The following is a 133065-nucleotide window of genomic DNA, read 5'->3' as shown; positions in this document are numbered from 1 at the left end:
TGTACATAGAAAATATACCTCGCGGGCGATGGTGAGTTAACAGCAGTTCTGTGACGAGTGTGAAAGGCTCATACGCTTTACGAGGGCCCGATTGAATCTGTTGCACAAGTGAAAGAAGTCTTTGTTCAATTGGTGTATAATACTACCTTTATGCTACTTTAAGTTAAATTTTTATAACACTCTCCTTCAGCACATTTGTGTTATTCCCTGGGCGTGCGGGTGTTTGTTGTATGGATGATTTATTTTCCTGCAGGTATCTTTTGCCCCTTTTTTCTCACCAATTTCTGGGCCAAGTGGGTTGGCTTGGGTTGGGCTGACCAGCAGCGCTTGGAGATAGCTGCTGAGATAATCGCTGAGGTAGTGAAGAGCGGAAGGAGAAATGGGACAATGGATGGAGCCATCATCCCAGCCCTAGTCTCATTGTTAGTCTCCACACCAAGGGCATGAATTATTTTTAATCTTTGCTGGTGTAAAATAGCAGTTTTACCAACAGTTCAGATTAGCAATTGTGGCCACATTAATGTACGTGCAGGATTAATTCTCTAGGGTATTTTTTTTGTTCCTGGTGTAAGCAGAGTTTGCTTATTGGCTCTGTGTCGTGTTTAAGAAACCAAAAGACTCACTTTGTTGTATTTGGGCCTCGGATCTCTGCATAGAGGAATTGAAGACGTCACACGAGAAAGGAGGACAGGACGTGACCAAACTTGGGACAGCTTTCCATCTGGATCAACTATCTGGTCTATTGCACATACAGTATTCTGCTTAGTGGAATTTTTTTTCATGTATAAGTACACCTTCTTCCTCCCCCTCCCCCCCACTTCGCCCACCCCTTGGTGTCTGGAAATTCAATGACTTCTGAACCTGAACGTTTGTTTTACAATCTCCAACCTTTACTTTTGGGTAAAACGGATATCGCAGTGTGATCGTTCCATCTCTGGACCGTGTGGTTGAGGCTTGCAGTGTAATCAATGTAGAGTAGTTTTAAGATGCTTGCTTGGCTCGATCACTTCATAGGGATTGGAATCTGAAATCTGATATCTCAGATATATCACACCCTTGTCTGCTCCAGTAACACACATTTATTATTATTTTTAACTGATCTCTTCTTAACTATAGGGAGGCCCTGTTAGAACACACCCCTGTTTAGCACATGTCTACTTGGAGCATGCGCGGACTCTAATATTGGAAGCATGGTACACTGGGCTTCTAGCATTGAGAAACTGGCTTCAAGTGCTAAGAATTTGCTGCCTTCCTGGTCATCAGGTCATTGCTAACATCACATCCTGCTCTGTGTGTGTGCAGCAAGTGGTGCTAACATCATCTCCTCACACTATGCATGTAGGAAGTGCTGCTGATCAGCAGTGACCTGGAAGTCAACCATTGTTTTGTACTTCATTTTAACGGGGGCCAGTCTGAACTTATAGAACAAGGTCACGTGTTCTCATAGGGTTGCCCTGTTTTTCCTGCAGGCCATATACTGTTCACCTTCCTGGCCACCCAGATGGGTTGACAACCTGCAATCTCCTGTCACCACAGCTCTTTTTTTTTGCTCGAGTGTGTGAGTATCAGGATGTGGGGCAACTTCCCTTTTTTACTCCCCATTCCTGTGGAATCCTGTAGCCTACTGAGTAGAGTACTCGCCTCGCAAACGAGAGGACCCAGGTTCAATTCCCCAGCAGGGTGAAACCTCAGGCAAGTTTCCTTACTCCACATACCTGTTTACCATGCTAAACAGTAAGAACCCGGTTGTTAGTTGATTGGCGGATCGCTTTTCTAGGGGTAATAATCCCTTACATCTCTCACATGCTGTGGAGCAGAGTTTTGAGTTCAGCTCTGTGCCAAGATTGGAAACTTGCCACATGGGTAGTTAAGAGCACAAATCTGCATTCCATTGGTTTGGCGCAGAATACAATTGTGTGATCAGTTTTGCAAGCAGCTTTAGGTGTTGTGATACAGTATACTATATCTACATATAGATATACATTTATAAACCTTTATATATATATATATGAAACACCTATCATTTGCGCTGACTGGAACCAGGAACCTAATCCAAAGACAGTCATGAAAATCCACACTGGTCAACTGCATGTTGATTCAGAAATTATTTTAAGGTCAACTGAAGCAGCTAAAAGTAAGATACAACAAAATACAATGGATTGAATTAGTTTTCAGTGAAGACACAATCTATTTTGATGCTGGTTTTATATCAGTGAATAAGAGAACTACATCTAGACCAGAACACGTTAAAAATGAGGAGGGTGTTATTGGGCGGTAACAAGAGGGTAATAAGAGGTGATCAGGGCAAGTTTTAAAGTAATTAATTTGAAGCATTTCTAAGATGCTTTTACTAAAGCAAAAATCAGAGTGGGTTGTGGATTACTCATAATTAGGTGCCAGTCTCCGCGTTGCACGTGTAACAGGCACCAAAAAGACTACTATTTAAATGTTGCATATCAAGCATTTTGTACTGCACGTTTTTAATGAAATATTATTCTGCGTATACAGTGGGGGGTGGGGCGGGGAGGGTAAAAAAATATTTAAGATATTTGTAGCTTGCTAGGATTGTAACACAGGCACTGTATATTGTTGAATGACTCAAAAATGAATCGAGTGCTCTTGGTGGTTCAGCGGGCAGATGCACTTACATTGAGTTACATTGGGCAGCAGTGGTGCACTGAAATCAACCCCAGTGTTTCTGAGCTGGGGAGGGTTGAGACGAAATGCAGCCAGGATTCCTGCTCCTGTTTGCGGTTCACTGGCCGGACCGTTAAGGTGTGTCATTGTCATGTGAGGACAGAATCGGGCTCAGCTGTAACATTCCCTTCCCACACCCACCCACTGCAGTTGAAATAAGCCTACTGAGATTCCCAGCTGGGCTAAAGGCACATGTGGAGTCATAGCTCAGCACACAGGAGAAATGGATATTCAAAATACTTAGGATAGGACCATTAAAGTCATTTTTTTCCAAATAAATGGGTAAAATTGGGCGAAAATAAGGATTTATTTCACAACATCAGAAAACCTCAAAATAAGATGGATACTAACCAAACAGTTACTTTATTCATTCACCACACTGATTGGGTTTGGGTCCCAGTGTGGATAAGCAAACAATGCGGATAATTGGACATTGCACGAAATACAAATTGTCTAACTAACTAAAACCTTGTTCCATCAGGAGCTATATTGTCACTATAGTATCACACGGCTCTTAATCTCTGTCGCCTCTCCCTCCAATTTTTTACCTCTTCCTGAGACTTTATCTCTGTCTCTAACTATAAAAGTATAAAGATCTTACTTCTGGTTCTAGCAAAAGATCCAGCTATGCACATATGCACAAGGTTACTAGAGATGTTTGGTAACTTTGCAAGTTGTAAATTGCACGTACTCAACTGGACTCAACTGGTAATGTGGTGCCACACATCCCTGGAAACTGATACACATCACTCCAAACAGTTCTTATTTCTCTACATGAAATTCAGGAGAGAATTTTTTTTTAATCATAGAAATTTCTTGCACAGAAGTCTTGATGTCTGTGCTGCCTCTTTTAATGAGCTATCCTTTCAGTTCCATTTTCATTTTGCCCCCAAAATACACAGTGAATCCACTTTGCAATTCAATAAGCGCTTTGAGGCATCTCAACAACACGGTAAGGCACCATATCAAATGGAAGGATTATTATTATTTACTTGCCCTTTCCCCATAGCTGTAGTTGATTCCATTTTAGGCATTTATCGAGTTCCCTTTTGGAAAGTTGATATGGATTCTTCCTCAATCAATGACTTGCACAAAAAAGGGGCATTTAATGGTGAAAATCAGTTTAAAAAAAAGTGACTTTAATGGTGCTTAATTCATGACCTGAGTTGTATTGGATTTCCCGAGATAAAACAGGAGTTGGCCAGGATCGAATCGGCTTCCACTCCTGGATCTCCTGTACAGTTCAGAGACCTGAGCTGTCACCGCAACCTGGTTTCCCTTTACACAGACGGCCATCTCAAATCTCCTCAGTCCCACGAAAGTTGAGAGCTCCAAGTCTCTGCAGCCTCCAATGTGGCAATCCCCTCCCTATTGCAATTGAGAGATTTAAGCTGCCTCCACAACCACAATCTCCACTGTCCTGCCCAGTATGCCAAATTATGCAGGTTCACAGATATGGAAGCCCATGTGATTTTCTCAACAGTGTTATTTAAGCTCCCAAGCTATTAAATGATGTGTTATCCCTTTAAGCCTTAACCATTTAATTCAGCAATAATTGGTCTCGAGAAATACAACGATGAACAATGTTACAAATATTTGCATTAATAACAATTTTGTGATAACTGGTTGATATTGAAGTGGCTATTCAACATTGAAACCCGAGTGCTCTTATAGGACTGTGCATTTTGTATTTGGAACTACAGATATTGACTTAAGCAGTGTATGCATATAAAGGTTTTCCATGTTATTAGTACACCTGGATACTTGAATCAATGTAAGAACATTGATAATTTTATTGACTGTATGACAGCAACATTTAAATCTATTGGCTATTTGATTTTAAAATTATTTTAAAATATTTTAATTTCAAGGGGTGTATGAGAGGGTGAGTGCCTAGCAGCTCTTTATAAGTGGAGATATGGACTCAGTCAGAAGGTCCATAGTTCCATCTAGTTTTAGTCTAAAATATCATTTTCCATTTAAATTTAAGACTGGTGCAATCGTGCAAAGATTTTGAATTTAGAATTAATCAAGACTGAGTTTGAGAATGTTCCACTATTCTGTACGGTCTTCAATTTTGACAAAAGACGAGGTGAAGTTTAAATGCCACAACTATTTCTGAAGCTTAGCTACCCTCTGGGAGTGTTCCACCTCTGGCTCTTAGATTGAGTGGCCAAGGCGAGAGGACAAATCAACAGAGACCACCTATCTTGCCTACTATATGTAATTCTCTGCTAATACAGCGTGACATTGTCTCACCCTGGACTTCTCAGGTGAAAGACATTATTGCAAGCCAAACAAAAAGAATAACTCCTGCAATTTTAACATTTTTCCTCTTTAAACAGTAACAATTTAAGCAGTAACTTGTGGAACTAATACTGTAAAAAACAACAAACAAACAAAAAGAAATACCCGTTTCTCAAAAATCAAAGAATATTTTGGGTTGCTGTCAAACATGGAAAACAAATTTAGCGAAAAAAACATTTGCTTCAACTTTTTTTTATCTGGAAGATAATTGTCACGAAAGAGGTTTTCCTGCTTTTTCCCCATTATCCTGACAGCAAAGGGAACATGGGGACCTCCACCAAATCCTTAAATAATGACTGTTTATTGAATTTGCAGATCTCTTAATCTGGAACACCCCTCGCCCCACCCCCTCCAAAAAAATCTTCAAGCAATTCAGCCTCAATTCGGAAGCTGTTTTTTCTGCAATTTCATGCAAGATTGGTTCCAAATCAAGACTGGATTTTAAAAAAATCTTCCAAAATTCTGCAGAATCTCAAGATTTAGTAAATTGAGTGGCCTTGAAGGTAAAGGCGTGAGGAATTCAGGCCTTTCTCTATGTTATCCGCAAATCAATTCCAAAAGCCCAAATTCTTAACCTTTTCAGTATTGATAAAAAACTGGAGAACAATTCTTGGCTGAATTAACAAAAACTTTCCAAACTACTGTATAGTAGTTTTGCCCACAAAATACACAGTTACTACACTTTACAGTATATACAGTATATAGATGTCTCAATGAGATGATAAGGCGCTATATCAAATGCAAGGATTATTATTATAGGCCCAATCCTTTAATGATGAATGTGATTCCTTGCTTTGCACAGTAATTTGAAATTTGCCCAGAGATTTTGATTATAGCCTTTGCCGTGGTCTCAATGTTTATTTTGCAGTGCCTCGGTGGTGACAACATGTTAAGAGAGAGATTATCCATTTGTGGAGCTACCTACAATCACTGCATATGATGCTTATGTATGTTCAGATTTGCAGAAGATGAGAATCTATCCTGTAAAGACCTGGCCATTCCCAGCAGCTGGTTTAGGGTAACTGTGTAATGAATGGATGGGACAACCCAAGGCAAATGTGAAGTTTGGTCTGGAAAATGTCAGTGTGTTTCCAGCGTCTTAATTTTAGATGATGTATGAATGTTCTTTTTAATATTGTCTGATATGTAGAAGAAAAGCAGTATAAGCGTTTTTTTGTTCTGTTGCAAGATTACTTTTGTGTTAAAGTGAAGAATTGTTGCTGCCGTCCTTGTATGAGAAGCTAAGGTAAATGTTTGGTTGATAATCGATAATGGAACAACGAAGTAGCTTGATTTCCTAACTCTTGGGGTTGTGGATTAAGTCCCAGTGGAATTCAAAGCTACAGATATTTCATCCTTTTGAGTCTGCAAGTTCTAATCTGGTGAGTGATATGGACATCCCTATCTGTGGAGCAGACACCCAACATTTCTCTTAACCATGTACCATTGTCTTAAAAATCTGAAGATTACCCTGAATTTTGGAGGATTGTTATATAGAATCATACAATCTTAAAGCACAGAAGGAGGCTATTTGGCCCATCGTACCTGTTCTGGCTCTTTGAAAGAGCTACCAAGTAGTCCCACTCCCCTGCTCGTACTCCATAGCCCTGTAAATGTTTCCTTTTTATGTACCATTCTTAATTTGGACATGGGTTTTTTAAGAATTGCACAAAAGCTTCCAAGTGAAGATCAAACTTGAGAATTGCCTAAAATTGTGCTCCGTTTTAGATATTAAGATGATGGTCTTAAGGCTGGAGAATTCTTGGGCCTCAGGTGACCCAGATCACCCACTTGCTTTCGATGCTGTCACACCCGTCAAACTGCAAACTGCACAGCCATGAACCATTGATGGTACAGGAGCCAACGTGGGCTCCTACTCTCTCTTTACCGGAGGTTCCTGGTAGTGGAGATGACAGATTAGGAAAGCTTCTTGGCTTGTTGTTTAATTTTTCTCTTTCTAAAAAAAGTAGATTCTGAATTTTATTTTTTAACAAAAAATTAGCACATGTACTCTTGATTGTTTTAGTAATCCAAGTTTGTATGCCAATAAGATGCTGTCTCTTTAATGAATGGTTTATACATGTTTGGAAGGCACTTTGTCAAAATTGTACAAATTAAGTCACGTTCTGCCAAATGTTCTTTTCCTAGAACTAGAGATCTGTGTCAGATTTTTAGTTTAGTTTCTTTTTATTCGCGGGCCAAAGCACTCTCAATATTGCTTAGGCTTTTTTTTGATGTCAGCAACCTGTTTGAAGTAACAAAAATAAGAATTTTATTTATGAAACTAAAGCGCAAAGCATTTGAGGGGGGTTTGGCGGTGTGCCTCAAGAGTCAACGTTAGTATATACCTCGTGCACAGCTTGTTCGCAGCTGCTGATCAGTGAAGGGCACAGAGATCAGATCAGCACTGAGGTGGCTAGTGACACATTTCAGACTGACAGCATCCATAGGTGTATCTTATGCCTGTTGTTATTGAAGCCAAACGTCAAAATTCCTTTGGAACAGTCTGGGAAAATTCAATCTTTGCGAACGGTGACAATCTCGCTGACACTGCACATAGCTTTTCAACAATAATCTAAAGGCCTGAAATTTCACCCTGGCATTTATCCGGAAGACCATTTTGTCTTAAAATTTGGAGATCAGGCCAAAGTGTGAAAAAAAAATCGTAAATTCAGTCCTAATTTAGAAGGCGGTTTTCCGCAGTTCTTAAAAAGAACCGGCTTCCGAATTAACAGTGAATTTAAGAATCTTATAATTTCCGTGTGACCTTTCAATTGTGAGACAAAAGCGGTCTTACGAGCTAAGATTGGGCTCTATGTGCAGTCGTGTCAAGCTCTTTACAAACAACACAACTGTGTGAAACAAAACTAAAACGTTTATTATACCCTATGCTTCAAGCAAGTGAACAACCCGAGATTGTACTGAGATGCAAATTGCAACCAGCCTTGTGAGGATTTATGTCATTTTTTTTGCATCCTCTGATCGTCAGTCCGTCTTGCTCAGCAGAATTTGGTCGTCCAGAGGTCATTGGTGGCTTCATTGCTGTCTAATGCTTTGGATTGGAAGGTAGACCTTTTACAGAACTAAAAGAGTCAGGACATAGTAAATGTACCCTCATATTGCTTTTGCGCATACTAAACGCTGGTATTTTATGTGTTCAGTCAATATGTGTCTGATACTCTGTTGGTAAGAAAAATCAATGCATATGCAGAATGTGTTGAGTACACGGTTAATGGGTCACAGGCACTTTAGCTGAACAGCAGGTTGCTACTGTGATTGTAAGATAGTGAACGACACACACACGTGTGTCTTCTGTGATTTATGTGGTTCTTTTGATCCATATTTATAAGGGAAACTGTAAAGCTGTAAAGACGATTACTTGTATTATGAAAGCAACGGATGTAAATATTGTACCAATAAAAATTAATGAAAGATTAAGTAAGTTTCTCGTGTTATATACTGCTTAACTAATCAGATTATTTGTTACGAGCTAAATTCTGGTGTCCAATTGTGTCCAATTCTATCTTGCTGTAGGTAATGGAGAGCACCGAAAATATAATGGGTCACAGACTGCCACATCAGTGTTGGGGGCAATCGATTTCAAATGGATATCTTTCATACACTATTACATAAAAAGCATGGAGCCTTGTGGCATGTCGGAGACACTTTGAGATCATTAGAAATGGGATTTGAAGCACTTTGGTTTATAATCCACCGAAAGCCACTTAAATTTGTAATAGTAGTAGAATATTTTGTGTCAGCCTCAGTTGGTAGCACTCTTCTTGCCTCTGAGTCAGAAGTTGTGGGTTCAAGCCCTACATTGGAACTTTGAACCCACACAGTCTAAGCTGACACTCCAATGCAGTGCTGGGGGTGTTGCAATGTTGGAGTTGCCGCCCTTCGGATGAGACGTTAAACCGAAGTCCTATTCAAGTGGATGTTAAAGATCCCATGACACTATTTGTAAACAGAAGAGAGTTTCTCCCAATATCCTGGCCAACAATCTCCAAAGCAAAATTGGTCACTTAATGACCGTTTGGGGGACATTGCTGTGTACAACTTGGCTGCTGCGTTCACCTACAAAATACAGTCACTGCACATTACAGTAAAATACCGTGAAGCAGTTTGAGGCATCCCACTGTTGTGAAAGGCTTCTATATCAAATGCAAGGATGATTATTGTTTAATATGTGATTTCCTAAAGCCAACAACGTGGCAAAAAGGCTGGGAAGCAAATGTTGGAAGAATGGACTAAGGTTGGGCAAAGTGGGAGGGGAGAAGTAGAAACAGAACACCGTGTGAGATGAGGGATTGCACACTTAAAAGTGTAATATATGTTAGTCTATATAATAATATATAATATACATAATAATATAAAATATATTTTTTAATATGGTCAACAATGTGATAAGACACGATATCAAATGCAAGGATTATTATTATGTAGGCTAGAAGTGGTGACGTTACTGTTTAGTCAGTCAAAATTTTCACAAAAATATATCTATTTTGTACATACCTGAGTAAAATGAAATTGTTGTTAATACTATTATTGCCATTTTTTATATTAAATTTTATATTGAACATAAATAGCATTGGCTTCTCTACATTATGTGAAAGAACAAAAGGTTCATTACTATTTGCTGTGTATGGAAACAATTGCAACCTTTTTTGAATAAGTGTGAAAAAGAACTGTAAATGTTTTCTATTTATAAGACTTGCTGAATTTTGGGAGGACTTCTTCCTAGCTTTATGACCTGCTAAAGCCATATCAACCTGTCCGCTCTAGCCTGCTTCAAGTCCCCCGCCCGGCCTGCCCCACCATCGGTGTTTGGGCCTTCAGCCTCTCTGCCCCACCCTCTGAAACTCCGTCCCACAGTACCTTATCTCGCTCCCTCCCTTGTCTCCTTCAAGGCACGTCTCAAGACCCTCCTCTTCGACCGCACCTGTGTTCTCCCTACCCGCCCTCCTGCTCCCAATCCTCTGCTTAGGTCCAAATCTCTGACTGTCCAGCGCCTTGGGACATCCTCCCAACCTGAAAGGCGCTATACAAATAAATTGTTGTTGTTGTTGATTGCTTAGGTGAGGAATGCTCCACAATGTCAGACTCTGAAATGTAATGGACATCAGCCACAGTGGAAGTGTTAGGTACCAGAGGAGAAGTTAGAGGTGACAATGTGAACGTCCCAGATGCACTAAGCCGATCAAAGAGAGAGCCAACCTGCTCCTTCAACTGCATCTACCAAAATAAATTATGTTCTGCAATGTCGTATCACCTGGTGAAACAAAACACAGGCACCACTGACTGCCAAGAGATCTGAGGCACTTCCATGAACAACACTTGTTATGAGCTGGAGCGTTAAAGAGCCATTGGTGGGTTGGGTCTATCACATGTGCATGATTATACAGTTAACCGATCCAGTCATTGGTTCTTGATTAATTCAGGGCAGTTGTGAAACTCTATACACATGGGAGCTTTAACGTCCACCTGAACTGGCAGACTAGGCCATGATTTAATGTCTCATTCGAAGGACTGCACCTCCAACAATACAGCACACCCCCAACACTGCATAGACTAAATGAGTTCGAAGTTTTGACATGCAGCTTCAAACCCTGACCATTCATCCCAAACGTGAGCAAAACTGGGGGTGGGCAATGACGTGAAAGCTAGATTGAGCTTGAAGCATGGGGCAGATTTCAGAGCAAACTGGGCAGGGTGAGAAGTTCACTCTGTCTACTGTAACTGCAATCACTTTTATTCTAATCACCATCCTCACTTCAATGAGCACAAACAACAATCTGTAACTGTGAAAAGTTGCATACCAACAGGCTCACCAGTGAATTTCTGTGGCATCTGGTCTGGCCTCTCGCCCACGCCGTGTTATTAATAATTTCACACACAAACTTCTTTGTTGTCATGGCAGGGTGTTATTTCTTATTAATACATTACAGTGTTTGTTGCAGAGTCGAGCAACATACAGATTTAAAAGTGTGTCAAAAAGATTAGTGAAAATTGCGATCCAAGATGTGTTAATTATCACCAGTGGGGACTGGGGACTGTTATAATAATAATCCTTGCATTTGATATAGCACCTTATCAAGTCATTGAGACGTCTCAAAGCGCTTCACAGAATATATTGTAAAGTGAAATGACTGTGTATTTTGTAGGTGAAACTCGGCAGCCAATTGCACACAGTGGTGTCCCACAAACAATTGTGGATTAAATGACCAATTTTTTTTGAGGGATTATTACTTCCGGATAGCAATCTACCAATCAACTACCAACCGGAGGAAACTTGCCCAAGGTTTCGCCCCGCCCAGGAATTGAACCTGGGTCCTCTCACTTGTGAGGCGAGTGCTCTAACCAGTACGCTATGGGACTCCATTGGTTAACTCTTAAATGTTACCAACTTGGTCTTCTCCGTTCACTGGCATTATTAAACATTCTGCAGTATTTGCTTTTTGGCGAGAAGGAAAATACTAAAGAAGATGGAAAGGAAGTTGGTTGAGAGCTGGAGGGAGGAAGGGAGGGAGGGAGGGGTGGTGGTAGCGCAAATCAGACAGGGAAGGGTTGTCCAATTGGAAATCCGTGGGCCACATCTGGCCCGGGGGATGATTCCATCTGTCTCGCGAACTATTCCCAATTTTGTTGTCTGACTGGCAAATACAGCAACGTGCAGGCCCCGAGTCAAACAGAAGACTGTCACCAGGGGCTCTGGCCCTGCCAGAGAATGGGTCTGGACAATCAGAATAAAACATTACTAAATATGGCCCGTGGACATTTCTCAAATGCGGCATCCAGCCCTCAGCAGACCACCCTGAGATGGGTTGAAGGAAGAAAAGAGGGGAGTTCCTGGGTATATGATCAATAAACCAGTGAACTGCACAAGGATAGAGAGATGGGGGAGGGGAGCACATAACTTTCAAATTCGCCAGGAAAGGTTAATTGACAAAAATTGTTTTTCACGTGTCTACTTCAGACAAGGAGTGACAGAATTTCTTATTAATGCTTGGTCTGACTCCCCCCACCCATGTGGAGACCCATGTTTAAGAGTATCCAAACCAGAGAGAGACATTATGCATATGTTAATATACAACACCGTTATATTATATGATTGGCAGGATGGTGGCAATGCTCTCAGTTTCGTGCTGAGCTGCGGTGCTCACTAGGAAGTTTACAGTGGCTGGTGCTTCCTATGCATCCAGTGAGGGCTCATTCCAACACAATCCAGCTGAACCGACTTCAAGGTGACATGTTTAGTAATGAAATGTTGTTAATTGAGTCACCCCTCTGTGGAGGTTCAATAATCCTGTTCCTGAGTTGGGTATGTCCGTGGTACTGCAGGATACTGCTGATGATAACACAGCCAGCCTGACTCATGAGACAACTTAGAGTTAGCAGACTTGAGCAGGGAATTTTCCCAATCGGTTCCTGTTAACCTTGCAAGCTGAAGCCCTAATGGGGGGGTTCTAGTTGGACAAGCAATGGGAAGTGCTCAGATAGTGCTCTCAATGGCAAGCTATGCAGACTTAGCTGGTTAAACTTATATAATATAATAATCAACTTATATCATCACAGAATGATATAGACAGGTCAGCATGGAGATATCAGCACATGAGGGAAACCTGCATTAAATATTTCCAAGTGAGAGGTAAGTGGCAAAGATTTTTTAAAAATAATTTTACAGCTCTTGTCAGTCACTGAATATCGATACTTACAGAATTCAGGACTGAAATTAATATTTCATTCCCTCACTCCATCCCCCCAACACGCACACACACAAAATCACACACACACAACACTCACAAAATCGTGATTCAACAGGATAATGAGCAGCAATTTTAACTATGGAGACTGACAGTGAACAAACACTGCAGGAATCTAGGAATAAGAGGCTCACCCAGAAGCCTTTGGTTATAATTTCCTATTAAGTATAACTATTTGCAGAGATACACCATTAGTAGACCTGCTGGCAAAATCCAAAATTGGTCACAGATCTTGACATACATTTTTTTCACATGAGAATCTTTTTGTGTTAAATATAATTACTATTGAATTACCTAGTAATTTACTGCTGGATATCCTGCCTAAAACAGTTCCCTGTAAAAATAGTTTTATTTAGCACCTGTTCACTTTCACTATGTCATTATGATCCAAAGGGCTTTTGTTAGTGCTTTGCACAGTTCAACACTGCACCGTTTGCACATGGGTGGTTTGCCTTACCATCCCTTACTAAAACATGACTGTTTCTGTCTTGTTCATTATTCACGAGGATGCTACCCCGCATGAAAGGTGCTATACAAATGCAAGTTGTTGTTGTGGAGCAGGAAACAGAGGCCACGAGAATACAAATTAATCCTGTAACCACCTTTGATGAATAGGTTTAATAAGCAGAAAGCTCGGAAACATTTGCACCTCAAACAAAACTGATAAACACACAACAGTGCAACAGCAATGAAACAGGTTCGAGAAAATTTGAGAAACTTGGAACTTTTAAGTCACTAGACTGAAAAAAAGCAAAATTTTGAAGTTATTAATTTTCTTTGTAGAATTTGTACATTTTCTTCTTGTAACACTGTTCAGCCTCAAGTGCTTCCCCATCCATCCTGACCGATGAAAATACTTCTCAATATCTAAGGTGTTCCCTCTTATTTCAGGTAGTAAGTTCAACCCTGTTAAGTGCCTCTCTAAACAAATGTTCATTTCTAACATGAGAGTCCTGGGGACCTGAAGTTACTGGAAGTGTAATAAACTGCTTGCTTCCAGACGACCTGAACTAAAAGTATCCGATTTCTGAGTCGTTGGGTCACCCTCAGTGTTATTTCTTGTGCACCACCCCGCTTGCACACTATATCCAGGAAGCACCATTAACGTCACTTCCTGCGAGTTGGTGTCACTTCACAAAGGAAGTGATATCAGTGGTGACTTAACAAGCTTGGGCTCAGCTATTAGGAAGTGCCAATTAGTGGAGACAGAGGAAGTGTCAGTTTTTATTATTGATTCATTCCCTGGAGTATCCCCCACCAAGAAATTGGCTCCGATGAGAGAGCCAAGGTCTTGACACCCAGCTGTCCTCCCAGGATTTTCCTGACTTCATCATGTGTACGACTGGCATAGAGAAGGATAGAACCTAATCTCACAAGCAAGCAGGAAGGTCAGGTTAGGCTAACCAGAATGATAGACCCTTTATCAGTGAGCAATATTAAATTCTACTTTCAATGGACAGAATTTAGCCAGAACATGTAGTGATTAACTATGAAAAGGTAGGCGTTTTCGTGTGCGCTTCAATAGTGGTAGTGGAGGGGGGTAATCTAGACCCAATATTCGATCTCTCCTCTGTGCGGAGCTCAATCGAAGTGAACTACCTGGACTCTTCAGGATCTGTAACTTGTGTCACTTCTGCATTGCCTGGCATTAACTCCCACCACGTAAATGTTTTCTCCCTGGAAATTCCTGTACGTCACATAGAGCATCATGGCTTTGATGAGACGATGGGTCAGCAATGTACAGGGGAATCAACAGAGAAAATACTGTCAGAGGTGCTTTTGCCAGCCATGCTGTAATAATGCAGATAACACCACTTTTTATATGCTAGTGTCCCTGTGGTCAGAGTCCCTGGTAGTGATCTGCTGAAGCACAACTCAATGAGTTTTAATCTGGACACAAGTGAAGTGTGCAAATAACTTTTTTGAAGAAAAAAAGGGATTCACTGAAGAACGCTGACCAAATTGGAGAGAATTCCCCTTATAATATTTAGGGTAAGGCAAATCAGTGGATTATATTCCCCATTAAAATATTACTTTTTTTAAAATCATTTTTGCAATAGTTGGATCTAATTTATACCATGCATTTTAAGAGCGCGTTTCAAAGACTAAGACTGGGTGGAATTTTGTGCCTCTGATAATGGCTTAAGCACTAAGAGTGAAATGGTTGAGACTCGTGTAACTGGCCACATTACTTTGCACATCTTGTTTGGAAATGCCACAAAGGGACTTTACCAGGGAACATGCTGCTCTAAACAATACAACAATAAGCTTAGATTTGGAGGAATGTAGAAGGAATGAATGAATAAGGAGGTAAATAATTACTAATAAATAATGATCAATTGCCAAGAAAACTGTCATTAGCTCATAGAATCAGCGATCATTTTGGCTTTTGCACATTCGGGGTGATTGTGATTGGTGATATCTACCACATCATACATCACATTTTTCACCCTAAAAAATTTGCTAAATGAAATGCAAATTACCATCATAAAACAGCGCAGGCTTCTTGACGTTACTCCAAGCCTTTGAAAAGTGAGAGGAATGTGAAGAATTAGGAATCATGAAAGCAGGTCGACATTTGCTGCACCCTTTTATAAGCAGCACCACATCCGCAACATCACAGTCGTAAAGGTGCTGATCTGTCGTGGTTACTGACCAGGACTCTTCCTATCCTGCAGCTCTTCCATCCAACCCCAAGACTTCCCAGAGGAAAGAGATACCTTTAAGGGCACCTGTGAGAAGTAAAACAAACCCACATCAATACGTGTCAGAAAGGAATCACTCAAATCAAGAAATATATTTCAGGTTAAAATGGAAGCATTGAGAGGAATCAGGCACATTGGATTACAATATAACGGGGTAAAATGTGTGGTTTTTAATACAAATATAATTAGTTTATAACTAATGCCAGTGTTAATTAGTGCTGCAAGTAAATATAATAATGATAGTAATCCTTACATTTTTATAGCACTGTTTCATGTATGGAGGACATCGCAAAGCACTGCACACGATGTATTATAAAAGAGCAATATATTCTATGTATTTTTGTAGGCAAACTTCCACCTTGCTTGACACCATTTGTTTTTAATATTGACCGAATTCTAACTTTTGTTTATTAGTTGAGTTCTGGGCTGGATCTTTTGAAAAGTGATGAACTTTACACTCTCTCAGTCCAGAATTGTTTGTCCCTCCTCTGGTCTCTTACCATTAATGACTAATTGATAATCACACCCAGATCTCTTTTCCTGGGTTCACTGTTTCTTCTTCTAATCCACATCACCTTACTTTATAACTACATTAAAATCCATCTGCCATTTCCAATTCATCAGCAGCACCACCCACTTCCTATCCGGTGGGCTACTCGTCCTTACCTCGGATTGACCAGAGGACCTCATAGCCTGCGCGGTGAAGAGGGGTGGGATCGGCCATCTTTGAAGTTAGCACAGAGCCTACATCAAGCAGCCCACCGAACAGGAAGTGGGCAGATGCTGCCGACAAATTGGGAGAGGGGCAAGAGGGAGCCTGGGGGTGCCACGGGCTGGGGATAGTGTGAGGATTGGCTGTGGCGAAAGGGCTCACTGAGGGATGTGGGGGAGTGAAAGGCAGCCATCGTTGACCCTGACATAGAGGCTACACCTGGTTTAAAGAGGACCAACCCTTTCACTGAGTTTTAGTCCACCCCCACCCAAGAATATTTTCAGCCGCTGCCTATGATGATGAAGCCATCTGAAATTTAATCCTGACAATCGTTCTTCAGTGGTTTAACTTTCAGTAAAATGTTGCAGCACTCTAGGTAAGATTGACATGGTAAATTCATTCTGTACATTGCATTCTCAATTTTTGAATGCTATCATGATACAGTACCACTTTAATGTCAAACCAGCCATAAATAATCATTGTTATTTTTATGGCTCAAATACTTCAGTTTGCATCAATGGATTGACTTGTGCAAAGAGAATTGAAACGATTTATTGCCAGACCACTGCCACTGAAAACATACATCAAACACACCAAATAAAATCATTTTGAAAATGTTATCCAGTGACACAGGGCTAACACTAATAATAGCCCAAACAGTAGCTTTCCTGATCTGTAACAAACCAATAATTGAGTGGGGAAGGAGAGGTGGGGACAGGGTCCACCTCTGGCTCAGTCAATGAAAACGTCAAAGGAAGTACAAAACTAACCCTGACTATTTCAGTCTGAGGAAGATTGGCTTCTTATGGTTTTTAACTATAACATAGTTCACCAATAAACTCTCAACAGTCAATGTTTTGTTAATACTGACCACTCTATGACGCTATTGTGAGTGAAGGGTGTTTTTAAATGCAAGTTGTTGTTATTATTAATGGAATATTGTAATTAGACTGAATTAGACTTTAGTTTTAGTGTTAACAATTGCAAAGTGTGACCGTACCTTCAGGTGCACTCCCAAGGCCTCCACGCACTGCAGTGATTCCATGGTGTTTTTTACAAGCTCTGTTTGTAAAAACAATGAGTTCATTATTAGTCTCAACAAAGCTAGTAAAGGCAAGTGGACAGAGGAGGAAAGGGAATAGCAGAGTGAGAGGCACAAAGAGAGGATTACGAGAGATGGAGGATCATGCGGTATAAACATATCATGTGGAGGCCTGTAGCTCAGTGGTTAAAGCACTCGTCTTACAAGCGAGAAACCTGGGTTCAATTCCAGTCAGGGTGAAACCTTGGGTAAGTTTCCTTACTCCACACGCCTAATAATAATCCCTCCAAAAAAAACAAAAAAACTAATAAATTGGTCATTTTTAATCCAGCAGTGCGACACTGCTGTGCGCAATTGGCTGCCGCATTTTGCCCACAAATATACGGTCAATTCACTTTACACATATTCTGTGAAGCGCTTTGAGACATCTAGAAGACATGAAAAGCACTGTATCAAATGGAAGGATTATTATTTATTTATTAAACACCGGCTCAGACTAGTTGGGCTTGTATGTAATTACAAACCACATTGTTTGGGCTCCTCTAATGCTCAGTGAAGAGCTATCCAACTCACTCCCTACACCCAGGCTTGTTCCTGTGTTAAAAGAAAATTGGTCCATTAGCAAGTCACAATGACATCACATCCTGCTTTGCACATTAAACAGGAGGTGATGTCAGTGGTGGGTATGCTTATATACCATGGAGCTAGTATATCTTGCTATAGTGATGGGATTTTGTGGATCCTAAACTCAGCATTACAATGAGGCTCCATGGTATTCATTGGAGAGTTATATAGATACCAGGAGGTTTTTTTTAATGCAGAGGGTAACCAATGATTAGAATAATTTGGCAGAAAGGGTGCTTGAGACCAGGACGCAGAATCCATTTGCAAAGCAGCTGATGTAGTGATGGGGAGATGGTAGGGTGGATGTTCTGGAGGATGAGACTGGATTGAAGGGCTTCTTACTCCAGATCAATCTTGTGAATTGTATTACAGTTTTGGTGCTTGTTCTAAGATGAAGATGTTTAATAGCACCATTTTCAGTAAATTCGCACGTTCTTCTTAAGTTTAGTCGAATCACATCAGTGAAACTTGCAGGGATAAGCAAACCTATTTCTCTTCTCTGGGACTTATCAAGATTTTCAGATGATCTACTGATTATAATGGAGTTTCCTTCAGCCCCAAGAGAACAGTATGTTATCACGAGAAATCTAATAATAAAGCCTGGAGTCACTGGGTTCCAGCATTCACAGTGTTTGGATATTCACTGGAGATTTGTCCACTGCTCGTTATTGGAGGGGGAGGTCAGAGTGAATGCTAGTACTGAAAAAAACTGTAGGCAGTTGAGGTAGGATGAATGGGAAGCATCCCATCACTAACAGCTTCTGCATTTACATTAATTATGCCATCAGTTTAATATTTGTGTGTGGGGGGGGGTCAACCAGCAAATAAGCACTATGGATGAATCCATAATTCCTCAAAGCTCGGAAAATAACCTATGGAACAGTGGTGTGGTTGTAAAAAAAAAACACTCCGGGTAAAGGAATTGCATTTTAATGTCGGGAGGACAAATGTTTACTTTTTTTAAAAAGTAAAAGTATTTCACCTACAAAATACACAGTCACCACAATTTAGAGTATACCCTGTGATGTGCTTTGAGACATTTCGACGATATGATGAGGTGCTACATCAAGTGCAAGGGCTATTACAACTATTATTATTAAATTTCAATTGACAAAAGTTCAGAAGTGATGTGCAGGAAAATGCTGATATCTTTTGTCAAGCTATAGACAACCTGCTATGATAAACTATTTTAACCATACACTTACCACTCTATGCTAGTACTGTAACAGAGGATGACATCAGCCTCAACCTAATTAGTGTCCGAGGAAGCCCCAGAAATTCATGTTCATTAAAACCTATTTGTAATTTATAGAAAATGAAAATGCAATGTTTAGCAAAAAAAATGTATTAGGCACAGGTTGGCAAGAACCAAGACTTGAGGACCCCAGAGTTGGGGTACTGCTGGAGTCTAATCAGCTAAACCCACATAGCTTGCCATTGATATTACTGTCTAGCAAGCTTTCCCACTGCTTGTCCAGCTAAACCCACCCTACCTGTTCGGGCTTTGACTTACACGTTAACAGGAGCTGAGTGGGATGATTCCCTGCCCCCAGTGACTGGTTGAAAATAAAAGTACAAAGTCTGCATTGGTAAATACTCGCTTTAATACTGGATAATACATCGTGATCTCCAAGACAACACTCTTTGTTTAATGAATTGATATGGAAAACATTATCAAGCTCATTCTTTACAAAGCTCATTTCATTACGCAGAGCTCTTCACAAAGTTCCCAAAGACACTGTTACAGAGAGAATTTGCTGGACTTTGTGTAGGAGCAGGTTTTTACATTATAGCAGCTTGACACTCTTATCATTGCAGGAGTTTGGAGCGATGAAAGAAAATTATATTTTATTAAGTGTCGATATAGTACTTACCAATAATAATAATAATCCTTGCATTTGTGAAAAGCGCTATATCAAATGCAAGGATTATTATTATATAGCGCTTTTCACATCTTCCAGACGTCTCAAAGCACTTGACAGAATATACTGTAAAATGAATTGACTGTATATTTGTGGGCGAAACATGGTAGCCAATTGTGCACAGCAGTGTCCCACAAACAGTCGTGGATTGAAAATGACCAATTTATTATTGTTTTGTTTTGGAGGGATTATTATTAGGTGAGTGGAGTAAGGAAACTTGCCCAAGGTTTCGCCCTACCTGGAACTGAACTCATATCTCTCGCTTGCAAGGCGAGTGCTCTAACCACTGAGCTACAGGACTCCAAGACTCTAAGGCCTCACCTCAACCTCTTGTCAGTTTTAGTGACCAAGATTCTGTAAATGGGATAAATTAAACCTGAAGATAGAGGCTATATTAAAATCCAAGTTGGCAGCAAACCAGTTCTTCAAGGATTTAGGGAGAAACCATCAGGGTAGTTCTGTTTAGCCCCAAATTTGTTGTTAAGGACAGTTAAGACACAATATGGTCCACGTGGCAATAATAATAATAATAATAATAATAATAAACCTTGTATTTGATATAGCGCCTTATCACGTCTTCGAGACATCTCAAAGCGCTTCACAGAATATACTGTGAAGTGAATTGATTGTGTATATCCTGTATTTTTGTGGGCGAACTTCCACCTTATATACTTGATTGTATATAAGTGTAATATATAAATGTAAAGATCAAGATTAACAAATCAATAACAAAGACATCATTCTGGGCCTAGGCTAGACTGTGATCTGGCCACAGAAATGAAGTGGCATTTTTGTCAGTAATGTTTCTACAACAATGTATAATGTCGAGAACTGTCACTCAAAAGCATCAGGAACAATCAAGCAGATGGACGAAGCATTCATTTTATTCACCATTGACAAAAAGTATTTAGGTGAAATGACTGACCATTAACTCCAGTTATCCACTCCCTGCAGGAAGCTACAAATAACAAGGCTAATTATGCTCCAGCGAACCCAATTGTATAGTCAGGTGCTGATTATCCACACAAATGGGGACTGGCCCTATTGTACATATGGAAACAATGTGGATAATTGGTCACCTTGCAAACTAAAAATTGTCAGGTGGGGGCTGCAGGGAGGTGGGGGCTGCAGTGGGGATCTGCAGGGATGGAGCCTGCAGGGATGGGGGGGTGCAAGCAGGTGGGGGCTGCAGGGAGGTGGGGCATGAAGGGAGAGGGGGCTGCAGGGAGAGAGGGCTGCAGCCTACACTGACCTGTCGCTGAGCACATTAGAGAGAGAGTTGGCTTCACAGTGGGCATGCCAAACCAAAGCCCCTCACATGAGGACCTGGAGTAAACCTGCCATACAGCATCAAGATGGCTAGCATGTCATAACCTGTCTTGTAAAGGTCCTCCCACCACACTGACTGCAGTTAGACGATGAGAAAGCTCTGAGGATTGGGGTAACAGCTGCTGGAAGGCATTAGCTAGAGTCTGAGTTCATGAACCCATGTTCATATATGCAGGGCTTGGAATCCACCCAGAATAATTTGTAAAGAGGTAAGCAGCTGCTGTTCAATCTTCCCACCTCCGATGGGTGGAATCGTCAAGCAATGGGAAGGGATTTCTATGCAGGAAGATGGTAGCAATTCTCTCACACATTTCTTGTTGAGCTATGCTGCCCACCAGGAAGCTTGCAAGGAGTTCCAGGTATCTGCCATCCGCCTAGTGAGGGCTCAAAACCACACTTGTTGGAAGTCAAATGACCAACTAGTGACTTCTCCTTGGGGGAAGGAGGTAACCAGAAGCTGAACTGGCATCAAGGTGACATATTTGGGAATGAAATGTCATAATCGAGCCCACCCTCTGTGGTGGTCCCGGTAGTCCTATTCCTGCACTAGGTGGGTCCGCTGTATTCCAGGCACTGCTGATGACAGCACAGCCAACCTGGCTCATTGGCAGGACTTTGAGTCATGGGGGGGCAGGAATTCTTCCCACTCAGCTCCTATAAACACCCTAAAACGTAGGATGGTCCTAGCTGGACAAGCAGTGGAAAAGCTAGGACCACCCTACTCTCAACAGCAGGCAATGTGGTTTTAGCTGGTTAGTCTCCAGCAGTTACCCCAACACACACTCTGGGGTCCCCAAGCCTCGACTCCTGCCAGCCTACGCCTAATACTTTCAGGAATTAGTTAAGCAGGATGCGCATTCCATTCCAATACACAGGAACTTCAATGCGTAAGTGGGGTATGTGCAACTTTCAGTTTGGATTGTGATGGGTTTCCGCATGTGCCGGATACCCAGCTGACCAAAAGAACACTATATAGAGCTACACTGTGTCGGTCCTTCATTCTCTCTCTGGTGCTCTCTCTCTTTCTTTCCAGCAACGTAATGTGTAGTCTTATGCTTCTCCAAAGACCCATGTACAGGGTGACCAAAACGTTGTGATACCATCACAATGTCTAATAGCTCTTAAAGAAATAGTGATTTTTTTTAAACAATAGGGTAGATATCACGATTTTTTGGTCACCCCGTATATACGGGCTTGATGTCACAGATAAAATGACGCAATATCTAATTTATAAGAAAACTGCCCAAAACACGTGTGTCCGCCTGGCTCAGTTGATAGCACTGTAGCCTTTGAGTCAGAAGGCTATGGATTGAAACCACAGGTCAGGACTTTGTGCTCATAGTTCTGGTGATAAACTCCTTAGAAGTTGATCATATTCGAAATGAAAGCTTTAACTGCACTCAGCCAATAGTTAGTGACCTGAAGGCTGGGGATAATAATAATCCTTGTATTTGATATAGCACTTCATCACGTTGTTGAAATATTTCAAAGCACTTCACAGAATATATTGTAAAGTGTATTTGTGGTCAAAACGCGGCAGCCAATTGCGCACAGCAGTGTCCTACAAACTGCTGTGGATTGAGTGACCAATTATTATTATTTTTTTGGGAGGGATTATTACTCGTGGAAAACGATCCAATTAGCCAATCGACTAACAACTGGGTTCCTACTTACTACTAGGTAAACAGAGGCATGTGGAGTAAGGAAATTTGCCTAAGGTTTGCCCTGCCCAGGATTCAAACCCAGGTCCTCTCGCTTGTGAGGCGAGTGTTCTAACCAATACGCTACAGAACTCCAGAGTATAGAATGACTGTATAAATACAGTTAGTGTATAAATTATGAAGACAGTTTGGCTTTTAAAATAAACACACCTGCTAATTCCTGAATCTGTGAATCTTCAACTTCAAACAGCAGTTCATCATGGATCTGAGCTATCAGCCTGGAACAGAGAATTGAAGTGAGTGCATGGGATAGAATCACCTATTGCTGCAATGACATTGCATTAACATGCTCAGCACAGACCCACCTGAATATTGAAAGAACTTACATTATGTAGTATCCTTATTGTGTTCAAATATCTCAAAGTGATTTAAAAGTACTTACAGTTAAGCTCAGCGACTGTGTGTTTGTAGGCAAACGCAACATCCAATTTGCACACAGCAATGTCCCACAAACAGCCACAAAATGAATGACTAATTCTATTTGGGTGATTGTTGAACAGGACACCGGGAGAAATTCCCTTCTCTTTTAGAATAGCGTCATAAGATCTTTAACATCCATCAAAACAGCCAGACGGGAGCTCGATTTAACATCTCATCCAAAAGATAGCATTTCCGACAATACAATGCTCCCAATACAGCGTCAGCCTAGACTGTGAGTTCAAAGTGGGGCTTGAACCCACACAGTCTCACCAGGAGGCCAGAGTGCTGAGCTAAGAATCTTGTACTATCCAGCAAAAATGTTAAAGTACTGTAGCAGAGAATAAAGGAGTTTTGGTTGGACTTTGGGACCAGATACTAGGGGAAAAAAAAATTAATTCAAAATGTAAAACTAGAGTAATTTGAAATGATTGATTAAATCAGGCTGAAGCCACCCTCACGTTGGTCTTCCAGTTCATCCGCTATTTCTCAGTCAAAAGTAACTTAATTGCAGGGAGTGTCAGTACTGCACTTCATCCAATCACAGTTAAAGGAAAACAAGAACATAAGAATTTACTAGGCCAAACAAGACCATGGTCCATCTAGTTTGCCTTCCACCATCCTGGCAGTCACACATACATGTCGTGTCCCAAACTATAATATATATTATGTATTATATTGTAAGAATATTACCTGTGTCCCAACTAACTCAGCTTGGACCTCCCATGCAATCCTTCCCTACCTGGGACTTATTCCACTAAGCTTGTGAGGTACTGAACTTCAGCCACAAAGGACACACTGCAGGATCATGGGTGGGGGTAGCGGGGGGAGGTGGGTACATGAAAATACAAAATACCAACCATTCCTATTACTGCTACAAGCTATTTCTTAAATTAAACCAGTGTCCTGGCTCCAACCACCAATCCCAGTCACCTGTTCCAGCTCACGATTACCCTCTGTGCAAACTGTGCCTGTCCTAAACATGCCCTTCAAAACAATGGGCAGAGATACACCATTAGCTGCTCCAGTGCACACAGACACTTTCCCACAGCGAGAGTGAAAATCAGAGCAAGAGGAGTCTGCGTGTCACTGCCTCCTGGTATGTCTGCAAACTAGACTTAAAATAGATTCAATGTTATTTAAAATAAATATCATTTCAATTTATACTTTTGCTTCTTTCATTGTAGGTGCATGCTGTTTTTTTACATACAGTACAAAACGATTCTTTTTCTTCTCTTCATCGACAACTTACTTGCTCCAGGATTTAGATTGAATTCATCCCAGCAAAAAACAATACACCAGAAAAGCACACAGGCTGTGAATTCTGCAATGTACAGCTCCCTACCTGGCAGTGAGAGAGGAGGATGAGGTGATACACGTGAAGACTTTAATCATTGCCATTTTGCACAAGTCTGCTGCAGATCCTAAAGGTGTCATGAATAATGTAGTGCAAATCAGCGCCAGTATACATTAGAAAATAGAATACGTTTTGCACACAGAATATCAAGGCAGTGTATGTACCAATGTACTATGTACCAATGAAAATAAGGTTCAGTAACATTGTTTGTTACACGTTCTACTCCTTATTGAAAAAGGCCCTAATGAGGTCCTTAAAGAAAACATTTCTAATATCAATAAATCTCCATTTTTTAAAGCAGAATTATCTGATCATGAAACATACTTATCTCATTCTCTCCCTTCCAATTACATAATTCCTTGGATTCATGCACTTCTTGCTCATTTTTTCCATCTTACGGTGTCTGACACACGTGGAAAACCACCTTCATGCTTAAGAGTCTCCAAACCTCCTTAGTCTAGAATGGAATGTGCACTCTCTCTCCCCAGAGAGTTGCACCATATTTACCTATTCCTGAGGAATTTAGGCACAGGGGCTTGGGGAATCCAACAACAACAACTTGTGTTCATATAGGGCCTTCACAATCCCTCCATCTTTTCCTCTCTTAGCTCATCTTCAAATCACATCTGCAGTCTTTCCTCTTTGACGGTGCCTTCAGGCACCTCCCTGGTCTTTCAGGATTGGCATCAAGCCTTACTGTTAAGTACTCCGAGACCTTCCCCTGTGAAGGGGTCTATGCAAATGGTTGTTGTTATATATATTAACTTAACATAGAATACAAATCAAATTACATTTATGTAATGCTGTTCACGTTGAGAGGATGTCACAAGGTGCTTAACATTGCTAGTAGGACGTGAGCTGGGGATTGCAATCAAGGGTTGTGGGGAAACGGGAAAGATGACCAAAAGTACAATCCAAAAGGTAACGTTTTGAAATGGGGCTTGAACGGGGGTGGGGGGGGGGGGGGGGGCGAGCATCAGAAGGACTCTAGGATGGAGTTCCTGAGAGTGGGGGAAGATAGCTAAAATACATACATCAAACTGTACACCAGGAAGTGTGTTTGAGTGAGCATTTATCTCCAGCTATTTTTAACCCGCTCCCTTGACACGTGCGGAAACCCATCACCATGCTGAAGAGTATCCAAACCAAACTGAGAATTCCATACATTCCACCTACACGTGGAAATCCCAGAGATAGATTGTTTGAATGGAATGCACTCTCTCTCGCTGGAGGGACACATCCTGGTTACTTAATTCCGGAAAGAACTAGGTACCAAGTTGACAAAAACCAAGGCTTGGGGACCCCAATTTTAAAAACACCAGTTAAAGTTTGTTTCTTTTTTGTTGTCCTCGTTTCCATTTTTATTTCCATTTTGAGTAAATTATACTTTATTTTAACCATCTATTGATTCCGAAGGAAATCGATACAACAGAAACCTAAGGATGAACTATACATAGATACAACACTGTAATTGTTTTTTTACCTTGTACTACAAAGTTGACGGCCTGTCTTTCCGCCTGTGCTCGTAAACTACAATCTTGGGAATTGATGTGAGGCAATGGTCTCTTGCGTCCCATTATTGAAACGACATAACCTAATGAAATGTAGTGCCAGAGAAAGATGGAAATCTATTACAATCAGCATCTCTGGAGCGTATGATAAAATATATTATCCCTCAGAGTTGTTTGACAGTTTGCATTGAAACTCAATAGAACAAAAGTAAATGGTAGCATTTAATAAAATGCCTCAGGGAAAAAACAGGGTATAGAAAACCTCTAATCCTACAGCTCGTTCTCACCTATAATAATAATATTCCTTGCATTTGATATAACGCCTTATCATGTGGCCGAGACGTTTCAAAGCGCTTCACAGAATATACTGTAAAATGTAGTGACTGTGCGTTTCATAATGTGAACTATCTTCCCTTTAAAAAAAACTAGCAACTGAGCACTGGGGAGATTTGATGGAGAAAAGCATCAGAGAATGAACCATCTGCAGAACCAATTTGAGAGAATTTTGACCAATTTGAGAGGAAAAGAATTTTGCAGTTTTAAAGTGCCTTATCATATTAAAGCACCGCACAAGTAATTGCCATCATATATAGTGACTTTCATTTAAGACCTGTACAAAAAACAGCTTAAAAACTTGACACGAGTGATTATTTTCCCCAAAATTCTGTGTCATCGTAAACATCAAGGTCTTAAGGCTAATACAATGGAGAATTTCGGACCCCAGGAACAAAATGAACCTTTCATGCGGTTTCCCTCGAGAGGCCTGGCAAGCAGAAGCTTTGCAGATGACAGAAATCCAGTCACAAATAGTTCCACTTTTACTGAGCTCCTCAGTGCAAGGCCCTTGGCCTTTATCTATTTTTTGACAAGAATAATTTCCTTCAGCTGGACATTTAACAATGCTTCCTCCTTACAAACACAAGTGGTCCCACAGATCTGTACTCTTTGTTGCGCGATTGAGCAGCCGAACTTTGCTTTCAACCAGAATGTGTTGTGAATAATTATTGCACTGAAACAGTGACATACTTGTCCAGTTTTACAAACAAGTGCAACGCTTTCCCTGCCAGAATATTCTGGTTTACAGAACGCTGACATCTTTCCAGCTTGGTCTTATGTATAAAAATGGGGGACAATAGCTGTTTGTGGAGTTAAAGGAAAGTCCTTCGATTTCCTTTTTGCATGAGAATCATTCACATTGGCTCAAAGTGGAAGGGGCTGTTTTGGCAATTTGGATATAAAGTGATGTCACGGCTTAGAGGCTGGCGAATAAAATGGAGAGGAAATCAAATTAAATAGATGGGAGTTTTCCACAAACTAGCAAAGAAAAAAAGGATCTAAAATTGATCTGTGATGGTTACAAATTGCATTGTTAGGTGTCAGCCTGGCTCAGGGGTAGCACTCATCACCTCTTAACAACAACAAAATTACATTTGTATAGAGTCTTTCATGTCCAGAGGATGTATCAGGCGCTGGACAATCAGTGTTTCGGACCCGAGTTGGGGCTCGGAATCAGGGAGGGTGGAGAGCATGGAGGGAAGGAGGGTGACCGAAGGCACAGTCGAAGAGGAGGGTCTTGATACGGGTCTTGAAGGAGGCAAGGGAGGGGGCGAGGCGGAGGGACTGCGGGATGGAGTTTCAGAGGGTGGGGGCAGAGTGGCAGAAGACCCGCCCACCAAAGGTGGGATGGGCGAGGTGGGGGACGTGAAGCAGGCTGGAGCCCGCTGAGCGGAGGGAGCGGGCAGGTTGGTAGGGTGTTAGGAGGCCACAGAGGTAGTGGGGAGCAAGGCCATGGAGGGCTTTGAAGGTGAGGACCAGGATCTTGAACTGTATCCTCTGTGTGATGGGAAGCCAGTGATGGTTATTTTTAGAGGGGTGGGAACGGTGCCGGTGGACAGGGAGAGGTTTATGATGTATGTGAGTAGGGGTTGTGAGTTGAAGCCCTGAAATGAGCTCACATTGCGGATACCACTCCAGTCCAGGGCAAGAGCAGGGTTGGAGATGTTGTTTTTCAGATGAGATGGTGTCCTGCCCAAAAATCCTCCAGATAAATTGGTCATTCATGGCTGTTATGAAAATTGGCTGCTGTGTTTGCCCACATTCACTACATTTTATAGCAATTATCTGTGAAGCATTTTGTGACACCTCAGTGTCAAAGGCACTTAATTATTATCAAAAGGTATTTACATGTTAGAGATAGTGCAACATGACACATACATTTCTTAAAAAAACAATTCTGCCACAAAAACATAAATAAATGTAAAGAGAAATAAAGAAGGGTAATCAACATGACAACCCATTTTTAGACCAATTTCTCCAAGTCTTTCTGTACTCTCAGGTCCAATTGAGAAAAGGCCCTTGGCCTATTTGATTTCCAGCATCCAGAATAGCAACCCAACCTTCTTCCAATTACAGCACCAATATCTGTTTGATAAATAGAAACCAGTTTCCTGGTCTCTACCATCCTTTCTAGTAACATGTTCCAACGGTTGATTGCCCTCCATGTTAAACTAACTTGTCTCTTCCTTACAGTTAATGTGACACATGTGTATCCAACAGAAAAAGAGACATTCCCAAATCCAAGTGCAGCTAGTTTCTAGGTGCCCCTTACAATGGGTTTGAGTACACACTGTCCACAAAGTCCTCTGATCCCCTGTTAAAAAAAACAGCGATATAAGTTACGGAGGAGCTGAAGCAAGATGTCAGAAATGCATTTCACTCCATCATGCTACCGAAGATGTCACATGAAACATGGCAACGGATTATTATCTGTCATGAAAATGACGGCGCTCACTCTCACCAATCCTCTGCACGTCTAAATACAGTTAAAGACTTGTACTGAATACAATTAAATACTTCTAAACACAACTATCACCATTCTTCCACTTGTTTCAGGTGTACATCAGTGCACTGTAGAAAAAAAAACATGTGGATAACAGACTTTGTACAGGTTCATCCTGTAGAAGTCCACGAACAGTGCAGGAGTACTGTGAACCCACGCTATACCAGAGGTGCACCCAGTTTCTGGTGATGACTCGTCTTAAAAAATGGCTGACTTCCTTCCGGGTCACCAGGCCACAGCTGTTTCCTCTGCACAATTTTACCAAAAATTGCAGAGAAATTTGACAAAGTTTGCAGAAAATTGCGGGGGGTTGTTTGGTGCTAATGAAAGGCACATCTTACTGCTAACCTACAGTTTTTTCACTTCATTCATAAAAACTAAACATGAAGAAATAACACATCATAGATTATTGCAAAAAAAAATAATTCATACTTTCTTTAACAAAAACTGGATGGCCCACTTGTGGGGGATAAAACAGCAGCGCAGGCCCGAAGGACTGAATGTTCAGTTTCCACCCTGCACAACATTCAAAAGCACGGAGATCTGCCGAACACCAGCATTGCTCACCATGCTTGCTAGTGTCCTGACTGCGGGGTTCCAGGAGGTCACAACCTCCTGCCTGGTCCACCACCACACATAGATACCCAGAGAGATAGAGATATACACTGACTGACAGGGAGAAACACACACACACAGCCTCAGAAGGAGAGATACACAGACACTCACAAACGGAGATCAATTTGTTGATGACTGTCAATAAGACCGAGGCCTTCCTTGGCTCCCATCAGCGCCTCCATACCTCAAGCACTGACAGCATCACCTTTCATGAATGCACTCTACACCTCATGGAACCAATACAGAACCTCGGCATCCTGCCTCAACTATCCTTCATCCCCCACATCCATGCCATGATCCGCCTTCCCCCATCTCAACATTGCCTGGCTCTGCTACTGTGTCTCACGGGAAGCCACCAAGACCTTTATCCACGGTTCATCACATCTAGGCTCAACTACACAAACTCACTGGTTGTTGGCTTCCCCAACTCCTCCCTCCACAGGGGTCAGATTATCCAGAACTCTGCAGCCTGTGCCCTCTCCCACACCAGGCTCCATGACCCCATCACCCCCATCCTCACCCGGGTCCACTGGCTTCCCATTACACAGAGGATATAGTTCAAGATCCTGGTCCCCACCATTAAAGCCCTCCATGGCCTTGCTCCTCCCTAACTCTGTGATCTCCTAACCACCTACTGAACTGTCTGCTGCCTCTGCTCAGCGGGTGGACCTTCAGCCTCTCTGCCCCCACCCTCTGGAACTCCATCTCACAATCCCTCCACCTCAATCCCTCCCTTGACTCCTTCAAGGCCTGTCTCAAGAGCCTCCTCTTCGACCGTGCCTTTGGTCACCTTTCTAACCCTACCCTCCTCCCTTTTCACCCCACCTGATCCCAACCACCAGCTCGGGTGCTGATCCCTGTCTATCCAGTGCCTTGGGACGTCTTCCTGACGTGAAAGGCGCTAAACAAATGTAATTTGTTGTTGCTGTTGTTGCCCAGCTGGCTGTGTAAGCAATTTGAGACTTCCCCCTGACATAAAAGGCTTTACATCAATGTAAATGTTATAATAATAATAATAATAATCCTTGCATTTGATACAGCGCTTTTCACGTCGGGAGGACGTCCCAAAGCGCTTCTCAGAACACACTGTAAAGTGAATTGACCGTATATTTGTGGGCGAACGTGGTAGCCAATTGCGCACAGCAATGTCCCACAAACAGTCGTAGATTGAAAATGACCAATTTATTATTGGTTTTGGTTTTGGAGGGATTATTTATTATATTGGAGGGATTATATATTATATTAGTTATTACATTATATCTTTGACCTAAAGCTTATGACTTTATCACAATACTTCACTGATAAAATTGTTTGTGTCAAGGCTGTTTATGGGGCTTTGCTATGTGCAAAATTGGTTGCCATGATTGCTTATAAAGTACACACTGGACTTTACCATAAAATCCTGTGAAGCACTTTGTGACGGTTTTGACGTGATTAGGCGCTTTATCAAATGCAAGGATTATCATTATATTATTATATTAAATCATAGGAAAATAAAGCCATTTAATGTCATCATTTTTCTCTATTGTAGAGTACGAATAAACAAGAGAAAAGAGACCATGGGAACTTAATCATGTGCTGCAGAACAAAAAGACTTGTTGTTGGTAATACAGAGGAGCAAAGCTTTACTTGAGCTTCGATCAGGAAATCACTAGTAAATGCTCACTGCTCACTCTTTATTTTCATCTACCATCTCGGTCACAATAGGAATTCTTGATGATTCAGAAAGAAGCAGATTCCGAGTCATCAATAAAGTGAAGCTGCAAGAATTGTGCGTGAGGAGACACACAGACACACACACACACAAAGATCTCTTGGGTCTGTTCTTCAGTGTCAGCAAACTGTAGGCTTAAGTTTAAATGATTAAAAGCAGTTAATTAGCTGTTATGGGAATTAGGTGGGACACAGCTATGCTTGATATGGCAAATATGGCCTGATACTTGGAATATTATAATAGTAGTAATAATAATAATAATCCTTACATTAGTTATAGCGCTTTTCACTTCAGGAGGATGTCTCAAAGTGCTTTGGGACGTCCTCCCGACGTGAAAGATGCTCTATAAATGTAATTTTGTTGTTTTTACAAGATATTTTGTACACTGGAGTGACATGTGTTTTGTATTCTAAAATAGAAGAAAGGAAGAGTCCTGTAGTGTAGTGGTTAGCGCATTCACGTTGCAAGTGAGAGTACCTGGGTTTGATTCCTGAGTGGAACGAAAACTTAGGCAAGTTTCCTTACTCCACACGACTCTGTTTACCCAGCTGTAAGTAGGAACCTGGTTGTTAGACGATTGAATCCTTTCCTGGGTAATAATCCTTTCAAAATATTTTTCAAATCCTTTCAAATCATAATAATTTGGTCATTCAATCTACAACTGATTTGCTGTGCGCATTGTTTCACCCAGAAAAATCCACAGTCAATCCACATTAGAATATATTCTGTGAGATGTCATAATGACAAGATAAGGAGTTAAATTAAATACAACAATTATTATTATAGAGTATAATGAGGCCATTTTGAGGCTACAGATAAACCACAGAATATTACACCAGCATACACGCTATATCAAATCCAAGCATTATTTATTTTTATTTTATATAAGAATATCTACTTGGCTTCATTTAAAAACAAACATTGTGAAAGAATGAACTTGCATTATTATAGCACCTTGTGAAGCCAAGACATGTCATAGCGCTTCACAGGTGATTACTGTAATCACGCTATCCTTCTCCACCGCTTGTCCTCCCACCTCAACCTTCAAGGCCCTGTCCTTGAGTGGTTTAGGTCGTACCTCTCCCACCGTCTTCATTTTGTTTCCACAAATGTTTTTTCCTGTCTCGTGTGGTGTCCCTCAGGGCTCTATCCTCGGTCCCCTCCTCTTCACCCTCTATATGCTCCCCCTTGGTACATCATCCGCAGACATGGGGTTAACTTCCACATGTATGCGGATGATACCCAACTCTACCTTTCCTCTTCTACCCTCAACTCCACGACCACCGATGTCCTGACAGCTGACTGTCCGACATCGAGTCCTGGACGAGAGACAACTTTCTTCAGCTCAACGTGCGCAAAACTGAGGCCCTCCTGATTGGCTCACGTCAGCGCCTCCGCACCTCAGGCGCTGACAGCATCAGCATCCAAGGCTGCACTCTCCACCTCTCAAACCCAGTCAGGAACCTCGGCGTTTTGTTCGACCCTGAGCTGTCCTTTCTCCCTCACATCCGCACCACAACTGGCACCGCCTTCCATCACCTCCGGAATATCGCCAGACTATGGCACTACCTCACCCCTCACGCTGCTGAAACTCTGGTCCACGCCTTTATCACCTCAAGGCTGGACTATGGGAACTCTCTCCTCGCCGGCCTTCCCGCCACCTCCCTCCACACTGCAGGTCATTCAGAACTCTGCAGCTCGTGTACTGTCCCGCACCAGGCTTCGGGACCACATCACTCCCACCCTCGCTCGCCTCCACTGGCTCCCCATCCCCCAGAGGATCGAATTCAAGATCCTCATCCTCACCTACAAGGCCATTCACGGCCTTGCTCCCTCCTACCTCTCTGACCTACTATCCCCCTACCTACCTGCCCGTACCCTCCGTTCCTCTGGCTCCGGTCTGCTCCACATCCCCCGCCCCAACCGCCCTACCATCGGTGGCCGGGCCTTCAGCCTCTCAGCCCCGAGGCTCTGGAACTCCATCCCCCAGTGCCTTCGCCGCCTCCTCCCTTTCCTCCTTCAAGGCTGGTCTCAAGACCTTTCTTTTTGACCGTGCCTTCAGCTCCCCTCTCAACTCTCTACCCCCTCTCGCCCCTCCCTTCCCTCCCCTCACCCTGACCATTTCCCCCCTCCTCGCTCCCTCCCTTCCCTCCCCTCATCCTGACCATTTCCCCCCAATGCTCGGTTCCTGACCCAACTGTCCAGCGCTTTGGGACGTCCTCCCGACGTGAAAGGCACTCTATAAATGGAATCTTGTTGTTGTTGTTGTGTAATAACTGTTTTGTAGGCAAACGTAACAATAACAACTTGCATTTATATAGCACCCCTCATGCAGGGTAGCGTCCCAGAACACTTGACAGTGGGGGAGCACGATGCTGCGCTGGGGGAAGGTGACCGTAGGCACGGCGAAGAGGAAGGTCTTCAGGTGTGACCTGAAGATGGGGAAGGAAGGAGAAAGGCGGAGGGATAGAGGAAGAGTGTTTCAGAGTTTCGGGGTGTATTGGCTGAAAGTGCAGCCACCGATGGTGGAACGGAGGGCACGAGCAGAAGGCCGGAGCCAATCAAGCGGAGGCAGCGGGTTGTGGGTTGGGGAGTAAGCAGGTCAGAGAGGTAGGGAGGTGCAGGGCATGAAGGCATTTGAAGACGAGCGCTAGGATCATGAAATCACAATACTTCACTGTTGCACACCACAAACAGCCACGAGGTGAATGACCACTTTATCTTGATAATTGTTGGTCAACACATAGTGGATTCTTTAACGTCAACCAGAACAGGGTATTGGTTTAATGTCTCATCTGAAAAGTGGCATCTCTGGTAATGCAATGCTTCTCCAGCTACTGCACTGGATACCAGTCTAGACTACCAGCTCATGTCCTCACATTCGGTATGAACACATAAACGTCAGCCTCAGTTAGGAATGCTACCAGCTGTCAGGCTGACACATCTAACACAAAGTGGTTGTGCAGTGTAATGGACCATGTTCCACAGTAATTAGATTATGGACTTGCTTGCTAACCTTGCTAACCGTGTGCTGTGCTCCAAATCTACTAGGTAAACAGAGGAGTGTGTGAGGAAATTTGCCTAAGGTTTCACTCCGCCTAGGAATCAAATCCAGGTCCTCTCGCTTGTGAGGCAACCACGATGCTACAAAGAGCATAAATAGCATAGGTCCAAAAGTCAGCTTGTTAGCCCCAGCTTCAAATGTAACCCATTTGTACGGTTTGATGAAGATTTCAACTGCAATGGTTAATTACAAGTGAACCAACTTCAAGATGAAATACTATTTTAATATACAGTATAGTTATTTGATTGCAAAGCTAAAACCAAATAACATCTCACTCAAAAGTGAGTAAAGTGAGCAATTACTCAATTTTATTGCATTATGAGGGACATTTTGTCGCTCTAACAATTTTCATTGAATAAGTAAATCAGAAGGATGTTTAGAAATAACAAATTTAATCTGGCAATGAACAACTGTGGGGTTGCTAAATGAACGTAGGTCAAACATTGCTCCTGGGTTATTTTACATTACATTAAGGCACAAGATTTTTCTTTAGTTAAAAATGTAATAGACACCTTTTATAAATTACCATATTTAAAGTGATAATACATTACATACTACAATGTACTGAGATGCTACCCTGTGTGAAGGGCATTATATAAATGTATGTTGATGTTGTTGTAGTATGGGATCTTTAACTTACCACTTGATCAGGTAGACAGGACTTTGGTTTAACATCTTACCTGAAGGACGCTCCAATGTAGTGTTGGAGTGCCCTACATTGTCGGAGGTACCCCAACACTGCATTGGAGTGTCAACCTAGACTGTATGAGTTCCTGTCCCAACATGAGACTTAAACCCACAACCTTCTGACAAAATTGAGCCAGACTGACACTTTTTCAGTAAATGTTGCTATTGTAGATACCTCTATAATAGAAAAATACCTCTATAAAAGGAATATTTTGAAGTGTTTTGGGCAATTGATTGGGTAGGTGAGATGGAAGATAGATCAATAGATCAATTGTCTCCGCCAGAGACAATTATCACAAGGATAGAATTTGTGATTTTTAAAATAATAACCTTTGCCTTTGATGTAGCACCTTATCACATAAATGAGATGTCTCAACATGCTTCACAGGATACTGTAAAGTGCATTGACTTGTGTATGGGTGAAATGCAGCAGCCAGTTGCGCACAGCAATCTCCAACAAACAGCCATGGAGTGAGTGGCCAATTTTATTTTGGGGATTGTTGGCGAGGACTCCCTTTTCTTTTCGAATAGTGCCATGGGATCTTAAACATCCACCTGATCAGGCAGACAGGACCTCGGTTTAATCATCCGAAGCACGGCACCTCCAACAATGAAACACACCCCCTTTTTATATCTAATATGGCACTGGTTGGGGCTGAAGATCCCTATGACTTGTGGAAAACAGTTTCTTCCTACCGCTCATTTTAGCATTGTATCTCAAGCAAAGAAATGCAAGTGCAACAAATGCAAATCCAGCAGCTGTATACTAATTTGTTTAGTGTTTAAGTTTATTTTTAGGCCACTGTCTGGTAGAGCGGCACAAAATCACCCTCTCCCCTGCTTTCCTGATAAAGTTGAGACCTCGGGCCTAAGCTAGCAATGATGTTTAAGTGATATTTGCTTAAACCCCTTAAAGTTTATTGTATTCTGGAAATCATATCTGACGATGAATTCATCCTCTGTAGCGTGAAGGGAAAGATTACCTGTTTTGGTGAAGGCGATATATGCAAACTCAATTAGACTATGAAGGGATTGTGTATAAAGTATATAAAGAAAGAGTAATCCAAGAATCACAGTCACTAAGCTTTACAGAAAAAAATAGCAATAGTTCATAAGTACGTCACTTAACATATAAACATACAGTTGTATTACTCTAATTATAACAACTATTTTATGGTGTCTGAGTCAAGCAAATCCACAGGCTGAGGACAAACCAACCAGCCTGGCTCTTTGGCAGCACGTGGAGAGGCAAACTGCTCACCTATGACAGGAATTCCCAAGCCTACGTGTTTGCCAACCGGAGCCGAATACTGTCTGGAATTAGATAAGTCGGGATGTGTCCCTCCAGGGAGAGAGTATGTCTTCCGTTGCAGACAGAGAAATTTACATATGTAGATAGCATACACATGTTGAATTTTCAGTCTGGTTTGATTACTCTGAAGCATTGTGATGGGTTTCCGTATGTGTCAGATACCCGGCTGATCAAAAAAAAGCTTTACACATCTGGAAGGATGTTTAAATTGATTATTGAAAAGTACCTTGCATCTGGCATTGCTGAATAGTTTTCTGTGTGAAAGTGCGGAGCCCCTTATACTTCTGTAGAAAGTTTTCACTGAACTGACTGGCTTGGTTTGCAGGAATTCCTAGCCACTCTGACAGACGTCCCTTGCCTGTATGGCATTATAAACGAAAAGATTAATACGAAATAACACTGATCAATGCAAAACCTATAGCAATTTTGTAAAGCACACCACAATGAACTGCAGTTACAAGCGTGCGCTTGCATTTTTATGATGGCATAATGTATCAAAAAGTTTCAAAATGGTCACAGAAAATTGTCAATCCACTTTACAGTATATCCCGTGAAGCGCTTTGAGATGCCTCAAAATGTGATAAGACGAATACAAGGAGATTATTATTATCATCAGACACCAAAAAATTAAATCCCTTTTAATTCTTGTTACGGCCTCAGCTTCCATAAATATCCCGACACTATTCAAAAAGGTGTTACACCTGATGTCTTGGCCAACAATCCTCCAGATTAAATTGATCATTCACCTTGTTACTATTTGTTGGATATTACTGTCTGGTATAGTATTTCTGTCACCAGTCACTACACTTTATAATAATAATAATCCTTGGATTTGATATAGTGTTTTTCATGTTGGGAGCATGTCTCAAAGTGCATGAGTTCAATTCCAGGCAGGTCAGGGCGAAACCTTGGGCAAGTTTCCTTACTCCACACAGAGCCTAATAATAATCCCTCCAAAACCAAAAACAATAATAAATTGGTCATTTTCAATCTACGACTGTTTGTGGGACATTGCTGTGCGCAATTGGCTGCCGCGTTCGCCCACAAATATACAGTTAATTCACTTTACAGTGTATTCTGTGAAGCGCTTTGGGACGTCCTCCCGACGTGAAAAGCGCTATATCAAATGCAAGGATTATTATTATTATTATGAGTGCTACCAACTGAGCAGGTTGACACCCGATTCACACTAATTACATGTAAGTACTGAAGCCCTTTAAGACGTTTCAGCATGATCCGTCTTTATTAAACAAATGGGAATTTCAGCCTGCAAAATCATCGTTTAATCTGACTGGCCGCCCAAACTCTCTTTAATTCTTCTTCAATTGAGTCCTTTTCCAAGTTGACCCAGTTCTGTTAAGATTACCAGGAATACCCTCCCACTCACCCACCATGTATGTATGTTAATCACACATTTAGTATCCAGAGCAGTTGTCAAGTTTAGATCTTTACAAAAGACAAGCATGGGGCCCACTTGGTTTCAGGGGTCAGCTTTTGATAGATGTAGGTTTCCATTACGCTGACTTCTGCATAATGCATTTAACAATTATAAAAGGGCACGTCTTCATTTACTTCAATTTTCATCATAGAAGCAGCTGAATACGTCTTCATTTACTTCCATTTTCATCATAGAAGCAGCTGAATACGGTCTCGTTAATCTGATCCTTCGGGGCCTCGTGATAAAGATTGTAATAAGAAAGCGGAGTAAAGTTTGCCATGTTCCATATCTATTGATGGGGTTAATTAATGACCACTAGATGGCAGGACCACCCTGCTCGCAAGTGGTTCCTTTTTCACAGCCAACGTTCACCGTGTTTTTTTTGTTTTGAAGCAGATTTAGGTTTTTCTTTCCCTAATGTTTATTTTCTAAACTTGATCTGCGAGGAAGGGCAAAAGTTGTGCTTGCCTCATCTAAGGATTAACTTTTTACTTTTACTGAAAGTCCCGAGATGAAGGGAGGAATGGGTTGGGGGTTTCCTTGGCTCCAAGCTGAAGTCTATGGCAACAGAATATCAATCAACTAGCCAGCCAGCAACCCACTGACCACTCAGGAAGCCCTACACATATCCAGCTACTCAACCATTCATCCATCAAATCAGCCATCAACCTAACTCTTGCCAACCTGCGCCTAATACTTTCCGGAATTAGGTAAACAGGATGTGTCCCTCCAGGGAGAGAGGGCGGATTCCATTCCAACGATTTATCTCTGGGATTTCCATGTGTAGGTGGAAGACGTGGAATTCTCAGTTTGGTTTGGATACTCTTAAGCACGGGGATGGGTTTCCACATGTGTCAGACACACGGCCGACCAAAAAAAAGGCACTAAACAAGCCTACCGACCCATCCACCAAACTAGCCAATCAAATGGCCAGCTAGCCAATCCACTACTTGGCTATCTTCTTAAAAATATGGTGACTGATCTGCATTATAATAATAATTATAATAATCCTTACATTTTGTAGAGCGCTTTATCATGTCAAAAGGACGTCTCAAAGCACTTTACAGGATTTACTATGAAATAGAGTGACTGTGTATTTGTAGGCAAACGAGGCAGCACAATCATGCACAGCAATGTCCCACAAACAGCCATGAAACTAATGACCAATTTTATTTGGGGAGATTGTTTGCATTAAATGGAAAGCTGCTGAGTTATTCGGCTGTCTGACCTGAGACTATGTGACAATGTCATCACTCCTCCCACTCAGGAAATTGCAACCCTTTCAACCAATGATCAAAGTGACCTTTATTTAATTAAAACTAATCTAATATTGATAAAAAAAAGTATCTTTAAACTTTGTGTAGGCAAAATAATTTATAACTCTGCCAGTAAAGTAAAAAAGGAAATAAATAATGTAAATAGCAAATGAATAATGTTGCTTTCATCAATTTGTAATAAGGGTTCATGTATATTTCTTCTGCAAATGTCCTCCTTTCTGGCACGTTTGAAGAATTTTAGCATTATAGTATTTTAGTAATACTTATTTTAGTAATATTTTATAACTAAATTGTAATAAAGTTTTCTTATCATACTTACTTTGTAGCCTTTGAAAATGTGGGTTACGAGATCAATCATTGAGCTGTGAACATCTCATTCCCACCCCTTGCTAACATTCATACACAAACACACATACACACATAAATATAATAATAAAGTCTCTTTCTTTCCCACACTGGCTTTTTTTTGTTTGATCAGCTGGATGTCTGACACATGTGGAAACCCATCACGTGTTAAAAGGTATCCAAACCAATTATGTATGCCACCTACATACGGTATGTACATTTCCTTGTGTCTGGAATGGGATGTGCACTCTCTCCATGGAGGGACGCATCCTGCTTATTTAATTTTGGAAAGTATTAGGCACAGGTTGGCAAGAGCCAAGGCTTAGAGCCTCCAGAATGTGTGTGTTGGGGTACGGCTGGAGTCTAACCAGCTAAAACCGTACAGCTTGCCATTGAGTGGCAGTGCTCTGGATGGACAAGCACTGGCTCTGCAAAGCTCACCTGCTCCATACACAACAGCGTAGACAATTCGTTTGGTTTGCTCTCGATCGGCATTCTTCACTTGATCCACACGGACACCTTTCCTACCAGGACCGAATGAAGAAAAACAGAAATTCATTAAATGACAAACTGTACCTGAAATATTTTTTTCCATTTGCCTAAATGGCAATATAACGTTTACACCAATAAAGAACAGCTGAACTGGTGATTTTGCTTTGATTTTTGTTGTTTAAGGCAAAAATAAATTTACTTCTAACAGGTTAGGATATTATGCTAACCATTTGTTCCATATGGAGTCCTGTAGCTCAGTGGTTAGAGCACTCGCTTTGCAAGTGAGAGACCTGAGTTCAATTCCAGAGAGGGCGAAACTTTGGGCAAGTTTCCTTACTCCACACAGAGCCTAATAATAATCCCTCCAAAACCCAAAACAATAATAAATTGGTCATTTTCAATCTATGACTGTTTGTGGGACATTGCTGTGCGCAATTGGCTGCCACGTTCGCCCACAAATATACAGTCAATTCACTTTACAGTGTGTTCTGTGAAGCGCTTTGGGACGTCCTCCCGACGTGAAAAGCGCTATATCAAATGCAAGGATTATTATTATTATTATTATTATAAAATAAAATATAAATATAAAAGCCGTGCTTTCAGCCTCTAGGCCCCGAAACTCTGGAGTACTCTCCCTCATTCCCCCCATTTTGCCCCCTCCTTCCAGGTTGTGCCCGAAGATCTTTCTCTTCAACCATGCTTACAGTCACCTCTCCCCTCTCTCCGGCTCGGCGTCATGCTCCGCCACTATCAAGCGCTCTCAGACACTACCCAGTGACAGGGCGATATATAAATGCAACTTTTTGTTGTTATAAAGAAGAAACGCCCGCTCCTGGTTTCTTCATGTAAAGTAATATATTCCCATCTATCCGCTGATGAAAGTATAGCTCTTACATATTTTAATTTGTTTGGGTTGTGTGTAAAATTGATGAAGGTAACAAAATTATTTGATGAGATCTAGAGTCCCCAGCTTGGGACTTTGAGCACCTAATCTAGGCTGACACTCTAACGCAGTGCCGAGAGCACTGCATTGTAGGACGTGCTGTTCTTCACATGCCATGTTCGACCAAGATTCCCTGTCTGTCTGTTCAGATGAACGTTAAAGATCCCAAGGCTCAATTCAAAAATAGAAGGTTGTGGCCAAAGGAGGTGTCTGGCAGGAGGAGTTGGGCATTCGGAGGGTTGACCTGACACACATCCAGGGTCCAGCAGGTTTCTCTATTAGAAATCATCTTGTGAATATCAATTATTTCCCCTCTCACCTTTCCACGTGAACATCATTAAAGACATTCTTTTCCGGGGGTAATAAAGATATTCTAATCCTCTCTAAAAAAAAGGGTTACTCAATCCACTGTTTGTGAGGCACTGCTGTGCAATTGGCTACCACGTTTCGCCCACAAAATATCCAATTAATTTACAGTATATTCTGTGAAGCGTTTTGAGACGTCTCAATGACGTGATAAGGCGGGTATATCAAACGTAAGGATTATTATTATTATCCCAACCCAAACAAACAAGAATAAAACAGACTTTAAAAAGTAGTGCCCGTCCTCTTTATATTTCTACACAACGTTATTTGTGCCGAGGCACAAGGTGTCGCCGCAGTGCAGAGCACATAAACTAACTGCGACCTTAACACAACGTCTGTGACATGAGATGCGCATCTCATCTCCTCTCATCCTGCTGCATTTGTAGTCTTGCAGCTACAGCTGAGGGCATGTGACCAGGGTTATTGATCAGTCGTCAGTGAGCACAGCAGCAGAGAGTCTAGCTCTCAGGTAGGTCAGCCTCTGTGATACTCTTACGACTGGCTTGAAAAGCACTCCGAGATGCTGTCTGGCATGAAGGGTGCTATATTAATGCAAGTTGTTGTTGTTGAAAATACACCGCAGGTGTACTCGAGCAGCACTGCTTCAGCCATTCCTTCCTAATTCTTTTGACATGGGCTGGCAGGGTTGCCAGTTTTCTGTCTGAAGAGGAATCTGTGTTTACATATTGGATAGCCGCAGCCACCTTTTTGCTGAAGCTGTTTTCGTACGCCCTGGCCACTGCAAAATAACTGCTGAGCCAAATTTTCATCAGCCACTCGCTGTGCGCAGACAATGTTACCATCAAGCTCCAGTGCTCGCTGACACTCAATCAGATGTCAGTCTGGAACACAAGGAGAAGCTGCTCTGTACAAGGTGCTGGGAATCGCTATCTTGGCTGCACTTCTTAAAAAATAGTGTAGAATGACATTAGGGACTATCTCCAAATATTAGATTTGATAGTCTGTCAGTGAGCTCTATAATTTCCCTTCGCTGTTACAGTGCTGCACATAGAACTTGGTAACTGTAAAATGAAACCTTTAACAAAATATAAATATATAAGTATAAGACAACTTGCATTTAAATAGCACGCTTCACTCGGGGCAGCATCTCGGAGCGCTTAGGACAAGCCCATACCCAATGCACTGCTCACTTGTTTACCTGTACCCAATCAAGATGGATTGCATTAGAATCCGAAGTAAATTCCCCTACATTACACAAACAGTCTATGCTCAAAATATCTCTTGGTCTTAGCCTTAAGACCTTACAATTTACAATCTTGGAAAGTCTAAGAACTGAGGAAAACCAGAATCCAAGTTAAGACTAAATTTAAGAATTTTGAAAATTCTGCACAATTAAACTGCAAACCAATAATGGTAAGAATATGAGGCCTCAGAACCTCACTTCTCCTGATAACAACCACTAGTACATGAGTTTCAGCTTGCTTGTTTAAGGCTCATGAGTATAACCTCTAAATAGTGAAGCCCATGTTCGCTCCCACATTACGTTCCGCACATCCCTTACCAGGCTCCACCGGCTCCCATTGGATCCACTTTAAGAACCTTGCCCTGACCTTCAAATCACTTTATGCTCTCTCTCCTCTCTACACATTCAATTCCATTTAGCTCTATTCTCCTGCCTTTATCCTCTGCTCCTCTGACTGGCCTATTGCTTGACTCCACCAACCTTTGTCCGATCATTGCTGACAAAGCCTTTACTCACTGTGCTCCTGTTTATTTTCTGGAACTCTTTCAAAAATCTGTTTGTTTTGGTTCATTTCTCCCAGCCTTCAAAACCCATGCTTCTGATCAACGTCCTCACTTCTCCCTGCTCGGTGCTCCCCAACATATCTGTTAAGAGCCTCTGAGACATTTAGATTTTGTGAAAAGCCCTATATAAGTGCACTTTGTTGTTGAAGGACATAAGAAATTTGGAATGAGAAAAGGCTGATTGATAATAATAATCCATGCATTTGATATCGGGTCTTCGAGACGTCTCAAAGCGCTTCACAGGATATACTATAAAATGAATTGGCAGTATATTTTGTGGGCGAAACGAGCCAGCCAATTGCGCACAGCAGTGTCCCAGGCAATCGTTCACGTTAGGCCATGCACAACTTGCACTATTGTTGATTCTTCCCAATTTATTTAATTCTCTGAGGGAAGTGAATATCACAACTAAATCTTCCAAGAAAATGAACCTAGGATTTCTCCCCGGCTCCCAAAGGCAACTGAAGAGAGACTATGGAATAACAATTCAACATCGCAATCTGCATTATTCAGCAACGCAATCCACATAAAACAACTCTACGGTCCCAGCAGAACATGAACCATTGCATGTTGCAAGCTCTTTAACTGCAAATTTCAGTCCCTTCAATATGCAACTAATGTATTCCGCTTACTTCAGTAATCTGTAATTCAGCAGTCTGACACCAGTATCAATCAATGTACTTCCCCCCTTCATTTACCTATGTATCAATGTAATATATAACTTATCACTGGGCTGTGCTTTTCGCACTCACTCAGGATTTACTTATGTAGTTAATAACAATAATAATCCTTGCATTTGGTAAAGCACCTTATCACATCAGAAGGATGTCTCAAAATGCTTCACAGGATTTATTGTGAAATGGAGTGACTGTTTTCATAGGCAAACGTGGAAGCATTTTTGCACATAACGTTGTCCCACAACCAGCCATGAAACGAGTGATCAATTTTATTTGGGGGAAAACTCCCTTCTCTTTTCGAGTAGTGACATAGGATCTTTAACTGTAGCATTCACTTTTAATTTGTATCCCTAAATGCAACTTTTAATTAGTCCAAATTATTGTCCAAAATGCACATGGAATGATATATTGCAAAATATATATTCGGTGAAAAATTGCGATCTGTACTTTGTCACTTATCTGATTTTGTTGTTGAGTTAAGCTGATATACACAAAATGACCCATTCATGCATCTGCCAAGAGCTCCGTTCGCACATTGTAATGGGGACTAAATGTCAACAGAAGACTTCATATCAGAATGGAACTTCCTTCATTAGCATCACTTTCTTTGACTGTTCACCCAAAGAGTATTGATGACCTAATAATATAGCTTGAAGCTTTAACATAATTACATTGTTAAGTTATTATTTTATGATAAAAATGATTTGCACGTCCGCATTTGTGTGGCCTTGTTTATAACGCTGGAGCTCAAAATGGAGTTTTCCCTGATATTTCTGAGGTAATCAGTACCTTGATAGTATGATGTCCAGAAGCTTCAAATTCCATATAGGCTTAGTCCGGAAGGCCATACCTGGAATTCTTCCCACTTGGCTCCTGTTAACCATGCAAAGCAAACCCCTAAATGGTAGGATGGACCTAGCTGGACAAGCAGCAGGAAGCTTGCTGGATTGTGCTTGGAAGGTTGCATGGTTTTAGCTGGGTTAGACTCCAGCAGTACTCCAACACAGGCTTTGGAGTCCACAAGCCTAGGCACTTGCCATTAGATGAACTGGGGTGTCCCTCTGGACAGAGTGCCCACAGCATTCCAGAAACAGGGAAATTTTCATGCATACCTGGAACTGTCTGTCAAAATACTATTACGTATGGTACTACCTTTCTACATGTGTTGGACACCCGCTGACCCCCTCAAAAAAAATGAAGGCCACTCTATATTAGCTTCAATGTTGAATTAATATTGTTTACTGAGAACAATCTTGAAATCGATGTACAATCAGGGAGACAAAATTTTGCCTGGGTCTAGACTTGGACTTTGTACCTTAGCATTTCAGAATGTGCCAATTTTGGAGAATTTTTTAATTCAGTTTTAATTTTGAAGACAGTTTTCTAAATTTTTTAAAGGAACCTTTGAAAAATCCCAGGTGGAATGTCTCTCCTCTCCGCTTGTCTGAATTAATCACCCAAACGGTTTGGATGAAGGGTATCTCGGAGTAAAGCGTGGGGAGCTACCATGAAATAGAATCAAGTCAGTCACTGGAGTGATCAGATTTGATTGCACAGGCCAGATTTGGGTCTTTGCTCTAAAGATGAACAAGGTAACAGACTGCATGAGACTAGACGGTGCTAATTAACCTCCTCCCAGAATCCTGTATTACCGGATGATTTATTTGCCTTGGTTTATGTGTCGGCTGGCAGGGGGCCAGCTGGCTCACAGTAATTTGGGAATGACTCATATTAAAAAAAAATTCTAAAGAATCAGATATGGCACTTACCACTGACAAGCGAGAATAGAAAAAACATCTGATGTTTCTGGATCTTGGAAAAGTTTCAGCAGCTCTGGATCTGAGGAGAGATGTGCTAGGATACGTAGTTCAACCTGGGAAAAATCTGAAATAACAAAAAGACTGTTGTTACAATCTAGTCTTCTTTTCAGCCTTCTGATAATTCGAGGTGACAAATAATAGATGGCAGCAGCACTATATGAGGCTTGAAGATCGGCAGAATTTCAGGATGCCAAGTAGAATTTCATGCATAAAGACTGTTGTGGGGTTGGCAACCACTGGTCTAAAGAGTATTTTGTCCACAAAATACACAGTAAGTCCACTTTACAATATATTCTGTGAAGCTCTTTAAGACAACTCAACCACATGATAAGGCGCTATATCAAATGCAAGGATTATCATTATAATTATATTTTCAGGAATCTTTTACAGATAGAAAGGGAGCGAGATGGAGGGATTTAGGGAGGGAGTTCCAGATTATGCAAGGATTATTATTTGGGTTATAATAATAATAACCCTTGCATTTGATATAGCGCTTTTCACGTCTTCTAGACATCTCAAAGCGCTTCACAAAATAGACTGTAAAGTGAATTGACTTTATGGGGGAAATTTATGGGGGAAATGCGGCAGCCAATTGTGCATAGCAATGTCCCACAAACAGTCGTGGATTGAAATGACCAATTTATTATAGTTATGGTAGCTGAAAATTCGTCCCTCAAAGGTGGAGGGGGGGAAGAAAGAAGAATGTTTAAGCCAGCACTGGTACTGCTTTCAGTATTTTTAAATAATTTCCAATGTAAAGGGTAAGTTAAAAATAAATACCTGTAGTGACAAGAACAGTAGCAACCGTTGTCATCACGCACAGAAGTAGCAAAGTGAATGCGCCTGTGTTAGTGAGGCTGCCCAGATCATCGATGACAGGGTGAGAACCACAAGATGCAGGAAGCCAAAGATAATTGGGAAAGTGGAACAGAAAGTAAAATGAAAAAAAGCATAAAATTGAGAAAAAGGGATAGAGATAAAGAGAACCTGTTTAAGAACGTACTTACCTCTCTCACATTTTTAAATATTCTGTGAAAATTTGTCCAGTTCAACGAGAGAAATCCGTAGACATCAATTTTGTTACATGGCATCATGAAATCTTTAAGTCACCACAACCCTTATACAGTGCTGCTGCCGTCTAATATTTGTCACCTACTTGGCATTAACACTTGGCAACCAAAGGCGAAGAAAACAATTCAAATCTAAAAATAATAATAATATTGTTTTTGATATCATGCCTTGCACATAGGGAGGGTGTCTCTAGCATTTCACAGTTTTTACTGTAATGTGTATTGACTGTATTTTGAAGGTGAACATGGCAGCCAATTTTCTAACAACAACAAAATTATATTTATAGAGCATCCTTCACGTCGGGAGTACGTCCCAAGGCGCTGGGCAGTCAGGGGTCAGGAGTGCGCGAGAGTACACGAGCTGCAGAGTTCTGGATGATCTGCGTCTTGTGAGGGGAAGAGTTGGGAAGGCCGATGAGGAGGAAATTTCAATAATCGAGCCTTGAAGTGACGAATGCGTGGGTCAGGGTTTCGGCAGCCTGAGGGGTGAGGCGGTGGCGGAGTCTGGCAATGTTGTGGAGGTGTGATAGGCAGTGCCGGTCATGGCGCGGATGTGGGGAAAAAGGACAGTTCAGGGTCAAACAAGACACCCAGGTTCCTGACTGGCTTCGTGAGGTTGAGTGTGCAGCAACAGCAACATTGCACAAACAGCCATGAAATGAATGACCTACTTAATATGGGGGATTGTTGGTCAGGACATCGGTAGTACTGCTATGTGAATTTTAACATGCACCTGAACAGACAGAGGGGTTCTCAGTTTAACAACAACAGTAAATTGCATTTGTATAGCGTTTTCATGTTGGGAGAATGTCCCAAGGCGTTCGACAGTCAGTGAATTGGATCCAAGCAGGGTGTTGGAGTCAGGTGGGGGTTGGAGGGCAGGGGTAGGAGGGTGAAGAAGAGAGTCTTGAGATGTGCCTTGAATAAGGCGAAGGGACTGTGGACTGGAGTTCCAAAGGGTGGGGTCAAAGAAGCTGAAGGCCTGACTGCCAATGGTGGGGCAGGCCAGAGCTGACTGACCGGAGGGAGCGGCAGGTCCATATGATCTTAGCAGGTCAGAGGTAAGAAGGAGCAAGGCCGTGGAGTGCATTGAAGGCGAGGACGAGGATTTTGAATTTTGTCCTCTGGGGGATGGAGAGCCAGGGGAACGGGCGAGGATAGGGGTGATAGGGTCACGAAGCCTGCTCTGGAAAGGACACGAGCTGCAGAGCTCTTAATGATCTGCAGCTTATAGAGGGAAGAGTTGGGAAGGCCGAAAAGAAGGGAGTTAGCATAGTTGAGCCTAGATGTGATGAAAGCGTGGATGAGGTCTCGGAGATCTGCGGGGAGCAGTGGAGGAGCCGGGCAATGTTGCACAGGTGGGGGAAGGCAGAGCAGATCATGGTACAGATGTGAGGTAGAAAGGATAGTTGAGGGTCAAACAAGACCCCAAGTTTCCTACTGGCTTAGTAAGGTGGAGTGTGCATCCTTGGATGGTGATGCTGTCAGTGCCTGAGGTGAGGAGGCGCTGATGGGAGCCAATCAGGAGAGCCTCAGTTTTGTTGATGTTCAACTGTAGAAAGTTAGCTCTCATCCAGGACTTGATGTCTGAAATTTCCCGAGTGGGCGAATGGTTCCTGAACATCCCAGTGATAATGGCCCCTGATTTACCAAAAGCTGCCCCGAGCACCAACTATGCCATGGCCAGGACACAAGGAATCTAATGTGCAGCAGCACATTGGCTTTGCTGGCAAAGTTACTTCTTTCCTTGTGCAGGTCCATTCTACAGTCTTGGTGCACGACGGAAAGTCTGGACGGGCGAAAAGCCGCTGTTGCCACCAAGATGATGGTGAATTTGCTAGCAATCCACTGCCATCTGCCTGGCCCACTGCCCACACCCCGAGCCTGGAGACTGGAGGGGCTGTCAGGCTTAGGGCGATACCAATATGGAGGCCGGGGCCGTGCTTTTGCGTGTTGTTTCATGCTTTTTGGCCCTTGTGCCCCCCCACAAACCAGCAACCCATTTTTTCCATCAAAATCCCAGGCTCTTTCAGGGAGCCAGTCCTCCCCTGCTTTCATATATTTTGGAGATTGGAACTGAGTTCCTGCAGGTGGCCATGACCTACATGAAATTCCCTAGAGGCGACGCACTTTCAGTCCCGAAGCACCATTTACACTGCTGTTTTCCTGGCAAGTGTTCTTTTCGCTCACCACATAAAAATAGTTTCTCAGTCTCTGCCAGTTTGGGATCTGGATGTGTTGGTGAATAGAGCAGTGAGAACCATAGTCTGACACCACAGTTTAACAAATGTTCAATGTGTGGAATCATAAACGTCATGGTGCTACACAAATAAGATAGAACTAAAATAAAGCAGGCTGTTAACATGGAGTGCACAATAATGCCATTTGGTCAAATGGACAACCAAGCATCTATTATGTGCTGAAAATAATAATGCTTGCATTTGATATCGTGCCTTATTTCATCTTCTAGGCGTCTCAAAGCGCTTCTCAGAATATACTGTAAAGTGAATTGACTGAATATTTTGTGGGTGAAACGCGTCAGTCAATTGCGCATGGCAGTGTTCTCACAAACAGTCGTGGATTGAGTGACCCAATTATTATCATTTCTTTTAAAAGCGAGTCGCCAATTGACTAACAACCAGGTTCCTACTTACTGCTAGATAAACAGAGGCGTGTGGAGTAAGGAAACTTATCTAAGGTTTCACCCTGCCCGGGAATTGAACCTGGGTCCTCTCGCTTGTGAGGTGAGTGCTCTAACCAATATGCTACAGGACTCCTCAAAAACTTCCTGATTTTTGCATTCTATGCCCCTATTTATAAAGCCTAGCATCCTGTATGCTTTTTAACAGCTTTATCTACCTGTCCTGCCATCTTCAAAGATTTGCTTATATGAACCCACAGGTCTCTCTGTTCCTTCATCCCCTTTGAGACTGTACCATCAGCTTATAAGAGAAGGGTGTTTCTCCTGGGTGTCCTGGTCAACAATTCCCCAAATAAATGGATCTTTCAGTTCATGCCTGTTTGGGGGCATTGCTGCGTGCAAATTGGCTGCTGCAATAGCCTACAAATACAAAGCATCTCCCGGGCAGTTGTTGTAGATGGTTTACGTCAACTGGTTTGGAGATACTTTGAGATGCTGTAGGCACTATATCAAAATGGAAATATTATTGTAGATCCTATCAAAGTAACGTTGCTCAGGTAGAACAAATGTAATTCAAAAAGAACCAAAGTAATAAATGTAAAAAGATTGGGACAGTGAAAGAAGTTACACAAATAAAGAATAATGGTATTGGAGGAAACATTTTAAAGCTCCCATCTACAGTAAAAAATATTTTCAGATTTTGTATTGCTAACATTTTGTGTTTGTTACACGAGTAAGAATTTATTATGATTATGACATGACACTTGTAAACCATGTATTGAAGCTCATAGCATAACATAACATGTAGGAGCAGGAGTAGGCCATTCGGCCCTTCGAGCCTGCCCCGCCATTCAGTCATGGCTGATCTTCTAATCTAACTCCAGCTAATAACCTGACCCTGTTTTATCCTCATATCCCTTAATCCCTTTTGCAATAAGAAATCAATCAATCAATCAATCAATCAATCAATCAATCAATCAATCAATCAGTCAGTCAGTCAGTCAGTCAGTCAGTCAGTCAGTCAGTCAGTCAGTCAGTCTGTCTGTCTGTCTGTCTGTCTGTCTGTCTGTCTGTCTGTCTGTCTGTCTGTCTGTCTCAGTCATATCTGTGTGTAACCTACCCCGGGAGTAACTCAGTTTTGCTGTTGAGATGCATAATCTCAAATTGTCATGCCAAAATAATGAGTTAAATCTTGACTGAGCTCAGAAACCAATGGAAGACAAATTTGCTAATGGTGCTACTTTTGGTTAAAAAACATTCATGGTGGCACTATTCGAAAAGAGAAGGGAGTTTCTCTCGGTGTCCTAGCTAACAATCACAGAATTTTTTTTTGTTCAATTGGTCACTCACTGCATGGCTGTTTGTGGGACATTGCTGTGCGCAACTGGCTGCCAGATTTTGCCCACAAGTATACAGTCAATCCACTTTACAGTATATCCTGTGAAGCGCTTTGAGCCGTCTCAATGTTGTAATAAAGCACTATATCAAATGCAAGGATTATTACTATTAAATCTTGGAACTATTTGTAGGTAACTAGCGATGTAATGAAACTCAGTATGGATTTTTCTCACCGTTTCCACTTTGTTGCCTCTAACGGTTTCTCCTTCAACCCCCGCACTGTCACGTCTGGCGTCCCCCAGGGCTCTGTCCTTGGCCCTCTCCTCTTTAATATCTCTATGCTCCTCCTTGGTGACATCATCCGCAGACATGGGGTCAACTTCCATATGTATGCGGATGACACCTAACTCTATCTTTCTGCCTCTACCCTCAACTCCAGGACCACTGCTGTCCTGACAGACTGCCTGTCGGACATCAAGTCCTGGATGAAGGAAAATTTCCTACAGTTGAATGTGAACAAGACTGAGGCCCTCCTGATTGACTCGCGCCAGCGCCTCAGCACCTCAGGCTCTGGCAGCATCAATCTCCATGGTTGCACACTACAACTCACCGCCAGTCAGGAACCCAGGTGTCTTGTTCGACCCTCAACTGTCTTTTCTTCCCCACATCCAAGCCACGACCCACTCTGCCTTCTTTCACCTCCGTAACATCGCCCGACTCTGCCACTAGGCCACTGAAACTCTTGTGCATGCCTTCATCACCTCCAGGCTCGACTATGCAAACGCCCTGCTCGTTGGTCTTTCCAGAACTCTGCAGCCCGTGTCCTCTCCCGAACCAAACTCCGTGACCCCATCTTCCTCATTCTCGCCTGACTCCATTGGTTCCCTATCCTTCAGAGGATCCAGTTCAAGATCCTGGTCCTCACCCACAAAGACCTCCATGGCATCGCCCCACCCTACCTCTGCGCCCTCCTAACCCCCTACCAACTAACCTTCCCTCCGCTCAGCCGGTTCTGACCTGCTCCACGTTCCCCGACCCACCCGCCCCACCATTGGCAGGAGAGCCTTCAGCCCCTCTGCCCCCAACCTCTGAAATTCCATCCCCGAATCACTCCACCTCACCCCCTCCTTAGCCTCCTTCAAGTCCCGCCTCAAGACCCTCCTCTTCGACCATGCCATCGGTCACCCCCCCTTCCCCTCCCCTCCCTTCTCCACCCCGACCCCAGCTCGGGTCTGAAATGCTGTACACTGTCCAGTGCCTTGTGACGTCCTCCCAACGTGAAAGGCTCTATACAAATGTAATCTTGTTGTTCTTGTTGTTGATGGAAATGAACATACATATAAAACAAAAACATAAGTCGCTGAGAACATTCAACAGGTCAGGCAGCATCTATAGAGAAAGGAAAGTGAGTCAACGTTTTGGGGCCACGACCATTCGTCAGAATTTCGTTACTTTGTGTTCTGACAAAGGGTCGTGGATCCGAAACGTTGACTCACTTTCCTTTCTCTATAGATGCTGCCTGATCTGCTGAGTGGTCCTGGCGACTTCAGTTTTTGTTTCAGATTTTCAGCATCTGCAGTATTTTGCGTTTTGTTTATATAATTATATAACCTGGGCAGACATGAATGTAGGGCGTATCATTAAATGCCATAGACATTTGATCTATGAGCAGAATATTTGCAATAAGAATTATACAGGCACAACAATATTTACAATGTAACTACGCTGAGCTGTAGTGTGCAACATGATGCCATTGACACTGGAGAGCTAAAGGATCATTGTGAAACGTTGTCCTGTTTACAGTTATGGATCACGAGTCAAGGTCAAATTCCCCATTTCATATGGACTGTTCCTTAATCTAACTTGGAAGAGTAAACATAAACTCATTACATTCTTTCAAGCAATTGCATGCACAAAAAATCTTGATTGCTTTATATATTTACTTGATTTTAAAACCCCTTTATCAAAATACAAAATAAATTAATCAATTCATCTTCATTAATGTGTTCTGCTGCACTGTAGTTTGCTGCACTCCTAATAACCGTTTCCATTTCTATTGATTTGATGGATAGCTGCATGAATGTCCACAGCCCTCAAATCACTTATACAAGCGGCTATTTATTTATGTGTGAACCTGGGCAGTAAGTGCCAGCAGTCTATTTGACCCGAGAGGCCATCACAGCCAAGGTTTATCCTGCTCTCATGTGGCACTCCTGTCTCTCTCTCTACTTTGACTTCCAGCAAGGCTCAATGGAAAGTAATCAGAAACGGAAACTGCCTGATATTTCTCCCCTAACATGGAGACGTTGAGACTGTGCCAGGGAATTATAAAATGTTACAGCCCGGAGACAGGTCATTTAGTCCATCAAACAGGTGATGGTGCTTTTCTCCACATAAGCCAATCTTCTCTCCCCCTCTCTTGCTCATTCCTCATGCCCTTTATATCTAATACACATAACAACAATAAATTGGTCATTTTCAATCTACGACTGTTTGTGGGACATTGCTGTGCGCAATTGGCTGCCGCGTTCACCCACAAATATACAGTCAATTCACTTTACAGTGAGTTCTGTGAAGCGCTTTGGGACGTCCTCCCAACGTGAAAAGCGCTATATCAAATGCAAGGATTATTATTATTATTATATATAATATATCTTATATCTAAAATAATTTATGGACCCTGCACCCCACCCCTATCCCTTGTTGGCTTAGTTTGGCTAACACAGCATGCGAGACAATATAGCAATGTATATTGAACGGACTCCAAATTTAAAAAAAACATTGAAATGAAAACAACTGCAATGACAAGGGTTTACTTGGAAATTAGGCAAATATGTAATAAGGAAAAATATTAAAGGGTTCAGAGAAAAGGAAGGAAAATGCGACTAAATAGATGAATGGCTTCCATTCAAGCTGTAAAATATTATGACCTTGTGATCAGTAAAAGAACAACAACAACTTGCATTTATAGAGCACCCTTCACGTGGGACCATAAAAATTGATGCATCTCGGGGCTCCCAATGGTGGCGGAACCTGAAGCTGAGCCGGGGGGGGGAAGGGGCAGATGACTGTAAGCACAGTCGAACAGGAAGGTCTTCAGGCGTGAACTAAAAATAGGGACTGAGGGGGAAAGGCGGAGGAATTGAAAAGACATTTGTTTCAATAGAAAGCAGGAACCCCAAAATACAGAACTAGTTTGTTTATGTGCTTTTTTACTTTACATTTTCTGCCCCTCTCTCCTGCAGAAGGTGACTTTTGCTGTGGCTTCAGTTCCAAAGCTCCCACCCCCCAATTTCCTCCACGCCCCCAAGGGCTTAGCTTCTTTCTGTGAGAGTCTGGACTGTGAGCACTGGCAGGCATCGAAACCTCTACTAAAGTACTGAAGGATGCCAGTTCTGTGAGAAGCTGATGGACCAGGTAACACAATTAATAGTCTCTGAAGATTTCCATAGGCTGCTCGCATCCCACCACCTTGTGCTCTCATAGGAGAGTAGAGAAAATCAGGAAATTCCAAATCTAGGGGCCAGACAAGCACTTCCCTACAGGGGCATGAAGAATAAGCCATCAAGTCTCCTCGACACCATTGCCCCCACCCCTCCCCAGGCAAACAGGTTGGTGCCCGCTACCTATGTTACAGTTTGACTTTGTGAGTTTGGGTATGATTAAAAATGGTTGTTTCATCTGCATACATGTCTGGGACCAATTTCTATTTCACATGGCAACTGTATCTACAGTATACAGTATCCATAAGTTACTGATGAACAAATCTTGCACAAGAGAAAGTATTTTTTCTAGTCCCTTGTTAAGATAGAAGATCTCCAGCTTTGTTGTTCCTCATAGCTTCAGTGGAACACCCACCCTAACAACAACAAAATTACATTTATACAGCGCCTTTCACGTCGGGAGGACGTCCCATGGCGCTGGACAATCAGTTTTGACCTGATCTGGGGGCGGGATCGGGGAGGGTGGAGGGCAGGGAGTAAATAATAATAATAATTGCATTTGATATAGCACTTTTTATGTCTTCTAGACGTCTCAAAGCGCTTCATAGAGTATGCTGTAAAGTGAATTGACCATATATTTGTGGGCGAGTGAAGGAGGGTGACCGAAGGCACGGTCGAAGAGGAGGGTCTTGAGTTGGGTATTGAAGGAGGCAAGGGAGGGGACGAGCCGGAGAGACTGGGATGGAGTTCCAGAGGGTGGGGCAGAGTGGCAGAAGGCCTACGCGCCAATGGTGGGCGGGCGAGGCGGGGGACATGAAGCAGGCAGGAGCTTGCTGAACGGAGAGGTTGGTAGGTTGCAGAGGTAGGGGGGAGCAATGCCATGGAGGGCTTTGAAGGTGAGGACCAGGATCTTGAACTGTATCCTCTGTGTGATGGGAAGCCAGTGGAGTCGGGTGAGATAGGGTCACGGAGCTTGGTGTGGGAGAGGACACGGGCTGCAGAGTTCTGGATGATCTGCAGCCTATGGAGGGAGGAGTTGGGGAGACCGACAAGCAGGGAGTTTGCGTAGTTAAGGTTGGATGTTATGAATGCGTGTATGAAGGTTTCGCCAACCTGTGATGTAAGACAGTGGCGGAGCCGGGCTATGTTGGTTGAGGTGGTAGAAAGCATAGCGGGACATGGTACAGAAGTGGGGTAGAAAGGATAGTTGAGGATCAAACAAGATCCCACGGTTCTGAACTAGCTCAGTAAGGTGGAGTGTGCAACCATGGATGGTGATTCTGTCAGCGCCTGAGGTGTGGAGGCCCTGACGGGAGCCAATCAGGAGAGCCTCGGTCTTGTTGACATTCAACTGTAGAAAGTTCGCTCTCATCCAGGACTTGATGTCTGACAAATATTCTGTCAGCACAGCAGTGGTCCTGGAGTCAAGGGGTGGATGCAGAAAGATAGAGTTGGGTGTCATCCACATACATGTGGAAATTGACTCCATGTCTGCGGATGATGTCACCAAAAGGAAGCATGTAGATGTTGAAAAGGAGGGGACCAAGCACAGAGCCCTGAGGAATGCCACACGAGACCGCCCTTTATCACAGCACCAAGCTGCTTTTTAAATGAGTCTAGTGTACTGGTCTCAACCACCTTTCCTGGCAACCCTCCTAAGTTGATTGCCCTCTAAGAAAAACTTCCTGGTATCTGTCCTAAAATTACCGTTTTCAATTCTAAACCCGTGTCCTCTTGTTCTTCTGTCTTGTTGCATTCTAAAGTATTTAAAACGTTATTCACCTCTCTGAGGTCCCCTCTGAATCGTCTTCTCTCAAGCCTGAAGAGCCCGAGCTTGTCTAACCGTTGATCGTAGCTCAGAATAAAAGGATAGCTGCTTCCTCTAATGCTTTTCAGGTAAGATAATCTTAAAGTACTTTGTCAATTAAATGTGATTTTGTTGTAATATTCTGGGGGCAGATCAGCTTTAAACAAGCCCCTTTGGCATTATAAATATTCATGCTGTGCAGAGTAAGCAGCTGAAGGTTTCCCAGCCGAGTGACATTGCAGCTGTACAAACTGAGATAACTACATGCTGTATTACTACATTGAAAGAAGGAGTTCAGAAAATAAAAACAGCTACTTAAAGCCATTATTTCTTATTAGATTTCTGAGGCCTAAGCATTAAAATAGGTCTATTTATTTTTCACCGAAACCAAAGTGACAGTTTGAGATTATGCAATTTAATAAAAGCAATATCAGTTTTGTTTTGTTTCTGTTCAGTTCTTTCTAAATCACCAGGTCAACAATCTTACGTTTAATCTTTAATGTTACAAAACTGATCAAGTAGAAGAGTACAAGAAAGGATAGAGCTAGACAAGGCCATTTGCCCATCAGATCTGTTCCTTGCACAGAGCAGCACATTAGCAGTTAGATAATGGAGAAAGGCCTGCATTATTATAGTACCTATTGAAACGTCTCAAAGCACCATGTGTTTATTACTATCAAGTGTTGTGATTGTATTATATATCTGTCAACACCTCCTTGCTGGACTCCCCAGCTTCTCCCTACACAAGCTGTGGACCATCTGGAACTCTGCGGCTCATACGCTCTCCCACGCCAGGCCTCATGAACCTATCATCCCAAGCCTCACTTGGCTCCTCTGGCTTTCAATCTCCCAGCGCAACAAATTCAAAATTCTCATTTGACATTCAAGTGCCTCCATGGCCTCATCCCACTCTACCTCTGCAACCTCCAGTGACCCTGCTGCCCCTTCTCTTCCTCCACTCAGCAAAAAACACCAACCTGGCCCCCACTTTATACGCCCCATTACTGATGGGAGAGCCTTGAGCAACTCTGCTCCCATTCTCTGGAAATCAATCACTCCGCCTTTCTCCACCCCGTTCCCACCTTCAAAATTTGCTTTAAGACCTATCTCTTCCATTGTGCTTTTGGCCACTTTTGCCCTCCTCCCACAGGATCCCAGTCAGTCATGTAAAGCCTTTGTGATATCTCCTTAAAAAACACAATATAAATGTAAATTGTGATGGTGGGTGTTGCATTTATAGGCAAACATGGCAGCCATTTGTGCCAGCAAGGACCAACTGACATCCATGACATACACTGGAGATGAATGTCTAATTATTTTACAGAATTGTTAACCAGGCATAAGGAGAAACTCCCTTCTCTTTTCAAATAATGTCTTTGATATCCATCTAAACCATTCTACCATCGATAGCTGGGCTTTCAGCTGATCTGCCACCGCTTTCTGGAACTCCATGCCTACGACTCTCTCTCCCGCATCTCGTTCAAGGTCTGTCTCAAGACCTACCTCTTTGACCCCGCTTTTGGTCATCTTTCCCATCCCCACCCCCTCAGCTCCCACCCCCAGCTCGGGTGCCAAGCCAGGATTGATAAACGCCTTGGAACATTCCTGCTATAAAGACTCTACTGTATATAAATTGATATTGCATTGAATGGTAGGGTGGGCATTCTGAAAGGATGAGATCCATTAACTAAAGTACCTTCTCTATCTGGATCTTGTTTGTGCTCTCAGGAATTGGTTTCACATTTCTACCTCTGGAGATGGGATCGGAAGTTAAATATATGACTTACTTTTCAATTTTCCTTCTCAGCTGTGCAATGCTGCAAGAGATCCTCTTTAATGACTTTTAATAAAAAGATTAACAGGCTAAATGGGCCTTTCTCCTCTTTTATGTGTGAAGATTGTATCTGGTTTCCTAGGGAAAGGAATGCTGAACCCAGAGTTAAGCACATTTGATTCATCCATTTGACAGAGTCTCTGCTGTGTGCACATATCTACAGTGCCACTAAAATTGGCAAACACAGGAATGTCAGACGCATCTAGTAACAGCAATTGATCCCTATGGGTAAAGGATATATTAGGGCGTATTAAGTGAGTTACTTAGATTATGTAAATGCAGCTGTATTATGCTAGGTGTGGAAAATATTTGTAAACACACATGTGCAGAGGGAATTACAGATGCACATGCTCTTAGTTATGTAATTAACAACCAATGAAAAATTATTCCTTATGTGAGTAATAAGTAATCCTCACAATGGTGTACGCATGATAAAGTTATCTTTGCACAGACTGCATACAACATGCATAATAGATCCTAATGTTGTAGAAAATCCCCCACCCATAAAATGGATTTGCTCATAAGACAGTGCCCTTTGGGTTGTCAGGCATCATCAATGTCACTTCCTCTAAGCTATACCTAATAATGAATAAATTATCCTTGGACTTGATATAGTGCCTTATCATGGTGTTGAGGCATCTCAAAGCACTTCACTGAATATAATGTAAAGTGAATTGACTATATTTTATGGGCAAACCACAGCAGCCAATTGCGCACAGCAGTGTCCCACAAACATATATACATGTGGAATACATGCAGGAAATGTCATTGATCAGAAGATGGCACTTTTTAATATGGGAAGTCAACGCACATGCATAGTGGGCAGGAAGTTACCTTAACGGCAGCCATTTATCAACTATGCCTCTTCCAGGAATTGGCATCAACTACGTCTCTTGATAGGCTTCCTGGAGCATCCCCCCACTATAAAGGGGGAGCATCTGCGCAGAGCATATGAAATGGTGTTGAGGTAACGATTTGGCTTATATGCAATGTTTGAAAAATGCAACAATTAATAACAGATTCAATGTGATAACTACCACATTTTTCACCTTTAATGTTGCATTTTGTGTTTCTCTAATTCTCACTCTTACAATTGTGTCCACAGAAATGTATGACACAGCATCATGTCATTTGGCTAATTAGTTTCTGTAAATTTTGCTCCTAAGACATCCAACCTAATCCCAATCTCTCCTCTTTGCCCGTACTCTAATATGCTTCTGCCAATCCTCCAAATAAAATTAGTCATTTGCTTCATAGCTGTTTATAGGACCTTGCTGTGTGCAAAATGGCTGCCGTGTTTGCCAACAAATACATTTCTCAGTACTCCTTAATAATAATAATTATCCTTGCATTTAGTATACCAATAACATCAAAACAACAACTTGAATTTATATAGTGCCCCTCGTGCAGGGTAGTGTCCCAGAGTGCTTAAAAGATCTCAAAGCTCTTCACATGGATCTACAGTTATATGTAGTGACTGAATATTTTGTAGGCAAAGACAGCAGCCAATATGTGTACAGCAAGGTCACACTTACAGCCATGAAGTGAATGACAAATGTTATCTGGAGGAATACCGCCTAGGACAATCCTTCCCTCTCTTTTCTCATACCTATTTAATTTTGCAATCCAAAAATACTTGCAAACATTAATATAGCAGCCTGTCTTGGTGCAAAAATCCACACTGCATCTTTCTCTAAACTTAAAGAAATAAAAATTACCACCTTTTATTGCAGTCAGTTTACAATCTAGAGTCAAAGATCTCACATTAGCCTTTTATCTGTTGGAATATTTCTTAACTGCAGCGCACTTTTGTTAATCTTCCTTGTAATTTATGATAATGTTGTTTTAGTTACTGCCGAAACTGCAGTGGAAATTTCCAGAATTAGTGGGAAAAAACGCTGCTGGACTTTTACAGCTGGATAATAGATTTGGGTCAAGTATGCGTGACTTGAAAGTGAATGACTTTCATCTGCAATTTCCTTTTCTCATTACGTTCAGCCAGATCTCAGGGCTTTTGTTAGACTGACATCCTTACAGTTTAGCTATCAAAGGGTAAGTCGTGAAGATCAGAATTATTTCAGAAAACATGGGACCATCCATTTGTTACACTGGTAATGAGCCAAACTGGAAAATGTGTCTTCTACTTTCGATTTGAAAACAAAGGGGGCATGAATGGAGCAAACAAATTTAAAAGGGCGATCAGAGAAACATTTCTTCACACAGAGGGTGGCAAGAATATGGCATACACTGGCCCGAAAATAGGAGATGCAGAATCAATTAGGATGTTATTAAAATTATTAATAATAATAACATCCTAATTGATTATTAAGAATTCTGGAATTTGTGCCTTTCACATCAGGAAGATGTTTCAAAGCTTCACTTCATTTACTGTAAAGTATAGTGACTTGGAATGAGGGTGTGAATCACACCTGAAAAACAAAACTTGCACAATACTGTTAACAAAAAATAGTTTATTTTAACAAGGAAACTCTAACTCTGTCTTCTCCAGACTCTCATCTCACACTCCTAAGCCCTCAGCTTTATATTAGAGCTCAATTATTACAAACTCCAATCAAGCCTGATTGTGTCCAGCCCTTGTAGCTCCCTTTACATGTAGGTTTATCGCCAATAACCATAAAAGGCAGTGACAATTTGTACACAGCAATGTCCCACAAACAGTGAATGACCAATTCTATCTGGAAGATTATTGACCAAGACACTGGGAGGAATAAACTTCTCTTCTTGAATATTACCATGGGATATTTAACGTTCACCTGAAGAGGCGTAGGAACCTCGATTTAACATTCATCCAAACAAAACAGCACACCCCAACTCTGCATTGGAGAATCAGTCTGGATTATATGAGTGAACCTTGAACCCAAAATCTTCTGATAAGGAGGCGAGAGTGCTACCAACCGAGCCAGGCTGACATCAATTTGATTAGTGATGATTCATAGAAAATAGTAATCTTTTATAACAGGAAACCCCATTACCCCTTAATGTCCACATGAAGAACAGGTAAACTATCTCAGTTTAATATCTTATATGAAACTCCAACAATGCACCATTCTCCCAATACTTTACTGGCGTTTCAGCCAGGATTACAACCTTAAATCCAAATTTTTATTTTGAAACCTCAACATTCTGACTCAGAAGCAAGAGTACGACTAACTGAGCTGGATTGACACAAAATAACAGCAAAGAGGTTTATATTTTTAAGGAGGTGAAGATTGGCAGGGAGTTTTGTTTGAATGTGATGCAATTAACTGATACATACTATTTCTGTAACTAAGAACAAGGAATACTTACATTTTACAGCGTCTTATCACATCACAATGTCTCAAAACGTTTTCAATAAATGCACAGCAATGAATAGTAGGCTTACGGGCTGCGATAATAGAAATAAATATTGGGTTACCTGCAGCTAAAAATGTCCACCCGTCCGATGAAACAAACATGTTCCTTGGAGAGATGGTTACTGTCTCTGGCTCCTTTCCTACAAGCAGAGGTAAATAGACATAAGATAGAGGATCACTTTCCTTTGAAGTCATGTTGTTTACTTTTCCTTTTCCTAAACTTCCCAGAAATCTTTTCAAGATAGGATTTGGATGATCACTGATTCACAGAGATTCTGTAGTTGCAATGAAATACATATATAACTTGCAACCAGAGAGTTAATAATAATAATCCTTGATATAGCACTTTATCACGTCATTGAGACATTTTTATTGACCAATTTTATTTGGGGGATTGTGGGCCAGGACACCGGGAGAAAAACTCTCTTTTTTTTTGAATAGTGCCTTATGATCTTTAACATCCACCTGAACAGGCAGATGGCACTTTGGTTACCGTCTCATCCGAAGTCACATCTCCAACAATGGGACACACCCCCAGCACTACACCGCAGTAATTTTGTTGTTCTTGTTATTGTTGTTATTGTTGGAGTGTCAGCTTAGACTATGTGATTCCAAGTCCCCATGTGGGGCTTGAACCCACAAACTTCTGACTCAATGGTGTGAGTGCTACCACTGTGCCAGGCTGACACACGCACGGTTGGGGTTGGGGAGGGGTTGTCAGATCAGTGTAGGCTGGAGCCGTACCTCCCCACAGCCACTTCACCTTTTAATGACAAATTCACCTCATTGCTTGGTCCTGGCCTTGGCAAGTGGGTCTAAAGAAAACGCTCTGTTGATTTCCTAGCAGCTCAGAAAGTTAAGGAGAACTGTTTGGACAAATGTTTTATACCTACATTGGGACTTTGCTTTAAGTTTATAAAGCTATCTCTTATGCATGTACTGAAGGCCATTTGAAAGTCTAGGTGCACCATGTCATATGGCTTCTCTCTGTTGATTTGAGATGTCATATCTGAAGCTGTCAGAAGCCTCCGCAATTTTAATTAAAGACCAATTAAATACATTGATGATTCAGCACCCTAGCCTGGTTCAGTTCAACTTTTCCTTTCATTTAATTTGTAAACAAATACAACGGTTTAAACTTTATCATTGGGTCTGTATAGGGCTACATTGCCACTAGCCCTGCTTGTATTAAAACATGAAGATCCGACTAGTCTTTGGAAGTTGATAAGCTTTACTATAAATATTCCAGACATACTGTGAAATTTTCCTTTCATATGACTTCAAAAATCTATTTGAAGTTTCTAAGTAACCAAATAGCACCAGTGATTTAAACGTATTTTTAGCTCTGACCATTGTAAAAGGATCTTAAATATTAAACACAATTTATAATTCTCATTCATATTTAATAGCTGTGTGGCAGCATATAGCTGGCTGTTAGCAGAACTCGCTTTCTTGGATTTAAAAGTGAACCTTCGCTTTTGTAGGAAAGACAGTTCAGACATCCAAAATTGCCATAGTCTTAGTTTTAATCATAGAATTTTACAGCACCATCGAGCCTGTGCCGGCTCTTGGAAAAAGCTATCCAACTAGTCCCACTTCCCTGCTCTTACCCCACAGTCCTGCAATTTTTTTCCTTTTCAAGTACCTATCCAATTCCCTTTTGACAGCTATTATTGAACCTGCTTCCACGACCCTTTCAGGCAGTGCATTTCAGATCATAACAACTCCCTGCGTAAAAAAATTCTCCCCTTTTGCCAATTACCTTAAATCTGATTACTGACTCACCCGCCAGAGGAAATACTCTTATCAAAACCCTTCATAATTTTGAACACCTCTGTTAAATCTCCCCTCAACCTTCTGTGCTCTGAGGAGAACAATTCTAGCCTCTCTAGTCTTTCCACATAATTGAAGTCCCTCAACCTTAAGTCTTAAAGTTTAAAATTGTGCAGAATTTGGGGAAAATCTTGAATTCAATCCTAATTTGGAAGTTAGTTTGCCGTAGTTAAAAAACAGCTTCTAAATTACGACTGAATCTAACAAACAACTTTCCAAAATACCTGCACAATCTTAAATTTTATGGTAAGATTCTTAAGGAGTCTAAGACCATGCAAAATTTTGAGCCTCAATGTTTTTGTTTCTCATGTTCTGGATTGGGTGCTGCTATGTATTGGGGAAAGTCATCTTAAGATATTTATAGGACTGAATTGATTTTGTCAAGGGAGGATGTGACACTTTTTCTTCCTCATCAATAGCCCACTAACTTCAAGGATGATTTGGGACATCCTTCCAATGAGAAGGGCGCTATATAAATGCATAGTAACATGTTGTTGTGGAGTAAATACTCACCTTTCCATGTGGCTTCTCACTTGAAGAGTACTTCCTCTTTTAACTCTTAAAAGCCCCTAACATGTTAAAATTACCATTTACCTTCCCTTTTGATGCAATATTCACTCCACATATGAGGATTAGGAATGCTCAGAATAGTGTCCAATATAGACAATTCATTTACAAGATTAAGCAATTTGCCTCGTGTTAGAAGAATAGGTGAAAAAAAACATGTTTGATAAAAATGCTGACCAGCTCACCAATACAATGCACTGTCTGCTGGATCAGAGAATCAGTGGAAAATTCATACTTTTGCTGATGAATAAAGTGAGACTTTATTTACCAGTGAAGTCTTTTTGGGACCTCTTTTATTTAATATCTTCATAAACAATCTGGAGCTAGGTGTCACGAGCACAGTGGCTAACTTTGCAGATCACATAAAGCTAATGACTCCTCATCGATGGCAGATGAAATTCAATGTAGAGAAATGCAAAGTGCTTCACATGGGGACAAAAAATCCAGGAAAGGACTATTATTTAAATGGAAAAAAAATAATCTGTACGAAAATGAAATGGACCTGGGGATCCTGATTGACAATAAATTGAGGCTATTGCAACAGTGCTCAGTCGCAGTGAGTAAAGCAAACCAGATGCTGAGCTGTATTAAAAGAGCAATATTGAGCCGAAATAGTGGGATAATCCTACCACTTTATAAATCACTGGTATGACCACACTTGGAATACTGTGCACAGTTCTGGTCACCGCAGTATAAAAATGGATATTGAAGCGATTGAGAGGATTCAGAGGAGGGCAACCAAAATGTTTGAGGGGATGGAAGGACTGGACTACAAAGAGCGATTAGATAAACTGGGCATGTTCACACTGGAGAAGAGAAGGTTGAGGGGCGATATGATTGCAGTCTTTAAAATTCTGAAGGGACTAGATAATGTAGATCATAATAAGCTATTTTTTTTTGTACTGAACAGTAGAACCGGAGGGCATGGCATGCGATTGAAGGGAAGTAAATTCAGACCAAATTTGTGGGAATACTACTTCAGTGAGAGTAGTAAACTTATGGAACAGGCTCCCTAGGGAGACAGACAATGGAAGCAGAAAGTGTTGTTTGTTTCAAGAACAAATTACATAGATTTCTGCTAGAAAATAATATCACAGGATACAGTATACAATTTGGGACACAACATGTCAAGCGACTGGCTTGATGGTGGAAGACGAACTAGATGGACCTTGGTCTTTTTTCACCTAGCAAATTCTTATGTTCTTATAACTCCTCATCCAGTCTGAACAGATTGCAGATTATTACCTTGAATGTACTGCTGCTTGGTGATTTGAATTGGCTGTGTTGGGATAGCTTGGATGTTCTGTAATAAACATGATAGATAAGTTTGTAAACCAGAGCTGAAAATTCCAATGAATAACAAGATTATAGTTTCACTGAATTGTTATTAATAAATCTTATGTTGTGTTAAAAAAGATAATATTCTTGGAAGATTTGTAGATTCTGTAGAGGCATTTTTGAACAGCCGTGACCGTCTGGCTAAGATGAAGTGTGATCTGAGCAAATATGAATTCAATTAAAGACAATCATTATTATTTATGTAATCATCAAATATGCTGAGGGGCCCAGGGAATCTGGGCAAAACGTAACAGTTTTCAATAAAGCAAATCTAATGTAAATTATCATTGGTAAATTGTTACAGGAAAATTATCACCAGCAAGTTATCACTGGTAAAATATCACCAGCAAGTTATCACTGGTAAGTTATAACCTGGGCCAATAGAAAAGACAGGCGCACTTTTTCTGCCAGAAATGTTGCCCTGCGTTATAAACCTCTGTGAAGGAAGTTTCTGGCCAGCTGGCCTCCTGGCTGTTTACTTGACATCACTTAGGTCGGTGTGGCGCAAATGGCAAATGGGCTTCACTCAGAGGCCCCACTGTTGTGATTGTTTGTGTGTGTGTCAGTGTGTGTCTCTGTCTGTGTCTCTCTGTGTGTCTCTGTTTGTGTGTGTCTCTGTGTGTCTGTGTCTCTGTCTGTCTCTATGTGTCTGCCTCTGTGTCTGTGTGTGTCTCTGGGTCTCTGTCTATGTGTGTGTCTCTCTCTGGGTCTCTGTCTATGTGTGTATCTCTCTCTGGGTCTCTGTCTATGCGTGTGTCTCTCTCTGGGTCTGTGACTCTGTGTGTGTCTCTCTCTGGGTCTGTGTGTGTGTGTGTCTCCGGGTTTGTGTGTGTGTGTGTGTATCTCTGGGTCTCTGTCTCTGGGTGTCTCTCTCTGGGTCTGTGTGTGTCTCTCTCTGTGTGTGTCTCTCTCTCTGGGTCTCTGTGTGTGTGTCTCTCTCTCTGGGTCTCTCTCTCTGACTGTCCTTCTCTGGGTATCTGTCTCTCTCTGGGTCTCTGTCTGTGTGGGTGTGTCTCTCTGGGTCTCTGTCTCTGTGTGTGTGTCTCTTGGGTCTCTGTCTCTGTGTGTCTCGCTCTGGGTCTCTCTCTGTGTGTGTCCCTCTCTGGGTCTGTCTCTGTATGTTTGTGTACCTCTCTGGGTTTCTGTCTCTGTGTGTATCTCTCTCTCTGGGTCTGTGTGTGTGTGTGTCTCTCTCTCTGGGTCTGTGTGTGTGTGTGTGTCTCTCTCTGCGTCTCTGTGTGTGTGTCTCTCTCTCTCTCTCTGGGTCTCTGTCCCTGTGTGTCTCTCTCTGTGTGGTCCCTCTCTGGGTCTCTGTCTCTGTTTGTGTGGTGTGTCTCTCTCTGGGTCTCTGTGTGTGTGTCCCTCTCTCTCTGGGTCTGTGTGTGTGTGTGTGTGTGTGTGTCTCTCTCTGAGTCTCTGTGTGTGTGTCTCTCTCTCTGACACAGTCTGTGTGTGTGTGTGTGTCTCTCTCTGACACAGTCTGTGTGTGTGTCTCTCTCTCTCTCCTGGGTCTCTGTCCCTGTGTGTCTCTCTCTGTGTGGTCCTCTCTGGGTCTCTGTCTCTGTTTGTGTGGTGTGTCTCTCTCTGGGTCTCTGTGTGTGTGTCCCTCTCTCTCTGGGTCTGTGTGTGTGTGTGTCTCTCTCTCTGGGTCTGTGTATGTGTGTTTCTCTCTCTGGGTCTCTGTCTCTGTCTCTGTCTCTCTCTCTCTCTGGGTCTGTGTGTGTGTGTGTGTGTGTCTCTCTCTCTGGGTCTCTGTGTGTGTGTGTGTCTCTCTCGCTCTCTGGGTCTCTCTCTGTGTGTGTCCCTCTCTGGGTCTCTGTGTGTGTGTGTCTCTCTCTCTCTGGGTCTCTGTGTGTGTCTCTCTCTCTCTGGGTCTCTCTGTGTGTGTGTCTCTCTCTCTTTCTGGGTCTCTGTGTGTGTGTGTCTCTCTCTCTGGGTCTCTGTCTCTGTGTGAGTCCCTCTCTGGGTCTCTGTGTGTGTCCCTCTCTGGGTCTCTGTGTGTGTGTGTGTTTCTCTCTCTCTTGGTCTCTGTGTGTGTGTGTGTCTCTCTCTCTGGGTCTCTGTGTGTGTGTGTCTCTTTCTCTGGGTCTGTGTGTGTGTGTGTCTCTCTCTCTAGGTCTCTCTGTGTGTGTCTCTCTCTCTGGGTCTGTGTGTGTGTGTCTCTCTCTCTCTCTGGGTCTCTCTGTGTGTGTCTCTCTCTCTGGGTCTGTGTGTGTGTGTTTCTCTCTCTCTCTGGGTCTGTGTGTGTGTGTGTCTCTCTCTCTGGGTCTCTGTGTGTGTGTGTGTTTCTCTCTCTCTTGGTCTCTGTGTGTGTGTGTCTCTCTCTCTGGGTCTCTGTGTGTGTGTGTCTCTCTCTCTGGGTCTCTGTCTCTGTGTGAGTCCCTCTCTGGGTCTCTGTGTGTGTCTCTCTCTCTGGGTCTGTGTGTGTGTGTGTGTGTGTGTCTCTCTCTGGGTCTCTGTGTGTGTGTGTCTCTCTCTCTGGGTCTGTGTGTGTGTGTGTGTCTCTCTCTCTCTAGGTCTCTCTGTGTGTGTCTCTCTCTCTGGGTCTGTGTGTGTGTCTCTCTCTCTCTGGGTCTCTGTGTGTGTGTCTCTCTTTCTCTGGGTCTCTGTCTCTGTGTGTGTCCCTCTCGCTCTCTGGGTCTTTGTCTCTGTGTGTGTCCCTCTCTGGGTCTCTGTGTGTGTGTGTGTTTCTCTCTCTCTTGGTCTCTGTGTGTGTGTGTCTCTCTCTCTGGGTCTCTGTGTGTGTGTGTCTCTCTCTCTGGGTCTGTGTGTGTGTGTGTGTCTCTCTCTCTGGGTCTCTGTGTGTGTGTGTGTCTCTCTCTCTGGGTCTCTGTGTGTGTGTGTGTGTCTCTCTCTCTGGGTCTCTGTGTGTGTGTGTGTGTCTCTCTCTCTGGGTCTCTGTGTGTGTGTGTGTGTCTCTCTCTCTGGGTCTCTGTGTGTGTGTGTGTGTGTCTCTCTCTCTGGGTCTCTGTGTGTGTGTGTGTGTCTCTCTCGCTCTCTGGGTCTTTGTCTCTGTGTGTTTGTGTCTCTCTCTCTCTGGGTCTCTGTCTCTGTGTGTGTCTCTCTCTGGGTCTCTGTGTGTGTGTGTGTGTCTCTCTCGCTCTCTGGGTCTTTGTCTCTGTGTGTGTCTCTCTCTGGGTCTCTCTGTGTGTGTCTCTCTCTCTGGGTCTGTGTGTGTCTCTCTCTCTGGGTCTCTGGGTCTGTGTGTGTGTCTCTCTTTCTCTGGGTCTCTCTGTGTGTGTCTCTCTCTCTGGGTCTCTGGGTCTGTGTGTGTGTCTCTCTTTCTCTGGGTCTCTGGGTCTGTGTGTGTGTCTCTCTCTCTGGATCTCTGTCTCTGTGTGTGTCCCTCTCTGGGTCTGTGTGTGTGTGTGTGTGTGTCTCTCTCTGTGGGTCTGTGTGTGTGTCTCTCTCTCTCTCTGTGGGTCTGTGTGTGTGTGTGTCTCTCTCTCTGTGGGTCTGTGTGTGTGTCTCTCTCTCTGTGGGTCTGTGTGTGTGTGTGTGTCTCTGTGGGTCTGTGTGTGTGTGTCTCTCTCTGGGTCTCTGTGTGTGTGTGTCTCTCTCTGGGTCTCTGTGTGTGTGTCTCTCTCTGGATCTCTGTCTCTGTGTGTGTCCCTCTCTGGGTCTGTGTGTGTGTCTCTCTCTCTCTCTGGGTCTCTGTGTGTGTGTCTCTCTCTCTGGACCTCTGTCTCTGTGTGTGTCCCTCTCTGGGTCTGTGTGTGTGTGTGTGTGTCTCTCTGTGGGTCTGTGTGTGTGTCTCTCTCTCTCTCTGGGTCTCTGTGTGTGTGTCTCTCTCTCTGGATCTCTGTCTCTGTGTGTGTCCCTCTCTGGGTCTGTGTGTGTGTGTGTGTGTGTGTGTCTCTGTGGGTCTGTGTGTGTGTGTGTGTGTGTGTGTCTCTCTCAGGATCTCTGTCTCTGTGCGTGTCCCTCTCTGGGTTTCTGCGTGTGTGTGTCTCTCGCTCTCTGGGTCTCTGTTTCTGTGTCTGTGTGCAGTGCTGGGCCCTGAGAGGCAGGGGGTGGTGAGCTCCTGTAGCCTCACTGGTGACCCCCGCTTCCCCCCTACCAAAAAAAATGGGTCACCTAATTAAAGAAGCAATTCATATTTTTTTTGCAACAATCTAACGTGTGTTATTTCCTCATGTTTAGTTTTTATCAATAAAGTGAAAAAATGTAGTTTGGCAGTAAAATGTACGTCCACAGCACCAATCAACCCCCGTAATTTTCCAAATCTCCCCACAATTTTTGGCAAATATTTCCACATTTTTCTATTGGCCCAGATTATAACCAACGTTAAATTATCACTGGTAAATTATTACTTATAAATGATCACCAATGGTAAATTATTACGGTAAAATATAATCTGCGGTAAATTATCATAGGTAAATTATAACTGACACTAAATTCTCAGCAACATTAAATTATTGAACACTACAAATTTTGAGCTTACTACAACTACAACTTGCTCGGGGCAGTGTCTTGGAGGACTTATAACCTGTCACTGCAGATCTAATTTCCTGGGGTCCCTTGTCTCTAATCATAATTTGCTCGCAATATATTTCATAATATGTAGCTGTCTGAGTTGGCAGGACACTCGTCTCTGAATCATAAGATTGTGGATTCAAGCCGTACATTGGGACTTATAAAATCTCATAACTCATAGTCTAGACTGACACTCCAATGCAGTGCTGGGGGTATGTTACATTTTTGGAGGTGGCACCCTTCCTTTTTTATATGTTGTAGCCGTGCATCATAGGCGAGAGTGCTACCAACTGAGCCTGGCTGACACTTAATCCCAATGCCAAGTGTAATGCTCATTCATGGAGTCAGATCCAGTAATTTAGTAAAAATATATCTGCTAAAGCATCACTCACTCGGGGGTGAGTTTGATGCCCATAGTTATACTGCAGTGTTTATTTAATGAGATAATAAAAAAAGGAACCATTAAAATAGGGAAAGAGACATAAAACCAAACACGTTCACAATATAAATAATTATGATGTATTAAGGGTGTTGCACCATAAAGAAGCAGGCTGTAGTCGGTCGTGGTGGGAGACTCAGGAAATAACTAAATAATAAAACAGCGCCCTATCACATTGAAACGTCTCAAAGATATCAGTGTTCTGTAGAATATAGTGACTGTGTATTTGTAAGCAAATGTGGCAACTCATTTGTGCCCAGCAATGTCCCAAACAACTATGAAATGAATGATACCAGTAGAAGCTTCTTTGTCAAATAGTTCCATAGGATCTTTAACGTCATCTGAGCAGTCAACATGGTGCAATGTACTTCCAGGTTTCCTTATAAAGGGCATTAGACCTCCATACTGTCTGCGGTACAGCTGGGTCCTAGTAAACCTTTGGTGATCAGCTACACAGCAGCTTTATAATAAATAATAATAGTAATCCTTGCATTTGATATAGCACCTTATCACATCTTCGAGACGTCACAAAGCGCTTCACAGAATATACTGTAAAATTAATTGACTGTTTATTTTGTGGGCAAAACGTGGCAGCCAATTGCGCACAGCAGTGTACCATAAACAATTGTGGGTTAAGTGACCAAGTTATTATTTTTATTTTTATTTTGAGGGATTATTATCAGGCGTGTGGAGTAAGGAAACTTGCCCAAGCTTTCGCCCTGTCGAGAATAAAACCCAGGTCTCTTGCTTGCAAGGTGATTGCTCTAACCACTGAGCTACAGGTCTCCATATTAGTAGAGTCTGGGAGCAGGTCATCATTCCGCCCACTCAGCAATTGTACAAATGGCAAGTGAAAAAAACACCTTAAGTGCAATATGTTGTTGATCATAAAATTTAGAGTTATGACTGCAACTGATTCACTGTGAAATACATAGCACAATGTGATAAGATGTAGGTGGATTCTGACTCATTGTTTTCCTTAAGTAAATGAAACCAAAATGATTCTTGAGTCAGTCATGAACTTGATGAGATAGGTCTTTAAACCAATTTGCTTCTCTAAGGCATAACACTTTGTTTCATAGTTAGAAGCATTCCAGCAATTCACCAGCCTGGAGTTTCTGTGCAAGATTAGCTTCCCACTGGGGAGTGTAAAGTGCATGAACTAAACTTCAACTACATTCTGTACCACATATTTCCTTAGATTGCTGCAGTACCATTCAACCCAGACTTTGTTAATATTTTATCGCAGCTGTCTGGCATTTGAACTCCCTCTTGGAGCATGATATTGGGATAGTAACAATGCTCAGCTTTGTGACAGAGCACATGGACCAAAATAATCTGACACATGAGGAAACAACAACAACAACTTGGATTTATAGAGCGCCCTCCACGCCGGATGGTGTCTCAGAGCACTTCACAGTAACGGATCCCGGGGCCGAGCCAGGGAGAGGTGGAGGAAGATGACCAGAGGTGCGGTCAAAAAGAAAGGTCTTCAGCCAAGACCTGAAAATAGGAAGAGAGGGAGCGAGACAAAGTAAGTGAGGAAGGGCGTTCCAGAGCCTCGGGGCGAAGTGGCTGAAGGCACGGCCGCCGAGGGTGGAGCGGAGGATTCGGGGGACGAGGAGGAGGCCAGACCCGGTGGAACGAAGGCAACGGGCACTGTTTTGAGGAGAGAGGAGGTCAGAGAGGTAGGGGTGTGCAGAGGGGTGGAGGGATTTGAAGACAAGGATGAGGATCTTGAAGTCGATCCTCTCTGGGACAGGCAGCCAATGCAGTCTGGCAAGGACTGGGGTAATCAGGGAGTGGAGTTTGGTGCGGGTGAGAAACCATGCCAAGCGGGTGAGAATATCCAAACCAAGCAGAGCTACATGTTTATATGCCATCCATACATGGAAATTTCCCTGTGTCTGGAATGGAACGTGCATTCTTCCTGGAGGGATGCACCCTGCTTACCTAAGGTTGCCAAGAGCTAAGGCTTGTATAAGTTGGGTACAACTGGATATTGCTAGATTGATAAATAATTACCCTGATGATCATGCTTTCTATTGAGGTCTCCTGTTCAAAACCCTGCTGAAGAGGCTGAGAAAGGAAACCCAGCACCTTAGTGAAGTCACATTCCAGCTTTGATGTGAACTGAAAATTAAGAAAAGTGTTTTCACTTGCTTCTTTTCTGGTATGGAGCTATTCTTACTTGTCACGTATATTTTCACCTATCGGATTTTTTCGGGCAAAAATTATAACTAACCAATTTTTATTTGGGAGAATGTTGGCCAGGACACCGGGGGAAACTCTATTCTCTTTTCAAATAGTGCCATGGGATCTTTAATGTGCACCTGAACAGGTAGACGGGACCTCAGTTTAAAGTCTCATTCGAAGGATGGCACCTCCAACAATACAACACCCCCCCAGCACTGTATTGGGGTGTCAGCTTAGACCATGTGATTCCAAGTCCCAACATGGGGTTTGAACCCACAACCTTCTGACTCGGGGACAAGAGTGCTACCACCGAGTCAGGCTGATCCCTCTCTCATGAAATAGGAGAAAATCAAGGCAAGTAAATGTGATACAAATCCCAGATTCAGTAATGAATGTGGGGGAGGGGTTGAGTATCCACTCTGGCTAGAGATCAGTCAGGATGTTAATTATAATCAGTTTGGTAAATTCAGTGAAAAGTCTGTGAAGAACAGAATTTATTTTGGAGCTTCAAAAAAACCTTTCTAAATTAAGGCATCAACAAAATATTAACTTTATTTTTCTTAAAATAAAATACCTTCATAGATTAAGGCAACAAAGCCCAAATAAATTTCTGGTGAAAACTCTGGTCCTTAGAAATGCTGGAGGGTTTGAGTAATTATCTTAGAGGGATAAGAAGCACTATTTCCGAGAGAGGGCCCAGTTTCGATTCCCGGGCAGGGTGAAACCTTAGACAAGTTTCCTTGTTCTGTATGCCTCTGTTTACCTAGCAGTAAGTAGGAACCCAGTTGTTAGTCAATTGTCAGATCGCTTTCCGGGGGTAATAATCCCTCCAAAAAATGTCTCAACTACGTGATAAACCACTAACCACTATGTGATTATTATTACTCGCTGAATTAAACAAGCACAGAACCTTCTTAATAATTAACAATTATTTACTGTATTTGAACATAACATAAAAACATAAGAAATGCTAATTAATTATGAAGCTAAGAAATTATGGGGTGAAAATTGGGGTGTATGATATGCTAATTTACACCGATGGTCCTAATTAACAAATGCTTTAAAAATGTGTCTTGATTGTAATTAACATACTAACTGATTGAAGGGTGGGCCGAAGGTGGATACTAGATAGGGAGATCTACATATGGATGCAACCTATAAATGGACATTTCCCTGCATCTAGAATGTAATGAAATGTGCACTCTTCCTAAAGGGACACACTGTACTTACCTAATCCCTTGAGTATTAGGCCTAGGTTGGCAAGAGTCAAGGTTTAGGGACCCCAGAGTACGTATTGGGGAGCTGCTGGAATTCAACCACCTACTACTATTAAGAGAACTCTCTACCAAGCTTCCTGCTGCTTGACCAGCCAGGACCACTCTACTCATAAGGTCTTTGACTTAAAGGGTCTAAAGGATTTTGAGTGGAAAGATTCCCAAGTCATGCTGATGAGCCAGGCTGGCTGGGCTGTCAGCAGCAGTACCATGGAGTTAGGATCTGTCTGACTCAGGAATCAGTCTACCCCAGAATACCACAAAGGATTGAATCAATTTTGATGTTCCGTTGCCAAGCGTGTAACACTTGGAGCCATCTCATCTCCAAGGAAACCCTGCTTACCAACCCCAAATGGAGGATAGTTATGGCTCACAGCTAATGCCATGAGCGATTTTGAGGCTTTTGGTTCTAATTTAAAACTAAAGAAGTGTATTAATGCCAGCAATGAGAGTGTTATTAAAATAATACGTCCCTGGATAGGTTATGATTGGTGAGAAACTCTATTTGATGATTGGCTTTGCATGACTTAATTTTTAAAAGCAACTCTGCTTTACTAAATTGAACTCTGCTGTTTCCTTTTCCTTTAGTCAACATTTTCTTGGAGCTTCGAGCGGGAAAACAGCTTTCAAATTAAGACTGAATTCAAAAGTTTTGCAAAACTCTAAAAAGTCAAGACAATGCTGTTAAGGCCATCCATCACTGCAGTTTAATTTCCTCAGTGCGATTTGTAGCAATGAGGACCGGAAAGTTATAAATCAGGAATTCCTCTCTGAATTGCTATGCTCCTAAGAGAGAAACTCAGGATTATCAAATTCAATAACCACTTTCATAGAATTGCTTTAAAAAAATTAAGTTGAACAACCTACAAAATAACCAACCCTCAAATAGAATTTTTCATCACTCATAACAGATTACTGTCCTGGAAAGTATTTTTCTTTAATACTTCTTGTCAGCACTAACGTTAATACATCTCTGTATCTGTGGGCACCAAGTACTGAAAAAATGTGAGATATTGACCTAAATCAATGCAATCTGTACATCGCTCTCACGAGAGTCTGGCATTTGCAGCACAGAAACCCAAAAAATCTGAACTACGCAGGGGGTATACAAAGACAGCTTTTCCATCTGACACTTCCCCAAACAGGTACATGTTGTCTCTATGACTGTGTATCACTAAAGCTCACCACTTAAAACTACATCCTGCTAATCTGCAAATTGTGCAGTAATTTAATCGACACCTCTTATCATCAGATCAAATGCTAGATGTAGGCATAAGGACTGGTAAATGCAGTCAAAAGACAAAGAAGAACTTATTTATTTTCATGTCTGGCCTGTGGTCCCTTTTCTTCAACATATTATGATACTCGGTTAAAAATCCGGCCTTCCAATTTACTGAAGGTTGTTTTTTTAATAATAATTTTTTAAAATAATAATATTATTACTATAAAAGTAGCTTTTTCTACCTACATCCAAGCCTTCAAAACATCAAGGCCTGGATGAGCACCAACTTTCTGCATGTGAATATAGAGAAGATGGAAGCCATCTTCCTTGGTTCCCATTAAAATCTTCTCCCCCGTGATTCTACCTCCTTTAACCTCCCTGGCCTATCCCTGTACGCAACCTAGGCATCCAGTTCAACCCCCAGGTCTCCTTTCTACCCCACATCCAGTCCCTGATCGGGACTGCTTTCCTCTAACAAAAATAGAGAGAGCTAGGAAAACTCAGCAGGTTAGGCAGCATCTATGGAGAAAGGAAAGTAGTCAACGGTTCAGTTCCACAACCCTTTGTCAGAACTGCCCTGGTCTTTTCGTTCCTCTGCTTTCCTCTACCTCAGCCACACTGCCTACCTCTGACGATACCATAGGAAAGGTATTAGAGGCTAGAACACTAGACTCATTTAAAAAGCACATAAAAAGGAGGTGCTAGAGTATGTAAGTGATCTTTAATCGATCGATCGGTTCTGGACAAGGAGCCAATGGAGCCTGAAAAGGCTGTGAGAGTAGAAAGAGATAAGGAATTGGTTGGATATGGCCTTGTCCGTGATGGAGAGCTCAGACAAATTTGTCTTAAAATTTAGGATTGAGCAGGATTTTAGAAAAGTCAATTCATCTTTAATTTAAAAGGTGGGTTTCTGCAGTGCCCCAAAAGCCCTGGGGAAAATAGGTTTCCAAACCAGTGAAAAAATCCCAGTAGATATTACACATGGAGCTTTTGGCGAAGACTGATTATAATAGGGAAAATCCCATTAGTGGCTACACATAACTGAGACCAAAATTTCAGCCCACAAGACTGAATTAAAAAAAATTCCAAAATCTTTTATAGTCATTATTTTTATCAGCTTTAAACAACCACAAATTACATGTATACAGCGCCTTTCACATTGGAAAGACATCCCAAAGCGCAGGACAGTGAAGGGTTTGAAGGTCTTGAGACGGGCCTTGAAGGAAGCAAGAGAGGGGGTGAAGCAGAGGGATTCTGGGATGGGATTAGGGGCAGAAAAGCTGAAGGCCCCAATAACAATAACAACAAATTGCATTTATATAGCACCTTTTACGTCGGAAGGACATTCCAAGGCACTGGGGTTCAAGGGTATTAAAGCTAAAACCATGAGACATTTCTGGCTCATGAGTTCTGCTCAGCTGGACACTATCTCACTGGTGGTAAAGTGATGCTATGCTTATAAGTCATTCTATTCACAACAGTAATTAGGGTGTAGCTGTACTTTGAGAAGTGCACTGCTATAACAGATATAATTGTAGTTATTAAGTAAGAATTCAAAATGTATAGTGCATGACTCATATATGGCTTGGTACTCTCCCAGTGAATATTGAGCTTATTTATAATTCTCTATCTGATGAATGCTTCCTTTCCAAATAAACCTCTCTGGGAGTCAAATTTGCGGTATTCCTAAACACATTCCGTTCTTTAATTATTGCTAAGGATTATTAAGAAATACTTTATTAAATAGAATCTGACCTTAATGACTGAACAGCCACCTCTTATATTCCCCCCATCCCCATCTCAACAACAACAACAACAACAAGATTCCATTTATAAAGCGCCTTTCACATCAGGAGGACGTCCCAAGGCGCTGCACAATTGGGTCATGACCCGAGCAGGGGGGAAATGGTCAGGGTGAGGGGAGGGAAGGGAGGGAGCGAGGAGGGGGGAAATGGTCAGGGTGAGGGGAGGGAAGGGAGGGAGCGAGGAGGGGGAAGAGAGTCGAGAGGGGAGCTGAAGGTACAGTCAAAGAGAAAGGTTTTGAGACCGGCCTTGAAGGAGGAAAGGGAGGAAGCGGCGAAGGCACTGGGGGATGGAGTTCCAGAGCCTCGGGGCTGAGAGGCTGAAGGCCTGACCACCGATGGTAGGGCGATTGGGGCGGGGGACGTGGAGCAGACCGGAGCCGGAGGAACGGAGGGTACGGGCAGGTAGGTAGGGGGATAGTAGGTTGGAGAGGTAGGAGGGAGCGAGGCCGTGAATGGCCTTGTAGGTGAGGATGAGGATCTTGAATTCGATCCTCTGGGGGATGGGGAGCCAGTGGAGGTGAGCGAGGGTGGGAGTGATGTGGTCGCGGAGCCTGGTGCGGGACAGTACACGAGCTGCAGAGTTCTGAATGACCTGCAGTGTGGAGGGAGGTGGCGGGAAGGCCGGCGAGGAGAGAGTTCCCATAGTCCAGCCTTGAGGTGACAAAGGAGTGAACCAGGGTTTCAGCAGCGTGAGGGTTGAGGTAATGCCGTAGTCTGGCGATGTTCCGGAGGTGATGGAAGGCGGTGCCAGTTGTGGTGCGGATGTGAGGGAGAAAGGACAGCTCAGGGTCGAACAAAACGCCGAGGTTCCTGACTGGGTTTGAGAGGTGGAGAGTGCAGCCTTGGATGCTGATGGTGTCAGCACCTGAGGTGCGGAGGCGCTGACGTGAGCCAATCAGGAGGGCCTCGGTTTTTCGCACGTTGAGCTGAAGAAAGTTGTCTCTCGTCCAGGACTCGATGTCGGACAGGCAGCTGTCAGGACATCGGTGGTCGTGGAGTTGAGAGTAGAGGAGGAAAGGTAGAGTTGGGTATCATCCGCATACATGTGGAAGTTAACTCCATGTCTGCGGATGATGTCACCGAGGGGGAGCATATAGAGGGTGAAGAGGAGGGGACCGAGGACAGAGCCCTGAGGGACACCACATGAGACAGTACGAGGGGTGGAGGAGAAGCCATTCGTCGAGACAAAGTGAAGACGGTGAGAAAGGTACGACCTAAACCACTCAAGGACAGTGCCTTGAGTGAACAAAAACTCTCCCACTCTGCTCGGGCTTCCAGTCCATCTCTGCAAAGTGTTTTGAGATGTTTTCCTAAATAACAATAATAATTTGGTCACTCAATCCAGGACTGTTTGTGGGACACTGCTGTGCGCAATTGACTGCCGGGTTTCACCCACAAAATATACAATGAATTTACTTTACAGTATATTTTGTGAAGCGCTTTGAGATGTCTTGAAGATGTTAAAAGACGCTATATCAAATGCAAGGATTATTATTATCATTATTATTATGCTGTGTAAATTCAAGTCACCCCGACTTTGGGAAAATGTTGTCTCCCGTAGCCTTTTTCAGAACAACAACAACTTGCATTTATATAGCGCCCTTCATGCGGGGTAACATTCCGGAGTGCTTCACAGTGGCGGAAGTTGGACAAGGAGCCGGGGAGAGAGAGGGGGGCGTTGACCATAAGTACAATTAAAGAAAAGGTCTTTAGGCAGGATTTGAAAGTGGGGAAAGAGGGGGCAAGGCATAGGGATTGAGGGAGAAAGTTCCAGATTTCAGGACGTAGTGGCTGAAGGCACAGCCACCGATGATAGAGTGGGGGCAGCAGGTGATGGAGTGGGGAGGGGGGGTATGCAGATCGGATAGGTAAGGAGGTGCGAGAAAAGATTTGAAAACGAGTCAGAAGATGTTGAAATTGATCTGTTCAGTAATTGAGAGCTAGTGGAGTCCAGCAAGGATTGGTGTGATTGGGGGTGTGGAGTTTTGTGCGGGTGAGTATCCAGGTGGCGGAGTTCTGCATTCATTATATTTTGTGTATGGTGGAGTGGGGAGACCAGCGATGAGGACATTGGAACAGTCCAGCCAGGAAGTCACAAAGGCGTGGACGAGGGTTTCGGCAGCGTTGGTTGTGAGGTTCGGACAGAGGTGGCCAATGTGATGGAGGTGGAACAAAGCGGTCCTGGTCAGGGAATGGAATGGACAGGATTCTTCTAATCACAGCAGCTGGATCGGCATTTTAACTTTTTACTTTTATAATTATGTAGTGTAGGTCAGTGTCTGTCAAAGCTGTGCAGAATCCGTGCTCAGTTAAAAGCTTTCCCGCTTCCCACCGCTCACTGAGGGGAAACACTCAGGTCCCCACGGTACAAAAAGGAGTACAGGGAGCATTGGTTTTAAAATGCAATTTTGCTAGTGCCTCCAGTTATCGTCAACATTAGTTTCATGCCAACTGACTCTTCAATTTGTTGAACTTTATTCGACTCAGAATTATATAATCGTTTTTTAAATCAGTCATAAAAACAGGCAGATTTAACAATTGGTGTGCTTCAAATATTTGGCATTCCTGAGATGAATTTTTCACTAACTTTTCCCTGGAGTTACTGAGTAAGAAAAGTGCTTCACTGCATCTTGTGTTGATTTCTCTCTTGTCATAACCCTTCAAGGATCAAAACTCAAGACTAAAAATACGGTATCTCTCAGGTTGATACAACTCAGAGACCTGAGTTAATCCCTCTCCTCCTCAGAATCAAATCTGCACTATAAATAGATTGTATAACAAACAAGAAAAGGCTTTGTAGATGTGCCAGTACCATTCAACTTAATCAGTTTCTAATCACATAATACAATCTGTGTTCTGGAAACAAAAATCTTATTTAGTTGGATTTGTTCATGCATTCTATTTTGTCCTAATAACAGTTAATGCTGCTTAATTTGGATGGGTACATTAAAGCATACCATTAAATTATACCAATGAAGTGGTGACTCACTTCATGGTTGTTTATGAGTCCTTGCTTTGTGCAAATTGGTTGCCACATTTGCTTACAAATGCAGTCATTCCACTTATCTGTGAAGCCCTTTCAGACGTTTCACTATCATGGGTGCGTGTCAGATACAAGGAATATCATATTACAAGATTGGTCTGGATGATGAAAGTCTTTCTGGCCATCTGATCTCATCGCTCCAGAACTTATTAGAAATGTAGAAATATACAGGACCAGGAATGTGATTCATCAGCCCAAAGGAAAAAAAACTAAATGACCCTAGAACAGGGTTGTCCAATACGCTAGCCACTAGTCACATGTGGCAAATTGGGAATCCAGATGTGGCAAAACTGCATTTTTGTTCAGTAAATAAAAAATAAGGAATAGACACTGTTATCGGGTATGTATCTCAATACTCATATTCGCACTGCGGATGCATGTGTACTTTGACCTTGTGTCACTGAAAAGCCAGGTGCGGGCCGCTGAACGCACCTGTGTCAAATCTGGCCTAACGGTCCACCGACATATCTGGCTGGACCTCCTCAAAATTTACCGCTCCACTCTAGCCTCGGCCAAGTCGTCCTTCTACTCCAGGATAATCCTGGAGGCGAAGAACAACCCCAGGCTACTGTTTTCCACCACAACCCGACTCCTCCGTCCCCCCCGCCACCCCGCGCAGGTCATCTCCTCCAACCTTCACTGCGAGGAGATGCTGGATTTCCTTGAATCCAAGATCAAGGGAATCCGCTCCGCGGTCACTTCCCCTCCAACTTCCACCCACCACCCACCCCTTCCCTCCCACACTCCGACTCCTACCCATCCTCCCCTACACACCTTCGTACCCGTTTCCCCACCCTCTGTCACTGAACTCATCCTATCCCTAAAACCAACCACCTGCTCCCTTGACCCCATCCCCACTCCACTCCTTATCTCCCAGCTCCACTTTCTTGCCCCACATATCACTGACATCATCAACCTGTCCCTCTCCTCTGGCTCTGTCCCCATTCCATTAAAAACTGCCATCATCACGCCCACCCTGAAAAAACCCTCCCTTGATGCGTCGCAGCTATCAAGTTACCGGCCCATCTCCAACCTCCCCTTTCTCTCCAAGGTCTTGGAAAGAGTTGTCGCCTCCCAACTGCGCTCTTTCCTTTCCACCCATTCTCTTTTCGAACCCCTTCAGTCAGGTTTCCGTGCTGCCCATAGCACAGAAACTGCCCTGGTCAAGGTCACCAATGATATCCTGACCATCTGTGACCAGGGCTCCCTCTGTCTCCTCGTCCTCCTCGACCTATCGGCAGCATTCGATACGGTCGACCACGCTATCCTACTCCACCGCTTGTCCTCCCACCTCAACCTTCAAGGCACTGTCCTTGAATGGTTTAGGTCGTACCTTTCTCACCGTCTTCATTTTGTCTCGACGAATGGCTTCTCCTCCACCCCCCGCACTGTCTCATGTGGTGTCCCTCAGGGCTCTGTCCTTGGTCCCCTCCTCTTCACCCTCTATATGCTCCCCCTGGGTGACATCATCCGCAGACATGGAGTTAACTTCCACATGTATGCGGATGACACCCAACTCTACCTTTCCTCCTCTACTCTCAACTCCACGACCACCGATGTCCTGACAGCTGCCTGTCCGACATCGAGTCCTGGACGAGAGACAACTTTCTTCAGCTCAACGTGCGAAAAACCGAGGCCCTCCTGATTGGCTCACGTCAGCGCCTCCGCACCTCAGGCGCTGACACCATCAGCATCCAAGGCTGCACTCTCCACCTCTCAAAGCCAGTCAGGAACCTCGGCGTTTTGTTCGACCCTGAGCTGTCCTTTCTCCCTCACATCCGCACCACAACTGGCACCGCCTTCCATCACCTCCGGAACATCGCCAGACTACGGCACTACCTCACCCCTCACGCTGCTGAAACCCTGGTTCACGCCTTTGTCACCTCAAGGCTGGACTATGGGAACTCTCTCCTCGCCGGCCTTCCCGCCACCTCCCTCCACAAGCTGCAGGTCATTCAGAACTCTGCAGCTCGTGTACTGTCCCGCACCAGGACCACATCACTCCCACCCTCGCTCGCCTCCACTGGCTCCCCATCCCCCAGAGGATTGATTTCAAGATCCTCATCCTCACCTACAAGGCCATTCACGGCCTCGCTCCCTCCTACCTCTCCAACCTACTATCCCCCTACCTACCTGCCCTCCTCTGGCTCCGGTCTGCTCCACGTCCCCCGCCCCAACCGCCCTACCATCGGTGGTCGGGCCTTCAGCCTCTCAGCCCCCAGGCTCTGGAACTCCATCCCCCAGTGCCTTCGCCGCTTCCTCCCTTTCCTCCTTCAAGGCCGGTCTCAAAACCTTTCTCTTTGACCGAGCCTTCAGCTCCCCTCTCAACTCTCTTCCCCCTCCTCGCTCCCTCCCTTCCCTCCCCTCACCCTGACCATTTCCCCCCTCCTCGCTCCCTCCCTTCCCTCCCCTCACCCTGACCATTTCCCCCCTGCTCGGGTCATGACCCAACTGTGCAGCGCCTTGGGACGTCCTCCTGACGTGAAAGGCGCTTTATAAATGGAATCTTGTTGTTGTTGTGTTGTTGTGTGTTTGTTGGTAAAATTACATAGAATTACATAGAATATACAGTACAGAAACAGGCCATTCGGCCCAACTGGTCTATGCTGGGTTTATGCTCTACATAAGCCTCCTCTTGCCAATCCTCAACTAAGCCTATCAGCATAACCTTCGATTCCTTTCTCCCTCATGTACTTATCTAGCTTCCCCTTAAATGCATCTATGCTATTTGTCTCAACTACTCCTTGTGGTAGCGAGTTCCACATTTCCAGCATTCTCTGGGTAAAGAAGTTTCTTCTGAAAATGGTAATATGAAAAGCAGCATGTGCCAGTGGTTTTTGATCATGTGTGCTTTTACTTCCTTGGTTACTGCTTATTGGTTACCTGCTAAACCGGTGTTTAACACAGGTGAAAACAATGGAAACAAACACAATATTGTATGGAGAGAGGAGCTGTCAATCGTGGTCAGCTATATCGATCAGCTATAAGCGCTCCAGGTCAGCAGAAGAAAGCAAGCCCAGCAATAGTGAACAGCTCCAACAGGGCATGTCATGGCAAAGGGCAAACAGTAGCCAACCGTGCTCTGGATGGGGTGGGTCTGGCACGTCTTGTAAAAGAAAAATAAAGAGATGACTGCAAGGTTTCGCACTGAATGGTGATAGATGTTTGTTAAGCGAATACACATGTAAACATACACGTGAAATACATTTACCTGTATTGTGTGAGTGTATGTAAGGCTACAGTTTACTAAAATTAGTGCCTGTGGCTAAGATAGTGTGGTAGTGTTAGTCAGCAATTTCTATTGGACAATACTGCCCTAGACAAGACTACCAATACCCACCAATTGAATTCTTCCCCCAAATAGCTATCTATTTTCCTCTTGAATTTGCCAACAATCTGCCTCCGCTGTCTCTCTGGGCAGCCTATTCCACATATTCACTACTCTGTGTGGAAAAGAGCTAAATCTAAACTCTTTGTTCATCTTCCCTGAATTTAAGCCCATGTCACGCCTCCTAATTTAATTAGAAACAAATCTGTGTCTACAATAGATTTTTTGAGGAGGGAGAATATATGTTACCTTCTATTCTAATCGTTGATGTCAGTTGTAACAATTCTCAAAGGCTTTTGTTAAGTATTTAAGTTAACAGGTGCTCATCGCACATTGAAGCAGACCATGGGTCTCCTATAACCTTGAACTGTACCCTTGCTTGTGTAACACAATGGTTTGAAAATTGCAGTGTATTATGTGTGAAGACCTATGATGCTAGTTAGCACATGTATTGAAAAAAAACTTGAGATAATTAACACATTGAGTGGTTCCTGCTTTTGTTGGGAGATAACCTCCAACCACCAGAAACATTTTTCTATGATGTGCCGAGAAACTAGCACAATCCTAGCCGAATTTGACCTCTATCTTATTTCCCTTTGAAAAGAGAAGGGAGTTTCTCCCGGTCATCTGGCCAACAATCCCCCAGGTAAAATTGTTCATTCATTTTATTAAAAAAAACGTGGTCACTCAATGCACAGCTGAGTGGGACACTGCTGTGCGCAATTGGCTGCCGCACTTTGCCCACAAAATACACAATCAATCTACATTACAATATATTCTGTGAAGTGCTATGAGACATCTCAACATGTGATAAGACACTATATCAAGGATTATTATTATTATTATTATTGGCTGTTTGTGGGACATTGGTGAGCACAAATTGTCTGCCGCTTCTGTCTACAAAATACAAAATGATAATAATCACATCTCAATTCTCTTCCATAGTCAAGCTAAATTCCTCACCACCAAGTTAGGCTTTGGGTTTTGCAACAAATGTATACACTACACAAATAGTAAATAGATAAGCAGTTCAATATTTGTTCTTGCAACAATGCCACCAGGTACTTTTACTAAACAGGATCTGAATGGCTAAAACAAGTTACTTTGCTTGTACTGGCTTGCCTTGATAACATCTGGTTTGCTATTTCGTTTCTGAGCAATTCATGGAAATCCCTTCAGTTTCGTTGTTTTCTCAAAAACAAGCCTGCATGCCAAATTTATTCAAACATTTTCATATAATAGGGATATTTTCCAGCTTAATCGCTTGTTTTTTTGCTGCCAGCTGAATTACCAGTAAATACAATGTTAAAGTTGTGGTAGGCACTAAATGGTACACCTCCCCACCTCAAACAAAAGTTGACTGCTGCCTCATACTGCCACCATTTGTTGATAATTGGAAGTGTAAATCACAATATTTTCTCCATATGTAAACATTCCTTCTGATCTTGACACATACAAACCTGGAAAGTCCCAGGTTCGATTTACAGACTGTGTTCAGTCACAGGAAACAGTTAAATTCTTCCCGTTTGGCTCTTGCTTTATCACTGTAAGCCACAGCCCTGATGTGAAAGGTTGTCCTAGACGGATTAACAACTCCCGCTGATAAGCCAGACTGACTGGTCTGTCACTAACAGTAACTAGTACTGCAGACCCATGTGGCTCAGGCACCAGTCTACAGGGAATCAAATCAATTCCAATATTCCATGCTTGGAAGCAGCTTAACCCCAAGAAGATCCACTTACACCCCCAACCAGAAAGATAGTCACGAGTTGGCCCAGAACAAATTAGTACAATAATCAGAGGAAAAGGGTTTGGTTTTAGAAAAAAAAGTATCAGTCTCAACTCGTGTCATTCACAAATTGGATATACTGCTATCAAGGCGATTTAGAAGGTTAGGTGGTTGTGGCTTTGTGGATGTTGATTGATAATAATAATAATAATAATCCTTGAATTTGATATAGCGCTTTTCACGTCGGGAGGACGTCCTAAAGCGCTTCACAGAACACACTGTAAAGTGAATTGACTGTATATTTGTGGGCGAACGTGGAAGCCAATTGCGCACAGCAATGTCCCACAAACAGTCGTGGATTGAAAATGACCACTTTGTTATTTTTTTTTTGGAGGGATTATTATTAGGGGTGTGGAGTAAGGAAATTTGCCCAAGGTTTCGCCCTGACCTGCCTGGAATTGAACTCGGGTCTCTCGCTTGCAAAGCGAGTGCTCTAACCCCTGAGCTACAGGACTCAGTTTATATTGTATGCAAGTTTGACATAACTCAAACTTTGCTTAACTCATATTAAATGTATGGTCCCAACTGATATGACTTATGTGAGGTTTATTGTACATAAATATGGCTGCCATGGAATCATGTCAGCATAATTATTTTAAAAAAATAAATCAGAAGGTAAAAAAACATAAAGAAGGAGGGTAGGACTAATGTCTAATATATGTATATATATCTATACACATAATTCCTTGCACTCCCACACTCTATTTGCCCTCAGACATGAGTTCTGATACAGAAGACCTCTAGCTGACAACAACTACAACAACAAATTTACATTTATTTAACACCTTTCACTTCAGGAGCATGCCCATAGTTCAGTCACAGATTTTGTCTGTGAAAATCTTGGTGTTTTACTTCTTTTCATTCTTGCGAATACGCAATCTATAGTGGCGCAGCATTGCCACACAATGCCATTCACATGTATGACATGACCAAAGGCCTTCACATAATATCGAAAACCTCTATCGGGTCACTCCATAACCTTCTTAGCTCCAGTGAAAAAAGCTCAAACTTCTTTATTTCTTTGTAAGTGAAAGTCCTTATGCCTGGTTGAATTTAATGGTTGAAAGATTTCTTTAGTTGGCTTTGTAAATTCTCTTTCCTTCTTTAGTGATGTTATAATTCCAGTTTCCATGAGGATGATTAGGCATGCTGTCTGTATTGTTTCATTAGAGCAGGTTGCACACTGAAGAAGGAATTGCTATTCAGTAAACACATTGAGCCTAAGACTGCATTTTAATGAATGGCTGTTCTAGTTGTATTTAGCTTTTTGAAAAATAAATCCAAGGAATAGTACCCTGCATATGTGACAATGAAGTCATTCACAAACTGGACATGATTGCTATCACGGCACACTTGCTGGAAGGTCGGGTAGATGTACCTTTGTGGACATTGATTGATGACAGGATCTGGCTTGGCCCTCATGCTGGTTCGCATGCTTTCACTGCACGAAAGTGACAGTATGAAGACAAACCATTCATACAAAAGATCGGTTAACATAACTGCTGATCAGATGTGTCTTCCTGGCAATTTGTAGCACATCATCCTCTGGATCAAAAGGTTCAAGCCCCACAGTTGGATTTATAATCCTTGCATTTGATATAGTGCCTTATCAAATTGTCTCAAAACCCTTTACAGGATTTACCGTGGAGTGACTGCATATTTTATGGGCAAATGCAATAGCCAATTTGCACAGATGAATGTCCCACAAACAGCCAAGAAGTGAATGACCAATTTATCTGGGGACTTGTTGGCCAGGGCAGACCCTTTTCTTTTCGAATAGTGCAATGCAATCGTTAACATCCAACTGAACCTCAGTGGCAAGACAGCACCTTGGTTTAATGTCTCAATCGAAGGGCAGTACCTCCACAAAATGAGTTCAAAGACCTGATGTGGGGTTTGAACAAACAACCTTCTAATTCAGAAGTTATAGTGTTATCAGTTCAGCCAGACTGGCACCTGACAAGCTCATAGTCTATTGTGACACTCAAATGCAGTACTGGGAGAAGCGCCTCATTATGAGAGATATTGTCCTTCACATAAGATGGTAAACCAGTGATGGCCGACCTGTGATCATGGGCAGGAGTGGCCCATTGAGAAGCGGCCCCCAAATATTCGCATTAGTCTAGGTAAGTGCGTGTTCGATCGGTAGCACTTTTTCAGTTTTTNCTTGATTAAATATTTCTTGATTTATGTCACAAATCAGGAAATAATCAACCAAGAAAATGTATTTTGCCGGCCAACCATAAAAGTTGGCCAGCACTGTGATAAACAAAGAATTCATCTGCCTGTTCAGGTGCATATTAAAGATCCTGTGACACTATTCAAAAAGAGAAGGGGATTTATTTGGGTATCCTGGTCAAAAATCCTCCAAATGAATAGGTCATTCATCTCCCCCACTTAGTTCACACTACATTGCACAGACTGAATGCCATGTTTGCCTACTAAAACAGTACTGCATTTGTCTGTCTCGTAATCCAAGACATTTTGATATAAGGCACTATATAAAAGATCAAACTCTTTCTTTCAATGTTAAGCATTCCATCAGACTTGAAACAGACAATCTCAACAGCAGGACCTTGGGGAGAGCGAAGCCCATTTCCCACTGGTGCTGCACCAGGCATTCACATGCAGAGCTGCTCCACCCACAGTAGAGGCGAGTAAATAGCTGGCAGCAGCGCACAGAGGCCCGGGGCCGTGCTCACTGCATTTCTACACGTTTGTAGCGGAGAGGGTCTGTTTTAGCAGATTCCGCAAAGAAATTGTGGCCGCACTTCTCTATTGGCCCAGCCAATAGATCAAAACAGCATGAGGCAAACCCAATGCTGGGCTACATTGGTAAATAAGTTGAGTTTAGATCCGCAGTCATACTCAGGCTGTACAGTGCTCTGGTCAGGCCATACCTAGATACCCATACAGTGCTACTCACAGCAGAATGAGCTCTGAATAATGATTAGACAAGCTAAGACTCTTCAGTCTTAAAAGATGAAGACTCAGAAGGGACCTCATTGAAGTGCATAAGATTTAAATGGGAATGAAAAAGTAAACCTTACAACAATACTTTAGGATGCACCAAGACAGTAGAACAAGAGGCCACATGTTTAGAGTAGCAAAGGACAATTGCCAGACAGATGCCAGGAAGTTTTTCTTTACTCAGAGGGTAATTAATGACTGGAACAGGTTGCCAGGAAAGCTGGTAGAGACCAGGGCACTGGACTCATTTAAAAAGCAGCTTGATGCTTTGTAGGATGGGCATTCTGGAAGGATGAGATCAGATGGGTCCAATGGCCATCTTTATTCAAACAACTCTTGTGATATCATGTTAAGTTACAACAGTTCACCTAAAATAAATAATTCCTGGTATCATGGAGCCATAGAAATTTACGACACAGAAGAAGGCCATCCAGCCCATCTTGTCTTGTTGGCTCATAAGCAGTTCAGTGCTCTGAGACGCTGCCTGCATGAAAAGCACTACATAAATGCAAGTTGCTGTTGTCAAATAAACCTGCAACAATTCCCAACTGCAAACAGCCAATGGATAACCCTTCAAAAAAACATTGACAATACAAATGTGTGTGGGAGCGACTGATGGATAAATTTATTCAGAACATGGGCATCATTTAAACTCCTCACAAACTCAGTAGCTTTGATGTGTGCATGACTTAAACATGAATTCTGCTCTGTTACTTTTAACAATAAGTTCAAGCCACATGCAAGTTCTGAACAACAGTTCTTGTGTATTCAGCAGAGTGTCTCCCACAGTGTATATAATGTTTCATGGCCACAAATGTCAGCATCATCACACTCATAAGCCAGGAACTGACAAGATCCACAAGTCATGTGCCAAGCAGCTATTTGGGTAATTGAATGTCCTATGAATAATTGAAGGGATGAATCCAATATTTAAGCTGTACTAAACTATCATTTCCTGGTTAAATGCATCTTTGGCAATGTGCGTATTTATTAATTTCTCAGTGTGCTCAGCAGCCTTATAGTGTGACTGAGCTGGCCTGCTATTTATATTGAGTGGGTGGGTGAGTGCATGTATGTCTGTATGCTTTGTGTGTGTGGTTGGGGAGGTGGGGGAGGGACAAATGTGTTTATTTTGTGGGATTCACAAAAGGTTTTGGAACTTGCAGATCTTCTGACTATCCACTTTTTCTCAGGCTGACCCTCCTGAACTCTCTGAATCCCAATCTCTTTTTCAACTTCTGTGAAGCCACAGCAGGTTCCTACAGTCTAGCAGGAGATTGGCGTCATTTCTATCCAATGAATTCCATGGAGAATATTAGAAAATCTAAAAAATTCAACCTTATTTTTGATTCCAGTTTTCCAGTCAGTTTAGTACAGTATTTGACCTATTTATGTGGTAACATGTCACATGCAAAAAGAGTAATCTGGGGAGAAATTATAATCCACTGAATGGAGTATTTAGATGAGTGTGCCTTTCGGAGCAATGGTAAAATAACCTTCCTACAACCTCAGTGCATTCGCCCATGGAGAGCACCATGTTCCCATTTATAAAGGCCCATTCGTCTGCAGCAGCTTCTGTCATATAAATAGGACTGAGCTGCAAGCAGCAGGACCTTTCAGTCCATATTGATCTCGTAGTAAAGTACTGCCCTGACTCGAATGAGCAGCACATCCAAAAAAAAAACAGAAGCTCTCTCCAACTACTTCTACCTCACACTAATGAGAACACAATAGTTGCTATTGGGTAGACTTCAAAAATAAATTGGAAAAACAATGTATAATGTTTATTGTTAATAATAATGTACAGGAATAGAAATAAGCATTGAACAAATTAACAGTCATTGGGGGCAAGGATTATTCCTACTCAGCTTCTTGTATCCATTCAAGCCCAAATCCTAATGGTGGGCAAGCGATAGGAAAGTTTGATGGATAGTGCTCTCCACGTCAAGCTGGTGGTTTTAGCTGGTTAAACTCTAGCACTACCCCAACGCACACTCTGGGTCCCAAGCCTTGACTCTTGCCAGCCTGTGCCAAATACACTCTGGAATTAAGTAAGCAAGATACATCCCTCCAGGGAGAGAGTGCGCATTCCATTCCAATAAATGTGAATTTCCATTTATAGATGGGAAGCATGGAATTCTCAGTTTGGTTTGGATACTCTTAAGCATGATGATGGGTTTCCATATGTGTCAGACACCCGGCTGACCACCCCCAAAAAATTTAAAACATTAGAATATTAGGTACATCTGTACTTTAGATTGTAGTATTGATACTGCTCCAATCTTCAAAAAAATGTCACAGAATACTTAGAAAGCATAGCCTCATGTGTCTCATTTTAAGAAAATGTTTTATTTTTGCTCTATTTATATTGTACCCATATGACATGTAGTCCATTAGAGTTATCACACATACAACAACAACAAGATTGCATTTATAGAGCGCCTTTCACGTCGGGAGGATGTCCCAAGGCGCTGGACAGTTGGGTCGGGACCCGAGCAGGGGGGAAATGGTCAGGGTGAGGGGAGGGAAGGGAGGAAGCGAGGAGGGGGTAGAGAGTCGAGAGGGGAGGTGAAGGCCTCAAAATAAAATAATGATATCACACCAGTCCATTTCTAGCTGCCATAACACTTAATTAAATGTCTTTTCCCAGTAGCTAATTCAATTCTCGCTTCATTTTTCTGGCCCAATCTGCCTCCACTGGGTCCCCAGATCATCCGTTACCCACGTTCACTGTTCTCTCTCGCGCTCTCTCTATAAGTGGTAGAAATCTCAGCTGTCTCAACAACAACAACAACAACAACAACAAGATTCCATTTATAGAGCACCTTTCACGTCAGGAGGACGTCCCAAGGCGCTGGACAGTTGGGTCAGGACCCGAGCATTGGGGGGGAAATGGTCAGGGTGAGGGGAGGGAAGGGAGAGAGCGAGGAGGGGAAAATGGTCAGGGTGAGGGGAGGGAAGGGAGGGGACGAGGAGGGGGTAGAGAGTTGAGAGGGGAGCTGAAGGCACGGTCAAAGAGAAAGGTCTTGAGACTGGCCTTGAAGGAGGAGAGGGAGGAAGCGGCGAAGGCACTGGGGGATAGAGTTCCAGAGCCTCGGGGTTGAGAGGCTGAAGGCCCGGCCACCGATGGTAGGGCGGTTGGGGCGGGGGATGTGGAGCAGACCGTAGCCAGAGGAACGGAGGGTATGGGCAGGTAGGTAGGGGGATAGTAGGTCGGAGAGCTATAAATTGCCTGCAGAATTGAAATCACTGAATTAATAAATCCAATCTACATATAAAACAGGAATTTCCCAACAAAAAACAATGACTGCTACATGGTGGGCATTTAATACACTTCATGTTTTAAACTTGACGTGTAAACTGAAAATTAGTGACTAAAAAATAAAGCATTTTTTGGTCAGCTGGATGTCTGACACATGCAGAAACCCATCACCATGCTTCAGAATATTAAAAAAACAAAATGAGAGTTCCACAGATCCCACTTACACATGAAAAGCATTCAGAAGGCGGAACGCTAAGTTTTATTTTTTCCATTTAATATATAAAGCTCTGTAACTAAATCATAACAATAAGTTACTTACTGGTGTTAGGAGTAGTATTAGTGTGTTTGGTCGTCCAATAATAAACATTAAGCTGTAAAAAAGCTGTCTGGAACACAGCAGCAAATTACTTTATTTGCTCTAAATTGCTCTAATTATTAGCTCAAACCTCTTGGCTATTTTGGGGACACTTGTGTGCACAAATTGGCTGTTCTGTTCGCCTACACTAAGCCACTAAACACTACAGAAACATAGTGGTGCTTTGAGACATTATTGATGTTATATGTGCTATGTCAAATGTAAGGAAATTAAAGCCAATATGGAGTTGCCTCATTGTTAAGTGTTTTAATTGTTAAGGTGATCTGCCTTGTCTCTCTCCAGCCAAGAGTACTGCACTATCTGAATATAGTGATAAATAACTTTCAGTCCAACCTGGGTGCTAATTAGTGCTGAGTTTTTTTCTTTACATTAAGTAGCTGACCTTTGTAATATCAGGAACCCATATCATCACACTGGAGAAAGAGAAAGCATCACTAAAGACATCGCCAAATGATTCAAGTAACTCAAACTCTTTTAATATAATCCAACACTTCCTCACTCACACGAGTCACCAGTTGAAAATGAAGCCACAATTCTATAGGGTGAAAATCAACAACAGCAGCAACTTGCATTTATATAGTGTTCTTCACACGGGATAAAGTCTCGGAGTGCTTAACAGTGGTGGAGCCTGGCGCCAAGCTGGGGAGAGAGGGGAGGTGAGCGTAGGCACCAGTCCAAGAGGAAAGTTTTCAGGTATGATCTGAATATTGGCAAGGAGGAGGCAAGGCAGAGGGACTGAGGCAGAGAGTTCCATTGTTTTGAGGTGTTCTGGCTGAAAGTATAGCCATCAATGGTGGAGCAGAGGGAATGAGGGGCGTGCAGAAGTTTGGAGTCAGCTGAGCAAAGAGAGGAATGGGGGTAAGATTGGCAGGAGGTGGAGGTAGTAGGAGGTAGTTATCATCTGATATTTAATGCACAATCTCTAAAGAAGTAACGCATTGCAAGCCATAGTGAGTCAAAAATATCAGCAATGAGCTGGTCCTGAGGAATGAATGATTGGTTATGTACTGGCCAAAGCAAATCAATAGAGTTTTTCAATCACAGAGAGGCAGTGTACAGAGTACAGGAGGAAAGAGATCCAAACATGTGAACAAAACTTTCAGAACAGACCTCAGAGACAAAAAAGAGAATGTGACGGCTGATCCCCGTTGTCAGCAAGATAAACTATGAGGAAAAACAGGGCATTTTGGAATGGAAAAGAGAGGCCACACAGAAGGGATCTTATAGCATATAAATACAATGCTGAATAATAAATAAAATATAATATTAATCCTTGCATTTGATATAGCACCTTATCACGTCTGCAAGATGTCTCAAAGCATTTCACAGAATATACTGTAAAGTGAATTGACTGTATATTTGTGGGCGAAACGCGGCAACCAATTGGACATACCAGTGTCCCACAAACAGGCGTGGATTGAGTGACTAAATTATTATTGTTTTTTTTCTTGCGGGATTATTATCAGGCAAGGTTTTGCCCTGCCGGGAATCAAACCCAGGTCTCTCACTTGCGAGGTAAGTGCTCTAACCACTGAGCTACAGGACTCCACATGTGATACAGGTACATTGTGGGAGGTTACTGTGCGCAAACTGGCTGCTACCTACCAATATACATTCACTACACTTCACAGTGAAGCCCTTTGAGATGTTTTCAAATGGTGCGATAAAGCATGAAATCAAATGCAATGATTACTATTTCTACTACTAATCAGCAGATCCCTTCTGGCCACAAGTGAAAGTTGTGGAAGTTATTCTTATTTAGATTTACATGACAAAGTTTATTTCTGTGACATTAGAACAACAACAACAAAATGACATTTGTATAACGCCTTTCAAGTCGGGAGGACGTCCCAAGGTGCTGGATAATCAGTGTTTCGGAACCGAGCTGGGAGTCGGGATCAGGGAGGGTGGAGGGCAGGTCGGATAAGAGGGTGACCGAACGCACGGTCGAAGAGGAGGGGCTTGAGATGGGTCTTGAAGGAGGCAAGGGAGGGGGTGAGGCGGAGGGACTGCGGGATGGAGTTCCAGATGGTAGGGGCAGAGTGGATGAAGGCCTGCCTGCCAATGGTGGGGCAGGACCTGAAGCAGGCTGGAGCCCGCTCAGCTGAGGGAGCGGGCATGGTGGTAGGGGTTTAGGAGGTCACAGAGGTGGGGGGGGGGGAGTGAAAACAGATTCTGGTTCCCTTGACATTTTTGTACAGTCGACATAAATATTTTGTAATATCAGAAAATGTCCCCTTATTTCAGCAAATTGAATCTACCCCTCACCAATGAATTAATCCGCTAATGGAAAATAACTTGGAATAACTAAATAACTAAATAACTAAACTAAACTAAACTGAAAATAACTAAAGGAACATTCATGTTGACTCTGCTATACTCAAATTGGCTCTAAACTGGGATAAAATGTTATGACGCTCAGAAAATAGACTAACTTATTTAATAAGAAAATGCTATTCATCACAGCCCCCATCACATGGTTTATGCTTCACTTACTTATTGAAACGGCAATAGCTTTTTTTCTGCTGTATAATGAAAAGAATTTGAGTTTATCTCAAGAGAGTACTTCAGGATAGGCTCACAGAAATCAGAATTGAAAGCCTTAGAAACTATTACAAGTCTTTTACGAAACAACATAACACCTGTACTGATTCCAATAAAAATACAGTATTAACTTTCTTTGCAGAAAGAATGTACTCAATTTAAGCTGAACGTTGCCAACCATCCACTTGTCTTATTAGCAGCATTTGTTGTAGGTGTTTATTTCAGTTGGTAGCACTCTCTCACCTGTGTGTCAGAAGATGTTGGGTTTGAGTCCCATACTTGGAACTTATTCATCTAGGCTGATATTTCAGTACAAAACTGAGGGAATGCTGCATTGTTGCAGGTGCCGCCCTTCACATGAAACATTAAACTGATGTTCTGTCTGCTTCTTGTGGTGACTCAAGCAGATGCTTAAGATACCACGGTATTACAATATTTTGAAGAAGGGCAGGGCATGTATAGGGCTGGGAAAAAATATACTTCAGTCCATTGGGCTGGTTCCAATAAATACACTTTTCTATCTCTCACAGTCTCAATCCATTTATTTGCCAAATAGCTACCTAAATCCCTTGTCAATTTCCTGAGACAATCTGCTACCACTACTTTTCTATGTAGTCCTTTCCATATATTCCACCACCCTTTCAGGCAGTGCATTCCAGATTGTAACAGCTCTCTGGGTAATAAAAATTCTCCTCCTTTCCCCTCTGTTATTTTGCCAATTATCTTAAAACTGTATCCTCTGGTTACCGACCCACCCGCCAAAGGAAACAGTTTCTCCCTATCTCCTCTATCAAAACCCCTCATAATTTTGAACACCTCTATTAATTCTACCTTCAACCTCCTCTGCTCTAAGGAGAATAATCCCAGTCTCTCTAGTGTCGCCACATAATTGAAGTCCATCATTCTTGGTATCATTCTTGTAATTCTCCTCTGCATCCTCTTTAAGGCCCTGACATCCTTCCTGAAGTGTGGTGCCCAGAATGGGACACAATACTCCAGATGAGCCCTAACCAAACATTTGTAAAGGTTCAACATAATTTCCTTGCTTTTATACTCTGAGCCTCTATTAATAAAAAAAACAAGGATCTCATATGCTTTCTTGACAGCTTTGTCAACTTGTCCTGACATCTTCAAACATTTGTGAATGAGGTCTATCTGTTCCTGCACCCCCTTTAAAATTGTACCATTTATCTTATATTGCCTCTCCTCAGTCCTCCTCCCAAAATGTATCACTTCATATCCCCAGGTCTCTCCACATACAAAAATCTCTGCATTAAATTCCATCTGTCACGTTTCTGCCCATTTCACCAGCCTGTCTATGTTCTCTTGCAGCCTGCTACTATCCTTCTCACTCACTATATCTCTTTTAGATCATAGAATCATAGAAATGTACAACACAGGAGGCCATTTGGCCCATCAAGCCTGCACCGGATATTAGAGTAAGGTGTTCATTCAATCCCACCTCCCTGCCTTATCCCCACACCTCTTAGAATCATGGAAAAAAAATATCCAGCGAAAAATAAGCTTGACTAGTTATTCGTCTCATTGCTGTGAATGGGATATTCATATTGCAGTTTACTTGCAGCAATTGTATACCTAACAATCTACCACACTGCAATGTAACTTATTTTGAGATGACAAGGAGCTAAATTAAATGCCAGTGCTATTCATTTTATGCTACCATGAGTACATCAAAACATGCTTTGAAGTTTATGTTTTCAACTAGCAAACTGTCTGCTGTGTGTCGTCTGTTTAAATTAGTACATAGCTCTGACAAGCTTGTAAAATTCTAATGTTAAAGTCAGTTTACAAAAATAACAATACTAATCCTTGCATTTAGTATAGCACCTTGTCATGCCTGAAGGACGTCTCAAAGCACTTCACAGGTTTTATTGTGAAATGGAATAACTGTGTATTTGTAGTCCAATGCAGCAGCACAATTGCACACAGCAATGTCACACAAATAGTCATGAAACAGACGATCAAATTTATTTGGGGGATTAACTACAACTATTAACTACAGTTTCAGTTTTTCAATTTTTCAGTTTTCGATATGATAATTATCACCAATGCTGCAATTTTCTCTCCTCCTTCCAGTCATCTTTTCCTCTTCACCATCCTCAGACCCACCCTCAGCTGGTGCCCACTCAGAATTGTCAAGCTCTTCAGGACAACCGCCTGACATGAAAGATGTTATATAAGTGCAAATTGTATGCCTCTGTAATCATACAGTAGCTCTCCATTTCACCATTGGTGGCCACGGTTTCAGCCACTACCACCCGAAACTCTGCAACATTCTTCCTCTATCCCTTCACCTTGTCCCTTTCTTCCTCATGTTCAGGTCGGGCCTGAAGACCTTCCTATTCGACCATGCCTATGGTCACCTTCCCCCAGCTCGGCGCTGTGCTCCGCACTGTCAAGCGCTCTGGGGCGCTACCCTGCATGAGGGGTGCTATATAAATGCAAGTTGTTGTTGTTGATACAATCATTGCCAACAATTTGTTTTGTCAATACTTCTGAAAAATAGCTGTATGTCAGTTTGGTTCAGAGCACCCTCACCTCTGAGTCAGGAGGTTGTAGGTCCAAGACCCTAAATTAGTATTCAAATGCAGTGCTGGGTGGAGGGGTTGCCTTGTCAGAGGTGTCGTACTTTGGATGGGACATTAAATCAAGGTCCTGTCTTCCGATTCAGGTGGATGGTGAAAGACCTTGTGGGGCTATTCGAAAAGAGAAGGGAGTTTCTCCCAGTGTCATGGTCAACAATCCCCAAGTAAAATTGTTCATTTTTTTCATGACTGTTTGTGGGACATTGTGTGTACAATTGTGCTCCCGTGTTTGCCTACGAATACACAGTTATTCCATTACTGTGTACATTGAGCCCATGCTTGAGGATGATGTCACCAAGGGGGAATTTGTATAATAATTATTATTAACTTGTATAGAATAGGATGAATAGGAGCGGACTGAGGATAGAGCTCTAAGGAGCCCCAGATGTGACCATGCATTATGCTTTTTTGCCCCATAGTATGGAGTCCCTTATCTTTAGTCCCTGCCATGTCTGCTAGCTCGCAGGAAGCCTTCAGAGAGTACTACAGGATACTGACATTTTTACAAATAGTGACCTTCACCACCTCAATTATGATGTGAGCTTTTTTTCACTCTCGTTTTGATTTGTATCTCAGACCACCTGTGACCTATCAGTTGTGCTCCATGCCCGAGAAAGGCACTTGTCTATAATTTGTAGTCAGAATGAGCTTTGCCTAACCTCCCAATCACCAGGCACCTATTTCTTTATTCCCACAGGCCCTGGCCCCTGTTCTTGTTAAAAGACATTAAGCCACCCAAGTACAGCTGACACCAATTCATAATGAAGATATTTCTTTAAAAAGCAAAATGTTCTGAAGCACCGATTCATTCAGCCTGTCAGTTCCAATGGGCTTTTCTTAGCAGGGACAATCTGATAAATGGGTCCATTTAATTTCTACTGGCCACTCTAATCGGCAAACTTAAAACTGTTCTGTGATATACTGTAATTTTATATAATTTCACAGAGTGCAGCAATCTGTGGAGTTAATTATTTTCAATATGCCACTCACTCTCAATTGCAATATAGTCTTGTGTCTGAGTGAGAAAGATTAGGACCAAAGACACTCCGTGTGTTACTAAGAATAGTCAATATGCCTTTGCCCTTCCCCTCACAACAGAAGTATACACTAGCAGTACTCATGTTAGGTTATTTACTCACTCACTTTACAAAAAAACTGAGGTGAAGCTGAATTACATCACACCCATAACACAATATCTCAACAACTCAGTGCCTGAAAATGAATTGGATGCGCCAATGCCTGATGTATAGAATATAAATATTACTGATACACAAATACTTAAGCAGTTGTTAAAATCTGCTGGAAACGATTTTTCACTGTTTTAGCCTTTAAGATTCTATAAAATTTTAGAAAAGTTGTAATTTTTGTCTTAATTTGGAAAACGATTTTCCGCAGTACTTCCAAAAATCTGCTACACACATTAATTGCTCTCATCCTTTCCAAGTTCCAATACCCCAGACCTTCATCCTCAAATGTTCTCATGTTCTCCTTCAGGTACACAATCTCCTCCAGGCATATTTTACTGCTCATGTCCTCCACTCCTCTCACTCTCTGTCCTACTAATGGTGACCAAGCCTTCGCTCTTTGATTTTAAAACTCTCTTAATAGAATCTATGAACATGTCTTAAATTCACTTTGCTCTCCTCCCTGCCATTGCTCTCAACTGTCTCTGTGAAATGTTTTAAGACTTTCACTTGATGTGAAAGGGGCTATATTAATGCAAGCTGTGAGTTCTGACGAAAGGTCATCAACCTGAAACATTAACTAACTTTCCTCTACTCCATAGATGCTGCCTGACCTGCTAAGTGTTCCCAGCGACTTATGTTTTTATTTTTAATTATTATTATTAATAAAGATCATTTTAATCTCACTGTGGTATTTATAAATGGTTGAACATGTGGTAATCCAGCACCTTATTCTCTGATATGAAATAAAGATCATGAAAAGGTTTGAGAGGCGGTGCATAAATAGTGAGAAACTATTTCTGCCTGTTGGTGATTCAAGGACAAGAGGGCAACAAAATAAGATTAAAACTGGGTCCGTGAAAGGAGAGATTAACAACAACAAGATTCCATTTATTGAGCGTCTTTCACGTCAGGAGGACGTCCCAAAGCGCTGAAAGAAGAGTGTTATCTTCCACAGGATTATTAGAACATGGAATGATTTGCCAGAGGTGGTGGTTGGAGTACAATTCAGGTAGGCATTTAGAAGGGAATCACTTAAGTAAGTACATGCAAAGGAAGTGTATTGCAGGTACAGGAAAAGAGTGAGGAATTGGGATGCGGACAAATGGTTTCATTGGAGGAGCAAATACCAACAATATTACAATGGATTAAATGGTCTCCTACTCTGCTGGTAGATTTCTATAGTTCTATTTATCTTATTCATATTGCAGTGGCCTTTTCTACCCTAGAAATTCTTATGTTCTTGGACATTCGTAAAATTGTACAGACTATCACTAGACATGTGATTATTTGGATATTTAACAATAGTACTGCTATTAAACAGGATTTTGCTATTTGAGCTTTTAGTTGCATAAGTGTTTGCATGTGTGTAGTAATGTAATGAGACATGGCTTGGCTCTCTAAATAACAACAACAACAAAATTAAATTTGCATAGCGCCTTTCATGTTGGGAGGACATCCCAAGGCACTGGACAGACAGAGTTACAGACCGGAGCTGGGGGTCGAGGTGGGGGGGGGAGAAGTAGGGAGATCGAATACTGAAGCTTAATAAATACTGAGCCAGCTACAAGCTAGCTACCTCAGTACCAGCAGCAATGCTCCTCACAGAAGCAGATACAATTGTGTGCAGGATCAAAAGCAAGGATTATTAACCCCATTTTATTAGTGAATTGAATATTCTGACCCAGGACAGTAGTAAAACACCGCATTTTTGCAACAATCCATGGATGTGGTCAACACCAGCTCTGGCAATAATATTTAGCCTTGTATGGGTTAGTTATAAATACCATTACAAGGGTCAACACTACATTTGTCAGGCAATATTCTGGAGGACGTATTGACCTCCAGCGACTGTTAGCTTGACTTCAAACTGACTCAGCACAAAGGATTGCTCTCCTGAGACCTTCTTTGGCAGCTAAACTTGAATGAATACTTTTAAAGTTGTAATTTAAAAAATTCAGCCAGCGTGCATAGGTCAATCTTTTTATGACTGAGGGCATGTTGTTATTGATCAGCGATGTGCACCCCATTTGCCAGACAAAGATTTACTGTGCATACACTAAACCTCATGGTTTTAACCTTACAACCAATGTCATTAAATGTAAGGTTGCGAAGAAGCTTGGAATATTCTTAAAATTCAGTCATAATATGTTTTTTCTCTCTCTCTCTACAGTGCACGGCCGTTAGTCGATTGGCGGATCACTTTCCAGGGGTAATAATCCCTCAATTGTTTTTTTAAAAATTGGTCACTCAATTCACCACTGTTTGTGGGATACTGCTGTGCGCAATTGGCTGCCGCATTTCGCCCACAAAATATACAGTCAATCCACTTTACAATATATTCTGTGAAGCGCATAGAGATGTCTCAACGACATGGTAAGGCGCTAAATAAAATGCAAGGATTATTATTGTTATAATTTCAACGTCAGTTTTCCATAACTCATTTTTAAAGAATAGACTTATTTAAGAATTTAAAAATTGTGTGTGATCTTCAGACTATGAAAGATTTCAGACTCTGACATGCACCACAGGTGGACTGTAATTCATAATGATGAGATTTTACTGTATCTGGGTTGCGTCAGCACTCATTTCTGATTGACAGTAAATAAATATGCGCTCATCATCATTGCTTCACTAAATCTTCTTCAGTTTTATGGAGTAATAAATACCAGTATATTGTCTTCTGTCAGGCAATATATAGTTATGTGTAGTCAGTGTCAATTCCACCAAATAAAATACTGAGGTCAGGCAACAATAAATGTCAGGGCACTGTCATCATTTCATCCAGAAAGCACACAGTTCTTCACCATAGCATTTATGATTTACCTTAAAAGGATTAGTTGTGCATGTTTACCGATCACATGAAAAAAATCCCTCTATGATAAACCTGCCTACAAATAAACAGCCACTACCACTCAACAGTAATTCCCTGTGAAGAGCTTTGAGACAGTTTGAAATTATGGGGGCTGTACCAAATACAAAGATGATTATTATTATTACTTGCTTGGTAATGGCTGGTAGCGAACCGTCACCCATAAAGAGAATGCCACAGTGTGAATGTCACTTACCGGATGTTTGGCTGAAAGTCTCCCGCTCACTGTGCCGGTCTGATTCCATGTAGATGAAACAAAATTCTGCAATGAAAACACTGTAGATATATTTCTCTGAAACGCTGTCAAGAAATCAAGACACTAACCATATAATAAAATGCAAAACTATTTTGGGATATGTGTGTGTGTGCTTTCCTCACTGGCTTTCACCAGTGTTTGTGATTCACAATTAGCTGTTTTGCTAATATCATAAATTAAACTGCTTTCTGATTATCGGAAACCTGTCGTCACGAGTGCAGAAATCTTGTGTTTGTACAGCCCCATTCTCCTGTGCCTGTCCTCCACTCGCTATGTTATCCCAGTAGGCTGTAGTGGGATCATAAATTTTGCTTGGTATGTGTAGAGGGAATATGGGTGAGAATCCAAAACGTACTGTGTGACATTCTGGGTGTAGCACATTGGAGCACTGATATATTGTCACCAAAGTTTCATCGCATAGATCATAATAATAATCCTTGCATTTGATATAGCGCTTTTCACGTCGGGAGGACGTCCCAAAGCACTTCATAGAACACACTGTAAAGTGAATTGACTGTATATTTGTGTGCGAACGCGGCAGCCAATTGCGCACAGCAATGTCCCACAAACAGTCATGGATTGAAAATGACTAATTTATTATTGTTTTGTTTTTTTGGAGGGATTATTATTGGGCGTGTGGAGTAAGGAAACTTGCCCAAGGTTTCGCCCTCTGCCTGGAATTGAACTCGGGTCTCTCACTTGCAAAGCGAGTGCTCTAACCACTGAGCTACAGGACTCCATCATAGAACATTACAGCACAAGAACAGGTCATCAGGGCTATCAAGCCATGTGGTTTAATTCCTGAGAGCTGAAATTCTGTTCAGCATTATATGCGGAAGTATTGACGATGTCAGGCTCCAGTGAGATTTCCCTATTATAATTGTCAAAGTTGTTGCATGGAACAAACCAGATTTTCGCTTCCTCCCCCCAGCTCACCTTTTTTGTGCATGAGAGGAGTCCATCTATGTATGTTGACTTTATCTTATGTATCTACAAAAGGAAAACAGAAACCTGGAACCAGTTGCAATGCAACATTATTTTTGTTCTATACCTTTCTGAAACATTAATAAATTGTTGGACTGAATTTATACACTTATTAATAGGATGTCAGGCTACAAAGCTCATTTTACATTTACCAAATGGCCTACGTTAAACCGCATCTTTGGAGAATCATCCCTCTTCTGTACCTGTTTCCATATCAGACTCAAACCTTAGTTGTGCAGGCCTGAAAATCTCCTCAGTCACAACAACCATTTGCATTATACAGCACCTTTCATGTAAGATAACATCTCAAAATATTTTAAAGAAACGGTACCATTCACTAAGCAGGGAGAGGGTGGGGGGAAAGAAGGAAGAAGTCGTTGACCATCAACACAGTTGTAGATGTAACTTTTTAAAGCCAGATGGAGTGGGTTGAGGCAGCGGGATTCAGAGAGTGAGTTCAAGAGGTTAGGAACATTGCAGAGTAGTGGCCTTCCCCTTCCTCCGTTCAAAGTGATAATGAGCAGGACATATATGTTAGTGATACACAATTTCTCATAGTTCTGAATTTGGGAACTAGTTTTCCTAGACCTTAAAAAGACAAGACTTCAAATTTAGGATTGAATATAAGAATTTTCCAAATTTTCTGAAGCATTGAGTCTTGACTGATTGGCTTCCCACACATGGCATACATTCCCAGAAAGTTTCCTTGCTTTCCAGCAACTGAGCCAAGTGGCATACTGTGCACCACATGCGTTCACAGCACAGCTCAGTCATGTCAGCAAACCAGAAATGCTATTGCAGAAGGAATAGAGAAATCAAATGATTTATTTATTTTCCCAACTGCAAGACAATGGAAGATGTAGGATGTTACAATTTTGCAAATATTGGATTTGTGGGAAGCAGCAGCGGGGGTGGGGGATGTGGGTGTGGTGGTCTCTGGCCTACAATGATCTGTTGTTGAGCACTCTGGGGATGGCTTCACGTGCTGTAAGATGTCTTTGTGTCTGCGATGAGCACAGGAAGATGGTGGCAATGTTCTCACACATTTCATGCTGAGCTGTGTTGCCAACCGGAAGCTCACAGGGAGTTCCTGTTACCTACCATCCATCTATTGAGGACTCAAACCTGTGGCCTTAAGCACGGTGATCAGTTCCCGGCTGACTCAATTTTTTTTAAAATTTTATGTTTTAAGACTAAGGCCATGGGAATTTTTGGCCCTCTGGCATTCTAGCTCTTTTCCAGGTGAATGAACTGGGGCTGATGGACAAAGATAATTATATTCGAATCAATCACTGCATCACAATTTCATGCTGGGTTTGCTTACCTGTCTGTACTCTAAGATGATTTTAGGCAGTGGATGCAAGTCCTGTAACTGCATTAGCTGGAGAATAACAACAATGCATTTTATATAGCACCTTTTATGTTTTGCCCACAAATTATACAGTCAATCCACTTCACAATATATTCTGTGAAGCGCTTTGAGATGTCTCGAAGATGTGATAAGGTGCTATATCACATCATTGTGATATACCATCTTAAATGCAAGAATTATTATTATTATTCACATTGGGAGGACATCTAATATGAAGGTCGGGGTAAGGAGTTAATAATGATAATAATCCTTACAGTTAATATAGCGTCTTTCACATTAGGACATCCCAAAGTGTTGCACAGGATATATATTATAAAGTGCATTGACTGTGTGTTTTGTGGGGGACAGACAATTTTGCAGTACTGTCCCACAAACAACCATGAAGTGAATGACCCAATTTATTTGGGGAATTGTTGGCGAGCACACCTGGAGAAACTTTCTTCACTTCTGAATAGTGCCATGGGACCTTTAATGTCCAATGAACATTGTAAACACAAGTTTGTTTAAAGAGACCATGATGTCTAAACAACACTCTCATGGCATTACGTTGAGTGGCTACCAGGAACGATGATGTGATGTTTCTGCGTTTTCTCCAGGCAATCTCTTGTACATCATCACCAGGAGTCCTGAGACTTTGGCTTGGACCCGAATTCTCATAACTCTGCATGATGGTGCAGGGGATTTCTTGGAGAGAAAGCTATTCTTGGCACCTTTTTAGATGTTAATGTCCTATTAATGTTCCTTGAAAATGAGGTATTTTGGATAAATGTAATCAAAATGTTGTAATAGCACTGTGAAACTCTGCTACCTAGCTAGGCAGATTGACAGGAAGAGATACTACAGTGGATTTGTATTTCAATATAAGTGTTAATGTATGAATTAAACCATTCGAAACCATTAGAGCTCTTCCAGAGAATTATCTCCACAGTGGCAGATCAAACAGCCTGTCAATCATTGGAAACTGCAAATCTCTTCTAAAGTACAAACCAAAATAACATTAAAACTCAGGATGTTAAGGATGATAAAATAGCATAAAAACTAATATTAAAACAAAACAAACAGAATGACTAGACTTTGGCCTGTTAACCATGATTGCAAGTTATGTTCTAGAAATTACACTACAATCACATTAATACGGTAAATGTGATATTTGCGGGGGCTAAATGAGACATGTTTAATAATTACTAACTGCTTTCCAGAGGTTTTTGTTTCTTTCGAAGTCCTAGTTCTGACATGTTTTGACACAGAGTTGAGTGCTTTTTACTTTCTAAATTTTAGGCCTGACATCAGGCTCTAAGTTCTCTGTTTTAACATTGCTTTCCCAGCATTGACCTATTGAGGAGGGCTGAAATCCACATTCTCTTTGGCCTTAATAAATAACTCAGCAATCGACCCGCTTCTTCAAACCTAGACTATCCAAAGTTAATGTTTTGACTCAGTAGAAGTGGATTTCTAACATTTTAGTCTGGCATTCGCAAGACGACATAAGATCCTTTGTGATGATACTACTGTATTGTAATATTGCAAGGGAATAATTTTCAGGAGAACAAAGAATCTAATAGTAAGAATAATCCTTGCAAAATGCTACACAAGTTATATAACAACACGGGGTACTGTCCTGGAGCACTTAATAAATATATACTATAAAGTGGTGGGGCAGATCAGGGTGAAACATGAAGTCATGTGTGTTGAACCATTGATATGAAGTCAGACTCACCACCACCTCCGATGTTGACTGGTGTTGCCGCAGGTCTGTTTTTGGAAGGTTCTTCTCACAAAGCAGGTGCAACCTCAGTTTGTCAAACAGGATCTACCGCAAATCAGAAGACAACAATGGGGTTGAAAGAGCGCTGGAATAGGAAAATGGTAGCAGAACGTGGCGCGAAGCAAAAGTGCCACCAGGTGTAAAGAGCAACTCCTGCAGGAAACCCCTGTACTTCACACCATTTCATGAGGCCTTGGATAGTCCAACCCAAGACAGTCTCTGCCGTGTCAGCGTGACATACATGGTGAAGGCATTTTTTGTGCAAGAGGTCAGTCACAGTGCTATTTTCCCCTTCGAAACCACAATTTCCAACTCTATTGTCTTGACATTAGTTTCTGTCAAAACTGGAGGTTTTGATTATAAATTTGCGCATTTGTGCAAATAAATTCTTAATAAAAATAAGAGTTAGGTGCAAGTAACGTCTGCAGGGCTCAAATATAATATAATAGATGACTAAAGTTGAACTTATAATTATTTGTATCTGTCTGATCAGTCATAATGGTTCAGCCCAAAGCTGCCCACCACATTATTCTGATTTTTGAAAATCCACCTGAATTGTGTCAGATAATTAATGACTCAATCAAACGAATGGGCTGACGATGTGGAAATAAATAATAAATAGTGGTCTGGTGGTTGGGATCTATAACAAAGAACTCTTTCAGAGAGACAGCACAGAGACAATGGATCGAATAGTCTCCTTCTGTGCTGCAAATGTCTATAATTCTACAGGTCCTTGAGTATCATTTGGATATAAGAGTCAGAGTTAGGTGAATGTCTTTTTCTGATTGTTATACAAATAAAGCTTTTGACAAAAATATAAACGTCACCTGTCGTAGTTGATTGCTGCTGGCCAAGCAGAACTGTTCGCCAGCAACCCGATGTGCTTCCTGTTCTAGCTGCTTCTGTCGTACCTGCAGGTTTGCAACATAATAAATACAATCATTGCTTTGTCTCGCCAGTAAGTCGTTGAAATGCTGCTCATTCTTCAAACTGATTCACTAATTAATTAAAGCTGCTAGGAACGAACTGCACCTTCACATCACCCAGGCTGATATTCGAGTGCAATACTGGGAAAGCACTGCATTATCGGAGATGCGTTTTTCCAGATGAGACGTTAAATCAAGACCCTGTCTTCCTCTTCAGAACTATTAAAGATCCTATGACACTATTCAACAAGATATGCATTTATATAGCATCTTTCACATTAGGAACACGTCCAAAGCACTATTCAAAAAGAGAAGGGATTTTCTCCTGCTGTTCAGATCAAAAATCCTCCAGGTAAATAGTCATTCACTTCATGTTTGTGGGATCTTGCACACAAATTGGCTGCATTGTTTATCTACAAATACACAGTTACTATACTTGACATTTGTGAAGCACTTTGAGATAATTAGATGCCTTAGCTGCTGTATCAATTGTAATGATTATTATTAAAAATGTAAAGTTTCAAAAATAATGGGGTCTAATTTGCAATCTTTGTAACCGGGCTAATTGTAATTTCCCAGCTGATGAAGGATATGTCGCAGGATTGATTTCTGCACTTACAGTCAGATAATTTGTTGAGGCAGTCTTTTAATAGGGAATCTGAGGCGATAGCCCTGATGGTGCAGTGGTTCACATCGTGGTCCACATTGAGTTTGCTTGTATCAGCTGGGCCTGCTTGGGGAAGCTAAATTTGCACCAACTCTCCCAGGGTTTATGAGGGTAAAACAGTGGGTTTAATTAACTGGATCCCTCTTCAGCACCCTCTTCTAGTCATGAGCATGTTGGAGCTAGGCTCGGTTATGACGGCCTGTACAATCAAATGGCCTAGTGCTTTGGGACATCCTCTGACATGAAACATGCCATACAAATATAATTTGTTGTTGTTGCCTACCAACATTTACTGCCAAGTCTCACCCATGAACAATGGTCACTTGATAGTGTATCAGAGGGCAACCAGCATAAGGGGTTTGAAGATCAGGAGCTGATGGGGAAAAGAATAGAAAAATATCTGACACACTAAATTTGTTATTAAAAAAATCTGATGGGCTTGAAAAGGAGAGGGCAGGAAATTAGGCTTTCCATTATCATGGATGGAAATCATGATGTGCTCTTTTTTGCTAAAAAATAATTGAATAATAAGAGAGCAAAACACCCCAATAGTATTCATACCAAATGTCTCAATTAGTGCTTCAAGTCATGTTTAACAATATTGCATATTAGTTTGCAGACTGCATCAAATGAGTCAGTGAGAATATATACCTCTAGAAGTTTAGATGTTCTCTTCAGTCCATCTTTATTAACATGTATTCTGCAATTTTCCATCACTGCAAACAAAAACACAAATATGAACCAAGTCTTATTCAAATTTGAAGTGTCAGGAGACAAAAGTAACAAGAACAAATGTAACACACATTTGACACTTTTTTTTTCATGATTGAGGAACTTGAAGAGATCTCTGCCATAACCAGAGAATATGATACTAACATTTGTAGTTCCTTACCTGCCAAAACAGGGATCAGTCGGAGCTCCATAGTGCAGAATAATTTCCACAGAGATTGGCTCTGTAGAATAGAAAAATATAAGGTTGATGATTACAAATTGATGTGGGGCGGGGGGAAATGCACATGTGCTAGGTGTCATATTGTTACCCAAATATGTGGATAGAAATAGTCAATAGTTATGCGTGACCTCCTTCCTCAACTGGCTATTAATAACTATTCACTGCTTTTGGCCACATCATCAGTCAATGTGAGAATTACCACCAAACAAAATATCATATTCCATGTGTTAACACCTTATACATCATAACAGCTTGCATTTATCTAGCACAATAGCAGATTGTAGCAAATAGGGTGATGTTCCATGAGTTGGAGTTTCAGCGCAGCTAAAATAGGAAATATAATAATATAATAATAATCCTGGCATTTGATATAGCGCTTTTCACGTCTTCTCGACATCTCAAAGCGCTTCACAGAATAGACTGTAAAGTGAATTGACCGTATATTTGTGGGCAAAACGCGGCAGCCAAGTGCGCACAGCAGTGTCCCACAAACAGTCGTGGATTAAAAATCACCAATTTATTATTGTTTTTGTTTTTTGGAGGGATTATTATTAGGCTCTGTGTGGAGTAAGGAAACTTGCCCAAGGTTTCGCCCTCTGCCTGGAATTGAACCCAGGTCTCTCACTTGCAAAGCGAGTGCTCTAACCACTGAGCTAATCATGTACATTGTCAAAGTGCACTGAATGTACCAGCCACAGAGCATCATCCCCATAGTGTTACGTAGTTTATGCATAAGTATAGAACACAAGAACTATTACATCCAGATGTGCTGCTGCTGAGCAGTGTTGCTTCCAAACAATTCCAGCATGCTAATAATTAAATCAATGTAATAAAACCTCATAGATGATATCTGTACAAGAGTTAACCAAATACAACAATAATGATCAGACTGTAGGTGCTGTTTTCAGCTCCCTTTATTGTATGAGCGAAGGGAAGGTTGTATTTATGACACTTATGTACTAATTAATTTTCTAATGCGACCTCCATTATGCGGCTCTTTCTGATTAATTATTCATTAATTATTGCTATGGTTATACGAAACATAAGTGATGTTCTCTGATAGATTTAAATGATGCAAAGCTTGCCTGTAATCTGGCACGAAGATTCATCATGAGGTGGTGAAGGTTGTGAAGACCAGCGCACAGATCCTGCAACTTAAGTACATTTGAAAATCAAATGAATAAAATGTTTATTTAAGCAAAGGCAACATTGCTTCCTTTTCTGCAAAGAACAGAAAGAACTGTACGAAAATCGTTTTAAAGAATTTGGCCACTCTCTGCCACTCTTTCGACTTCTCCAACTCTGACTTGTTTCGCGTCCGCCCCGTGCTCCACTTCATCATCAGTGGGTGAGCTTCCAGCCCCTTATCCCCTGCCCTTTACTTCGACCTCTTGCTTCTCTGCTTTATCTTTGACCAATGGTTTTGACTGCATCTCCGCTACCACCTGGTCTCCCTCCCAGCTCAGACTCCCATTCTATCTTTGTAAAATGCTCTCCCTACGTGAAAGGTATGGTGTAAGTGCAAATTGTTGTTGTTGTTGTTGAGTAACTAACCATACTTTGCAAAACATAATGCTCTACTTGTGCGATTATGGACTATGTCGCCCCCTGCTGGATAAGTGAGGCGCAACAGAACCAAAGCCCTTTTTGCACAGAAGGCCATTTGGCCCATTGTGCAGCTGCTCTTGTTGCACTGCCCACCGTACATCCATCTCGCTCTTTATAATCAATTCACAGAGCAAAAGTATTAATTGTTCTTACTTTGATTTGTTATTTTTAAGTTTGTTTCGTAACATCCACAGCTGCAGATAATCCAGAACTCTGCAGCCCGTGTCCTCTCCCGCACCAAACTCCGTGACCCCATCTCCCCCACTCTCGCCCGACTCCACTGGCTCCCTATCCTTCAGAGGATCCAGTTCAAGATCCTGGTCCTCGCCTACAAAGCCCTCCATGGCCTCGCTCCACCCTACGCCCGTTCCCTCCACTCTGCTGGCTCTGACCTGCTCCATGTCCCCCGACCCACCCGCCCCACCATTGGCAGGAGAGCCTTCTGCCACTCTGCCCCCAACCTCTGGAATTCCATCCCCCAGTCACTCCGCCTCGCCCCCTCCTTAGCCTCCTTCAAGTCTCGCCTCAAAACCCTCCTCTTCGGCCATGCCATCGGCAACCCCCCTTCCCCTCCCCTCACCCCTCCATCCCAGCTCGGGTCTGAAATACTGTACTCTGTCCAGCGCCTTGGGACGTCCTGCCGACGTGAAAGAAGCTATACAAATGTAATCTTGTTGTTGTTGTTAACTGATAAGAGTTCCAACCAATTATTAATTTTACATACTCTTCTTCTGTATTCCACCTTTAAAGCCTGCCTTAAAACCTTTTCAACCGCATTTTTGATCACTTTTCCCCCTTCCCCTTCCATCTGAGGTTTCAGGTCAGTTGTGTGAGGCACTTTGTGATGTCCCCCTGGCATGAATGGCCCAATATAAATGTATATTTTTGTTGCTATTGTTGCTTCAGATACACTGGATTGAGGACACAATATGCAAATTCAGAGTCATCCTGTGTGAGTGCATAAGTCTGATTTAACAGTCGCTACATCTATACTATGTACACTTACTTTGGGAAAGACGTTGGTGCAGATGGCTTTCCCCATCTTCTTGGTTGCAGTATGAGACCTGAAGGAAAGCTTGAAGAAAGTATCAACTTACAATAAGGTCAGTAACTTTTTTTAAAAAAAATCTAGTTCTTTTATAATCTAGCTTCTTCAGTTTTTCTCAGAGTCAATTTTCCAATATTCGCACACCAGATTCATTGTATTAATTATTAAGTTGGCAAAGTCTGAAAAGATGCCAGGAATCCCTATGGTGTGGCCCTGGTCCCTGCTAAGGTTTAGTGAACCAAGTTTAACACATCCCTGGGGCATGCTATAGAAATTACAGCATAGGAAGAGGCCTTTCACTGAGCCTAACTGGTACTTGCTCATGTACTAACATTGGTTATTCTACTATTAATCCCCGCCTTTTCACCACACTTCTTATATTCTTCCTCTTCAATTCCCTTTTAAGTGATGTTATGATTTCAGTCTCAATAGCCACTTGCATATCATGATTTAATAATAATAATAATAATAATCCTTGCATTTGATATAGCGCTTTTCACGTCGGGAGGACGTCCCAAAGCGCTTCACAGAATATACTGTAAAGTGAATTGACTGTATATTTGTGGGCGAACGCGGCAGCCAATTGCGCACAGCAATGTCCCACAAACAGTCGTAGATTGAAAATGACCGATTTATTATTGTTTTTGGTTTTGGAGGGATTATTATTAGGCTCTGTGTGCAGTAAGGAAACTTGCCCAAGGTTTCGCCCTGACTGGAATTGAACTCGGGTCTCTCGCTTGCAAAGCGAGTGCTCTAACCACTGAGCTACAGGACTCCACTTTAATAACCTAAATAGCATGAATAACCTAAATAGTTTATTTTAGTCCCCCCACACACCCCCACCTTTAACTATTCCAGTGGCAAGCTTGAGTTTCACTTTTTTCTATTGTAATGAAAAATCTAATTTTTGGAGCCAATCCTCATAACTATAACCCCTCATTCTTAGTATTAACTCTACAAATCTATTCTGGGCCCTTTCCAGGGCTTTGATGTCCTTTCTATAAAGGAACTGGATCCATCATTGCCAATTACAGCATAATCAATGTGACACTGACTATCTTAAACATCACTTTCTTGCTTTGGTATCAATGCTGCTATATATAAAAAACCCACAATCCAATTGCTTTTTTATGGCCTTTTCAACCTTCGCTCTCACCTTGAAAGATCTGTGTATTAATTGTATTACTTCAACATCTGCAACCAGCCCTAGATCCCTCTTGTTTCTCAACATTGTTGATATACAATTTAGGGTATATTTCCTTGTTATTTTTTCCAACCTGAACTATTTTTCATTTCTCAACATTAATCCGCTTTGCGACCAATCTGCCCACTCCACTGAGGAGTCTGTCTGCCAGTAGTTTCCTGTATCTTTCCTCACAGTTTGGTAATACATCTAATTTGATAGCACACAAAGATTTAGAAATGGTTCTCTTTATCCCCTTTCTAAATGAAATGTTCATATGTGCTGAATGTTTCTATTTTGTCTGATAATAATAATAATAATAATCCTTGCATTTGATATAGCACCTTATCACATCTTCGAGACGAATCAAAGTGCTTCACAGAATATATTGTAAAGTGAATTGACTGTATATTTTGTGGGTGAAACCCGCCAGCCAATCGCGCACAGCAGTGTCCCACAAACAGTCGCGGATTGAAATAACCAATTTATTTTTTAAAGGGATTAGTACTCCCGAAAAGCGATCCGCCAATCCACTAACAACCAGGTTCCTACTTACTGCTAGGTAAACAGAGGCATGTGGAGTAAGAAAACTTGCCCATCATTTCCCCATCAATCTGTAACTTCAGTTTACTTTAGTGAGTCTCTACATGGAACTCCTTTTAATATTGGACGGTGGATTGGTGCTGCAGAAGACTCGATTTTGGTATCATTGTTTTTGACATAGCCGGCTGTGCAGGAAAACCAATAGAGGTGCCTGAACATTTCCCTGGATGTAGTGAAACAACTGCCTACGCTCAGCCTATCCAAGAAACAGCTATTTACCCTACATTCTGCTTTCCCTCTTGAGATCATTCCATTAACCATGCCACAAATTTCCCTTTACTGCCATGTGCTTTAACTTTCTCATAATGTTCTTATATCAAAAGAGACTTCTGAAAATCCATATAAACATCAACTAAATTGCCTTTAACTATACACACTGTGATTTTCTCAGTCGATTAAATTAGTTAAGCATGTCCTGCCCTTTACAAATCCATCCTTAATGAGCACAAGATTTTGTTTAAGATCACACTGCATCATGAATGATTGTACACCACGAAAATAATGTATTTTAAACTGCAGTGTGACTCAAGAAAAACTGAAAAAAGTAATAAGTGCACATTCTTCTGTGTATAGCTAAACATTAGAGTTAATGAAAAAACAAATGAGATGAGAGTTTATAAGAATTGTAACTGTTTACCAAACAAAGTCAGCAGCATGAAGACTGACCTTCGGGTGTCCAAACGAATCAGCTGTCGAACCAGTCGTCTCCAATAATGAAGATCTCCCACAGTATTTAGGAATCAGAGTCTCGAAGCAGGAAGCTGTGTCATTGGGGTCCAGAAGCCAGGCTGCAATCCTTGGGTCTAGTATTTCCCATTCACTGGCTACAATAAATACATGTATCTAAGACCTTTCGGTGAAATTTTATTCAGCCCCTTAAAACAACAACAACAACAACAACAAGATTCCATTTATAGAGCGCCTTTCACGTCGGGAGGACGTCCCAAGGCGCTGTACAGTTGGGTCAGGACCCGAGCATTGGGGGAAATGGTCAGGGTGAGGGGAGGGAAGGGAGGGAGCGAGGAGGGGGTAGAGAGTTGAGAGAGGAGCTGAAGGTACGGTCAAAAAGAAAGGTCTTGAGATCGGCCTTGAAGGAGGAAAGGGAGGAGGCAAAGCGAAGGCACTGGGAATAGAGTTCCAGAGCCTCGGGGCTGAGAGGCTGAAGGCCCGACCACCGATGGTAGGGCGGTTGGGGCGGGGGATGTGGAGCAGACAGGAGCCAGAGGAACGGAGGGTACGGGCAGGTAGGTAGGGGGATAGTAGGTCGGAGAGGTAGGAGGGAGCAAGGCCGTGAATGGCCTTGTAGGTGAGGATGAGGATCTTGAATTCGATCCTCTGGGGGATGGGGAGCCAGTGGAGGCGAGCGAGGGTGGGAGTGATGTGGTCCTGGTGCGGGACAGTACACGAGCTGCAGAGTTCTGAATGACCTGCAGCTTGTGGAGGGAGGTGGCGGGAAGGCCGGCGAGGAGAGAGTTCCCATAGTCCAGCCTTGAGGTAATAAAGGCGTGGACCAGAGTTTCAGCAGCGTGAGGGGTGAGGCAGTACCGTACGTAGTCTGGCGATATTCCGGAGGTGATGGAAGGCGGTGCCAGTTGTGGTGCGGATATGAGGGAGAAAGGACAGCTCAGGGTCGAACAAAACGCCGAGGTTCCTGACTGGCTTTGAGAGGTGGAGAGTGCAGCCTTGGATGCTGATGGTGTCAGCGCCTGAGGTGCGGAGGCGCTGACGTGAGCCAATCAGGAGGGCCTCGGTTTTGCGCACGTTGAGCTGAAGAAAGTTGTCTCTCGTCCAGGACTCGATGTCGGACAGGCAGGCTGTCAGGACATCGGTGGTCGTGGAGTTGAGGGTAGAGGAGGAAAGGTAGAGTTGGGTGTCATCCGCATACATGTGGAAGTTAACCCCATGTCTGCGGATGATGTCACCAAGGGGGAGCATATAGAGGGTGAAGAGGAGGGGACCGAGGACAGAGCCTTGAGGGACACCGCACAAGACAGTGCGGGGGCCGGAGGAAAAACCATTCGTGGAGACAAAGTGAAGACGGTGGGAGAGGTACGACCTAAACCACTCAAGGACAGGGCCTTGAAGGTTTAGGTGGGAGGACAAGCGGTGGAGGAGGATAGCGTGGTCGACCGTATCGAATGCTGCCGATAGGTCGAGGAGGACGAGGAGGCAGAGGGAGCCCTGGTCACAGATGGTCAGGATGTCATTGGTGACCTTGACCAGGGCAGTTTCTGTGCTATGGGCAGCACGGAAACCCGACTGAAGGGGTTCGAATAATGAATGGTTGGAGAGGAAAGAGCGCAGTTGGGAGGCGACAACTCGTTCCAGGACCTTGGACAGGAAGGGGAGGTTGGAGATGGGCCGGTAGCTTGATAGCTGCGACGCATCAAGGGAGGGTTTTTTCAAGGTGGGAGTGATGGTGGCAGTTTTTAAGGGAATGGGAACAGAGCCAGAGGAGAGGGACAGGTTGACGATGTCTGTGATATGTGGGGCAAGGAGGTGGAGCTGGGAGATAAGGAGTGGAGTGGGGATGGGGTCAAGGGAGCAGGTGGTGGGTTTCAGGGATAGGATGAGTTCAGTGACAGAGGGTGGGGAAACGGGTACGAAAGTGTGTAGGGGAGGATGGGTAGGAGTCGGAGTGTGGGAGGGAACGGGTGGGGGGTGGGTGGATGTTGGAGGGTAAGTGACCACGGAGCGAATTCCCTTGATTTGGGATTCAAGGAAACCCAGCATCTCCTCGCAGTGAAGGTTGGAGGAGATGACCTGCGCGGGGTGGCGGGGGGGACGGAGGAGTCGGGATGTGGTTGTTCTTCGCCTCCAGGATTATCCTGGAGTAGAAGGACGATTTGGCCAAAGCTAGAATGGAGCGGTAGATTTTGAGGAGGTCCAGCCAGATTTGTCAGTGGACTGTTAGGCCAGATTTGACCCAGGTGCATTCAGCGGCCCACACCTGGCTCTTCAGTGAGCGGAGGTGGGTGGTGAAACAGGGGGAGGAGCGAGAGTAGGAGACAGTACAGGGGGTGATGGGGGCAAGAGTGTCAAGTGTGGAGGAGAGGGTGTTGTGGAGGAGGGTGAGAGCAGAAGAGGGGTCAGTGAGAAAACTTACAGTATCTATGCAGAACAAATGAAGATTATGTTAATCTTTTTGTAATGCATGCAGAATGCTTGATCATCCTTTCTTGTGCATAAATACATTTCAACTGTTGGAATTCAGTGTTGCAGATAATGTTGCAGAGAAAGTGACAGTTCCAACAGTAGACCTGAGCGAATGAGGATGGGATTGATAGGCTAGTGAAGCCTGGTGTGGGAGAGGATACGGACTGAGTTCTGGATGGTATGTTTAAACCTTACCAAAGTATTATGACGCAAGGAATGCTCGTGATTTGCTCCAGCTCTTAGCCTGAACTGAAAAATCATGAAATGGGGTCAGGGAGAATTCACACTTTTCGCAGTACTTCACTTTATGCCAACATCTTATCTATCCATCTGGGCATCAGCAGATGATTCTTCTTGTCTTAGTTCCTCCTATCCGAGAAAGCTCTCCAGTTAGCTCTAAAGCCGGTGCTTAGATTAATGCAATATAAGTAATTAATGAGGTTACATAATGATTGATTATACCTTGCTTCAAGCTAACGCTGTCTGTGCAGTAGTGAAGTACAGTCCGCAGCAGATCCTTGGCTTTGAAGCAAACAATGCAACCTTTGCGACTCAGGATATGAAGCAGCAGAACTCTGAACCAGAAAATCAGACATCAACACCTTCCAGTTGCTGAGCAATTAATGAATACGAGGAGCAGTTTATATTAATATTTCAAATGCCATTTGGTTTGGAAGCTATTGCAAAGAAAGAATAATTCTGCCATGCAAGCTATTCGGGTGAAATGTGCGATATTACATAGTAATTATCATGTTAAACATATTATGAAAAGCTGACATTTTTTATTCCCATTCAGAATATTCCCTCCCCCTCCTGGAGTTCTCCCCTCCCCCTGAACTGGGTGTTGAGAGCTATCGTAATTGCGGAGAACAGCATTTGAACATACTATATAAAAGGTCACTGACCGAATTATATTGGTACCTTATGAAGCAGCGATAAAATATAAAATTGCTTCCAAGCCTTCAAATCAAACCCATGGGGTGGGGAGGGGAGAGTTTCCGACCACCAGTAACTATGCAAATCCACAAATTTCAAAACAACTGATGCACAAGAAGCATCTGACACCTCTACAGAAAAGAATGTTATGAAACACCTCATATGGAAGAGATAGTTCAGTGAGCGAGAGAAATATTCCACATATTCAGTTGCTAAGCCTTAAGTATAGCTCAATCTACAGTTGAACACAAATAGAGCTCTTTTCTTAAGACAATGCAACAACCATCTCCATGTTTCAAGTGTGATTCAGTGCAAGTAATGCCTTCAAAAGACCAATATCTGGACAATTTTTAGAAAATAAATTGCTTAAAACGGGGCAAAATGTATAAGAAAGCTCATTCTTCAGCATCATTTATTGAAACATTACAGGGATTTTATAATGTGCACCGCAGGATAATTGTACAGTCTTTCTCTAGAAATCAAAATAACAAATGAGTGAAAAATTCAATATTCAATTTCCACAAACATAACTGATCATAAACATTACATCAGAGGACTGTTCTTTGCAATGCTCCAGTCAGCAACAGCTATACCACCCCATCAACACACACACATACATACAACTTTGATCCCTTTGCTTCCCTTTGATCCCTTTGGGGCAGTCACTGAATCACACCTTAAAACCTATTTCCAAGACTAAAATAGGCAAAGGGAATGTTTGATCAGACCATGAATATAACCTAACATAACAGAACATCATCCAAAGGAATCCACCTAGTCTTAGCCTATCACAACATTTTGTTTTGAAGTACAAGATTGCACAGAATAGTGGAAAATTCTGTTGAGTTTCAGTACTTCTTAAAAAGATCTGGTTTCCAAATTAAGACTGAACATGAGAATTTTCCAAATTCTGCGCTGCCTTAAATTTTAAAAGAAAATGAAATACTGCGATTGGGAATTAAAATAAGTTGCTGAATCTGGATTCAGTATTAACAGCTCTCAAAATAGGCCTATGGTACATTCTGGCAAAGTGAAAACAATCCAAAGTAAAACTATATAAAAATAAATACATAAAGTTAATATGCAACCTTTTAAACACCTTCCAATCTTCAAGATAGTAAGAAAAGTTTAAATTATATCCTTTTTATAAAACGTGCCGACTTTGGTGCAAAAAGGGATTCATTTGACTTTTACCCAGAAACAGCAACTAATTTTAAACTTGCTGTAGCAGGTTGGACGTTTCATGTCAATTGGATAAAGGAAATGTCACTTGGATAAAGGCAAATTACTTCCAAGATCATTTTAATTCTAAAGCTCCAGATAAAACCTAAATATAAACTATTTCATAGTTGAGAACACAAACATGAATTGTTTGCACCATAAATGCATTCCAGCTCTCACCTGACAAACTCCCTGTCATTGGGATCTTGTTTCAACCAGGTTGGACTTTGTTCCAGTTTTAGGTGAAAGTACTTGCCACCTTGGTGTGGTTCAAGGAGGGCATCATCTGAAGCTGTGCCTTCAGAATATGTGAGAGAGGATGAGCCACCTGACTGATTCATTAGCAGCGCAAGGATACTACTAACCACTGAAGAGATGGATTCCTGTGGAAGACGCATCATAATAAAGTTATAAACTTAAGGGTATATTTATTACCTTAGAATAGAATCATAATCCTCGCATTTGATATAGCACCGTAACACATTTTCAAGACATCTCAAAGCGCTTCACTGAATATACTGTAAACTGAATTGACTGTATATTTTGTGGGTGAAACGCAGTAGCCAATTGCGCATAGCAGCGTCCCACAAACAGTAGTGGATTGACTGACCAAATTTTTTTTTTTCTGGTCATTGGTCACACAAACTAGGTGAGTAATTCTACCTAAATATATTAGGTAACCTTCATTAGATTGGGGGAAGGGGAAAAATCTATATTAGCTTTCATAATTTGGTTGTTCTTACAAGCAAATTAGTCTTGTGGTTGGAAACTGACGAATATTTAGGACAGCAAAGGCCTGGGATGCAGAATTTACATGTACAAAACAGAATACAAAATAACTAGCCATGCAAGTTCAGCGAATCTTGCAGCACAGAGGGAGGCCATTCGGCACTTCGCGCCTGTGCCTCTTTGAAAGAGCTATCAAATTAGTCCCACTTCCCCACTCTTTCCCCATAGCCTTGCACATTTTTCATTTTCAAATTCAGGTCCCTTTTGAAAGTTATTGTTGAATCTGCTTCCATCACCCTTTCAGGCAGTGCATTCCAGATCGTAATAACTTGCTGCATAAAAACATTTCTCCTCATCTCTCCTCTGGTTCTTTTGCCAATTATCTTAATTCTGTGTCCTCTGTTTACCAACCCACCTGCCAGTAGAAACAGTTTCTCCTTATTTACTCTATCAAACCCCTGATAATTGTGAACACCTTCTGTTAGATTTTTCTACCAAATGTTCAAAACAAATTCTACTCTTAATAGAAATGGTATTCAAGCACCCCTCCCCCTTATTTCAATATGTAAATATATGCTTTTAAGAAATCTATGCAAAACTACAACTCAACATTTGCACCCACCTTTACTGCAGTAAGTTGAGACGATCCATCTTGATATACCATAGTTAGAATTATAAAAGATGCACGCTCTACCTCCTCCAGCACTTTAGACCTTTGTTTAGTGTCTAGAGTACAGACATCACAGATCTGCGCCCTTGCTCTTAACTTTCCGGAATCCATTCTTTCTGCGCCAGAGTCATCCTGACAACCATCGTTCTTGCATGTACTATCATCTGCGGGGAGTTTCAGGGAGGCTGCCTTGCTCGGCCTTGCTCCGTGTTGTCCCCGCACTCCCAGCTTTCTTTTGAGACACTTAGCATTCTTGTCCTGGAGTGAATTCAAACGTTCGTCTGATGTTAATAATTTTTTAGGTTGGGCTACGGAAAGCGGGTGTGGAACAGCCATGTTGGACTGCTGCTCTAGATGCTGATCGTTCTGCACAGAACCAGATTCATCCCAACAAAGCGAAGTACAATCCTTTGTGCCGTGTCTTACCCAAAATGAGGTGTTTGTTTTTGAGGCCTCCTTACCACCGGGCACCATACTGTCTGCAGTGTATTGGGTAGAATTGCTAGCCAACCATGGATAAGAATCATTCTCCTAAAAAGATGATTTTTTTTTAAAGTTTGCAATTGGCTCTTTTGTACAATAATAAGTATGCAACAGAAAAGTCCAACTGCACAAACTCTGTGAAATTTCTTCCTTAACAACAACAAAATTACATTTATATTACACCTTTCACGTCGGAAGGCCATCCCAAGGCTTAACTTTAATTTTAATTAGAACATATATCATATGAAAGGTGGCAAAGTGGATGAGGAATGTCAAAAAAAAAATGTTTTAAATAACATTCGCCTCAGTGTCGCTTGTACTCAGAGTCAAATGCTTTTTTGCAATGAAATCCCTCCATGGTGACTCAAATCCTGTTGCTGCAACCTCCTTTATGCTTACCAACCCAGCCATTCCCTTCACTCAGCTGACACTGGCCTACTCCACATCCCCCGCTCTATCCACCCCATATCCCCAAAACAGCCAGCAGGCTTTCAGCCACTTGGCACCAATCTCTATAACTCATTCCCTGGGACCCTCTGATTTGCTCTCTACCTCCCCTCTTTCAAGGTACTTCTCAAAACATGTCTCTTTGATTGCACCTCAGTCATCTTTCCGCTTCCTCAGCTCCCAGCCTCAGCTCCGGTGCCCAGACAGAATTATCAAGCGCTTTGGGACATCCTCCCGACATGAAAGGTGCTATATATAAGTATAAATTATATTGGATTAATATCACAGCTGACAAATGTTTCTCCACTGTTGTTTCACTCATCACTCATTAAAAAAAAGTGTAGTACTATCATCCTGTAAAAAGTCAATGAGATTATAAAATACGCTGATGTATTACATTATAAATAAGTATTATAAACCTAAGTTTTTTTAAATTTATTTGATAAGATGAGTGGATCTATCTGGATTCATACCCAAATCATTGTTGCCTCAAGTCTGGTAATCAGCCCACTGCGTTGCCAGGGATATTTCATTCAAATACTTTGCAATCATAAGTCTCTACTTGCACATCATTATTTTGAATATTGCATTATAGACCCATCTTGACGATTTACCTGTGTTTTGGACACAAGGGCATTCTTTATCTGGAAGACAGCTTTCTGCGGAACCTGAGCAGCTCTGTTTCCTGAAACTAACCAAAAGAACATCATGAGACCTCAAACCTTCTTGAATATTTTTATTCAGTCATTTTCAACTAGCAAAGAAGCCTTAGGAATAATACACCTTTCATACCATTGAGTGGCTGTCTACAGGAACTGCAATTCCTTCCTATCATCTTTAACAGAACTTCCAATCTTTTATGGATAATTTTTTCTTCTTTCGAGTTCAAATCCAGTTTTTCAGACTCATAAAAATTGAGTTGAGAAAAAAAATCAAACCAGCCTCTGTCTGTACTGCTCTTCGAATCATAGAATAATATAGCACAGAAGGAGGCCATTCGGCCCCACGTGTGTCCTGGATCTTTGAAAAGAGCTATCCAATTCAATCCCACTCCCCTGCTCTCTCCCCATAGCCCTGCAAACTGATAATCCATTGTCTTAATAAAAATAATAAAAAATAAAAATAATTATTTAATTAACATCCAATAAAGTTACATAATTAAGGGTACCAGTGATTCCCTCTCTTGTGCAAAATATGTGTTTTACACTGTATTTACACATGATTGACATATGGAGTACAATTTCTATTCACAAATGAATTTAATTGTGTTTTCACACAGCTTAAATCCAAACTTCATTCAAATTGACAGTCCTCAAGTTAATTGTTCCATTGTCTATTGGTACAAAATTTCAACCCATCGGTTTCTAATGTGAACTATTATTTCTGGCGCAGGATTCCCTCCAATGAACAAAAAATCACGGTCCAAAAAGCTTCAGTGTTGGCAACTAATAATGAAAGACAGGTTCAGAACAATAGAACCGAGAAAATACTTTGCATTATTACAGGCTTATTTCTTTGAAGAAAAAGAATGAAAAGAAAACATAACAATCGTTTTTGTCACAATAAAATAACAAGCAACCAGTTTCTAACATTGTGATGATTCATCTTCATGGTAGTTTAAGTCCTTTAAAACAATGTTTGTTAGTGCAAATCAGTTCTAATATAACATTACTTTTTAAATTTGTGATGGTGCCCATTGACTGCACATCAACACTTGTACATCTGGATTTCTCTTGACAAAGCATCCAATCCTATTAATGGTACCACTGGCAGAAATGCTCAGTGAATCACATCATATTCCCGGTTCACACATTTTCCTTGCTCACCATTATAGTCAGAAGCCAGCTCTGTCAGTTTCCATCTACCCAGGAAAGTAAAACAAATCCAGATTCCAGTGGCAATGTTTTGCACAGTAGAATACAGAACAGCAAGAGACAGAAGGGCACATTGATGGAATACTGTTCCCAAACCTTTTCAAACGTCTCTTGAGCGAACAGATATAACTTCACAAATCACTTGATCCTTTGATTATTACATTTTCTTTCCACTTTGCATTCCCTCGGCACACTTGATCACATTACATCAATGTGAATGGTATTCAATAAAAAACTTCTGCTAAAAATCTTAAAAGCAATAAGAAACACAATACTGCATATAGAGTTCAACACCAGAATTACACAATTGTACAGCTAATTGTTTCAGAGTGTAAGACTCTTTGGATAGTAAAGAACTTTATCTGTTGTGCAATATTCTCCATATACACACATTGTAAACAAAAGGGGAGAATTCACTGGAAAAAACAGCATCGTATACAGGGTTTTTTTCAACAAGGGCCAAAGGCCAAACAGATATGATAAACCTAACAAGATGCAGCAGGAAAGTTTGCCAGACAGTGTTTTCAATAGTAAGCTAGTTTGGCTGGTTAAATTCTAGCACTACCCCAACGTGTATTCTGGGGTACTCTTGCCAACTCTTGCCAACCTGCACCTAATACAAGACAAAGTTACATTTGTATAGCACCTTTCACCTTGGGAGGGAATCTGGGATGGAGTTCCAGAGGGTCAGGGCAAAGAGGCTGAAGGCCCAAAAGCTGATGGGGGGGTGGGCCGGGCGGGGGAAATGGAGCAGGCTAGAGCCTGCTGAGCAGAGGGAGAGGACAGGTTGATAAGCGGTTAGCAGGTTAGAAAGGTAGGAGGGGGAAGGCCATCGAGGGCCTTGAAGGTGAGGACAAGAATTTTGAACACAATTCTCTAAGGGATGGGGAGCCAGTGAGGCCGGGGTCACGGAGCCTGGTGCAGGAGAGGATACAAGCTGCAGAGTTCTGGATGATCTGCAGCTTGTGGAAGGAAAAGTTGGGAAGGCTGACAAGCAAGACATTGGCATAGTCGAGCCTGGTTGTAATAAAGGGATGTATAAGGGTTTCAACGGCCTGAGAGGTGAGCCAGCGACGGAATCGGGCAATGTTGTGGAGGTGGGGAAAGGCAGAGTGGGTCACGGCATGGATGTGGGGTAGAAAGAACAGCTGATGGTCGAAAAAGACCCCTAATACTCTATGGAATTAGGCAAGCAGGATGTGTCCTTCTGGGAGAGAATGTGCAGGTGTGTCCAGTCTGATTTGGATACTCGTAAGCCCAGTGATGGTCACTGAGCTGACCCCCCCTCCCAAAAAAGAGTTATTGGGTATTACTTTAGACAAAACACTTTCTGGTCTCAAGGCCTTAGTGTTATATTGATCATTGCATTTTTTTTCACATTTAGCCACTGAGCCATTGGGGAAGCCCATCTACAATAGTTTCAATCCCTGTTCCACAGAAATCAATGCTCAGCAAAATCTGTCAAAAACAGTTAATTGCATTCCACATGAAGGACTTAAGGGTCTAATTTGCAGTACTTCTTAACAGGATTCCTAAATAATGGGCTTCTGTTAGAATTCCCTTTGATGCAAATTCAAAATAGGGAATGATTACTGCAACTCATGTCCACACGCCACATCCTCGACAGCCTCCACCAGCTTTCTATTTCTCAGACTTTAAGATGCTCGCTATTACCTTCAAATAATTCCACGTCATTTGCCCCATACTACCTGCAATCTTCTCAATCCTGCCCATTCCCTCCACTCTGCTAACTCAGGCCTACTTCATTCTTCTACCTCACAAATGTTGAGTGAGGTTTCAGCTTCTTTGTTCTTGTCTTTCTGGAAATCTCTCCCTAAATCCCTCAGCCTTGCTGCCTTCATCTCCAGTTTCAAAATCCATCTAAAAAAAAAATCTGCATGTCTGTGCCTTCAACCACCTCCAGCCGGCCCAGCCCCCATCTCCCACCTTCCAATTCTGTTCCTATAAAGTGCTTTGAGATGTTCTAAGTTAAAGATGTTCTATAAGCACAAATTGTTGTTGATTCTAGTGCAGACAGACTTTCCAAATGTCTCAGTGCTTAGTGGCCTTTGGGGCAGCAGGTTCAATGATAGCCAGACTGGCTTTGGGCTCAAATATAGTGTTTAAGTCATGGGGAGAAGACATTACTCACATCCAGAAATAGATTGAAACATCGATGAGGGCTGGATTTTTGGACAATGTACTAATAATTATCGGTGATAATTTCAGCCTTTCTTCCCTGCTCTGGATCTCCATTCAAGAAGTCTCTACAACTCGCTCCCTCCCTCCCCTTGTTCCTTTCCAAGTCTTAAAACATACCTTTTTGGCTGAGTTTTCGGTTGTCTTTTCCCCTTTCCCCTCTCTATCCCCCTCAGTTTCCACCCAGCCCAGGACATGACATAAAGGTGCTACGTGAATTAATTTGGAACAAATACAGAGTAAGTACATGTACTCCTGACATAAAGGTTATACTTGAATTAATTTGGAACAAATGCAGTGTAAATACATAAAAAGTCCATACTTTTTATTTACTTACTTTGCATTTGTTCCAAATGCACATGCTAAAATGGTATTGCAGACTGCTAATGGTTACTATCAGTTAATGCAAAACCTAAAATTAAGCAATTCATCTTGTATTTGGGAATGTAATGGATTGCCCTAAATGTTCTCCTATACTGCTTTATTGATGTCAATGACTGCATGACAAGGTATTCATATTCAGGTTCAGATGGAGCAACTTGCACACCTTGGGCAAAACAAGTGCAACTTTATAATAATATAATCATCCTTACATTTGATATAGCGCTTTTCATATCTTCGAGATGTCTCAAAGCACTTCACAGAATATACTGTAAAGTGAATTGACTGTACATTTGGGGGCGAAACACAGCAGCCAATTGCCCACAACAGTGTCCCACAAACAGTCGTGGATTGAAGTGACCAATTTATTATTATGTTAGGGTTTATGTTTTGGGGTTTTTTCTTGAGGGATTATTATCAGGCGTATGGAGTAAGGAATGCTGCCCAAGGTTTTGCCCTGCTGGGAATCAAACCCAGGTCTCTCGCTTGCCAGGCAAGTGCTCTAACCACTGAGCTACTTGCACACCTTGGGCAAAGCAAGTGCAAGTTTTGATGTAATAGAAGATGACTTCAGTCCTTTGCAAACTGTACAGCTTTGCCTACAAGCAATGCTGCTTATCACTTCAACTTGGTGCGTCTATAACATTGGTTACTGTTCATTGTATACCAGAGGATTTTTCTGACCTGAACAATGTCAAACCGACTCCCTTTTTTGTGTTGAAATATCATAATTGGCACACATTTAAACTCGTGGCTATTTTACTGCAATGCACTGATGTGTTCTCTATTGCCCAAGCACTCTATAACAGCAACTTATTCTATCAACGTTCTGTAAATCCCATTAGCTCAATTATACAATGAAAAACCTCACTTAACATCTGCACTGACCCCTTGTCCCTAAGTTTAACAATTGTTCTCTCCATCAGAAGTCAGTGTGACTCAAAGTCTCGGGAACCACTGCACCAGATTAGGACCAATTGGAAAACAGAAGACATGGCTTAAATGCCAAGTTATATTTATCCATATGATTTTAATGCAGTATATCAATGGCAGCGGGAACTTTTTACGAAGTGAGTGGGGGGAGCCTGAATTCAGTATAGGAATATGTTGACTAGATGGGGATAAGGCAGGGTCAGGTTATTAGCTGGAGTTAGATTAGAAGATCAGCCATGATTGAATGGCGGGGCAGGCTCAAAGGGCCGAATGGCCTACTCCTGCTCCTACATGTTATGTTATGTTATGTATGCCCTTCCTTCACCACTGCAAACCATATCATATCATGTAAGAAGTGGAGACGGCGATGCCAACATTGGGTTTTAAAAGCCTGTAGATTGCACAAGAAAAAGAAAACTGATGGAGGGTGAAAGAGAGCACACAAAGAACAACAACTTGCATTATGTAGCGCCCTTCACCCAGAGCAGCGACTCAGAGCGCTTGTGTCCTGAGAAAGGATAAATTAAAGTAGGAGACATGGGTGACAAATTTTGATTTCAATCCAGTCAGAACAAGTTATATTTATATAGTGTCTCAGAGTGCATACAGAGATGTGAAGATGTTGTAAAAAAAGTGGAGTTGTTGTAAAAGGAATTTATGGATTCTGCCTTAAATATGATTTGTGACATAAAATTCCACATTTTCAAACATCTGCTTGTGAAAATAAATGTTTTCTAATCTCCTATTTAATTCTCTTAGTGATCATCTTAAACTTGTACCATCTCATTTCTGATTGGATAAATGGTTAGGGAGCAGTTAATAATTTTTGTCTTTAATTTTTTTCAGTCCTAGAATTGTAATTTTAAGAAAGAAGCAAGGAAATAAAGAACAAAATTTATACCAAGAAGCTAGAACACGATTGTGTACAGACCTACCTCTAGGTTCCTGCTGCTTGACCACTTGGAAATTCACTGCTGTATCCTGATAGGACTGCAATGAGTTGACAAATCTATCTTCATAACTCCTTGCTGCCTGATTCTCACTATAAAATCTTGTGTGAGATACAGGTATGTTAATCTGTTGCCTTGTCACAATCAAAGATTGAAGTTGGACACACTTCAAATCTTCTCTGCCAAAAAAACACAAATGCCTGGAATGTGACTTTAGCTCTAGTCACAAATTGAGATAGCCAGGTTTTTCACATTGTTTTCCAAAATTTTAATGAAACTACATTTCTTCACATATAGTTGCATATTTTATGTAAATCAATTCTGTTTCATTAGCGTATCTAGATTTAAATTCCTCAATGAAATGTAGAGAAAAAGGTCAGTTTAGCCCATTAAAGTCTTGGTAACGGCCATTAAAAAGGAACTGAGAAGATCCATTGGGAACTGTTTAAGTCCAGGTCAGACCTGGAGTGTGTAAGTTTAATATAACACAAGTAATAATAATCCTTGCATCTGATATAGCGTTTTTCATGTCTTTTAGACGTCTCAAAGCGCTTCACAGATTATGCTGTAAATGTGAATTGACTGTATATTTGTGGGCGAAACGCGGCAGCCAATTGCGCACAGCAGCGTCCCACAAACAGTCATGGATTGAAAATGACCAATTTATTATTGTTTTGTTTTTTTGGAGGGATTATTATTAGGCGTGTGGAGTAAGGAAACTTGCCCGAGGGTTTTGAAGGATCATCACATAGAGAAGGGAATAGTACAGAGTATTAAATCCAAGAACATAGGTGTGGCGGTCAATATTATTATTATTATTAATAAAGAAGGGGAGATGTCCCTCAAGCCTGCAGAGGGTACATAGATGTACAACTCACAGGACATCCTATAACAGGCAGTAGGGTTACTATAGACTGAGATATTAGAACACCATGGTGGAGTAGTGTATCAGTTTCTCCTCATGGGGTGTCATGTCTAGATAGCTCACTCTACTGTGATAGAACTATTGGCCAGAGTAACAGTTATTGTGAGTGGGCCTGATGGGTGGAATAATATGTTCTTATACTTATCTACATATAATACCTGCATAAGACTTCCTCCGATTTACTTTCCCAGAAATTAGGACTATTAGAAGACACCTGAAGTTGTTCATTTTCTGCACTTCCAACCACTTTGTCCACTTTACCAGACACTAAAGATTTCTGTTCAGGAAACATCCTACATTTTTCAGTTTCCTCCATTCTGGAAGGGTATCTCAGTTGAATTCTAAAATGGAGATCACAGATTAATAACTAGTAATAAATACATAATACTGAAAGTATAAAAACCCTACATTTTGTAGACCTTTTTTTTTGCTGGGTAAAATAAGATAATGTTTTTGATAGCTCCGACGGAAATGGCAATGCAATTTGGGCATAAAGATTCAGGTGCCTAAGAGCAAGATAAATGTCCCTGCAAACAACACCTGAGTATTTGAGACATGTGAGAGTGCTCATTAATGTTGAACCTCATATTGCCAAAAGCAGGGAACTATCTTTCTTTCATGTAATGCACAATTTTGCTAAAATATTTTGCTTGCTGCTTGCCAAACTCTAGGCACAAACATGTGTCAGTTCCACCATTATTTTGTCTTGCCTTAATAATAAAAAAATTTCATAATTTGATAAAAAGAGAAGGACAAACTAAAGATGATCATAAATCAACATAAAAGGGAAAAATCAGAAATAATGAGGTACAATTTGTGAACTTGTGAATTTGTGCAGCCCGTGTCATTTCCCGCACCTGGCTCCATGACCCTATCACCCATCCTCACCTGAGAGAGGGTAGAATTGACCCTTCTTCGATTGATCAAGCCCAGATGACAAATATTAAGCAAAAAAAATTAGTTACCCCAACAAGAAATTACATGATGGCCAAACAAGCCACAACTTCACTTACCTGCAGACAAGTGTTCATGCTATGATAGCTATCAAACATTTTGGAACCAGCACCAGGAGCATTGAAAAACATTTCAAATTTTACAGCGGGTGGTTGATATCTGGAATTTTCTTATAAACTCTTGTTGAAGCAGAGTCCAAATTATTTTAAAAGTGAATTAGATAGATGCTTCAAAAATAAATTACTAAACGGTATTAGGGTGCAAACTGAAGAATGGGATTAGACTAAGCAGTTCATCTAGTGAAAAACACCAGTTGAGATTTGAAGGGCCGAATAGCCTGTAATATTCTGTAAGTGGATAACCACTCCTGTACAAGCTAAATGCAAAATAACTCAGCAATTCTTGGCATACTGTGTGTCAGACTAGCTCTCACCTCTGGGTCAAAGGTTCTGCGATCAAACCCCACATTGGGACTTGGAATTACAATGTCTAAGATGACACTCCAACAACAACAACAACAACAAGATTCCATTTATAGAGCGCCTTTCACGTCAGGAGGACGTCCCAAGGCACTGCACAGTTGGGTCATGACCCGAGCAGGGGGGAAATGGTCAGGGTGAGGGGAGGGAAGGGAGGGAGAGAGTTGGGGGGAAATGGTCAGGGTGAGGGGAGGGAAGGGAGGGAGCGAGGAGGAGGAAGAGAGTCGAGAGGGGAGCTGAAGGCACGGTCAAAGAGAACCGTGCACTCCAATGCAATGCTGGGGGGGTGTTGCATTGTCAGAGCATTGCATTGTTCTTCAGATAAATTGTTAAACTGAGATCCCGTCTGCCTGTTCATGTGGACGTTAAAGATCCAATGGCACTGTTAGAAAAGAGAAGGGAGTTTCTCCCGGGGTCCTGTCCAACAAAATTACCCAAATAAAATTGGTCAATCACTGCACGGCCTTTCGTGGGACATTGCTGAACCCTAACTGCTACCGCCTTTTGCCCACAAAATACACAGTCGCTATACCAATACAATGATTATTATAAGAATGCAAATTAAACAATCAGCTCGACAATCACAACCCAGTGATAACTACGCTTGGGTCCCTATATTCCTACAAAACCTAAGCAGAAACCCTGCTACCATCACTTTTTAAACTTGCACCACTTGCAATCAATCTTATAGTAAATTTATAATAAACTGCTCATTATTTTTGTTTCTTCACTAAGCAATGCCACCAACAGTAAAATGTTTCATCTGTTATGTGGACCTTGTAGACGGAAGTAAGACTCCCTCTGGGCTACAGCATTTACAATTTTGCCTTGCAGGGTATTGGTAATTGGAATTCAATGCTTTGCTTTGCTCCAAAGTCTGCTAAAACTGTTCACGAGAACAGAGCAGCATTTGCAATCTCTCAACTTGCTGAATCATTCCTTTAAGTAATGTAAAATCTAATACTGGCTGTCATTGATGTGGAAAGCAATGACGTTTGTTTAACTGAGAAAGCACTTCTAAACAATTTGTTGTATTATATCATCCGTAATATTTAAATTAAAATTATCCTTGTATAAGTCATGACACAAATTTTCCTGAAATTTTATTATACATTTTTATCACTGTATTTCATAGCCATACAATAGCATGCTAGCCCACAGTCACACCACTTTACATAATATCCTTTGAAGTGCTTTGAAGTATCTCCACAACATGATAAGACCCTATATCAAATGAAAGGATTATTATGATTATTAAATTATATGTGAGCCTAGAGAGCAAATGTCAGCAGGCTATTCAATTGTTAGATGGGGCAGGCATCAAAGCCAATCCCATCTGTATCCTTACCCGGAGTCCACATGCTCACTTAACAGCATAAATCAATAGTTAGGAATTAAGAGCAAGGCACAGGCTAGTTTTTCACCGCTTTAACTTAGAAACATTAAGATCAATTGTAACACTCCTGCAGCCTCCATAATTGAGATCAGCACAGACTAGAAATCAAACCCGAGAACTTCCTGCTGGTGTGTATGGCTCAGTGCTGCTATTCATTTACCCACTGAATCACTGACTAGACACTTATAAGCGAGCATTTTCTTGAATTCCAATGCATTGTTTTGATGTCAAAGAAGCTAAGATCTTTGAGTACCTTACCTAACTAACATATATATTTTACTATGTATTTTAAGAAAGCTTCTGTTTGGAACCCATCACCAACCCTTAAGAGTACCCAAATCAAACATGCATCCTACCTATACACGGAAATTACAGAGATATTTGTTGGGATGGAATGTGCACTCTCTCTGTGGAGGGACGCACCCAGCTCACCTAATTTCAGAAAATATTAGACATAGGTTGGCAAGAGCTTGCTGGAGTCCAACCAGCTAAAACTACATAGCTTGCCATTGATAGCGCTGTCTAGCAAGCTTTCCCACTGCTTGTCCAGCTAGGACCATCCTACCCGTTAGGGTGTTGGCCTGCAGGGTTAATAGGAGCTGAGTGCTGGTCTGACCTTCTAAATCCTGCTGAAGAGCCAACCTGACTGTGCTGTCATCAGCAGTGCCCTGGAGTCCTGCGGACTTGCCATAGTGCTATTAAATTTAAACTGAAATATGAAATGAAGAAAGCAAATGACAGAGTATTGCATTTGTATCCAGTATATAATCATAAATACACTTTTTAGAGCAAATTTAATGTATTAGGAGTAAAAATAGCACTCCAAATGATGTGCTTATTCTGGAGGGATTGAGATCAGAGAGGCTGTGATTATATCCGGTGTCTTGCTCAACATTCCCCCAAATAAAACTGCATGGAACATTGCTGCTCGAAAATTGTTTGCTGCATTTATTAACAAAATAGAGTCACATCACTTTTAATATCTCCTGTAAAGTGCTTTGAGACATCTCAACGACATGTTAAGGAGCTTTATCAAAAGCAAGGATTATTATTATTGAATCACTGCCATCTTGCTGTTTGATACACAGGTGCAAAGTTGGAAGTGACATTGATGGTGACCTAATGACTTAAGAGATTTAGAAGTCAGCCAGTTCAGCACAAATGCCACTCAATGGATGTCATGAGCGAGGCAAAATGTAAAGAATGAAGTACACCTGTTCAGTTTTAAACGTTTCTGTGTTCTGCTGGGACAAAATAAAAAACAAAATGTATAAATTTCTTATGAAGGGTGTTGTAACATCAGTTGAATAATATATAATAATATAGCTCAAATATAGAACATACATTTATCAGAATTTCATAACTGTACTCTAAATTCTATTTTGTTTTAAGACAGGTTTGATAAACCCACACTGACACTAGTGCACATCCACACAAGCACAAACATATTGACACTGCTGATACCTCCTGATGAGAAAACAATGAATAATGCCAGCTACTATAATGCACATTGATTTAGTGGCTCTGAGCCATTTACAGGTTGAAACAGGATAACATATGCTTCACATTAAGTCTGGGATAATTTCCATTGAAACAAATTTGCAAGAGGCTATGTTTTTTGTAGAAAAGCATAGTGGGTAACACTGAATAAGTTGCATCATATAAATTGGGCAAAAATCATTTTTGTTCTTTGTGCCTGAGTTCTTACAAATAAGACAACTGTGGACTGCTGATGTATCATGCCTAGTCCAACAACATGGGAACATATGAAACAGGAGGGGATCAAACAACCATTGAGCTGTTCCACCAGTTTATTTGATTTTGGCAGATTGTTAAATCCCATGACCCGCACTTTTGCTATATCCTTTTATTCCTCTATACGACCCAAGTATCTGTCTATCTCTATTTCAACATCCCTAGAGTTTTTTTTCTTGTCAGCCGGGTGTATCCCTATTGATACAATCCATATTGTGCAATGGACAACATGTCAACAGTCACAAGAAAGGTATTAATACTGTAACACAATTTCTGCATACAGGTTCAAACCGCATAATGGGTTCAGACTTAGTTAACACATAATGTACAATGGCTTTTATTGATGCTGTCAGTTAAAATACAACTGAAAATCTGGAAGGGCTATGAGTTTAAACTTTACCTTTGATATGGGAACAGAAGAAAAAAAACTTCCTTTCAGTTTATATTTATATTCAGTGGTCTTTAATCATTACTGTTCTTTGTTTTCCTTTATGTACGATGATCAGTTCTCAAAACCAAGGTCCCATTATAATGATCAAAAATGGAGTTGATGAAATTGATAACCACAACTAAAGTGCACTGTGTATATATATGCGCATATGTGATAAGGCACTATATCAAATGCAAGAATTATTATTGTTACATATGCAACCTACACTACATTCATAACAACAATTTGCTAATCATGCAAACGTTTTGGATGGACCATCCCACTTTAAGAACTATCTTTTCAATTGTGCTATCGATCACTTTTCCCTCCGCCCCAATCTTCTTACCCACCCCAATCTTCTTAACCCCCCCAATCTTCTTATCCCCATCTTCTTACCTACCAAACCTTCTTACCCCCCGATTTTCTTACCCCCAACGACTTAACCCCTCCCATCTTCTTATCCCCCTATCTTCTTACCCTCCCCAATATTCTTACCCACACCCCCACATCTTCTTACCCCCATCATCCACTCGGATTCCCAATCAGCTGTATGAAATGTTTTAACACATCCTCCCAATGTGAAAGGTTCTTTACAAATGTCAATTGTTGTTTTTCCAAATCAGCCACTCATAGGCTCGTCAGAATTATAGCAAAAGCACAGGTACAAGTACATGCTGAGCAGAACATATAGCAATGGGAAGCCAATGACTCACCAGATTGCCCATCTTATTAAAATGATAATTTGAGGTATGTGGATTTTCAACTAAAGCAGATCAGAAATAAGACTTATAAATCTAAAACTGTTGTTGCAGATTACAACAGATAATGGCTAATGGCTGTTATTGATGCTGTCAGTATTTGAAGAAACCATAAATTATAGATGAGGTGCCCCAACAACTCATTTCTCTACCTCACAAATGATGAAGAGACTTTAGAGAAATTAAAATGTGCATTCTTTATTCATATTATTTATGCCTTAGGTCATCCCAATGCGTGTTACCTTCCACTGGCTAACAGTGTGTGTTTGCTGTCAATGAAAACCTAATTTAGAAAGCTGACAGATAAGAATACCATTAAGTTTCCTATCAAAGCACAAACTATAAATAACATTTTATACACGACAACATTTTCACTAAACAGTTTTCCCTTAATTCTTCATTTCTGCAAACCTAAGGAAAAAAAATATTCTGAAATTCACACTATACTATATTGTACTTCCATCGCGTGGAAGGTGGAGTCCTGTAGCTCAGTGGTTAGAGCACTCGCCTTGCAAGTAAGACACCTGGGTTCAATTCCAGGCAGGGTGAAACCTTGGGCAAGTTTCCTTACTCCACACGCCTAATAATAAACCCTCCATAAACCAAAAACAATAATAAATTGGTCATTTTCAAACCACATCTGTTTGTGGGACATTGCTGTGCACAATTGGCTGCCGCGTTTCGCCCATAAATACATACAGTCAATTCACTTTACAGCATATTCTGTGAAGCGCTTTGAGAGGTCTAGAAGACATGCTATATCAAATACTATATTATCACAATAAATATGTATTATATTTAAAACGCACAATGGGCTACCCTGATACTTGACTTTAGTGGGTAATACTCTGGATCAAATAGAAAAGTGCAGAAATATTTGCTAAAAAATGCGGGGAGGTTTGAAAATCCCCTGGGAAGCTGTGGGGCCATTTTTGAAAAATTTTGCAGA

At 42.0% G+C, this 133065-nt stretch overlaps 1 protein-coding gene and 1 non-coding gene across 2 annotated transcripts; both read right to left on the bottom strand.

Moving 5' to 3' along the window:
* Positions 1–14789: 14789 nt before the first annotated feature.
* poln (polymerase (DNA directed) nu) lies at positions 14790–118679 on the bottom strand. Its single transcript, XM_042342212.1, has 22 exons — positions 118105–118679; positions 116934–117136; positions 115059–115171; positions 112107–112264; positions 109613–109681; positions 106939–106999; positions 106698–106762; positions 105281–105364; positions 104406–104498; positions 102641–102697; positions 101269–101322; positions 100273–100338; positions 64598–64655; positions 61015–61092; positions 45413–45527; positions 39840–39922; positions 36565–36696; positions 26080–26190; positions 24585–24663; positions 22973–23040; positions 17185–17246; positions 14790–15499 (listed from the first exon to the last, which is right to left on the bottom strand). The coding sequence occupies exons 1-22, from the start codon at positions 118624–118626 to the stop codon at positions 15416–15418; spliced, it is 2415 nt and encodes an 804-aa protein (XP_042198146.1). The 5' UTR covers positions 118627–118679; the 3' UTR covers positions 14790–15415.
* Positions 118680–123988: 5309 nt separating this feature from the next.
* Positions 123989–124059, bottom strand: trnaa-ggc. Its single transcript has one exon. It is a non-coding gene; the product is annotated as a tRNA-Ala (tRNA).
* Between the last annotated feature and the right edge of the window lie 9006 nt (positions 124060–133065).

The sequence above is a fragment of the Callorhinchus milii genome, unplaced genomic scaffold (assembly GCF_018977255.1).
Source record: "Callorhinchus milii isolate IMCB2004 unplaced genomic scaffold, IMCB_Cmil_1.0 Scaffold1, whole genome shotgun sequence".
Taxonomy (NCBI): Eukaryota; Metazoa; Chordata; class Chondrichthyes; order Chimaeriformes; family Callorhinchidae; genus Callorhinchus; species Callorhinchus milii.
This window is presented reverse-complemented; position numbering and strand designations above follow the sequence as displayed.

Coding starts and splice junctions, on each gene's coding strand:
- poln (XM_042342212.1), bottom strand. CDS start 118,626: ATGGTGCCCGGTGGTAAGGAGGCCTCAAAAACAAACACCTCATTTTGG. Junction 117,137..118,104: donor CTCAACTTACTGCAGTAAAG/GTGGGTGCAAAT, acceptor CGTCTTCCACAG/GAATCCATCTCTTCAGTGGT. Junction 101,323..102,640: donor TCATCTTAGAGTACAGACAG/GTAAGCAAACCC, acceptor TTCCTTTTGTAG/ATACATAAGATAAAGTCAAC.